General features: G+C 36.9%; 4 protein-coding genes and 2 long non-coding RNA genes across 12 annotated transcripts; 2 read left to right on the top strand and 4 right to left on the bottom strand.

Annotated features, from left to right (window-relative positions):
• Positions 1 to 2212: 2212 nt before the first annotated feature.
• On the bottom strand, positions 2213 to 116540 carry LOC145220277 (large ribosomal subunit protein uL14-like). Of its 7 annotated transcripts, XR_013858064.1 has the most exons (8): positions 116322 to 116533; positions 115618 to 115712; positions 114970 to 115068; positions 113553 to 113679; positions 59156 to 59258; positions 58728 to 58775; positions 57830 to 57958; positions 3198 to 3261 (listed from the first exon to the last, which is right to left on the bottom strand). XR_013858064.1 is itself a non-coding variant. In XM_080087535.1 (7 exons), the coding sequence occupies exons 2-7, from the start codon at positions 115670 to 115672 to the stop codon at positions 111027 to 111029; spliced, it is 483 nt and encodes a 160-aa protein (XP_079943661.1). In that variant the 5' UTR covers positions 115673 to 115712; positions 116322 to 116539; the 3' UTR covers positions 110955 to 111026. The 7 variants fall into 7 exon arrangements, 4 of the variants coding, with proteins under 4 accessions (XP_079943664.1, XP_079943662.1, XP_079943661.1 ...); XR_013858065.1 differs by lacking the exon at positions 58728 to 58775 and having other exon boundaries at positions 116322 to 116536; XR_013858066.1 differs by lacking the exons at positions 3198 to 3261; positions 57830 to 57958; positions 58728 to 58775; positions 59156 to 59258 and adding exons at positions 110401 to 110463; positions 110949 to 111077; positions 111915 to 111962 and having other exon boundaries at positions 116322 to 116540.
• On the top strand, positions 26366 to 28139 carry LOC145217992 (uncharacterized). The gene is made up of 4 exons (XR_013857533.1): positions 26366 to 26400; positions 26549 to 26663; positions 27101 to 27130; positions 28031 to 28139. It is a non-coding gene; the product is annotated as an uncharacterized LOC145217992 (long non-coding RNA).
• Positions 32195 to 36803, top strand: LOC145220007 (cobalamin trafficking protein CblD-like). The gene is made up of 6 exons (XM_080087294.1): positions 32195 to 32253; positions 33269 to 33399; positions 33889 to 33975; positions 34282 to 34367; positions 34847 to 34933; positions 36637 to 36803. Exons 2-6 carry the CDS (start codon positions 33280 to 33282, stop codon positions 36731 to 36733), a joined length of 477 nt encoding a protein of 158 aa, XP_079943420.1. The 5' UTR covers positions 32195 to 32253; positions 33269 to 33279; the 3' UTR covers positions 36734 to 36803.
• Positions 39356 to 43163, bottom strand: LOC145220191 (uncharacterized). The gene has a single exon (XM_080087471.1). It carries the CDS (start codon positions 43119 to 43121, stop codon positions 39522 to 39524), a length of 3600 nt encoding a protein of 1199 aa, XP_079943597.1. The 5' UTR covers positions 43122 to 43163; the 3' UTR covers positions 39356 to 39521.
• LOC145220284 (uncharacterized) lies at positions 60227 to 69888 on the bottom strand. Its single transcript, XR_013858075.1, has 2 exons — positions 65528 to 69888; positions 60227 to 60291 (listed from the first exon to the last, which is right to left on the bottom strand). It is a non-coding gene; the product is annotated as an uncharacterized LOC145220284 (long non-coding RNA).
• On the bottom strand, positions 77973 to 79383 carry LOC145218628 (G-protein coupled receptor GRL101-like). Its single transcript, XM_080086034.1, has one exon. It carries the CDS (start codon positions 79171 to 79173, stop codon positions 78004 to 78006), a length of 1170 nt encoding a protein of 389 aa, XP_079942160.1. The 5' UTR covers positions 79174 to 79383; the 3' UTR covers positions 77973 to 78003.
• Positions 116541 to 120128: the final 3588 nt, after the last annotated feature.

The following is a 120128-nucleotide window of genomic DNA, read 5'->3' as shown; positions in this document are numbered from 1 at the left end:
GAAAAAATTCAAAACCCAGTGTATAAACCCTAGGCCAAACAGAATGAACCATTGTACATAATAGTTTCACGGAATATATATTTCACCAAAAAATTTCTTCAGTTCTGCAAGCGAATACAATATAGTTATAAAAGCATAATAAAACAGTAAAAACAAAAAAAAATACTAAAACAAGCTGCCACTATTACATACAACTTGTAAAACATACCGGAAAACTGCTACTGTAGGTGGATTTCAGTTCAAACCAGACGTTGTTTTTCAATATGAAACAATGTACATCAACACAATCAAACCATTTGATTGAAACTTACTTTGTGTTCCATTATGACCATTACAATACGAAACAAATCCTTTATTACATCACTATATAGAAGATAATTCAATGCAAGTGTCACAGCAACGCATGGGCAAACGAACGTGAAAACAGTTTTAGTACCGTATTTGCTCGATTGTAAGTCGCGGCTTATATTGTTTTTTAGCTGCCGTTTGTGCAGCTTATAATCGAGGGCGGCTTACAATCGAGGGGGGCTTATATTTTAATTTTATACCGAAATCATTTCTGCACTACAACATTTTAAATTATTTTGGGTTCAAAACATGTATGCGTGTACAGATTATACGTCGATATACGTTCTGTCGGGTACAGTTATCAACGTAACTCACAGATATGGGCAAATAGTCATACCATATAACTACAGAAAGATGTATTAGGAAACAATCGTATCTAAAATTCCAGCGTGCGGCTTACAATCGAGGGCGGCTTACATTATTTTTTTAACACCTCAACATGCGGCTTACAATCGAGGGCGGCTTATAATCGAGGGCGGCTTACAATCGAGCAAATACGGTAGGTAAAGCTTGTCAGTGTGTCGTGACTAGATACTTTATGTATGAAAACTCTGAACGGATCAACTAGCTTAGACCCTTATCTTTGCCCAAAGTGAGAGTTTATTCTAGTAATTATTAAACATGGAAATTTATTAAAGGGGGTCGCAAGTTACATTTGGATGCCAAAATTGCTCCCGGAATGAAAAACCACTGAATTAAGGCCATGCGTTGGACGCGTTCTCAAACCAGCGCAGGTTTGTTTTTGTCTGTCTGGTTGCACGCTTTGCTGATGTAGAAATGAACGAGCGATCGCCTACCGAGCGTTTTAAGTAGCTTAAATCTGCGCAAAACAGTTTGTGTTATCGCTGTGTACGGGTTTCTAAACAGTTAACATTTCCTAATCGTAGTTTTTCCAAAACACAAGCCACGTTGTCTGCAAAATTATCTGCATTTTTTGAGTGTCTCTACCGCCCCCCGCCGGTTGTATTAATTCCTTCGCGACTTATAATCAGTGTTGCCAGGTAGCGCTATTGTCGCCGAATTGGGCTACTTTTGACATCAAGTTGCGGGTTGCGCCTTTTTGGGCGGTTTTGTAAATGACATTTTCTACCGTATGGTTAGTAATGATCGCATTGTTATTGTGAAGTGAGTTCAATTTTGACAAAAGGACTGACGTAACTGCACAGAGCGTCAGAGATTTAACATCCAGCTGAGCAAAAGAATGCTTTCAGTCCACGCAATGCAGTGTTCATTTTACAAACAAAGAAATTTAATAACGCCTTCGTTGTTACCTCGTAATAAGAATTGTCTCTTGGCAAAAATCATTGTTTAAAAGGTCATCTTGCTTTGTTATTAAAACCGAAACATTTTTGTTGGTAATTAAAAAACAGCCTGAAAAGTGGGCAAACAAAGCGCATGCGTTGAATAGGTGTTACTGGAAACAGCTCAAATTCTATTTTAAAATGCACAAAAATTAAATCTGAAACGGAGAAATTTGAATAATTGTCACCCTAACAGGTGAAAGTAGTGAAAATCATTTGTATTTCAGGTATTTGTAAATTGGGCTCTTTTTGACGGGTAAAGTTGCGCTTTTCCGCAATTTGACCTGACAACACTGCTTTGTATACTCAACATAGGTTTTCTAAACCCCACTTTGTGCAGTCAACCATAGCGCTTTTTCCAGTATTACACCAATTTAGGTTACCCTACGCAATTCAAAGGATTGTTGCACAAAATAACTGCATGAAAGCTGGTAGATTTGCTGCAAACCCCTCACAACCACGTTTAGCAACTAAACAAACTTAAATCGGCCAGTGTGGGATTCGAACCGACAACTTTGCGAACATTTCAAAGCACTTAGAGACAGTTGAAAGCACAACAAATATTTTGCAGGATTTTTTCTCATGTTTTACGCAATCGAACTGGCATTTGAGGCGATCCTCGGCCAACAGTCGGCACATTCTTTTGCCACAGGACCAGTGATAGCAGAACCTGAGGATGCAAAAGTATGTTTTTAATATCAAGTGACAAGAGTCAAGTCAAATTTATTTGCATTGTCACTTTATCACACTGTCATTGTTACACATTTAAAAAAAACATAAAAAAACTAGTTTATTTAACAAAGTTACAACAAGGAGCCCTGCTCTGAAGGTATTGAGTTTATTTCTTTTGCTAATGAGAGCAAATAAAACCACAATCACCAAAGTAATGGGTCTTGTAAATTGAAAACACAACAAACTTATCATTGTAGCAACTATTGTGTCAAACAAATTTGTGTCGCATAACCATATCTACCATGTGTGAAATTGAAAACAATGGATTTTATGACAAAGTGCACAAACATATGAAAGGAATACAGCATGCTTTGGATAGTTAGGTTCTGCTCAGATTCAAGTCTTGGCATCAGGGTATTCAGTCCCAAAAGATGGTAAAATGAATCATCATGGCTAGAACACTTTTGTTTGTGGCAAATTTGTTTACTTTAACATATGGCACCAAAATTTGCTCAAGCCCCTAAAGTTGCTATTATAATACTGTGTAACATAATTCTTTACACTACTATCTAGCTGCATAATGAACCCCAAAAGCATGTTGTCAAATGCAATAGATTTTAGATGTAACTTTACAGTTGGCAACCTGCATTTTTAAAGAATGTGTGCATGAAAATAACCATCGCAAAATATTAGTGGTTTTGGGTAAGTTTAAGATTTTAATTCAGTAAAACCTAGTGAATTAAAATCAGTACATTTCATTTAAGCAGGTTTTACTGGGTTACACATGATGTGTTAAACTTACTAAAATACAAATTTAAGACTTTACCTTTCATTTCGCCCTTGGCATTAACTATAACCCCGGCATTGTCCTTGAAATATACAAACTGCCCATTTTTCCAATGTATCGGCTTCGATTGTCGTATGATAACTGCAGGGTGAACTGTTAAACAAAAAAGTAGTTTTATTAAAACCTGGATATCCTAAAACATTTGTGCATCTGCAACTTACTTTCAGTCACTCCAATAAACTTTCAACCTTATCCCGAAATTATTTTGACTTAAATATAAGAATTCATGGTATATTGAAAATGTGAAACAATAAAAACAGTATGAAACTAATATCAACTTTTAATATCATAATCTGTTTTAGAAAAGATAAATTTAAGTGAATAAATTGATCCAAACTATAGACTGCAATGATTACTTGCAATTCGTCAAAAAAGTACATTTGATTATCGTTTAGGTATGCACTGCACATGCACATTTGAATACAATACATACAGGGCGATAATGCCATGTTGGAAATTATATTGAATACCAAACAATATAATGTGACGCATATATGTAATTGTAGCATTAACATGAAATACTTAAAAAACTAGTGACCTATCGCTGTAACTTTGCAGGCAAAAGCACTTTTAGTTTGGGTGGGTTTAATACTTTGACATAAAATGCTCATGAAATTTGACATGAATGGGTATACAGCAAAGATTTAAACAACTGGCCTTAGAAACATTTCTATGTGTTCAGACTTGAGCTCATTCCTAAAAAAATCTGAGGGGTTATATTATATTATACTGACCATGAAGCAATATTTTGAACTGGACATACATTTTCATACCAAATTGACTGAACCAAAAACACAGTAAATTATCAAACCTTGGTGTAGAGAGAATTTTTTCTTTATTATAAGTGGGGTAATAAAATTAATTTTCTTCCATTGTCTTGTTTGTTTTATCCGACAAAGTATCATTATTGTTGCCTTTGTTCTCAATTCTTAAATGTTTGTTATCTTCAAATGCTGTTTTGTCCAAACCTTCTCTAATACGAAGTTTTAATTCTTCAGTCCCAGTACCTTCTTGCGCAGATATTGGAATGATGTGTTTAAATTCGGGTTTATCTTCTGGAAAAAGAGCTTTTGGAATAGCGTCAAGATGTGCTGAAAATTAAATATTTACATAATCTTTAAGCTATTGCTGTCAGGCATGATATCAAGTTTATAGAGCTCTTCTGGCAAATGTAATTTTATTTTTGACCTGTACGCCCTATACAGGTCGCCTTCATCAGGGTAAATAACACTTAATGTGACTAGTACAGTGCACGATAAACTAAGAAAAAGAATGGAAGGCAAGTACTTTGCCAGAAGAGCTCTACAAACTTGATATCATGTGCAGAGGGATTTGCCAGAGTAATAAATTAAACAAGTATAAATAAAAGCATCAATTTGAGACTAAAACCTAGAGATGAAAATGATTTAAATCAGGGGTGTCAAACTCAAACAACTTTGAGAGCTAAAAACAAACTTTTAAGTAAGTCGCGGGCCACACAACAGTGGATGATAAAAATATACATGATTAAAAAGTGAAATGTTAATACTATTGCCATTAACTACATGCAAAACTAATTTTGTAATAAATAATAAACAGATATACAGTGTAGCAGTGTGAAAGAACCAACTGTGCTTTGTTGTTTTGTGTGCAAACAATGGCATACTTCTAAAAGTTACTTTGCTTGCCGCACAAAAACTCTTGGAGAGCCGCACGTTTGACATCCCTGATTTAAATAACTTGGTCGGCATTAACAAGCTGGTGACAAGAAACAGGCCTTTATCAAGTTAACTAGAAAAAGTTTGTTTAACCTTACATTCATAGTTGTTGAGTTGATTCATGAGTATTTCAAAATTATCGCTTGAATTTTTACAGTCCATTTTTTTAATGGCAAAAATTTTGTCTTTCTTCAAAAGTGATTTGTCAAACAGCTCCAATTCCTAAACAAAAAACACCAAATGGCAACTATATGAATGACTCTGCAAGCTTAAAGTGGGTTTCCTAACGACCTTGGTGCAGTCAACCATAGCGCTTGTTACATGCACAACTTTGCAACCTTAAAGCGGGTTTCCTAACAAGTTTCGTACAGTCAACCATAGCGCTTATTTCATGCACGACTTTGCAAGCTTAAAGCGGGTTTCCTAACGAGCTTCGTGCAGTCAACCACAGCGCTTGTTACATGCACAACTTTGCAACCTTAAAGCGGGTTTCCTAACGAGCTTCGTGCAGTCAACCATAGCGCTTGTTACATGCATGACTTTGCAAGCTTAAAACGTGTTTCCTAACGAGCTTCGTGCAGTCAACCATAGCGCTTGTAACATGCTCGACTTTGCAAGCTTAAAGCGGGTTTCCTAACAAGTTTCGTACAGTCAACCATAGCGCTTGTAACATGCTCGACTTTGCAAGCTTAAAGCGGGTTTCCTAACAAGTTTCGTGCAGTCAACCATAGCGCTTGTTACATGCACGACTTTGCAAGCTTAAAGCAGGTTTCCTAACGAGCTTCGTGCAGTCAACCATAGCGCTTGCTACAAGCAAGATTGTGCAATGATCCAAAAACCTTTGGGAGATGTAGAATCGTTTCGATTCATTTCTGAAATCATCTCTAGGCGAAAGTTGAAATCCATTCACATCCACAACATAAAAATTGACGTCCGTTCATTCAACGTGTTTCAAGAAAGAATGACCATGTCCCTATAAATAAATGGACTAATTTGTTCACAAAGTTGTCAGCTTTGCAATCGTAAGGTTGGTGGTTCTAATCCCAGCTCGCCCTCTAAGATAACCCAGTGGTTAGTGCAACTGCCTTGCAATCGTAAGGTTAGTGGTTCAATCCCAGCTCGGCCTCTAAGATGACCTAGAGGTTATTGCAACTGCCCCGCAAATCATAAGGTTGGAGGCTCCCAGTATAAGAGTGGTTCTCAAACTGTGGTACGCTTAACTTTTCAGGTGGTACGCGAGTAGCGTTCTGTGATTCCTAATTGAAGGAAATTCTTTTAAAATTGCTGAATATACTAGTCAGGGTGAGAAAATAGGCCTATTTTTTAGTCATTCTATTCAAACAGGTTTAGGATAGGTGGTACGAAGCAATAGAAATAGCCGTCAGGTGGTACGCAGTCAGTATAAGGTTGAGAAACACTGCAGTATAACATACCTTGTGCATGAATGCTCCTTCGATAAGTCCTGGCAAATCAGCAAGTTTTATCGATCGGAAATCATCGTAACTTATCACTCCAATCTCTGGTTTCATTGTGGTAACTAGAAAAAAAGTTAAAACAATTTTTGCAATTAAGTTAAATAATTCAGTAGCACTGATGCCAGTAATTATTGATATTGAAAACTGTTATTGATTAAAACGAATAAATATTTTGAAATGCTCTAGTTACACACATAATCAGTGTGACATCAAACAATAGAGAAAATTTACATTATCAATTTACAATGCATTTGTATTCGATTGTCTGTAATGTATTTTTCCATTTTTCTACAATTGTGCCCCTTACTAAAAATCGACACTTTGATGGGTTATTGTAATTGTATCTATCGCCAATACAATGGACAAAAATCTATCAATGTTTGCAGTTTACAAGTTTCAACTAAATGACCCCACTATGTTTTCGGTGTATAAGCAAAATACTTATCATGATATTTTTACACAAAATTTGTATTTCAACAAAACCGGCTACTTAAAAGCCTAATTTACTACTTTAGGTGTAGCGTTGGACAAGGCACTCATCAACGTTGATTTTCCGGCATTCGGAAATCTTTAAAGAAACAAGAATTGTGTGACATTAACATGAAATAAAAAATCACATATTTGGTGAAAAATTATAACCTTGCAATTTCATGAGTGGTTCTCAAAATTTTTTGACATTTTTTTGTGTAAAAACCCTACATATTTCTTTAAAACCAGTTTTGTTTTAGGCATAAATTCATAACTGGCAACAGTCCTGAAGCGTCAATGCAGACCAGCGATCACGGCACACTCATATATAAATACATTACTTGGATATGAATAAAGTTATTTTAGCAACATATATTTTCTCACTATTATTTGCATTCGCATTAATTTTGCCCAGTATGTGCTTGCGTAAAACAGCTAAAAAGATACTTTTGCCCACATATTAAAATAAGACTCGATGTAATATAGATGTGGGATTGGGACTTTTATTTGTACAAACCAGTAATGACAAGTAAACCAATCAACACCTCCAGCATTTAATTCCTCACAATACAGTGGCCTGTTTTGTTTTTCATTTTATTTAACTTCCCACGATGCTGGGTAGTTTTTTAGGGTGGTCATTGTTTACCTACCTTCATTTTTCAACCGGTTTGAATCCACCCATGTTGTCACACCTGAGTTGTAAACGGGCCTGAAATTGGAGCCCGAACCCGATTCGTTTTGAGAACCCGGTTAGGCCCGAAAGTTTGATTGACATGCCTATATATTAAAGCCATAGGAAAGACATAAACAACAAACACAATAGACAATTGGTCTCGAACAAAGCTTTTTAGAACGGGCCGCAGGTTGCCCACCCCCTGGTTTAAAGAATGGATTGATACGTTGTACCTGATTTTTATGTCTAAGAATTTCTCAGTGCTTTTATTAGTTGTTTATGGAACCTCATGTTACACGCTTTATTGCACAATTCACAACAAGCGTTTGATTGTTGCGTCACTCTTGCGCATGCGCAAACTGTAGCGTGGTTGAGATTGAGATAATTTTCGAGTTTGTGTGCTGGGCAGGGCTGCCACTCCTTGGGATTTTTCCCTAGATCTTGGGATTTTAGTCGTGAGTTAAAGATCTTGAGCAAACATTTGAAACTTGGGGATTTTTACGTTGAATAAGTCGTAATTTCACTTATTCCTATTGCTTCCAAAAAATCATCTTCAGCTGTTGATTAGATCTTTTCAGATGACGGTTTGCTTAAAATAACACCATTAATTTAGTGTTTGAGGCTTTGTCAGGTCCGTCTTAGGTAGTAAACCGAGCCTGTGCTGGGCTATTGTTAGTGTCATTGCTGTTGTAACAATGCCCTTATCTCTACCTTGCACGTGACAAGAAATATAGTGGCCCATGACAAGAAATACAGTGGTCCTGCTTTGCAGTGGCCAAGGGACGGTTTCCAAGCTACGCTCAACATCGTAGTGTGGTATGAGGTGGCCCATGAACACTATTGAATATATATATATTGCCAGCACCTTTAGATTTAAATCGAATTATGATTTATTGTAATTACAAACATCCTGTACGCACAAAGGTAATGTGTCTAGAAATAAAAGTATGTGTATTTAACTCGCTTTTATTATCTTAGTATTTTTGTTTAAATCTTGGGATTTTTCGTAAGTAAACCTGATGAACAGATCCGTATATAGTGTTCTAAACCTAGGAATTTCCTAAAATTCTCAGTGGCAGCCCTGGTGCCAGGGTGTGTCTGTTGCTGCCCGCAACGACTGGTTGGCGTTTGGGATTTATGTGAATGCTGTCATGGATGTGTAAGCCAACCTAGTCTGTATACTACTGCAGCTGTAAAATATAGTGGCAAACTGTAAAGTTTCTTATCTAATGAGTACAAATTTAATCTAACTTTGAATGTAAATAATGTAGTTGTGGTAAATATTAAAAACCGATTAAATGTTATTACTGCCAAAATACACTTCAGAAAAAGAACGATCTCTAATTCTTCTTTGAAAAACGCAAAAAATTGACACTTGAACGCCTCGCTAAAAAGGAATTTCACAACATGCTGCAACTGGGAATTATTGGACGTTCCTTTCTAACGCATTTTTAGCTTTTATGTTAAAACGGGAAAAACGAACGCCGATTTTGTTATTCTGCAGAGCGTGCCGTTTCGAAACAGCCCAAAATCGTTATTCTGCTTGTGGGGGAGCTGCTTCGAATATTCACTTCAAATTCAAAACTCTCGCATTTTGCCGCGTCGCAGCTTGCCAGCAAACAATGATGCCCGACCGCCTGAAAGGGCTTTCTTTCGAGGCAAATATCTCGCTAACCCAACAAGATTGATCAGATAAATTTGCACACAACATTTTTTGAAGCATTAACAAACAACCGATGGCATCCGTTTGAAAAATGATTGAAACCACAAATATGAATACCATTATGAATATGACAGCTCAATGCACTTTACCACAGGGTGTCAAACTCGTGGCCACATTGCAGTTTGGAAATTATGCTGAGAGCCGCATGTGATTAATAATCTAGTTGTATACACTTAAACAACCATTTCGTTATGACGGCCGCACTGCAGATCCTTATTTCACCAACAGTCGCCAATTATCTGCTGGTTTTTGTTTCAAAAGTACAGAAATAGGTTTATATCATATACTATTGACATCCCAAAAGCAAGATTAATTTCCAACTTGATGCACAGATTGCGCTGCACAGTGTGAAGATCCGTTTTAACTGTTTATTGCGTCATAATCTATATTGTGACGCTTTTGGTACCTATTTTTTCGCATTGTTTGCACACGATAGGCGCACAAAAAGTCTGACGCATATGGCTGCAAGTACTCATTTTAGTAACCTAAAATCTGTTTAGAGCAGTTTGAAAATCAAAATTGATGGCAAAGGAGTTTTACATTACAACTGTCAGTACAATATTTTAATGAACTTGTTCACAGCCACACAAATTCGTCTCTGCGGCCGCAGGTTGTACACCTTTGACTGAAACTTAACGCTTTGTGGAACGGTATAATTACTATCGTTTCTATTCATAACGTATGAACTTTTATTTGTAAATTAAATTTAGATAATATTGACAAAATACTACAATTGTTGTTGAGTGTTCGTGTGCCGCATTGGGGGGCTTCGTGGGCCGAATGGGCCGCGAGTTTGACACCCCTGCTTTACCACGCTTCGCGGCATAAAAGCCACTGCCATATTCTTTTTCTGCAGAGCATGCTGTTTCCAAAGCCCAAATTCGTTATCGTTAAGCCATGTTCTATGCCTTTAAATGAATGTAATCATCGCTTTTTTCAGATTTTAAACTTTTGCTTTATCCCTGAAATACCTTTCGTTCTTTGCATTTACCTTTCCTTTACAGCATAACACTTAGTTTAAACCTTCCCATTTATAATTGTTAGAAATCATACCTTACTCAAAATTTTCAACAGTAATAGATATACACACAAGCATATGACATGATGAAAATCAGATCAAATACAACATGATTTTACACTTAGAAAACTTCAACTTCAAAAACCAACGATTATTTGTGGGATATTTACTATTGTTTTAGATTGTTTTAGTTTTGTTGTTTTCATTTAATGGTCTCGATCACTCTGTCGCCATCTTCATCTGCACGAGCATTGTATCTCACAGCTAAATCTGAAGAGTGAATGGTAGATGTTGGTAAAGAGGACAATTTCTCCACCAGCGATTTCTTTGCCCTGACAAGTTGATCTTCTATTGCTTTAGAGTAAAGCAAGGGATTAAGAGCGCTGTTGATAGGAAGCAACAGACAAGCGCTGAACACATAAGCATCTGGTGGCATCTTGATTCCTCCAATACTCAAATATCCCATGATACAAATTGGAATCCAGCAACAGAAGTCGGTCAAAATCAACCTTGAGATTCTCTTTTGCATCTTGGAGCTGACATCATTGCTTCTAGACCCTTTCATGCGGTTGCTCTGTTTGTAGATGAGAACATATGCAACCACCATGTAGATGAACATAAGGAAGTTGATTGTGATGAGGAAAGTTGAATATTCCCAAGCAAATTCACTGGTTGTGGCAAACAAACGTGGCATACAGACACTTGTTTCTCCATAATATCCAAACTCTCCTTTGATTGGGTTGCGAGGAAATGTTTGCTTGATAGTTTTTTTCACACCAATCCAACTTTCGGGTTCTACACCGGTAATTCTTTCAGCAAGAAGTGACATGTTTTCCCTGGAAACAAAATCATTTCCAAAAATGTTGTTTGGAAACCAAACATCAGTTGTATAATATTCCGAAGTGACTTTCAGCAAAGGAACAGTTGCCAAAACAACAGCTGAAATCCAGCAAAACAATTCAGCAAGTAAAATTCTAAAAACACCTACACTTTGAATTGTAAATGGTTTAAAGGTTGATACAAGGCGAAAAGTGGTCATTGCTGTCATGGTCATGGCTGATGCCTCAGAGGAAACCACAGCAAGTGCTCCAAGTCCTGAACACAAACTACTTGATCTCCACTCCTTATCAAATAAACAATACGAGCCAGAAAATTGTGTAGCTTGCACTATAACTGCCAGCAGATAAATCCCCATGAGAAAATCTGAGCAACAGAGGTTTAGAAGAAAAATACTTGTGTTAATAAAAATATTTTTCTTTCTGTCTACATTCCATAAGCTGCGAGCAGTTGCAATATACACAAACAAATTTCCTCCCAAAGCTAACAGTGATGTTATCCAGAAAATTGCTCGGTATATTGAATTGGCAATCATTTCGTTGACATCTGCAAACGCGTCACCAACCAAGTTTACACATTCATCACTTCCGTCCAAACAATCGCGAATTCCATTCTGTACCAGTTTCTTTTCAATCGACAAGGGTTGTTTATTTGTGCAATAAAATCGTTTCTTTTTGCAATGGCATTTGCTTTCATCAGATTCATTGTCGCAATCGATAGTTCCGTCACAAACAGTTTTTCTGTCAATGGAAACTCTATGTTTGCTTTTGCAATAAAACTCGGTTTTGTTGCAAAGTTCAGGAAATTCATCTGAGCTGTCATCACAATCGACAATTCCGTCACATACCTGAATGTTTTTTATGTTAATCTCTCCTTTTGAGTGACAGTAAAACATATTTGGACAATTCGATTCTCCATGTAGCCTCAGGTTGTCCTCAACTTTTCCATCACATATTGAGTTTAACAAAACTCTGACTTCAACTCCTTTGCTTAGCCAAAACGGAAACACACTCCTTAACCATTGATTGTCATTTCTCGCACACTTAAATAATTCGTCAAGTGCAAGGCCCTTGAAGTCTGCTTGCAAACAATGAGTTTGTTCCGAATTATTTGCAGATGAACAGTATTTTGTGTTTATTTCATCAACACATTGCACGCTTGAGTTGCACAACTTTCCACTTTGAACTGAACAGACAGATTTATTTTGGCAATGCATTTGATTTGACGGACAATCACCCCTTATATCATCGCACAAACTTTGATTAAAACACAAACATTCATCTGACATATCAAAGCAATCCACTATACCGTCACAAACTTGCTTGGGTGATATGACCAACTTTTTATCCAAGCACTGAAAACATTTAAACTGTCCGTTGACAAAACAAAGATCAGATTTATCAGAACATTGAGCCACTGTATCGTAAACATTGGTTTGTGGCAAAACACAAATACCTTGTCTCGATGATCCAGAGCATTTAAAGCCAAATCCTGACTTAATTTCATCACTATTGTCACTACAACTACTAACTCCGTCACAAAAATCACTTCCAGCTATGAATTTTTGGTTTTCACAAATGAAATAATTCTGACAAAATTTTTCTATTCTATTGCAGTTTGAAGAGACACAAATCACATTCTTGCTTTCACAACTGTTGATGTCATCAGCACATGATGGTTGGATTACTGTGTTGCACTCTGCTGGAACTGTGGAATAAACAAGATACCTGGCATGTTGTTCACTCTTACAAGTTGTGGCAAACATTGTGCAAGATTGACATGTGAAGTTGGAAACTGAACAAAGTTCGTCACTTCCATCAGAGCAATCCTTATATCCATCACCAATCCAATCAAAAGGTATGCATCTGCCATTAGATGGGCAATGTTTGTTACCAGGATCACACGGACATTTGGAATACACTCCAAAGCAGTAACAACGTATCTCATCACTACCATCAAAACAGTCATGATTTCCATCACATAATAAAGATCGGTCAATGCAACTTCCCTCCATACCTGTGCATTGTTTTGTGTCAACACAAGCACATTGAAACTTATGAGCTGGACAAGTGCAGTTAACTTCATCACTCAAATCTCCACAGTCGTTATTTCCATTACATTGCTTGTCTTTGTCGATGCAACCATATAAAGTTGTACAGTTCCTTGTTTTGTAACAAGGGCATTCAAACTCTCTATTAGCTGGACAAGTGGTGCAATTAACTTCATCACTCCAATCTCCACAGTCATTATATCCATCACATTGATTGTATTTGCCGGTGCAACCATTGCCAGTTATGCAGTTCTTTGTTTTGTGACAATCACATTCAAGCTCTGGACAAGTGCAATTAACTTCATCACTGCCATCTAAACAATCTATCCTTCCATTACATCGCAACCACTCCAACACACACCCAACACTACCTTTGCAAGTTGTGTTGAAGCAGTCACACTGAAACTTGCCTTCACGACAAACCTCACCAAACTCGTCGCTCCTATCACCACAGTCGTTCCACCCTAACCAGTCATTTACCCTCGACATCTCAATACATCCTGGTTTGTCCCCACACCGACCAAACTTGTGACAAGCACATTCGAACATTGAAGAAGGGCAGGTGCAGTTGGGACCGCGGTATGGTTTCTCGCACAACGAGAGATTTTCAGGTTCTGTGAAAAAAAGCAAAAATAAGTTTTAGCGAAAAGTAAACATAAGCGGAAATTGGGAAAGTTGAATTTGCCACAACGATTTGCTGTTAACTAATTGTGTAAGCTTACTTGTATAAGGTCTAGGAGCGAGACTGAAATCCTCGCCTGAACATTCACCTTCCGCGCATCCGACGAAAAACAATAGAAACAATAACCACAGCATGTTTATGATTTCTATGTAGCAACTGTCACAAGAGTCTACTTTGTTTCTGTAAAACAACCTCCTACCTATGTAATGTTAGTTAAGTGTTGTTACTTGTATTTGTGTACAGAAAAATTTTTGTGCAACACCTATTAAACTTAACCGGATCCGCAAACTTAAAATCATTTCTACATTACATCTAACTGATTAATTAATTTACAACTCCTAGAAAAAAAACCCGGTTCTTTTATATTTTGTTTCGTGCTTTCATGTTTGTGGGAGGGAAGGCTTGGGTGGTTCATTTTTATTTCAAATTAATGAACAAACTGTAAATGGAGCTAAAATTAGCGTCCAAATCAAAGATTTAAAGATTGCAAAAACAAACAAAAATCAGATAAATCCTTTTTAACACGAAACGAATTAAACAGGAAACCACCAGCATTTGATATCCCAAAATGAATAATAAAATTGAATCAAACCAGGATAAAATTATTCATCATTTCTAGAAAAGTATTTGACAAACACAAAATAATATGAACAAATCCGGAAGTTTCCAAATAGAAACCTACACGACTTAATTAATAGTTGCACCTTTTACCCCAGAAGGAATAGAAATATCTAAAAGACTAATGAATAAAAACGTTTCGCTGGCGATAACAGACTTACAGTAGAATTTAGTAATTATTTTTTGGCCCCTTCTTTAAGAAAGTTTTATAGAACTTGTATATAAGATATATTTAACAAAAGAACTCCCCATTGCCCTCAAAACGCGCAAGTCAAGCTAATACCCAAAAAAGTGGCACCCGATTTACCTTCTAAACGCAGACTAAAAAATTGTCAGTTAATCCGTCTCAGTGCGACTACAAAAAGAATTTATTGAAAAATTTCTATTCGGCAAAAATGCGTTCTGATTAATAGATACATACAACATATCCATTACAACCTGCAAATTGCATTGGAATATAAGCACAACAATAAAACACCTCTCGCATTTTATGATGATAGATATTGAGAAAGCATTTGATGCTGTAGATCATAAATTCGTTCACCAAATTGTAAAAACCCTAAACATAAATGGATGTACAAAACAGGGGTAAAATAAGCCATGAACAATAAAATCAACGTAAATGATACAACAACTGAACAAAAAAAATTAAAAGAGGAGTGGCCGTGTGCCAAGCCCTAGTTAATGTGGTAAATAAAAATAAGAATTCAAATTGATTTAAAATCGGAAAAATTGAAACCAAAATCCACAATACGCCGACGATTCAACGTTTTTAATTTCAAACAAACAGTCAATGGAAATCTTTAAAGTAATAAACTTGTCAGGCAGGTGGACCGCAAATACAGGGCCTATCTTTGAAGCCTCAGAAAAGACCAAGACAACAAACACATTGGACAGTAATAGACAATTGGTCTTGAACAAGGCGTTTTAGATGCTTGAAATCTTTAAACTAATGAATTTGTATTGTCAGGTATGGGGGCTGGAAATAAATCAGAACAAAGCCGAAATATTTCCCATTTCCACCGTTGCACGACGAACTGTGCAACTCAAAATCCTTCGATACATGGAAACTGGTTTCCATTTGCAAGACATGCAAAACACATTACCATACCTTCGCTCTTAGAAAACTCCCATTTATCGATAACATTCCAATTATCAATACCTATATTTTTAAGATTTTGATTATGTATCGCTAAAATAGTAAAACCGACTCCCACGCACATTAAATAAATAAATTATACCATTTTCCAGTTCTTTTGGCACCCCAAAAGAATTGTAACGTAATAAATAAATTTCTTTGAAGAAATGGCGGATAGCAACTTTTCGATTTAGAAACCAAAATAAAGACCTTACCTTGAAAAACTACAAATCTTAAATCTCGCAGAAACACGTACAATCTCAGCACTAAATCAAAATTCCTTTCAACCTATTCTAAACCCAATGCATGGAAATCCAACGGAAACTGACTCTAAATTTATAATTTAATTAAAATTAACAACTATTTTATTTTGGCAAAAAAATTAAGATATTTTGAACTTATTAAAAGGAAGTTGATTGTTCACCAACGACGCTCACTGACTTTGGTTGGAAGACTTTATTCTTTCAAAGTGGAATACGACCCTTTTTTCAACAATATAGAACAGATAATCACGTATTAAACAATTCAGAAAGCTTTCAAATCAAAGCCAATTTAGAAATGGGGTGCTTACAAACAACTGATGCAATTTTGTAAAGTAAAAAAACAAAACAATATTAATCACCTTATCTTAAACCAGGGGTGCACAACTTGCGGCCAAACAGCCACATGCGGCCACAGAGACGAGTTTGTGCGGCCGTGAATATGTGTATTACAATGTATGTAATGCGGCGGCCGTGACGTAATTAATAAAACTGTTTTGCCAATTTTTTTTAAAATTTGGTACTGCTCGAAACAGAGTTGTGGTACTAATACCAAAGAGCGTTACCAGCTTAGTAGCCATATACATCAGGCTTTTTGTATTCATATCGTGTGCATACAATGCGAAAAAGCAGGTACCATAATTGTCACAATGCAGATTGCGACTTCATAAACGGTTAAGACTGATCTTTACACTTTGTAGCTCAACCTGTGCATCAAGTTAGGGGCGGCTCCGTTGCCAACCAAATTCTCCACCATTTAGACCAGTGTTTCTCAACTTTTTTTCTCGTGCCGCCCCTTTTACGTGTTCGCAATTTATAAACGCCCCCCACAAAACTGATGGAAACAAATACGATTTTATTTCACAAACAATATCAATGTGATAATTACGAGCCGAATGTTTAACAAGCTGTGTTTTAGCACTTAATCATAAATATTTTAATGGTTAATTCAACATGATACCACTAACTACAGACAGTGCTCATTGCTTTTAGCTTGGTACACATGACGGCCAAAACTGCAATTGTTTTGTTTGGTCGAGCACCGAGCATCTCACGTTAACGCTGGGTGTATTGTGACGTCAGAAACGTTTCCAATTCCATGCTTTTACTTTTTTAAGGCCCCCTTTTTATCCCCCATGGCCTTATTTAAGATGTATAGGCCCTTTCTGCATAACACGTAACGAAAGCCAACGCCAAGTAAAACACCAACGTTTTTTATGTAACAAACGGCAATTGAGTGTGTTAACACTATTTGATGTTTTTGAAAACAGTCACTTATTGTGTATTAAGCAAGTAACCAATTCGTAGTTTGGTTTGCAGTGATTGTCTAACGCAGGGGTTACCAAACCTTTTTCACTGCGGGCCGGATAACATTAAAAATATCTTGCGAGGGCCACATAGGTTACAAGCCCTAACGCGCGTCTTTCCGAGACCAACAACTGCAATCTTTGCTAGAGTCAGATCGTGCTACTGTCATATAGTAAAATTGTGTTGAAAATTATAGAATCTCTTCTACAGGCAAAACTCATTTATTCTTTCACAATTAACAATAGAAAGCCGTTTGTTCGCGCACAACAATGACGACATAGATAGTTTTTCTTTGGTTCGTGATAAAACAAACAAATCATTTTGTGCGTTCTGCAGAACTAGGTGAACTTAGTCCTACATGTTGTTGCAGAAATACTTTTCCAGTAATTAACATTTAACTCCAGCTTTCATTTTGCAAGATATATATTAGGACCAACCAATCTCGCAGGCCGGATGAAATGACGTCGTAGTTTGCCGTATAGTTTTGATACACCTGGTCTAACGGCTCAGTTCATGCGGCCGATCGCCGAGCATCAAAAATTGCGATGTGCGATGCTCGGTACCAAGTACTCGGGTTCCAGTTCCGTTCGGCTAAGGTAAGCACAAAGCAATTGCTACCTGCAAATTTTGCTATCAAAGCGCAGACAAGCCCCGACAAATGATACATTGTGATTTGTATAAAATGCACTGTAACATCACTATCAAAAACACGCAGCAAACTAAGTACACAATACAGTGAATATTTTGTCAAATCTACTTTTACTGGTCGCAGATGGAAGAGACAAAAATGACTTTGACGTTTTGTTTCGTTTTATCTGCTTTTTCTTTTCCCAGCGCCCCCCAATCGCCCAATTATTCTCCAGCGCCCCCTTAGTGAGAGCAAACTCCCCCAGGGGGGCGCCCCCGTTGAGAACTACTGATTTAGACCAACTTCTTGCAAAATGTTTAATACCAATCTTATTGCAATCTAAACATAAATACTGCGACAAAAAATTTCGTCGATAACAATGCTGAAAATAAATTTGGCATTAATACAAATCTAATAACAATTAACACAGCCACGTACAGCAAACCAGTACATTTAAAACTTTGTACCATTATGTTTCAAGTGCTTTATTGTTGCGTTGCCTTTGTACGGCCCAGAAGCGCAAAACACCAAACTCGTGGCACGCAAAACTTGCTACACCCAAAGTCAGAACACGAAAACTGTGCATTGCACGCCAAATTTAGAACTCAAAAAGCATGGCATTACAGAATATTCTTATTCTTCTAAATGCCAGTAGTAACTACTTAACACAGGGGTCGGCAACCTTTTAGGCGACGCGTGCCAATTTACTGGTTATTTCCATGTGTCAATGACCTCGAGTGCCAACGTTTTTCTAAATAATGGTGGTTCGTGCCAGCAGATATCAATAATAAAGAGAAAGCAGAGTGTTTTGTTTATGTAAGGCTGAATTTTAAGACAATGGCATGATAAAAACAATAAACAAGCAATGTAACAGGTTAAATTATTACTTCAATATAAACACGCAAATCGGTTGGCGTGCCATCAAAAACAACCTCCCGTGCCAACCTTGGCACGCGTGCCAGGGGTTGCCGACCCCTGACTTAACATATACATTGCAATGGTATTTACAACAACAAAATTAATACAGCAGAATTACATTCAAGTTATTGTTAGTTTGGTCTAGAGTTGTAAACCTGAAATTGGAGCCGAACCCGGCCCGAAAGAACGAGCCTGAAACCAAATCGTTTTTGAGAAGCCCGTTTAGACCCGAAAGTTTGATTGACAGGCCTATACATTGAAGCCTCAGGAAAGACCAACACAACACAATAGACAGTAAAAAACAATTGGTCGTGAACAATGCGTTTCAGGGCTGTTTGACATTGGGTCATGTTCAGCAACTGGCTACTTAGCTAGTTAAATTTATTCCAAAAATACTGACACAAAGTGTAAAGTCAGAACTGAATCAGACCCGTTTTTTTTTGCAAATCAACTAAGCCCCAACCCGTTTTCTTATGTGGTCTCTTACAAAAATTAATTGCCCACTCCTGGACTAAAACGTCTGATTATGGCTGATTTTATCCACACAAAACGAAATCTGATATAAATAAACCTAGACACAATTCTGTTAGACCAAAAATCTCCCGAGCTACTTTACACTGCGAACTTAACTACATCCACTTGCAATCTGAATAAACCGCAATTTCGCAGAGCATTTATAGGGACTAAAACGGAAACGACAAGTTATACGTAGCACTGCCTTCTATCTTGCGATCTTACACACCGGTGTCATCCAGCTTGTTTTCTGAAATCGAATGACGAACGCCAATTTGCGTCCCAAACTGTACGCATGTTTTAATTGCAAAACAATTAAATGGTTCTTAACACTAACAAGTATATTGTAAGTTTAGGATATAAACAGCTTGCGTATTAAACTAACGTTGAGCTCGCAAAGTCGTGCATGTAACAATCGCTGTTGTTAACTGCACGAATCTCATTAAAAATCAGCTTTAAGCTTGCAAAGTCGTGCATGTAACAAGCACTGTTGTTAATTGCACGAATCTTGTTAGAAAACCTACTTTAAACCGGCAAAGTCGTGCATGTAACAAGCGCTGTTCTAATTGCACGAATATTGTTAGCAAATCTGCTTCAAGCTTGCAAAGTCGTGCATGCAGAAACAGAGTTTCAAACGGGCCTGAAATTTAAGCCCAAAACCCGTCCCGTTTGATTGCACAATGATGCCTAAGGATAGACAAAGTGAGCAAACATGTTAGACAACAATAGACTAGAAAAATGCCGAAAGAACCCGCCAGGTAACTTTTTGTTAAAGACGATGATTGCAAAATGTCTAGGCATTAAATCACCGGTCTTATGCAAGCATGGAAAATACACTCATAACTATGTCGAAATTAAATTTGGCATTAATACAAATCTTATAATTAACACAGCCACGTAGCGCAAACCAGTACATTTAAAACGTTGTACCATTACGTTTCAAGTGATTTTGTGTTTCGTTGCCTTTGTACGGTGGCACAGAAGAGCAAAAAACTCGTGACACACCCAAGTCAGAACACGAAAACCGTGGCATTACAGAATTACAGAATATTCTTATTCTTCTAAAAACCAGTAGTCACTAATTAAAATATATATTTCATTGTTATATGTATAATAATAAAAATTAATACTGAGCAGAATTAGGTTCAAATTATTGTTGGTTCGGCCAAAAGTTGTAAACGAACCTGAAATTGGAGCCGAAGCCGGCCCGAAAGGACAAGGCCGAACCCAAATCGTTTTTGGAAAGCCCGTTTAGGCCTATACATTCCTCAGGAAAGACCAACACAAAAAACACATTAGACAATTGGTCTTGAACAAGGCGATTTAGAGATTTTTGACATTAGGTCATGTTCAGCAACTGGCTACTTAGCTAGTTAAATTTATTAAAAAAAAAAATTTTGACACAAAGCTTAAAAAACGAAGCCCAACCCGTTTTCTTATGTGGTTTCTTACTAAAATAATTTGCTCACTCCTGGACTAAAACGATTATGCCTGATTTTATCCAATTGATCTTGCAATAAATTAAATATAAAAAGCAAAACATCACAAAATGAAATATATTTTAAAATCTGATATAAACAAACTTGTCACAATTCTGTTAGACCAAAAATCTTCCGAGCTACTTTACACTGCGAACTTAACTAAACCCACTTGCAATCTGAATAAACCGCCATTTGACAGAATATTTATAGTCGGAAACGACAGGTCATACATAGCACTGCCTTCTATCTTTGGATTTTTCACACCGGTGTCATTCGGCTTGATTTCTAAAATCAAATGACGAACGCCAGTTTTCGCCACAAACTGTACGCATGTTTTAATTGCAAAACAACTAAATCTTTCTTTACACCAGTGGTTATCAAACTTTTTCATATTTTTTTCAAAACGGTCCCTTTGCCATTATTTCGAGGGCTCGCAGTCTTTAAGCCTCAATGTGCATTTCATAAAAACGAAAGTTGATTGCAGGATTTTAGCCAGTTATGCAAAATTGCGCATAACAATCATCCAAAGACATCACAAACAGGACCAAAAACATTACGATTGTGCGCGAACAATTGCATTTTTGATAGTTGTCATTCAATAAAGGCCATTGTTTAGCAATGGAGACAGTCGATTCTCAATTCTACTTTGATTTAATCTTATTTAGTGGCACAAACTGACGCCAAATAAGATTATAGAATTACTTCAACCTTTTGAACTTATAACAAATTTGCCTCACGGACCCCTAAAGGACGGCGGACCCCAGTTTGGGAACCGCTGCTTTACACTAACAAGTATAGTGTAAGTTTCGGATATAAACAGCTTGCGTATTAAACTAACGTTGAGCTCGCAAAGTCGTGCATGTAACAATCGCTGTGATTAACTGCACGAAGCTCATTAAAAATCCGCTTTAAGCTTGCAAAGTCGTGCATGTAACAAGCACTGTTGTTAATTGCATGAATCTTGTTAGAAAACCCGTTTTAAACCGGAAAAGTCGTGAATGTAACAAGCGCTGTTGTTAATTGCACGAATATTATTAGGAAACCTGCTTTAAGCTTGTAAAGTCGTGCATGCATAGACATAGTTTTAAACGGGCCTGAAATTTAAGCCAAAACCCGAACCGAACCCGAATCGTTTTTGGGAAGCCCGTTTAGGCCCGAACGTTTGATTGACAGGCCTATAGATTGAAGCCTTAGGAAAAATAGCGATAACAAACACATTAGACAATAGTAGATAATTGGTCTGCAACAAGCCGTTTTGGGGCCGTTTAACAGTTGGTCAAGTCTAGCAACTGGCTACTTAGATACTTTTTAATCGAAAAAATACTGACACAGAGTGTAAAGTCAGGCCCGAATCAAGCCCGTTTTTTGAAGAAACTTAAGCCCGAACCCGTTTTTTGAGGACCGTTTTCATTTAAGTTTGGAAAAATGCCAAGGTAACTTTTTGTTAAAGACGATGATTGCAAAATGGCCAGACATTAGAACACCGGTCTTACGTAAGCATGGAAAATACACAGCATACCACTCTCTGGGAAATTTTGTAAAAACACAAAGTTCGTCCTTTCGCAGGCATTAGAAAAACTTTTTTAGATAAGCATGGGAAAATATACGAGAAGCCAGCTGGGTAATTTATTATAAGCGCAGGGCCTTTATTAAAGCATCATCCTTCCGCAGACATAATTTTTTAGAACACCTATATACAAGGATTAAAAAATACAATTTGTCATGAGCGCGAGGCATTCTTCCGCTGGTCTTGCAGTTTACACAACAAGCACGCAGGCATGCGGTACATCATATGCCGAAAAGCTAATGGAAACAGCAACTAGAATCAATCACTTGCAATTACAACGGTGCACTGCACAAAATATAAATGTTGTCGTTTACTTCAATCGCATCACACATCAAAACACAATCACGTTTTGAAAAGCGATATTTTTCCTGAAATTTTGAGTCCTGAGATCTTAGTGGTAAATTCCTACGATGCATGCAATTGCATCTGTAGAGCTACTAACACCATAACATGACAACCAAAAGTCGATTGTTTATTTCTCCAAAAATACTCACGGTTAGGGCTACTAGGGTCGGGGTTAGGTACTAGCATTTAAAATTTAATAAAACTAACCCAAAGAATTAGTTACTAATGTAAAAAATGTAAAAACTTACATCCCAACCCAACCCATTTATAGACGCTAAATAAAAAAATCCGCTCTTCACGCCCCGTTTATTAATGCGAATCTTCCGAGGTTGTCATTTGAGTTACTGTGTTAGTAGCTCTATCAATTGCATCTCACAGACTAAACAAATTTATCAACTGGAATTTGATTGTACATTGTAATTCACGTGATCAAACACGACAACCTGATTGGCTAAGCTGAGGTACATAACAATAGCTAGGTACAAAAATTATTAATGGCAGATCCACGTCAACAGGCATTGTGACGTCACGCTCGTTTATAGCAACGCGTCACTATATTCCATCATGCGTGACAAGGCTTCCCATATGAGCTGAATGACGGGTTATTTCCTGCGCTTGCACAACGACACCGCAAAAAAGGCAAAACTGCCACCCTAAGAATTACGGCGCTCAAGGGCATTTACTGTGCTCAGGCCACGAAAACATTGCAAGCTGAACATTTTATGAAACTTCACTATTTATATTCAGTCATACGTTGGTCGTTTGTCGAATAACGTCACATGATCAAATGTGACGATCTGATTGGTCGAGCTGTGGTATGTAACAAGCGTTTTTTGCACAGTCCACTGAGCATTGAAACCTAGTGTTGTACCAAAGTTGTGATATTTCCGGTCGAAAATGCCGTTTTGGAGATGTTTCGGTTTCGGCCAGACCCCTTTTAAATTCAAAATCAAACTCGTTAAATAAATGAAATCAGTTTCACAACCGACCAAATTAATTTATCAAAACATCATAAATTAACCAATCTTGTCTCTATAAAACAGTCACGTTGAATGCACTGTATTTTACGTTATGATAAACAGTGCTCTGAAAAGATGATTAAGACAGTTAAAGACCCATGGTTTATCCGCATTAGTGATAAATTGCCCATATAAGGGCGGATTACATCATGATAAACGAATTACGGCGGAAAACTGAATTTATAAAAAAATTACGAAACAAAGTTGGCCGAGTATGAAGTCAAGCCCGAATCAAGTCTGTTTCATTCTAACTTGAGCATGAAAAGCAAGTTGACAGCTTTGCAAGACTTGGAACTCGCTGGGTGAATTACAAGGGTATGGAGGCTTATTTTTACATTGGCAACCATAAACAACAAATACCATGCGTAGTTTGTAACTTCGAGTAAAATTTTATGAGTTTTGTTTGGGATATTATACGATGTTGTGTTATTTTAGCTGAGTGGTGGCATTTTGGTCAGTATACTTACGATTATTCGTCAACCTAACGTTTCCAAATCTTTTAGGCGGTACAGGAAAAACCAACATCGTATTGCAGTGTCTTTATCGCCCCCTGCTGGTCTTAATAACGTTTCTCAACCACTTAGTGCAGTCAATCACAGCGCAAATCCGCCTTTATAGTTAAGTTGAGTTTATTTTGCACGGTGAAATAAATTGTAGCAACATAATTGCGCTAAAATATTCACCGAGTCAGATATAGTAACACTTTCTTCTAAATTAAACAAACTCATTATAACTAAGCGCTGGTAACATTATGTTCATTTGGTTGTAAACTTCTCGTGGATTTATGGCTTGTTGGTGTATAGTCTGATCACTGTGTGCGGGATTCTGAATAGAAAAAGTTGGTTTGTTTGCCAAAAATATATAATCGTACGCTATTTGCCTCAAATTTGATCATTTTTTTCGCATTGGTATGATTGCATGTCGTGGTTTTGTGTTTAAATTTTGTATGTGTATTAAAAATGTATTTTTTACCCAACACAGGGGACTACAGGCTACAAAAACATAAAAGTAAGATAAACATGCCACGAATCTATCCAACAACATTCTAAACTATCTTGTATGATTTCTAAAATGCAAAATGAAGTTGAGTAATAAAATATCATTTAATTTAAATTTATTCAAATATTTTTCCAATCAAAAATAGGTAACAATACATTTATGGTTATCCACAGTTGCTGAGAGCTAACAATGACTTCTTAAAAACTTGAAAAACAACAACTTAAAAAAAAACTGAAAAACTGAAAAAAAAACGTTTTAAAGTATCATGTATTAACGTCATGAATAAAAAACGAGTGACTTTTAGTTCATCACGTGATTGTATAGACGTTTTTTGTCACAATGTCAGTCTTCGACCTAATTTGTGACTGTACAACACCTCGTACTTTCTACTCATTGCACGGTTAAGTCATTATCACCTTGCTCACTTTATATTCACATGAGTTGTAACAACACGTTACATAAATTTCATCTAACTTAACCAACCGTCTACCCATAGGGTCAGTACAAATGAAAATGACCATCGCAAATACTAATGGTTTTGGGCGGTTTAAGGTTTCAACTCAGTAAAACACAGTAGATTAAAATCACTACATTTAATTCCAGTAGGTTTTACTGGGTTACACAGTCAAACTAACTCTAATTGAAGTTAACTTATTTAAGACTTTACCTTTCATTTCGCCCGTGACATTAACTATCACCCCGGCATTTTCCTCGAAATATACAAACTGCCCATTTTTCCGATATATTGGCTTTGATTGTCGTATGATAACTGCAGAGTGAACTGTTAGACAAGAAGTAGTTGTATTAAAACCTGGATATCCCAAAGCCATTGCATTACTCAATCACTGAACCGTGAAGATTATTTTGATAATTTGACGCAGTGTATCAAATATTTTGCAAAAAGCGGCGACAGAAAGTTCTTTGCAGTAAAACAGCCCCACTCTGGAAGTTTTATAAGTTAGTCAATTAGAATGTAGTTGAACATAAGTGGTGTTTTTGTTTGAATTCCACATGGAAATGTGATCAATGGTAATATATGTTTGGATTTATTGTTGATTATAAAGTTGTAACTGTTCATAATTAACAAAAGATAAACGTGGCTGATCAGTTTGTGTTTAGAAAACCACTTTGTTGGTATATTTGTGATATATTAGGCAACAGATCAATGCTTTGTATCCAATTAAACGGAATGCGTGGCAGACCTGACTGTTTTAAGTATAGAAACATTTAACTAGAAAGGTGCAAATGTTCAGTTTATTGTTATTTTCTTACATGAGTTTGTATTGTGGTTCAGGACTGATATTTTGTGGTTGTTTGTGGGATTTATAAGCATCAATTGGTAAGAAGAGGATCAGAAATGTGATAATATGCAGAGTTTGACCATAAACTATATGGGAACTGCAAGAAATGACTAATGCTATGTGTTTGTGTATAAATTGTGTCTTTAATTTGCTCGTTTTTCAATAACATGCAAAAATTACATAGCTGGGATAGTAAAAACTTTTTTGCCCAAGAATTATAAACTGGAATTATTAAACATAAAATTCCATGTGTACAAGTTTAGTGACTTTATTGCTTCACTGTTTGATCTTGCTATATTTAACTATGCTAAAGAGAATACTCATAAAAGCAGTGCATGCAATTTGAAACAGTTTCTCAGGTTGTAAATGTCATATTTGCATTATTTTAGAAACTTTGAAATAACCAATGTTTTGTTTATCAGAAATAAATTCCAATCACTCTGTTTCCCTCCTCTGGAAAACCATTGAAACCCACTAGGATGATAATTTCACCACCAACTATTTCTTTGCTCTGGTAAGTTGACCTTCTAATGCTCAAGAAATCAATAGATATGTTAATTAAAATCATTAAAAAAGCTGTGAACACAAAATCATTTGATCTACAATTTTTAGCAAAAATACTAGGCAGAAAATTTCTTTCCATTCTAACTCCTGGTGGAAAGTTGCCATAAACACAAAAGTATTTTCTTTCAAAGTCAACACAGCTGTTTCAAAGCAGCCATTCAATGGAACTTAAACTCACAATCTTTAAGACCCCCCAGAAAAAGTCACAAAAACGTAAGTTTGGCGCTTTATTGGGTTTAATTGGAAAATCGTTCTGTACCTTTGTTTGACTGTAACATCGGGTGGAATATTAACAGCATGCAGACACAGGGTCGTATAACAATACGCGATGTGTGCGAGGAAATCGTTGCACGCTCGGCAGTAATTAGATGCCAGTCACCGAGCTTGCAGCTTGCCCTTGTATTACCCAACCCTTTCGTTCTGTGTTTCCAGCTGTTGCGAAATAATATTTATAGTTAAGTGCTATCGACTAATCATGTAAGAATTGAAACATTTCATATGAAACCTTTGTTCTGCCTTTACAAACACTTTTATAGTTTTATGCAAGTTTACATAGGAACTTGTAATCCAATTGAAACAACAATTTAGATTAGTTAAACGGCGTAAACAGTCTTTGAAGCGCTTATACTCACATCTTGGACTTTCTACAGGTTGATCTGGGATTTGAACCAGTGATGCACGTAAGTTGCGGTTGACCGAAATGTATCAGCCGAATACACTGTTTTAATGTTGTTTTCGGTTTCTATATTAATGTTTGGCCTCCGATTATTATTCAGTATGCAATTAAGTGCGATTGACAAACCCAATCCCAATCAACCAGATTAATTTATTTTCCATTTTAAAGATGTGTAAAAAAATTTGTCTTATATAAGTTTGTATTATAGATCAGGTCTGATATTCTGTGCTTTACTGAGGGCGTAGAAACACTTAAAACAATAAATTTTCTGATTTGTGGATATATGTTGTGCAGAGTATGACACGAAAACCATTTAACAAAAGTGCAAGATGGCAAGAATTGCAAGAAATGACCAATGTCAGGTAACTGCTTGTTAAATTGCGTGAAATCATTGCTTATATTTACATGTCAATCAATAGAGGTGCACTGTCAGACGTCGGCGACAATCAAATGTTCCTGTTTTTCCATACACTTGATGATGTCCAGCGTCGATCTATCCGTGACACGTGACAGCCATCCAAGATAAGTCAAACGCTGCCGACCACGACCTCTTCACCCTTCCACCTTTTCAGTAAGCACCGCATGTTCCATTTGCTTTTTACGAAGCACATGGCCGAGAAATCGAACCTGTCTTGTGGCCATGGTCTGCATCAATTGCCTTGCTTACATGTGACAAATTGAATAATGGTGTCAGTTTTCTGTGTTCTGCATAGTTTGTTCTAATGTGCAAATGATGAATGTTTTGGAGTAAATTGCATTGTCATGAACTAAGACACCTGACAAATGATGTTTGTTATTGTGATATAGAACTATTGAAAAAGGAAAACCCATAACAACAGTTCATGTTACATAAAACAAAGAGTTTTTCAGTTTGCAAATGTAATCATGGGTGTGTTTTTTTCAGAATGAAATAAACAATCGCTGCATCAGCTTTTGAACCCACTACTAAATCCGATGAGCGATTGTTAATACCCATAAGGATGATAATTTCTCTAACAGTCCTTTGTTTACTCTGGTAAGTTGATCTTCTAATTCTATTGCATCAAAAATTAATAGAGCTGTCGACTAAAATCAACATACCAGCCCTGAACTGAAAAACCATTAGGTTTACATTTTTAGCAAAATACTAGCCAAAAAAAAAAAGAATCCTTTGCATTATGACTCCCAGCAAATAAATTGCCATGAATAAATCAGTTATAAGCAAATGATGATAGAAATGAAAACAATGGTGCAGATTACATGGTTTTTGCTCCTGTTTACTTTCTATCAGGTTTGGACAGTTGCAATTAACACAAACGTACTTTTATTCCAAGCTAGCACTGCTGTTCACAAATCAGCTATTGATTGGGATTCGAACTACAATCTTTAAGATGTCCGTATGAAGTCACAAAACATGTTAGTTTGGCGATTTTGGGTGTTTAAATGGAAAATCATTCAGTGCCCTTACGTGATGCATATTATAATGCATCCTGTAGAATATTAACAGCATGCAGCTACTAACACTGGGTCGTATAACAGCACGCGATGTGTGCGAGGAAACCGTTGCGTGCTCGGCAGCAATCAGATGCCAGTCACCCGAGCTTGCAGCTTGTCGGTGTATTAAGCAACCGTTACATTCTGTGTTAATTGCTAATGCGAAATAATATCTATAGTTAGGTCCTATCGACCTATTATGCTGTAATGTCGATATTCCCAAACAAACCTTTATTTTGCACTGCAAAGTGAATATAGAGACTTTCGTACTTGCAATGTGCATGGAATATAAATTTAACTTTAATTAAATAGCTATAAGCTGTAAAATGTTCTTCAAACGTTTCTGCCTCGTTCTGTTTCTTCCAGGTTGAGCTGCAACAACGATAAGATAGGCGCAAACCTAGTAATAATTTTACCTGGTCTTACAGGATTACAGCGGATGAGTATGATCCAAAAGCGGTTTGTTGCGTCACAGACAAGAAGCAAAATATAACAACTGTGTGCGAACAATTGCCTTCTTTAATGACTTGTGGAATATTAGTTGGTAGATGAGACACTTAGCATTCTTTAACATTTTACAAATTTAACAGGGGTAAGACAAAACCACTTAGCCGTTCCGTCAAAACTGCCTCGCGAGTTCTTGTTTTATAAAGTCTGTGTCACGACTTGTAAGCCATGCGGCCCTCGAGCTTGATTAAAAAAATTACCCGGTGCGCTGTAAAAAAAAGTTCAGTGACACCTGGTCTAACCCATCAGAATCTGTGTGGGTGTGCATTTGTACTAAGAGGGACCACATCATGCTAAAATGGCCCGGAACTGGTAACACGTACCTTTTCTTTCAAGTGTTATTGTCGTAAAGGTGTTAATAACCACGAGTGCACACTTGTGAGGTTACATTGGTGCAGCTGGCGACAAGACATTTTTACGTGGTTCGAATATCTTGTCACCAACTGCGCCGGTAAAACCTGATTTAGAACACTGCCCACAGCTGACTGATCGTTCCAATGGCCCCATGTTTTTATGCTGATAGTGCACTAATTTGACACCACTTTGGTTTCCGAGCAGTTGCTTAGCCGTATGCAGTTTTCCTGAAGTTTTTGCACAGCTTGTGGCATTGAACAAACTCTAAGACACGGCCTTTCAGCCTTGTACTACTGTAACGGTTATGATATTATAGTGCTCAATGTTTATGTTTAACGGTAGCATGGTGTTTGCAATAGTGTTTCACACCACGAAAGGGAAATGTTAACCCTGTATTTGTATTCAATGCTGTTTTGTGTTTTTTTACAGTATTGTGATGGCAGTTGTAGGCCAGGGTAGAAAAGCTGCTGTTCGTTTACTGTCCTACGATCTAAGTTTGCGAAATATACAATCCAGCGTTCTCCAACTAAGAAACTACTCTGAATTTGAAAACAGCGAAAAAACTGAATCTTTTTTTAAACAAGAAGGTAACTTTGTATTTCTACAGTGTCTACACAATCTAAATTCGCCATAGGTCTTGTTGTACTAAAATAATGCTTGCAGAGCAATATGGGTAAAATGCTTGCAGAGCAATATAGCTAATAAGCAGTTGTTTGTAAGTGTAAGGGTACAAATATAAGACTCTTATATTAACCACTGGGTCATCTTAGAGCAGCGGTTCTTAACCTTTTTTGTCCACGCCCCCCTTAAGGTGTTTGTCGGGCACTTCACGCCCCCCTAAAACAGGCAAAAATTGACAGGTTTTTCGAACACATGCAGCAATGAAACTACCAGAAGTTTCCGTTGCCTTTGTTGCAAACTATCACCTAATTACGGATCCGGGGCGTTAGCAATTGTGTAAACAGTCATATATTACATTTTAGTAATAATTTTACCTCGTCTAACAGGAACAATTTGCGAACAATTGCTTTTTTAGTTCCTTGTGGTAGAATAAACGTGCATTATGTGGTATGTGACAATTACATAATTTTCACAATTTTACAACTAAACAGCGGCACAATCTGAATACAAATAAGATCGTGGGAAGACATGAACCCTTCGCGGTTTTGTCAAAATCGCCTCGCGTGTGCCAGTTTGGGAAAGGCTGCGTCAGGGCTTGTAACCCATTCGGCTTTCGCGCGTGATTAATAAAATGATCCGGCCCGCAAAAAATTGGTCACCCCTGTTCTAAACTGACAAACTAAAAACTTTGCCACTTATGTCATTATTCATAATTTGTGTTACGCCGTAAGGTATTGTATCATAATATTCGTTTCTTTTTGAACGCGTTTGTGCTCGCAAACAATGCACTACACTTGCGAAATTAATTTTAGGGGGAGGTGAGTCCAAAGATAAATAAATTTGTTTAAAAACTAACAACGCAATTTTACGGACACAGCAACATTATGGCCTGATGAATTGATGGGCCCACTAAGTCCGCCTGACAAACGATCGCCTCTCCGTGGCAACGTTGAATTCGGTCCATTAAAAACAGCACATACGTCCAGGTGACGTCTGCTTGAAACGATCTGCAATTCTTTGGTTTTTGCAAGCGTTTAAGATATTCTGCACATGACACTAAAATTTGCCCGATGTTTATGGTTTTAAACAATCCTGTATGTTTTGTGTAAGCTGCAGACAGTGTACACTGTTTAGACCTATAAGCAGGGTTGTCATCGACATGGACCCGAAATTAAGGACAAGCCAAAAATTTAAGATTTATTCTAAACGAACAAAATGTTTTTAAACGAATTTTGCATTTATACGAGGCATGACATATCACATGTCATAACTTTTGGCAGAAAAAATCTTATCCGGCAACTCCTTGAAAATACTTTGTGGATTTAACCACAGCTCAGGTATTAGTTTGCTTTCACTTTTAGCAGGGATTTGACTTGTAATTGTTAAAAAGACGATAAAACAAGTGAAAAACAAGGACAATACTTAAAAGTAAAGACAATAAGTTTTTCTAAAACATTGCCCTTCAAAATAAGGACAAATCTTAGAAATAAGGACGGTAAGGCAACCCTAAGGTCTTATTCGTGCAGCTGGTGACAAGAGTTTGGCCAGAAAAGCCACCTTATGACAAGCCAGTTTGCTGGAAGCAACAGACTAAAAATCAATCATGTATTGCAGAGGTGTGAAACCAGCGGCCCGCGGGCCAAATGCGGACCTTCATTAAAGGTTGTGCGGTCCACAGAGACGTTTGGATTTCAAATGTACTGGAAAACGAGTCCAACTATTATATATTTTTGAGCAGGTTAATGCGCCCGATGCTATTTTTCTGCGACATGGCAATATGTGGTTAGAATCAAATGCGAATTTAATGTGTAGTTAAACATTTTTGGTAAGCAACAAAGTAAAATCACCTTGTGTTATACACAGGAGCGGCCTGCGATCTAATTTTGGCAATCGTATTTGGCCCCAAAGTAACAAAGGTTGCCCATCCCTGATGTGTTGGCTTAATCCTTTATGAATGACAGTAACAGTATCACCTTTTTCTATTCAACGTGTCTTGTAATTGTAAATACAAGAGTTATTTTAAGTAAAGATATAAGTAAATACGTATTTTTATGTACAGTTTTATATCTGAGTTTTGATTTTAGAGTGATGGAATCTGAAGAGGTTCTTGAAGGAACAAACCGCTGCGATCGCCAACTTGCCGTTGTATCTCTACTAATATCGGAATCAGATGTATGAAAGTTTTTTTTATATATTGTGTTAAAATTAACTATTGATGTAAGTTTTTACTGTCGCAGTTTACCCGCTGTAAAGTAATATTCAGCTCCTGTATTTTAAAGGGTGCCTTCGAATACTACAGGTGCGCTAGGTGCGCTTGGTACCTCGCTTGGTAACCTTTTTCGTGCAACGCAACTTAAAAATAGTGCAGGTAACTCTCTTTGGTGCGATTAAACTCAGAATTAATCGCACCAAAATCGCACCGACGTAACTCGAAAATACTGCAGCTGTGCTGTTTTTATGCGACAAACCATAAATACGGCAGTTAACGTTAAAACACGCAAATACTGCTGGAAAAGTGTTACGATAGTCCCAACACACAACCAAAACCCTAAACCCTAAACCCTAAACCCTAAACCCTAAACCTTAAACCCTAAACCCTAAACCCTAAACCCTAAACCCTAAACCCTAAACCCTAACCCTAACCCTAACCCTAACCCTAACCCTAACCCTAACCCTAAACCCTACCCTAACCCAAACTCAACCTTAAAAACAGTACATACAGCAATATTACGTTACGTCGCAGTAACTACGAGTTTTAGTTAGTGGTCTATTTAAGACATGTATTAAATTAGCCGGTCACCAAGCATTTCTGCAATCTAGCCTGCTGTGGGATTCGAACCCACTACAAGAGTCTTTATAAACCTTATATGCCAACTGAGCTACACAGTCTCAGTAGTGAACCCGTCGAAAGTTAAATCACAAGCAGCATTGCCTGCCTAGTACGCTGCACATGTCAGCTTCATAGTAGGGGATCGCCAGGTCTGCCAGCCAAATTTTTGAAAAGCTTTCCCAGTTTAACACACAAATATACAACCAAAATAGCAATATATATATAATGCATATCTTTGGGTTGCAATAAACGCACAAAAAAATTGTGGCTGCATCAAAAGACAATTTAGGAACAATTGGGTTAAGGAAACTACTCATGTAGTTTTTGTTTTCAAAACTTATGGTTTTTCTTTTGCAGATATTACTTCTATGTTTATGAATATGCCCAAAAAGAAGATCACTGTAATCACCATTACACAGAAAACACAGAATGACATGTCAGCGTGGAATCAACATGTTGAAGAAGAAAGAGACAAATTACTGCAAAATGTAAGAATACTTATTTGTGTTGACAGCTGATTGGTACCAGTGGTGGGATTTAAATTTTTTGTCAGCCGGTTCTCTCACAAAAGTCATATTTTTCAGCCGGTTCTGTTACAAAAAGTCCATTGTCAGTAACCAGTAATGCTAACCGGTTCGCTAATCTCATAAAATTTTGTAAGACGATTCTATGGAACCGGTGCGAACCAGCTGATTTTTTTTGTTTGAAATAAACATAAAACAACCATTGTATCTGTTTTAACATAAAAAATCAATTGTTTGTTTTGTGAAAAAAATGTCCATACAAGACCGATTTAATTGATCATGACACATGGTAGTGAGAAGTAATTGGTAGTCTTGCTGCTATAAGCTACCTCATTTCAAAATAATTGTACACCATAACACCCAAATTGTCCTTTATTTTATGCCCTGCCTTCAAAATCAACCTTTTCAGTTACAATTTTGGTAGTTGTTCAAACATTTTTTACAAATTTCCAGTTTATTACGACTGCTACAGAGATCTGTCATCTTCTCCGAGCAAACAGTATCTGGTGTGATTTTATTGACCCTTCATCTGGACAGCCGGTAAAAAAAATCAAAACAACCTTCAAAAATTGACTTTTTCTGTTTTTGTTTTAACTGTTTTCTGTGTAAATAACTGACATTCTAATTTTGGTTAAAAATGCACTTTTTGTTTCGTTGAATATTGTGGCATATTTTTGGGGGTTTGCTATTTATTTATTTGTTACTCGCTGTTTTAAATCAATGTCATTTCGGCCCTAAAGTTGTATTTTTGTGATTTTGTTTTTTGGGTGTTAACACTTAGTGATCAAACAAAAAACTTTGAATCAAGGCATATATTTCACTAAAAAAGGGTCTTTCTTTTTTCAGTTTTTCAGTCAATATACAAATCACAGAATGACATGTCAGCGTGGAATCAACATGTTGAAGAAGAAAGAGACAAATTACTGCAAAATGTAAGAATACTTATTTGTGTTGACAGCTGATTGGTACCAGTGGTGGGATTTAAATTTTTTGTCAGCCGGTTCTCTTACAAAAGTCATATTTTTCAGCCGGTTCTGTTACAAAAAGTTCATTGACAGTAACCAGTAATGCTAACCGGTTCGCTAATCTCATAAAATTTTGTGAGGCGGTTCTATGGAACTGGTGCGAACCAGCTGATTTTTTTTTTTTTGAAATAAACATAAACAACCATTGTATCTGTTATAACATAAAAAATTATTTGTTTGTTTTGTGAAAAAAATGTCCATACAAGACCGGTTTAATTGATCATGACTCATGTTAGTGAGAAGTAATTGGTAGTCTTGCTGCTATAAGCCACCTCTACCTTTTTCAACCTTTTCAGTTTGTCCTTTATTTTATGCCCTGCCTTCAAAATCAACCTTTTCAGTTGCATTTTTTGGTAGTTGTTCAAACATTTTTTACAAATTTCCAGTTTATTACGACTGCTACAGAGATCTGTCATCTTCTCCGAGCAAACAGTATCTGGTGTGATTTTATTGACCCTTCATCTGGACAGCCGGTAAAAAAAAACCAAATCAACCTTCAAAAATTGACTTTTTCAATGTCATTAACTGTGTTCTGTGTAAATAACTGACAAACTAATTTTGGCCCAAAAATGCACTTCTTGTTTTGTTGAATATTCTGGCATATTTTGGGGGGTTTGCTGTTCATTTATTTGTTACTCACTGTTTTAAATCTAAGTGACTGATAATGTTATTTGAACCCTAAACTTTGGGGATTCCAACCCACGGCAGGAGTCTTCCTGGGACTCGCTCTTTACCAACTGAGCTACACAGGCTCAGTGGTGAAACCGCTGAAAGTTTAATCACAGGCACCGTTGCCTGCCTTGTATGCTGCACATGTCAGCTTCATAGCAGGGGATTGCCAGTTCGACCATATCAGTAATTATGGGTCCCCTTCCCTGAAGGCATATTACTCAAATTGTTATTGTTTTTTTTTCTTCTTTTTTTCTTCTTTTTTTTTCTCCCCAAAGTTTGTCCAACTGGTTTTGCCATCAAATGTTTAATGAATTTAGATGAAACTTACACAGATGGTAGGTATAGTTATGTAGATGTGCATCCCACTTTGTTTGTGTTGATAACCCCACTATTTACCCCGCTAGCCCCCTAAATGGGTTTTTTCACCCAAAGTTTGTCCGATTCGTTTTTCCATCAAATGTTTAATGGATTTGGGTGAAATTTGCACAGATGGTAGATGTAGTTATGAAGATGTGCATCCCACTTTGTTTTTGTTGATAACCCCAGTATTTATCCCGCTAGTCCTCTAAAATGTTTTTTTTTTCACCCATAGTTTATCCGACTCGTTTTGCCATCAAATGTGTGATGGATTTGGGTGAAATTTGCACAGATGGTAGATATAGTTATGTAGATGTGCATCCCACTTTGTTTGTGTTGATAACACCAGTATTTACCCTGTAACCCCTAAAATGGGTGAGGTTTTAAACAGTGTCAGAATGGTCTGAAATTTAGATGGCTTGAAGAAGAGGCCATTTATAGGTGTTGATTGTTGTGTTCAACCCTGTAGCCCGAACATTCACCCCACTAGCCCCCAAAGTGTAAAACGTATTTGTATGTTATTGGGCACCACAAACGAAAGATTTCTGTGGCCCAATAGTGTTACAAGGGCAACCAGTTGTGTGTTACTTGTGTTTGTGGGTTGCTTGTTGGACGTTTTTGTGGCATGGCAGTTAGGGGGTTGTTAACAGCCCTGTGTAGTCAGAAGCATTAATGGTTGTTGCTCAAAACACCTCTAGTGGTCAAACCTTTAAACATTGGCGGATTGGGCTCAAATTTTGTAGTACTATTGATTGAATTATTGTGGTTTCATAGCATTATTATTTAAGCCCAGTGCTGATCACTGTGTTTTACCTTACAACACCCGACTTTCTCATGATTATCTCTTGAAATGCACTATTTTTAACTTTGCATGTGTGGGGACCCATGAGTTTCTGCCTGCAGAAACAACTAAGGTTATAAAAGACGCTGGATAATGTGGGACCCAATATAAAATAAGCAGAAGAAATATATGAATGTTTTAAAATAGGTTATAGTGTATAGGCAATGCCAAAATGTGGTAAGCCACCCTACTAGTTTCTATATGAGTGTGCCGTGATCGCTGGTCTGCATAGACGCTTCAGGGCTGATCCCAGTTATGAATTTATGTTCATCTTAACTTCACTAAAACAGGTCTTTCTTTTTTTAGTTTTTCAGTCAATATACAAATCACACTCTTTTCGAAACCGACGACCGCTACAACCATCTTGGATTTCATATCGAAGACTTGGGATGCTGCAAAGTAATAACTCACAAAAAATGGGGATCACACATTTTTGTCGGAAGTATTTTTACCGATGTCAACAAACAACACCCAGTTTTGAAAAAATTATTACTAAATTCAAAAGTTTAGTCATTTTTGTGCTCTATGCAAAACGTGAATTCTTTTTTTTGTCGACTTTAAAAAGTAAACTCTGATTTGTGACTTTGTTTTACTTTTATTGTGCTTCTAAATGAGCTTAGTTAAAGCCAATGATAAACTTTAAATTTAAGCATTGCGTATTGCCACTATTTTCTAGTTTACTTTAGAAAGCCTATTTGAAAACTTTTGAAACAAATCTGTTGGTTTCATGTGTTGCAACTGTGTTGATTTGTTCACAAAGTGGGTGTCAATTAAACAGGAGTTTTTTGTTGTTTTTGTGGATAATCTTTTTAACTGACTATCTCTCTGCCTGGAAATAAAATTTACAGTGTGGTGGTGTGTTTATGTTTTGTGCAATCAATTACAACAAAATTTGGCTGCTGTAAGATAAGATATACCACTAAACTTAACATGTATATGTGTAATCAATGTGAGCTAGTTTGGCTGCTTGTAACCACAAATCTGCTTTTATCATCCACCGATGAGTAAAATGTTGGACCAATTTGTGGCTAAATTTGCCAAACCAGTGGTTCTCAACTGGTGGTCAATGGACAACTTATAGTGTAAGACAGGGGTGGGCAACCTGCAGCCCGCGGGCCAAATGTGGCCCTTGGTTAAAAGTTGTGCGGCCCAAGAGACGCTTGGATTTCAAATGTACTGGCAAACGAGTCCAACTATAATATATATTTTTGATAAGATTGATGTGCCTGATGCTATTTTTCTGAGACCAGGCAATATTTGTATTTAAGCATATTTGGTAAGCAACAAAGTAAAATCACCTTGTGTTATATAAAGGTGCGGCCCGCGATATAATCATGGTAATTAAGTTTTGCCCCCACAGTAACAAAGGTTGCAAACCCCTGGAACCCCTGGACGTTTTTGGTGGTCCCCTATAATCATTAATAAACTGGAGCTTCATGCTTCATATTGAAAGATGTTCGAAATGTTAGCTGCCAATAAATTATGTTACTTCTTAAAAGCATCATGATTTTTGCCTTTGTTCTCTATTCTTAAATGCTTGTTGTCTTCAAACGCTGTTTTGTCGAAAACTTCTCTAATACGAAGTTTTAATTCCTCAGCCCCAGTACCTTCTTGTGCAGATATTCGAATGATGTGTTTTAGTTCGGGCTTTTCTTCTGGTAAAAGAGCTTTTAGAATAGTGTCAAGATGTGCTGTAAAATTAAATATTTACATAATTTATAAGCTATTGCTGTCAAGTTTATAGAGCTTGTAAGAATTTCTCTGCGCTCTTGTAAGTTGTTTATTGAACCTCATGATACACGCTTCATTGCGCCTTGCACAACAAGCGTTTGATTGTTGCGTCACTCCTGCGCATGCGCGAACTGTAGCGTGGTCGATATCATTTCCAAGTTTGTGTGTCAGAGTTTGGCTGTTTCTGCCCCTGTCTACTGGTTAGCGATTGGGATTTATGTGTAATGCTGCCGTAGTTGTGTAAGCTAACCTAGTATATATTATATTGCAGCTGTGAAATATAGTAAATATAGTGGCAAACTGTAAAGTAATATTGGATTGTGTTTAGCTAAAATTTGTTTGGCGGTCGTGTGATTTGGTGCATTGCTGTCGTGGTAAGCATTCTTTCATATGTTTTTATCTAATTGGTACGAATTTAATTTAAGTTTAAATGTAAATATTACAGTTGTGACATCCGATCGCCTGTAAATTGCACAGTCGTGTTGACTGCAAGTACATGTTGCTGGTGAGTGAATCGTATGTGCTGTGACGCCATAATGCTTATTGACGTGTGATGTGTTATTGCAGTTAAAATTACGTTATCCTGGCCAACAGCAGAAATAAGGCTCCATCAAACACACAAAACATTGCATATTTTTGTTCTACAACGGGTAGAAAGGTAAAATTTCACACGTGTACTAAGTCAAGCATGCGGAATTCAAATTGTTTTTAAAAATAAGTTCGGCAAAAACCTGAAAATCGTATCTGAATTTTGGGTCGAAGTATCCCAATTTTGTAAATTCAAAATGAAACGGGAAAAATAAAATGTTGCTAATTTTTTGCTGAAGTGGTTTGCGCTAAATATTGGGGCTGCTTGTCTAAAAATTACAATGTTTGCAACGTAAAAACGTCGCAGTTACGTTTAACGCTCATTTTTGGGGTCAAATCCCGGTGGATTTTAATAAAACTTGCAGTACATGACAATGAGGGTCAACACTGATCAGATAAATTTCCATACAACATTTTTTTAAAGCATTAACAAACGACCGATGGCAACCGTTTGAAACCACAAATATCAATACCATTATGAATATGACTGCTCAATGCACTTTACCACGTTCGCGGCATTAAATACACTGCCATAAGTCCAAAATCGTTATCGTTAAATAATTTTCTATGCCATTTTAAATGCAATCATCGCTCTTTTCAAATTTTGAACTTTTGCTTTGTCCCTGAAATACCTTTCAATCTATGCATTCACCTTTCCTTTACAACATAACACTTAGCTTAAACCTTCCCATTTATAATTGTTAAAAATCATACCTTACTCAAAAGTTTCAACAGTAATAGATATTCACACAAGCATATGTACAACATGATGAAAATCAGAACAAATACAACACGATTTTAGACTTTAAAATCAACGATTATTTGTGGGATATTTACTATTGTACATTAGTTTATTTTAGTTTTTGTTGTTTTCATTTAATGGTCTCAATCACTCTGTTGCCATCTTCATCTGCACGAGCACTGTATCTCACAGCTAAATCTGATGAGTGAATTGTAGATGTTGGTAAAGAGGATAATTTCTCCACCAGTGATTTCTTTGCCCTGACAAGTTGATCTTCTATTGCTTTGGAGTAAAGCAAGGGATTAAGAGCACTGTTGATTGGAAGCAACAGACAAGCACTTAACACATAAGCGTCTGGTGGCATCTTGATTCCTCCAATACTCAAATATGCCATGACACAAATTGGAATCCAGCAACAGAAGTCGGTCAAAATCAACCTCGAGATTCTCTTCTGCATCTTAGAGCTCATATCGTTATTTCTGGACCCTTTCATGCGGTTGCTCTGTTTGTAGATGAGAACATATGCAACCACCATGTAGATGAACATAAGGAAGTTGATTGTGATGAGGAAAGTTGAATATTCCCAAGCAAATTCACTGGATTGGGCAAACAAACGTGGCATACAAACACTTGTTTCTCCATAATATCCAAACTCCCCTTTGATTGGGTTGAGAGGAAATGTTTGCTTGATAGTTTTTTTCACATCGTTCCAACTTTCGGGTTCTACGCCAGTAATTCTTTGTGCAAGAAGTGACATGTTTTCCCTGGAAACAAAATCACTTCCAAAAATGTTGTTTGGAAACCAAACATCAGTTGTATAATATTCCGAAGTGACTTTCAGCAAAGGAATAGTTGCCAAAACAACAGCTGAAATCCAGCAAAACAGTTCAGCAAGTAAAATTCTAAAAATACCTACACTTTGAATTGTGAATGGTCTAAAGGCTGATATAAGGCGAAAAGTAGTCATGGCTGTCATAGTCATGGCCGATGCTTCAGAAGAAACCACAGCAAGTGCTCCAAGTCCCGCACACAAACTACTTGATCTCCACTCCTTATCGAACAAACAATACGAGCCAGAAAATTGTGTGGCTTGCACTATAACTACAAGCAGATAAATTCCCATGAGAAAATCTGAGCAACAGAGGTTTAGAAGAAAAATACTTGTGTTGATGAAAACATTTCGACTCTTGTCTACCTTCGATAAGCTGTGAGCAGTTGCAATAAACACAAACAAATTTCCTCCCAAAGCTAACACAGCTGTTATCCAGAAAATTGCTCGGTATATTGGATTGGCAATCATTTCATTGACATCTGCAAATGCATCCCCAGCCAAGTTCACACATTCATCACTTCCATCCGAACAATCGTGAATTCCATTCTGTACTAGTTTCCATTCAACCGACAACGGCTGTTTATTTGTGCAATAAAACCTTATTTTTTCACAATGACATTTACTTTCATCAGATTCATTGACACAATCGATAATTCCATCACAAACAGATTTTCTTTCAATGGAAACCTTTTTCTTGATTTTGCAATAAAACTGGGTTTTGTTGCAAAGTTCAGGAAATTCATCTGAGCCGTCATCACAATCGACATTACCGTCACACACTCGAGTGTTTTCTATGTTGATCTTTCCTTTTGAGAAACAATAAAACAAATTTGGACAATTCACTTCACCATTTAACCCCAAGTCGTCCTCAACTTTTCCATCACATATTGAGTTCAACAAAATTCTTGCTTCAATTCCCTTACCTAGCTGATACTGAAATTTACTCCTCAACAGTTTGTTATCAGTTTTCGAACACTTAAATATTTCGTCAAGTCCGAGGTCTGCAACATTTTCTGGTAAACACTGAGTTTGTTCCAAAATATTTGCAGATGAACAGTATTTTGTATTTATTTGATCAACACATTGCATGCTCCAGTTGCACAACTTTCCACTTTGAACTGAACATACTGATTTATTTTGGCAATGCATCTGATTTGAAGGACAAGTACCCCTTATATCGTTACACAAACTTTGATTCAAACACAAACACTCATCTGACATATCAAAGCAGTCCACTATGCCATCACAAACTTGCGTGGGTGATATGATTAACTTTTTATCCAAACACTGAAAACATTTAAACTGTCTGTTGACAAAACAAAGATCAGATTTATCAGAACATTGAGCCACTGAATCGTACACATTAGTTTGAGGTAAAACACAAACACCCTGTCTGGATGATCCAGAGCATTTAAATCCAAATCCTGCCTTAATTTCATCACTATTGTCACTACAACTACTAACTAAGTCACAAAAATCACTTCCAGCTATGATTTTTTTGTTTTCACAAATGAAATAATTCTGACAAAATTGTTCTGTTTTTTTGCAGTTTGAAGAGACACAAATTATATTCTTGCTTTCACAACTGTTGATGTCATCAGCACACGATGGTTGGATTACTGTATTGCACTCTGCTGGAACTGTGGAATGTACAAGATACCTGGCAAGTTGTTCACTTTGACAAGTTGTGGCAAACATTGTGCAAGATTGACATGTGAAGTTGGAAACTGAACAAAGTTCGTCACTTCCATTATAGCAATCCCTAATTCCATCACCAATCCAGTCAAAAGGTATGCATCTGCCAGTAGATAGACAGTGTTTGTTACCAGGATCACACGGACATCTTGTGTAAACTCCAGAGCAGTTACATGTGTAATGTGTCTCATCACTATTATCAAAACAGTCATGATTTCCATCACATAATAATAATCGGTTAATACAACTTCCACCTAAAGTAATATCGCATTGTTTTGTGCCAACACATGCACATTGAAACTTGTTAGCTGGACAAGTGCAATTAACTTCATCACTCCAATCTCCACAGTTATTATATCCATTGCATTGCGTGCGTTTGTGAATGCAACCATAGTCAGTTGTGCAGTTCCTTGTTTTGTAACAAGGGCATTCAAACTTATTAGCTGGACAAGGGCAATCAACTTCATCACTCCAATCTCCACAGCTATTAATTCCATCACATTGTCTGTATTTTTCGATGCAACCCCATCCAGTTGTGCAGTTCTTTGTTTTGTAGCAATCACATTCAAACTTATTAGCTGGACAAGTGCAATTAACTTCATCACTCCAATCTCCACAGTGAGCATATCCATCACATTGCTGGTATTTGTTGATGCAACCCCGTCCAGTTGTGCAGTTTATTGTTTTGTAACAATCACATTCAAACTTATGAGCTGGACAAGTAGTGCAATTAACTTCATCACTCCAATCTCCACAGTCATTGTTTCCATTACATTGCCAGTATTTGTTGATGCAACCATATGCAGTGCAGTTTATTGTTTTGTAACAAGGACATTCAAACTTATGAGCTGGACAAGTGCAATTAGCTTCATCACTGCCATCTAAACAATGTATCTTTCCATCACATCGCAACCCCTCCCACAAACACCCAACACCACCTTTACAAGTTGTGTTGAAGCAGGCACACTTAAAGTAGCCTTCAGGACAAATCTCACTAAACTCGTCGCTCCAATCACCACAGTCGTTATCGTTGAACAGGTCATTTACCCTCCACATCCCAATACATCCTGGTTTGTCCCCACACCGACCAAACTTGTGACAAGCACATTCGAACATTGACGTAGGGCAGCTGCAGTTTGGACCGCGGTACGGTTCCTCGCACACCGAGAGATTGTCAGGTTCTGTGAAGAAAATTGCAAACATAAGTTTTACAGAAAAGTCAAATTATGCATAAGTTGAAAAGAAACACATAAGTTTAATTTGCTACAAAACATGTGCTAAGTTTAATGAACTTTTGGATTGATTTTGATCGAGGTAAGCTTACTTGCATAAGGTCGAGGAGCGAGACTGAAATCCTCACCCGGACATTCACCTTCCGCGCATCCGACGAAAAACAATAGAAATAATAACCACAGCATGTCTATGATTTCTATGTAGCCACTGTTAATATAACAGTTTAGTTTGTTTGTGTAAAATATCCTACTATCTATGGAATGTTTTATTCTTTTCTACCAAGTTGTTACTTGTTGTGGTGTTCAGAATATTTTCTATATTGTGAAACACTTTTTAAACTAAACCGGATCCCTCCAACCGCAAACTTAAAACCCCTTCACATGTAACTGAATAATTAATTTACATCACCCAGAAAAATACCCGGTTCAAGTTAACGAAAAAACTCTAAATGGAGCTAAAATCAGAACCCAGAAAGATATTTGCGAAAACGAAACAGCAGATAAATCCTTTTTTAACGCGGAACGAATTAAATAGGAAACTACCAGCATTTGATCTCCCAAAATGGATGATGAAACTAAATCAAACCAGGATAAAGTTTTTCAGCATTTTGATCAAAACATTTGGCAAAAACAAAATAGTATGAACAAATCCGGAAGTTTCCAAACAGAAATCTACACGACTGTAACGTTTCTGGCTCGTCTTTTTAGTCTAATAAGCTATCATGGAACGCCACTTAATTTAGAGTGTAATCTTTCGTTAATATAGATTATTTCTCAAGCTTATGCTTATTATTGCGTGAGTTCACTATAGTTCGCTTATGGCTTTTGTGTAAGAATTATGTATTTAAGATTAAATTATGCTATGAAGAGAAAATCTGTCTATAAACAAAACCTAGTTCCACTCCACCACGTGATTTTCATATAAGTAACACCCAAACAATTATAATACAATAGACGTAATACTAAAACATTAAACTGCCAAAATAGCAATAATCTGGCACTGCGCTAAAAACAACTGCATTCAACAAGCGGACTTTACCACTGCCCGTAAACAACACTGTCCAACATAACGTAAAACAAGACATATATACAATACGATGGTCGTATAAAATGCAAAAAGTTGGCGTGTTTTTAGGACGATACAATGGGCGAATATTTGCGATTAGATAATTACATGAAATTGGTAAGCTGCTTGCTTGAAATTTCTAGCTGAATTTGGGAAAGTACGGTCACAGAAAGAGATTTCTCCTCCACGCTCAGCATGGTCGTTATCTGACCTGATGGCCTGAGGGCCAATTACATAACGTCGTAGTACAGACCGGTAGGATACCGATGAATGATTGTTGTAAACAACCATGTTGGTTTGACGCAATAGTCGTGCATGCAACAAGCGCTGTTAACTGCACGAATCTTATTAGGAAATCTGCTTTAAGTTTGCAAAGTCGTGCATGTAACAAGCGCTGTTGTTAATTGCATGAATCTTATTAGGAAATCTGCTTTAAGCTTGCAAAGTCGTGCATATAACAAGCGCTGTTGTTAATCGCACGAATATTATTACGAAATCTGCTTTAAGCTTGCAAAGTCGTGCATGTAGAAACAGAGTTTTAAACGGGCCTGAAATTTAAGCCCAAAACCCGACCCGAACCCGAATCGTTTTTGAAAACCCAGTTTAGGCCCGAAAGTTTGATTGACAGGCCTACACATTGATTCCTTAGGAAAGACATAGACAACAAACACATTAGACAATAATAGACAAGTTGTCTTGAACAAAGCGTTTTAGGGCTGTTTGACATTATAAGGTCGAGTATAGCAACTGGCTACTAAGCTATACTTAAATTTAATCGAAAAAATACTGACACAGAGTGTAAAAAACTCAGCCCGAACCCGTTTTCTTATGTGGTCTCTTACTAAAATTAATTACCCAACGCTGGACTAAAACGTTTGATTATGACTGATTTTATCCAATTGATGTTGCAATGAATAAAATATATGAAGCAAAACATCACAAAACGAAATGTGATATAAATAAACCTAGACACAATTCTGTTAGACCAAAAATCTCCCGAGCTATTTACACTGCGAACTTAACTAAACCCACTTGAAATCTGAATAAACCGCAATTTCGCAGAATATTTATAGGAACTGAAATGGAAACGATAGGTGATATGTACCACAGCCTTCTATCTTTCGATCTTACACACCGGTGTCATCCGGCTTGTTTTCTGAAATCAAATGATGAACGCCAGTTTTCGCCACAAACTGTACGTATGTTTTAATTGCAAAACAGCAAAATGCTTCTTTACACTAGCAAGTATATTGTAGGTTTCGGATACAAACAGCTTGTGTATAAACTTACGTTGAGTTCGCAAAGTCGTGCATGTAACAATCGCTGTGATTAACTGCACGAAGCTCGTTAAAAATCCGCTTTAAGCTTGCAAAGTCGTGCATGTAACAAGTGCTGTTGTTAATTGCATGAATCTTGTTAGGAAACCCGCTTCAAACCGGCAAAGTCGTGCATGTAACAAGCGCTGTTCTTAATTGCACGAATATTATTAGCAAATCTGCTTCAAGCTTGCAAAGTCGTGCATGCAGAAACAGAGTTTTAAACGGGCCTGAAATTTAAGCCCAAAACCCGTCCCGTTTGATTACACATTGATTCCTAAGGATAGACAAAGTGAGCAAACATGTTAGACAATAATAGACTTGAAAAATGCCGAAAGAACCCGCCAGGTAACTTTTTGTTAAAGACGATGATTGCAAAATGGCCAAGCATTTAAACACCGGTCTTACGTAGGCATGAAAAATACACTCATAACTATGTCGAAATTAAATTTGGCATTAATACAAATCTTATAATTAACACAGCCACGTAGCGCAAACCAGTACATTTAAAACGTTGTACCATTACGTTTCAAGTGATTTTGTGTTTCGTTGCCTTTGTACGGTGGCACAGAGAGCAAAAAACACGTGACACACCAAAGTCAGAACACGAAAACCGTGGCACGCACCCTAAATATAGAACACAAAAACCATGGCATTACAGAATATTCTTATTCTTCTGAAAAGCTGCAGACTACATGTAGTCACTAATTAAAATATATAATCCAATGGTATTTACAATACAAAAAAATTAATACTGAGCAGAATTAGGTTCAAATTATTGTTGGTTCGACCAAAAGTTGTAAACAAACCTGAAATTGGAGCCAAACCCGACCCGAAAGAACAAGCCCGAACCCAAATCGTTTTTGAGAAGCCCGTTTAGGCCTATACATTGAAGCCTCAGGAAAGACCAACACAACAAACACAATAGACAATTGGTATTGAACAAGACGTTTTAGAGATTTTTCCCATTAGGTCATGTTCAGCAACTAGCTACTTAGCTAGTTAAATTTATTTAAAAAACTACTGACACAAAGCGTAAAAAACTAAGCCCGTACCCGTTTTCTTATGTGGTGTCTTACTAAAATTAATTGCCTAACGCTGGACTAAAACGATTACGCCTGATTTTATACACTTGATGTTGCAATAAATTAAATATAAAAAGCGAAACATCACAAAATGAAATATATTTTAAAATCTGGTATAAACAAACTTGTCACAATTCTGTTAGACCAAAAATCTCCCGAGATACTTTACACTGCGAACTTAACCAAACACGTCCGCAATCTGAATAAACCGACATTTGGCAGAATATTTATGGTCGGAAACGACAGGTTAGACCTAGCACTGCCTTCTATCTTGCGATCTTACACACCGGTGTCATCCGGCTTGTTTTCTGAATTCAACGCCAGTTTTCGCCACAAACTGTACGCATGTTTTAATTGCAAAACAACTAAATGTTTCTTTACACCAGTGGTTGCCAAACTTTTTCATATTTTTTTCAAAACGGTCCCTTTGCCATAATTTCGAGGGCTCGCAGTCCTTAAGCCTCAATGTGTATTTCATAAAAACGAAAGTTGATTGCAGGATTTTAGCCAGTTATGCAAAATTGCGCATAACAATCATCCAAAGACATCACAAACAGGACAAAAAACATTACGACTGTGCGCGAACAATTGCATTTTTGATAGTTGTCATTCAATAAAGGCCATTGTTTAGCAATGGAGACAGTCGATTCTCAATTCTACTTTGATTTAATCTTATTTAGTGGCACAAACTGACGCCAAATAAGATTATAGAATTACTTCAACTTTTTGAACTTCAACAAATTTGCCTCACGGACCCCTAAAGCAGTGCTCTTCAACCTTTTTTCCCGTTGTATACCTTTTACAACTTCCAAGCAAATTTGTATACCCTACACCAGGGGTGCCCAACCCGTCGATCGCGATCGACTGGTCGATCTCGGACTGATTTTAAGTCGATCGCGAGGGTTGCAGAAACTTATGTTTAAAACTTATTTTGCAGTAGTAAATGTTGCTTTGTTCTGGTACTCGCCATGTCTTTGCTAATTTGTATTGGAATAGTAGATCTCGAGAGTTGAACTACCTCAAAAGTCGATCTCGAGAGTTAAAATACCTCAAAAGTCGATCTCGAGTCAAAAAAGGTTGGGCACCCCTGCCCTACACATTTTTAATTGTGCGCAGGAAGTAAAACAGTCAACTAATAGTGACTTGCCTGGTCACGTGAAGAAGTATTGTTATACTAGGCCAGGGGAAGACAGCCTGTGGCTGTGAACATGTGAACTTGCATAAACTGGCGGCCGTTGCGTAAATAAAACTTTTTTTGCTATATATTTGGATTGCAAAACTAGTTTGAGGGTCTGGAAAAAATATTAACACCCCAGAAGCTGCATGCTTGAGACTTTTTGTTAGCCTAGTATCGAAAAATTAAATTAAAAAGATCGAAAAATTCTTTTTCGTTTCCGCAATCCTTTACTCCAGGAATATTGAACCTAAAATCTCACTAAACCTAAAAAGTAAATTGTACAACTTAACAGTTACTATGTGCTTATTGCTTCATAATTCACATTATTGACACAACAATCCCAAATTGACCCAATAATATTCACAACAAGCAGGTCAGTCTCACATAGATCACATGTTATGCCTTTGTGCATTTAGTAAAAACACAATAGTGACCTTTAATAACACTGACCTAAGCTGTATTCCCTTCGTATACCTTTCTTCAGTCGTATACCCTAGTTTTGACGTGGTATACACTTGGGTATACAGTATACCCGGTTGAAGAGCACTGCCCTAAAAGACGGCGGACCCCAGTTTGGGAACCGCTGCTTTACACTAACAAGTATAGTGTAAGTTTCGGATATAAACAGCTTGTGTATTAAACTAACGTTGAGCTCGCATAGTCGTGCATGTAACAATCGCTGTGATTAACTGCACGAAGCTCATTAAAAATCCGCTTTAAGCTTGCAAAGTCGTGCATGTAACAAGCACTGTTGTTAATTGCATGAATCTTGTTAGGACACCCGTTTTAAACCGGAAAAGTCGTGAATGTAACAAGCGCTGTTGTTAATCACACGAATATTATTAGGAAATCTGCTTTAAGCTTGCAAAGTCGTGCATGTATAAACATAGTTTTCAACGGGCCTGAAATTTAAGCCCAAAACCCGAACCGAACCCGAATCGTTTTTGAAAAGCCCGTTTAGGCCCGAAAGTTTGATTGTCAGGCCTATACATTGAAGCCTTAGGAAAAATAGCGATAACAAACACATTAGACAATAATAGATAATTGGTCTGCAACAAGCCGTTTTGGGGCCGTTTAACAGTTGGTCAAGTCTAGCAACTGGCTACTTAGATACTTTTTAATCGAAAAAATACTGACACAGAGTGTAAAGTCAGGCCCGAATCATGCCCGTTTTTTGAAGAAACTTAAGCCCGAACCCGTTTTTTGAGGACCGTTTTCATTTAAGTTTGGAAAAATGCCAAGGTAACTTTTTGTTGAAGACGATGATTGCAAAATGGCCAAGCAATTGAACACCGCTTTTACGTAAGCATGGAAAATACACTGCATACCACTCTCTGGGAAATTTTGTAAAAACACAAAGTTCGTCCGTTCGCAGGCATTAGAAAAACTTTTTTTGCTATATATTTGGATTGCAAAACTAGTTTGAGGGTCTGGAAAAAATATTAACACCCCAGAAGCTGCATGCTTGAGACTTTTTGTTAGCCTAGTATCGAAAAATTAAATTAAAAAGATCGAAAAATTCTTTTTCGTTTCCGCAATCCTTTACTCCAGGAATATTGAACCTAAAATCTCACTAAACCTAAAAAGTAAATTGTACAACTTAACAGTTACTATGTGCTTATTGCTTCATAATTCACATTATTGACACAACAATCCCAAATTGACCCAATAATATTCACAACAAGCAGGTCAGTCTCACATAGATCACATGTTATGCCTTTGTGCATTTAGTAAAAACACAATAGTGACCTTTAATAACACTGACCTAAGCTGTATTCCCTTCGTATACCTTTCTTCAGTCGTATACCCTAGTTTTGACGTGGTATACACTTGGGTATACAGTATACCCGGTTGAAGAGCACTGCCCTAAAGGACGGCGGACCCCAGTTTGGGAACCGCTGCTTTACACTAACAAGTATAGTGTAAGTTTCGGATATAAACAGCTTGTGTATTAAACTAACGTTGAGCTCGCATAGTCGTGCATGTAACAATCGCTGTGATTAACTGCACGAAGCTTATTAAAAATCCGCTTTAAGCTTGCAAAGTCGTGCATGTAACAAGCACTGTTGTAAATTGCATGAATCTTGTTAGGACACCCGTTTTAAACCGGAAAAGTCGTGAATGTAACAAGCGCTGTTGTTAATCACACGAATATTATTAGGAAATCTGCTTTAAGCTTGCAAAGTCGTGCATGTATAAACATAGTTTTCAACGGGCCTGAAATTTAAGCCCAAAACCAGAACCGAACCCGAATCGTTTTTGAAAAGCCCGTTTAGGCCCGAAAGTTTGATTGACATGCCTATACATTGAAGCCTTAGGAAAAATAGCGATAACAAACACATTAGACAATAATAGATAATTGGTCTGCAACAAGCCTTTTGGGGCCGTTTAACAGTTGGTCAAGTCTAGCAACTGGCTACTTAGATACTTTTTAATCGAAAAAAATACTGACACAGAGTGTAAAGTCAGGCCCGAATCAAGCCCGTTTTTTTAAGAAACTTAAGCCCGAACCCGTTTTTTGAGGACCGTTTTCATTTAAGTTTGGAAAAATGCCAAGGTAACTTTTTGTTGAAGACGATGATTGCAAAATGGCCAAGCAATTGAACACCGCTTTTACGTAAGCATGAAAAATACACAGCATACCACTCTCTGGGAAATTTTGTAAAAACACAAAGTTCGTCCGTTCGCAGGCATTAGAAAAACTTTTTTAGGTAAGCATGGGAAAATATACGAGAATCCAGCTGGGTGATTTATTATAAGCGCAGGGCCTTTATTAAAGCATCATCCTTCCGCAGACATAATTTTTTAAAACACCTATATACAAGGATTAAAAAATACAACTTGTCATGAGCGCGAGGCATTCTTCCGCTGGTCTTGCAGTTTACACAACAAGCACGCAGGCATGCGGTACATCATATGCCGAAAAGCTAATGGAAACAGCAACTAGAATAAATCACTTGCAATTACAACGGCGCACTGCACAAAATATAATGTTGTCGTTTACTTGAATCGCATCACACATCAAAACACAATCAAGTTTTGAAAAGCGATATTTTTCCTGAAATTTTTTCCTGAAAAGAGTCCTGAGATCTTAGTGGTAAATTCCTACGATGCATGCAATTGCATCTGTAGAGCTACTAACACCATAACTCAAATGACAACCAAAAGTCGATTGTTTATATCTCCAAAAGACTCACGGTTAGGGCTACTAGGGTCGGGGTAAGGTACTAGCATTTAAAATTTAATAAAACTAACCCAAACAATTAGTTACTAATGTAAAAAAATGTAAAAACTTACTTCCCAACCCAACCCATTTATAGACGCTAAATAAAAAAATCCCCTCTCCACGCCCCGTTATTAATGCGAATCTCCCGAGGTTGTCATTTGAGTTACTGTGTTAGTAGCTCTATCAATTGCATCTCACAGACTAAACAAATTTATCAACTGGAATTTGATTGTACATTGTAAGTCACGTGATCAAACACGACAACCTGATTGGCTAAGCTGAGGTACATAACAATAGCTAGGTGCAAAAATTATTAATGGCAGATCCATGTCAACAGGCATTGTGACGTCACGCTCGTTTATAGCAACGCGTCACTATATTCCATCATGCGTGACAAGGCTTCCCATATGAGCTGAATATAAATTTCCTGCGCTTGCAAAACGACACCGCAAAAAAGCAAAACTGCCACCCTAAGAATTACGGCGCTCAAGGGCATTAACTGTGCTCAGGCCACGAAAACATTGCAAGCTGAACATTTTATGAAACTTCACATTTCATATTCAGTCATACGTTGGTCGTTTGTCGAATAACGTCACATGATCAAATGTGGCGATCTGATTGGTCGAGCTGTGGTATGTAACAAGCGTTTTTTGCACAGTCCACTGAGCATTGAAACCTAGTGTTGTACCAAAGTTGTGATATTTCCGGTCGAAAATGCCGTTTTGGAGATGTTTCGGTTTCGGCCAGACCCCTTTTAAATTCAAAATCAAACTCGTTAAATAAATGAAATTAGTTTTACAACCGACCAAATTAATTTATCAAAACATCATAAATTAACCAATCTTGTCTCTATAAAACAGTCACGTTGAATGCACTGTATTTTACGTTATGATAAACAGTGCTCTGAAAACATGATCCAGACAGTTAAAGACCAAATGGTTTAACCGCATTAGTGATGAATTGCCCATATAAGGGCGGATTACATCATAATAAATGAAGTAGGGCGGAAAATTGTATTTATGGTGAAATTACGAAACAAAGTTGGCCGAGTATGAAGTCAAGCCCGAATCAAGTCTGTTTCATTCCAACTTGAGCATGAAAAGCAAGTTGACAACTTTGCAGGACTTGGAACTCGCTGGGTGAATTACAAGGGTATGGAGGCTTATTTTTACATTGGCAACCATAAACAACAAATACCATGCGTAGTTTGTAGCTTCGAGTTATAATTTCATGAGTACATTTTGCAGGTACAAGTTTAGATTTCTCCTCCACGCTCAGCATGGTGAGTTAACTGACCTGATGGCCTGAGGGCGAATTACATAACGTTGAAGTACAGACCGGTAGGATACCGATGAATGATTGTTGTAAACAACCATGTTGGTTTGACGCAACAGTCATGCATGCAACAAGCGCTGTTAACTGCACGAATCTTATTAGGAAATCTGCTTTAAGCTTGCAAAGTCGTGCATGCAGAAACATAGTTTTAAACGGGCCTGAAATTTAAGCCCAAAACCCGTCCCGTTTGATTACACATTGATTCCTAAGGATAGACATAGTGAGCAAACATGTTAGACAATAATAGACTTGAAAAATGCCGAAAGAACCCGCCAGGTAACTTTTTGTTAAAGACGATGATTGCAAAATGGCTAGGCATTAAATCACCGGTCTTATGTAAGCATGGAAAATACACTCATAACTATGTCGAAATTAAATTTGTCATTAATACAAATCTAATAATTAACACAGCCACGTGCAGCAAACCAGTACGTGTAATACTCTGTACCATTATGTGTCAATTGATTTATTATTGCATTGTCTTTGTACGGTGGCCCAGAAGTGCAAAACATAAAACTCGTGACACCCCTAAGTTAGAACACAAAAACAGTGACACGCATCGGAAATTTAGAACACGAAAACCATGGCATACCAGAAACCATGGTATTACAGAATATTCTTATTCTGAAAAGCAGTGGTCACTAATTAACGTGTACAACTCAATGGTATTTACAATCCGAAAAGTTAATACTGAGTTTGATTGGCAGGCCTATACTTGAAGCCTCAGAAAAGACCAAGACAATAGACACAATAGACAATTGGTCTTGAACAAGGCGTTTTAGGGCTGTTTGACATTAGGTCCGGTCCAACAACTAACTACTTAGCTAGTTAAATTTATTTAAAAAATACTGACACAAAGCGTAAAAAACTAAGCCCGAACCCGTTTTCTTATGTGGTCTCTTACTAAAATTAATTGCCCAACGCTGGACTAAAACGTTTGATTATGACTAATTTTATCCAATTGATGTTGCAATGAATTAAATATATGAAGCAAAACATCACAAAACGAAACCTGATATAAATAAACCTAGACACAATTCTGTTAGACTAAAAATCTCCCGAGCTACTTTACACTGCGAACTTAACTAAACCCACTTGCAATCTGAATAAACCGCAATTTCGCAGAATATTTACAGGCACTGAAACGGAAACGACAGGTTAAACGTAGCCCTGCCTTCTATCTTTCGATCTTACACACCGGTGTCATCCGGCTTGTTTTCTGAAATCAAATGACGAACGCCAGTTTTCGCCATAAACTGTACGTATGTTTTAATTGCAAAACAACTAATTGGTTCGTTACACTAACAAGTATATTGTATGTTTCGGATACAAACAGCTTGCGTATAAACTTACGTTGAGCTCGCAAAGTCGTGCATGTAACAAGCGCTGTGATTAAATACACGAAGCTCATTAAAAAATCCGCTTTAAGCTTGCAAAGTCGTGCATGTTACAATCGCTGTTGTTAATTGCATGTATCTTGTTAGGAAACCCGCTTCAAACCGGCAAAGTCGTGCATGTAACAAGCGCTGTTGTTAATCGCACGAATATTATTAGGAAATCTGCTTTAAGCTTGCAAAGTCGTGCAAGTAGAAAGAGAGTTTTAAACGGGCCTGAAATTTGAAGCCAAAACCCGAGCCGAACCCGAACCTTTTTTGAAAAGCCCGTTTAGGCCCGAACGTTTGATTGACATGCCTATACATTGGAGCCATAGGAAAGACATAAACAACAAACACATTAGACAATTGTCTGCAACAAGGCGTTTTAAGGCCTTTTAACAGTAGGTCAGGTCTAGCAACTGGTTCCTTGAGGCACTTTTTATTCGAAAAAATACTGACAGAGTGTAAGTTCCGGCCCGAATCAGCCCGATACCTAAGCCAGAACCCGGGCCGACTTACAACTCAGTGTAGAGAGCGCTGTGGTTGACTAAACTATTCTCGTCAGAAAACCCGCTTTATCTGTGCAAAGTGCAAGTACAACACACTATGACTTGAAACAAAAAGCATTCGTACGTTTAGATGATTTTTTGGAACCGTTTTCGGTTAAGTTTCAAAAAATACCTGTTTGTTAAAGACGATGATTGCAAAATGGCCAAGCAATTGAACACCGGTCTTACGTAAGCATGGAAAATACACAGCATACCACTCTCTGGGTAATTTGCTACACGCGCAAGGCTTGTCCTTCCGCAGGCATTAAACAGCTTTTTAAGCATTGGAAAATACGCAAGCGATCAACTGGATATTTTGTAATGAGCGCGCAATCTTTATTTAAGCATCATTTTTCCGCAGGCAAAATAACACTTTTAAGCAAGCATTGGAAAATACCATTTGTCATGAGCGCAAAGCACCGGTACGTCATACGCCGAAAAACTTATAATATTCCATCATGCGTGACAAGGCTTACCATATGAGCTGAATGACGTGTTATTTCCTGCGCTTGTAAAACGACACCAGTAACACATTAGATGCAAGCCAGGAAAAACTGACACCCTAAGAATTACAGCGCTCAATCTATACCATAGATTCTATGGTACACAGGCCACAAAAACATTACAAGCTGAACATTTAATGAAACTTCACGTTTCATATTCAGTCATACACTGTGCCGGATTAACCATTAGGCAAAGTAGGCACGTGTCTACAGGCCAGTTAAAAATCCAGGCCACTTTAAAATCTGTAGAAATTTAGTTATGTTTTCACAATAATTACTTTCTAAACTAATAAGTATTTACTATAATAGGTTTTTCCAGATGAATTAAACCTTGCAAAAATCGTTAAAAAAATACGAATTGAAACATGTTGCCACCCGTTTGATGCAACGAAACAAACGTGGCGTTGTTAACGTTGAATCAATCTAAACATGGATGATTTTGTTAGCTGGGTATGACTTAGAGCAGGGGCGGGCAACATACGGCCCGCAGACAGTTTCAGGTCTTATATGATAATGTGGCCCGCGGCCACAGTCTGCCGCAATCCCCCACTACTTGCTTACTGCGTCAAAGCAAAAACTTTTCCCGCCGTTGTTGCCATTGCACCATACGTCCATTGTTACGAAATAACTGCCAACCATGTATGGCCTGCTTTCACGGTTTCCTTTGATTCCACACGTGTAGTCTAGTTAGTGTTTCAGCAGTATTTAAGTCTGTGGCGTATGCATTAAATTTGCTGTGGTGAATAATTTTATGTTATATCAGTCCAATTTTTTAGTTGGCAACCCTGATTTTCGGGCCACTTACAAAATGTGCCTACAGGCCAGCAGACCCCTAATCCGGCACTGGTCATACATTGTGCGTTTTTCGAAAATACCGTTTTGGCGAAGTTTCAGTTGCGGCCCGAACCTTTATAAAATGCGAAACCAAACTCGTTAAATAAATGAAATCAGGTACACAACCGAGCAATTAAATTGATCAAAACATCTAAAATTAACCAATCTTGTCTCTATACAACAGTAGCCACGATTAGGTAATGTAAGCTGTTTAGAAACTTGTACACAGCGATCACACAACTGTTTTTGCGCAGGTTTGAGCTGCTTGATATTTAGAAAAAACGATCGGTAGGCGATCGATAGTTGTGAAAAGAGAACAGTTGGTTAAGTTAGGTAGAACTAATAAAGTGATTTGCATTTTTTTGAGTGTCTCTACCGCCCACCGCCGGTTGTATTAATACTTTCACGACTTTGTATACTCAACATACGTTTTCACAAACCCACTTTGTGCAGTCAACCATAGCGCTTTTTCCGGTATTACACCAATTTAGGTTACCCTACGCAATTCAAAAGGATTGTTGCACAAAGTAACTGCATGAAAGCTGGTAGATTTGCTGCAAACCCCTCACAACCACGTTTAGCAATTAACAAACTTAAATCGGCCAGTGTGGGATTCGAACCGACAACTTTGAGAACATTTCAAAGCACTTAGAGACAGTTGAAAGCACAATAAATATTTTGCAGGATTTTTTTCATGTTTTACGCAATCGAACTGGCATTTGAGGCGATCCTCGGCCAACAGTCGGCACATTCTTTTGCCACAGGACCAGTGATAGCTGAACCTGAGGATGCAAAAGTATGTTTTTAATATCAAGTGGCAAGAGTCAAGTCAAACTTATTTGCATTGTCACTTCATCGCATTGTCATTGTTACACATTTAAAAAAAAAACAGAAAAAAAAACTGGTTTATTTAACAAAGTTACAACAAGAAGCCCTGCTCTGAAGGTATTTTTATTCCTTTTGCTAATGAGAGCAAATAAAACCACAATCACCAAAGTCATGAGTCTTGTAAATTGCAAACACAATAAACTTATCACTGTAGCAACTATGGTGTCAAACAAATTGATGTCACATAACCATATCTACCATGTGTGAAATTTGAATTAAATGGATTTTATGCCAAAGTTTACAAACATATGATAGGAATACAGCATGCTTTGGACAGTTAGGTTCTGCTCAGATTCAAGTCTTGGCATCAGGGTATTCAGTCCCGAAATATGGTAAAATGAATCATCATAGCTAAAACACTTTTGTTTGTGGCAAACTTGTTTACTTTAACATATGGCACCAAAATTTTGCTCAAGCCCCAAAATGTTGCTGTTGTATTACTGTGCAACATAATTCTTTACAGTACTATCTAACTGCACAATGAAGCCCCCAAAAAACATGTTGTCAAATGCTGTAGAATTTAGATGTAACTTTACAGTTGGCAACCTGGATTTTTAAAGAATGTATGCATGAAAATAACCATCACAAAATATTAATGGTGTTGGGTAAGTTTAAGATTTCAATTCAGTAAAACCTAGTGAATTAAAATCAGTACAGTTTATTCCAGCAGGTTTTACTGGGTTGCACATGATGCCTTAAACTTACTAAAATACATATGGAAGAAATTACCTTTCATTTCGCCCTTGACATTAACTATCACCCCTGCATTATCCTCGAAATATACATGCTGCCCATTTTTCCGGTGTATCGGCTTCGATTGTCGTATGAGAACTGCAGGGTGAACTGTTAGACAAAAAGTAGTTTTATTAAAACCTGGATATCCTAAAGCCATTGTGTATTTGCAACTTACTTTCAGCGACACCAATAAATTTTCAACCTTATCCAGAAAATTATTTTGACTAAAGTATTACAATTCATGGTATATATAGTAAGACTAACAAGTTTATGGAGCTCTTCTGGCAAATGTATTTTTATTCCAACGTTTCGACGTCCTATGAAGGTCGTCTTCATCAGGGTGAATAACTAGTCGCATTCAGTGCTTACCCTGATGAAGACTACCTGTATAGGACGTCCAAACGTCGGAATAAAAATACATTTGCCAGAAAAGCTCTATAAACTTGATACTGTGCCTGGCAGCAATAGCTTATTTGTAGTAAGACAATGTAGGCGTGAACTTATGAAAAAAAAATACAGACTCATTTGAACCAACAGTTTTTGTTTAAACCCAAGTTACAAGAAAACAGAATAGTTAAACTTGCTTTTACCTTTTTTCCTTAGTTCCGGTTTACCCTTTTTCACAGTTGCAAGTACGACATCACCAACGCAGGCAGCCGGTAGACGATTTAAACGACCACGAATGCCATTGACAGCAATAATGTACAGATATTTTGCACCTGAAACAAGCACACTTTTACAAAACCTACTGTAACTCTATTCATACATTTGTAGCTGGGTCATAAGTCAGCTAGTTTACAAAATGTTCACAAATGTTGACATGACAAAGTTTGAGACAGAAAAATTCTAAAATCTCCAAATGCTTCTACTGGGTTAGTGCGTCTTTAATCTGCCTTCCTATAAAGTTTAATTTTCATAGTGGACGGTAAATGCATATTTTACTAAAAGTTTTGCACTACAATGGATCTACCATCTGTTCCCTATGCTTAAGTCTCATAAACTGATATTTTTGCATAATTTGCATGTTTTTAATAACAAGTTCTTTTTGGATATAATCCCTTAACAGATACAGCTGCTAAATTGTAATTTTTAAACTCATTTAAGGATAACAGTATGCAGAATAAGTATTTTTCCCATAACTCAATAATAATAATGTCTGTTTAAGGTTTTTCAGGATGGAAAAGGTTTACCTAAAATCTTAGTTATTGTTTAACCTTATTTTTTATTTTTTTATTACTTGCTGCTTGTTTATGATGTCACAATTAGGAGACAATGCTGGGCTGATTAAACAGCAAAATTTTTCTACACACTTTGAGCTAAATATCGAACTTTTACAAAAAAAATTATTGTTAACTAAAAATGTAAATACTTTACATACTTTTGTCAATACTTTAAATGTGTCAATACTGTCAATACTAAAAAACCCAACATTTCATGATAAATTTATGCATGTATACATCACACTTTTTAATAGCTTTTTATTTTTACCTGTTTCGTTCCATTTCTTTGCATTTTGCAAGACAATGTTCGTTCATTCTGTTGGCAAAAGATTAAAGTTATTAAATGAGAAATGCCTAGATCATGTTGTTTACATACACGCAAATATTTTTTTTAAATTTGAATTTATTTCTTTTAGTAAAAGGGGGGGAAATGAACCCAGTTTTCTTTAGCAAACAGGTTTATATTTAGTGGTGGGATTCAGCCGGTTAGCACCGGTTCTATAGAACCGTCTCACGAAATTTTATAAGATCAGCGAACCAGTTAGCATTACTGGTTACTGTTATTGGATTTATTGTAACAGAACCGGCTGAAAAATATGACTTTTGTGATAGAACTGATTGACAAATAATTTAGCTGGAACAAAACAGGTTTGAAAAGCACTGCACTGCACAAACAGTCTGTATTTGTGTGTTTACCTTTCGTTTTGAATAACTTTGGTGTGACGAAGCGGCAATCGAGAGCGGTGATGAAGGTTGAGGTGCAGATGATGCAAGATCAGAATGAGAACCAAATAATTTTCTACAAAATAAAACATTTTGTTGCCGCAAGTGACATTGGTTGGCTATTTTGCTGCCATGATAATATTAAGTTAATAAAGCTCTTCTGGCAAATGTATTTTTATTCTGACATTTCAACTTCCTATACAGGTCGCTTTGATTAGGGTAAATAACACTAAATGCGACTAGTACAGTGCACGATAAACAAAGAAGAGAAGAACCAAACGCAAGCATTTCACAACATGAAATCGTCAGAATAAAAATACATTTGCCGGAAAAGCTCCATAAACTCTGTGATTTATGTTATGTTTGGTAATTTCAAATAGACAACAAAGGCCAAACAACATTTGCAAAGGCAATTTTTTTTTTACTTTATCTCAAAGCTTTTGCGTGCTCCATTAATTGACTGTTCAATCTGCTGTTAGGTTTGTAATTGAGAATTTTTAATTCAGTTTTTGGTAACTCTTTACAACTGAGCGTTTGTTAAAAGAGAATTTGTTAAAGACTCAATTTACTTGCCCATTTTTTGTACATCTAAGTTTATTTATAACATGCTCAAGAAATTGAAGTTTAACATATTTTTGGTACCTCTTTACAACAGACCATTTATGTTCGTAAAACAAAAAACTCAAATTTATTTATTTCCAAAGACAATAAATATATATATATCGTTTAATACTATTTGTAATGTTTTGGTTATATACTATTGTTGATTTTTTAAAGATTTTTGCTATTTTAAAGTCTTTTTTGAAGGTTTTTTTTTTTAAATGTTTTGCTATTTACATGTCACATGCATCATATATAGACCAAATTCTCCACTTGTATATATTCATATAGTTATATAATTGAGCTTTTCAGCTGACATAACAACATAAAATGGCAGTGAAAAGTGACAACAGACACAGGGAAGTATACATACCAAACTGACAAGTGACAAAGACCAGACATTCACTCCTCAGACCAAACAATGTGAACAGATAAACTCCCATCGCTCCACGTGTGGGATTCTTCTTCGCTAGCTATTGATTCATTGCTGGCGTGCAGGACATGAGTATCTAAAAACACAAACTTGCGGTAAAATAACACCAGCATAACTGTAACTTTGGATCAGCCCTGAAGTATTCTATGCAGAACCAAATAAATCCAAATAAACACAATTTACTTTTAACTGTAACTTTACAGAAAATAAAAAATAATTGGTTGAAAAAAAAACACTAATGGTTAGAAATAAAAAAATATGGACAATTTTGCCACAACTTTGCAACTTTTTTATTCATAACTGGTATCAGCCCTGAAGCATTCATAGCAGATACAAATTAATCCAGATAAAACACAATTTACTTTTTCAAGCAATCTACATATTCATAAACATAAAATAAAATAAAAAATGTTACAACAGGCGCAATATCAAATGTTACTAGTTGGCTGTAGGACAGTGGTTCTTAACTCGTTACAGGCCACGGACCATCGGCCCAGTAAAAATAATATTGTGGACCATTCCATTTTTGAGCAAGTTTGAAGTACGCATACAGGCTTGAAACATAATTGTTTGAAACTAATTTTTAAGAAGTGAAATACAATTATTAACAGCAAACATTTTAATATTCTTTTAATATGTAACATGCAATCATCTCTAGTTCATCACTTAAATTTAGTGTACGTCCTGTGGACCACCCAATAAGTTATCATGGACCACTAGTTGAGAACCACTGCTGTAGAGCATTAATCCTCACATATTTTTAGCTACCAAGCTATTTTCAACAGGCCTAAACACAAAGTTCATAATTATGACAAAATCAACAGGACAGAACTTAAAAATTTGCAAGCAAACATAAATAAATCAGGTTTTAAACATAATTTGTAAAACTTTTTCATGCAAACCAGAAACTCAAAGTTATTTATTCTAGACAAAAATATAAACGCAAAAACAAATGTTTTCCAGTGATTCTACTGTTTGGCTTGTCACAAACAAGTCAAAGTAAATATTGTGTTGCTTGGGAGAAAGGCTTTTACGCAGTATTAAGTACATTGTTAAGTACATATAAGTAACAACATGCTTTGCATAATATTGCTCTGTTAATAGCCTTCACATTGGTGGGTGAAACCTTAGAAAAAATACAAGTTCTTACATTATAAGAATAATTGAAATAATATTACAACAGTTAGGTGGGAATATGCAACCCGGTGGATAAAATGTTTGTTTGTTGCTCACAAGCCTTTCTGTCAGTTTAGACCACGGCTTCTCAACCTGGGGTCACCAAGCACTATAATAACAGTTTGTGCAACAGCATTTGCAGTTGCAGACTTCTACGATTGTGGTTTTTGGCTTTCGTACATAAAAAAGCACAAAATATTGAAAGGTCTTTGGTGACATGAGCCATAACCACAATTTTAAGAGTTTTCTGTACAGCACAAAGCTGAACTGTTATAGACACATTTGATAGAAAATGTTTGGTGCACTTATATGTGTTTGCAAATGCATTGTATGAAAACTCCAAAGGCAGTCACAAAGTAAAAAAGGGCAAGAACCACTGGTTTATACCGAGCTACTTTTTAAGTCAGTTTTCTTTGAAGCATTGGTTTAGGGCCACACTAAATAGCTTGGCAGGTCAGATTGTGGCCTACAGGACGTTGAACACTGCAGGTTTGTATTGAGCTACTTTTTAATCCAGTTTTCTTTGCAACCTTGTAACCAACCAAAGGTTAAGAACCACAGGTTTATACTGAGCTACTTTTTAATTCAGTTTTTTTTGAAGCAGTGGTTTATGAAGCATTGTAGCAAACCTCCCCCTCCCGATGAGCTGCTCATGTCCGTCGTTGATGACTCGTCATTTCCGCAGTCGATTTGCTGCATCAGCGTTTCCAGGTCAACATCATCATCAGCTAAACAAGAAAGGATTGTTGTCAATTTATTGGCTCAAACAGTATACCTCCATTTTAAACAAAAAAGTTGTCCGCAGAGCCAAAGTTGGTGTCATTGACCTATTTATTTACATAGAATCTCTGTCAATAATAACATTTTGCAATATTGTACTGGTTTGAACAACTGTTTTTCGAATTAAATGGCTAAAACTTAAAATAGTATAGTATGGAGTACTTGTGTAAAACTGATATAGCTCTCTGCCACCCCTTAAGTTTGTTACACGACCCCCAGTTTGGGAAGCCCTGGTTTAAACAATATACTTTCATTGCAAACAAAAAAACAACAGAAAAACTAGAAGAGTGGCTTTCTGATATACTTCCATTTTATATATTCTATACGATATTTATCAATTTACTATACACATCATTTGATCTACACATATGATTGTCTCAGGGTGCACACGCCAAACGACTGTTTGACCTGTTGACACCGTTTTCAATAGCACTGTTCAACAACACCGTTTAACCTAATTTATACATGCCTTGAGCATTGATTTAGAAATTTGTTGCAAAAAACGCTACGTCATGACGAAAGAAAGTTCGTGTTAGTAATACCTACTAGTTGACCTTAAATAACCCGTGGTCATGCCGCGGCCGACCTGACAACGAACATTTAAAAAAACATTTATCACGAAAAATTCGTAACGGTGTTGTAATGCCTACTAGTTGACCTTTAGTGACCCATGGTTATGAGATAGCAAAGCTGACAACGAGAATTTAATGATCATTTATTGCGGCGTTCGAAAAAGTTTATTAAATTTCATATTTATGTTGATCAATGATGTTTTGCATGACATAAACGAAACTGAAGTACGTTTATCGAGTTCGAATTGCGTCTTAGGTGTAAAACCTGCGCCAAAACTGAAAATGCGCGTGATAACTTAATAAAACGACACAGCATTGCTGTACACAAAAGAAAACTGATTACTAATCACCGAAACGACTGTCTCGTAAAACGTCTGTCCAGACGTCAAGCTGATCACTCCCACTCTGCCGCCTTAATCGTAAACCAGTGAATTCCTCCCTTGGGACTTATATCTGACTGATAGCGTACACATATTATGGATTGTAAAGGTAACTGGCAAAATTTTAAATACTAAACGAATATCCTGCTTAAACAATTGTTAACTTTTTCAAATATTTCTGCACCATAGGGCATGTATTTCTGCCTTAAAACTAAAACCGTTTATTTCAGGGTTTAAAGGGTAAAAAATGGGTGAATCCGAAAAAAGATAAAAATTTTTTTTAAAAACTTTACATTGCACCAAACAACAAAGCATGAAACTCCTAGATTCTGTACTTAAGTCAGTACAGGCGTTTCAAAAAATTTACGTTTTGAGGGCCTGTGGGTGAACTGCTGGGTCAATCGGGGTCAAAATTCAGGAGGATCAAATTTGGATTATTAACTACCATCTCTGTAAATTTAAATAAATTTGGAGCACTCTTTCTTGACCAAACGCGTCTCACAAGCCAGCGTTAGACAGAAAAAAGAAAAAAAAAAAAAAGAAAAAAAGAAAAAAGAAAAAAAAATACGGACAAAAACAATATGTGTCCCCTTCAGGGAAGGGGACCCATAAATAACTAGAAAGGTATCTTTCCAAAATATTTTTCATTTGATATATTCTATACCATATTTACCAATTTATTATACACTTCATTTAATCTACACATATGATTGTTTTTTTATGATTGTTGTTAAGCAAAATCGAATAGATTCCCACATGAAACTTGTTAGGGTTCAAAGAAGTTGCGATGATTTTAATATTCTTGAGGACAAATTAGTACAAAGCATCAACCCAAACTTAAAAAGGTTTTTAGTAAGCACAGCAATTTTTAATTTTTATGTTTGGGAACCTGTGGGTAAACTCCATTTAAGGTCAAACTTTGGGAAGATCAAATTTGGAAAACTAACTAACATGTGTGCAAATTTTCACTCTGGTTGTACCAAACACATGTTTTTGACTTTAGGGACAGGGGCCCATAATAAGCTAAGATGATGGCAAAATCAAAACTGGACCAGCTATGTAGTGTTCATGAGACCAGCAATCATGGCACACTCCTATATGTGCCATACTGTATCAAGCCGGGCTCCCAAGCATTTCCACATATGGTAAGGTATAGGCTAATAAATATGGTTTTCCCAGACCCTAAAACTCAACTAAATGCGGTTCTGTAGTTATTATTTATTCCATAATTAAGCTGAAAAGGCGGTTTTTCATTTTTTATGTAACCACTAGAAATTGTTACAGTCAGGTTATTGTTTATACAGACCTATTGTTTTGACGGCTAAAAAGTGCACTCTACCGTTTACAACCATAAACCACTTCATTTCAAATCACAACCGCTGGAGTGACAATGAATAGCAACAGGGCTGAACAGTAGTGAGAATAACACTGTATTGTTTACCATACAACTTGGGTCATTGACAGAAGTGTTTTGACACGGAGAGATTTACGTCATTACCCACTTACCTTTCACTCCTAAAGTATTGATATCTTCTTTACGAACAACCAAACAAGGCTCCATTTTACCACAACAATGTCACCCTGCTTCGTTTACACTTAACCTGTTAAGTAAAAACTCAAAGTTTTTTTATTGCAAGATACAGTTTGGGCATGGGTTTGCAACGATTAAGTTATTTATTGGGTCACAGTTAACTTATTATTATAAAACTGGTCAAGAAAACCAAAAAGAGCCCTCATTTTTATCAAATACACAGATCAAAAATGCTGTAAAGTATCGTGTATTGACGTCACAAATAAATAACGAGTGACATTTAGTTGGTCACGTGATTGTATGGATGTTTTATTTCGTCACAATATCAGTTTTCGACCTAATTTGTCGCTGTATAACACATCGTACTTTCTACTCATTGCACGGTTAAGTCATTATCACCTTGCTCACTTTATATTCACACGAGTTGTAACAACATATTACATTAACTTCACCTAACTTAACAAAAATTTGCAAAGTTACAGTATATAATATGGGCAACAACTTTTTGTGTCATAAGTTTGACCATCACTGATATACGGGCAACTGTAAATTAATTGAGACTTTAATCTTTATGTTTAATGCAACTAAAAGTTTTTTTTTTTGCTCAAAACCTTTAAATTAAATGGACATTTTTGCATAATCTCCCATTATGCATATATCTGAACCTGAATGTAAGAGGCTAATATAAATATACAAAAAACATAAACATCAGTTCTAACTTTGGCATAAATTGACGCTGGTTAAATTTTACCTTTTCTACATAAATATTATTTAACACAAAATTACAGCAATATTTTAACGACCTGCTATAGTACAAAGCATAAGAGGTAATTTTTGTGACATAATAATCAGGTTTTGTTAATCGCTACTCACCGTGTATAGTGCGGCGTAGTGTCGTCGCTGTTTAAGCACTTTGATGAACGATAAACAGCCCACACAATAGTGAAGACCAACAATTAAATCCTTAAAAGAAAGGCCTTAGGCGAAGGAAGTCATTGGTGAAATACTGGACAAAAATTCAAGCAATGAAGTTTCAGATTTTTTAACAAAAACTTTTATCAATTGATTTCACAATATTCTGCAAAAAAATCATTTTTAAATCTAATTGTTAAAACAACTAATTTTAACATAACATTGAAATAACAATATTCTGTCAGTATTCTGCAAAAACTAATAATAGCATTCATATAAATATATAACTGTTTCAGTACAAAATATTCCTGAATAATTTCAAATGTAAGGGTATAAAAGTTAGATAAAAACATACTTCTAAACAATCATTCGTTATCACACAAGCTCTATAAAATTGATGTTATGTCTGGCAGCAACAGCTTATTCATGTATATATACAGCATTTACTCGATTGTAAGCTGGCAAAATTAGTGTAAGCCACTGGACTCCAAGCCACATTTTGCGAAGTCAGATACTATTGTTTAATAACACTTCTTCATGCTGCTACATAGAACAACTAATTGTCAGCAACTATCAGTTACACAAATAATTCTATTCAGCAAGAACAAGTGACATGTAAAGTGAACATAAAATAATTGAACACAAACATAGAATTATACATTTAAGTTGGACAAATTTTCTACGTTTTAGATGTTTATCACAATACAGGGTTGGTATACTTGATTATAATCCTAAATTCCATCCAACAAACTTGGCAATAACACCTTCCGTTGAAGTCAAATCGAACAAATTACACGATTTCGTAATTATATCTACCAGCTGTTAAAGTTTCATTGACATCCATCAAACATTTAACGTTGTTTACTAGCTTTCGAACAAATGGGAAAATACAAAGATTATAAAACATACAATTTTTCGGGGACCAGTGGGGCTATTGAGTGGCACAAAACAAATGGCACATCTACATTACTATATCTACCATCTGTGAAAGCTTTATCCAAATCAACCGAAGATTTCATGTCGAAAGTGCATGGACAAACTTTCCAGGAGAAAAAACATACAAGACCCTTTAGAAAAGAGAAGTTGACCAAAAAATTCTAGTTGTCATTATAGTTTTTAAATGCACCAGAAGCAGATTTACAACATAACAATGTTTTATGCACTGTAGTACTAATCTAACCAATCTAAGTATGCCAGGCCTTTTAAAGGCGTTCTACTGAATTCCCATGTATAGCAAGGCACAGGCAAAAAACTCTAGCCTGCAGTAAGACTCGAACCCACGACAGGAGTTTTTCCGGGACTAGCGCTCTACCAACTGAGCTACACAGGTTCAATGGAGAATCCGCCGAAAGTCTAATCACTAGCACCGTTGCCTGGCTCGTATGCTGCACATGTCAGCTTCGTAGTAGGGGATCGCCAGTTTGACCATATCAGCTATGATGAATATATGCAATAATCATTATGCATTATTGCATAATGCATTAAAACTTTAGGGCTTATCCCAGAGTGAGTATATTCATCTTAGCTAAAACAGATTTCAAGCATAACAAATTTGTAGTTAAGAGCCTTGCTACGTTCATTTAAATGCTACCAGCTATCCTTGTGCTGAATATTTAGGGCAAAGTTCAAATGCTATTTTAGTATTTGTTTGCCAAACTGTTAATGCCACAATACCCCACAAGTAAACAATGGTTTTGAAAGCTTGTTCTTCAACTGTAAAACTTAATGGTCGCCTCATAATTGTAAAACAAAATCTTAATATATTATAATTTTTTATGTCATATATAAATATTTTACTACACATTTCCTTGCATAAATTCCAAGTTATATGATACATAAACAACCACTAAAACCTGCCAAAAATACATTAAAATGTATACACTAAAAATAGATTTTAACTTATATGATGGAGGAAAAAATTAGCTCACAACTATGAAATAACTTTAGTTGCTCACAGCAGGAGAAATCCTAAATGCAAAGTCGTACATAGGACACCTATATCAAAATGTTACTTCAACTCTAAAAATATCCTGTACTTCAGGTGTTCAGTGGCAAATATTAACTAATCAGTGGGTCCCGCGATAAAACACAAGAGATCATTGTGTGGTATTGGCACTGCACACAAAACTTGTCGGTTAGCAAACAGTGTCTGTTACGCAAGTACGAACAGCGTGTGTACCCAGACCCACAGCCCGCTTCTCATTATTAAGCAGAATTGCTGCAAAATTCTGCACGAATGACTGCGAGGAAAGCAAAAAATTACAATATTACTACTTTATGCAATTCAGACAAAAATACATCTAGTTTAACAACAGAAAATTGTCTTTGCAAAATCTTAACTTTTTTGCTTAACTTCCAAATTTGTATTTAGTATATATTTCGAAGTCTTTTTCCATTCATACACTTCTAATACTGGTAGTGACTCTTTCTGTTAATTTACAAACAAAATGCCTACAATAAGCGACTTAAGGTAAAATGAATGTTCTTAATTACAACATGAAAATGATATCGATAAATGCGATGCCAAACTATCTCAATTAAGCCATTTTCTAATTTACCGATTTGCAATTAACTGATATGTGTTACTGACATCAAACTTAAACACACTACAGTTTTTAATTTACACAAAATTGCTCCAATTGGTCTAGCTTAAAACAAAATTTGGTGATGCTCAGATGTTGTCATTAATAAATTGTGCAGACCGCCAGGAAATGTTGTAAGTTCTTTTAAAAAGTTTAAAGACAACAAACTTTTTACAATGCAGCGTTCCCTCAAACTAAATAATTGTTTGCAGAGCATTGTAAGAAGTAACTAGAAGGGTGGCTTAGCACATATTGCCCTTGCATATACACTATAACACATATTTTCTACACTAATTTTATATTAGGTCCCATATCATCCATTGTCTTTTATAACCTTGGCTGTTTCTGCAAGCAAAAACTCATGGGTCCCCCACACATGCAAAGTTGTAAATAATACATTTCAAGAGATAACCATGAGAAAGTCGGGTGTTGTAAGGTAAAACACAGTGATCGGTACTGTGCCTGAATAAATATGCTATATGGAGAACAAACTATTCAAATTCAGTCCATTTATACATTTTTGAAGGTTTTTCTATTTTATGGTCTATCTGAGAAAAAAAGTGTTAAACAGTGAGAAAATAGGCTAAAACACAACAATCAGCTCCTATAACACAAATCAGCGCGAATTGCACGTGACTGTTGGGGGCTAGTGGAGTAAATGATAGAGCTACAGGGTTGAACCCAACAATTAACACCTATAAATATTGCACTGTACAAGCTCTCCAAATTTCATTTAATTCAGACATAGTTTGAAAAATTGACCCATTTTGGGGGGCTAGTGGGGTAAATGCTGGGGCAACAGGGTAAAACACAACATTATACACCTATAAATGCACACTCTACAAGCTGTCCAAATTTCATTTAATTCTGACATTGTTAAAAAATTGACCCATTTTGGGGGGCTAGTGGGGTAAATGTTGGGGCGACAAAGTTGAACATAACAAACAACAACTATAAGTAGCACACTCTATAAGCTGTCCAAATTTCATCCAATTCGGACAATGTTTAACAAATTCACCCTTTTAGGGGGCTAGAGGGGTAAATATTGGGGCTACAGGGTTAAACACAACAATTGAAACCTAAAAATGACAAATTATACAAGCTGTCAAAATTTCATCTAATTCCGACAGCGTTTAAAACACTCACCCATTTTAGGGGTTAGTGGGGTAACTGATGGGGTTTAAAACCCAAAAGTATAAAATATGAAACCACAATGACCCAATCAACAGTCATGTAAAATTTTATCCAATTCTGACAATGTTTAACATTTTGACCACTAGAGGTGTTATTAGCAACATTCGTCAATGCTTCTGACGTCATAAGACTGTTAAGTGTCAACTGCAAAACATCCTCGAACAAACCCACAAACACTGGTAACAAATGTCTGGTTGCCTTTATAACACCTCAGAAAACTAACATTTGTGGTGCGCACCAACAACATTTTACAGTTTGATGGGTAGCAGAAAACTAACGTTTGTGGTGCGCACCAACAACATTTTACATTTTGGGGGCTAGCGGGGTAAATACTGGGGTTGTCATGACAAACGAAGCAGATGGCACATCTGCACAACCATATCTACCATCTGTGAAAGTTTCATCTAAATTCACCAAAGATTTCATGGCAAAATGGGGTGGACAAACTTCAGGGAAGAAAAAAAAAAAAAAGAAAAAAAAAGAAAAAAAAAAAAAAGAAATCGAGTAAAATCAAAATGTGTCCCCTTCAGGGAAGGGGACCCATAAAAAACACAAGGTATAAGAATTCTAAGAAATCAATTATTAATTTTATAATATGGTTTAAAACTATTTTGGGAAACCATAAGAATAAAAATTGTATATTTAGCACTGTCACACTTCATACACACTCGTACTTATTATTAAACAACAAACTTTAGCAACACATTCAAGTCTCAAAGTTAAAACACAAAGGATAAAACACTTTATAAACTTTTGGGCACTGATTGTCAAGAAATAAGACCTCTAGCAAGCGTAACAACTCATGCAAAATTGAAACTTCTCACAAAATAAACTTTCTGGAAAAAATTTCAGCCTTTAAACTGTTGATTTGAGGTTTTTTAGGCATTCTCTGAGTAAACGATATACTAAATTACTGGTGCTAAAAAATATATAACCTAACAATAAAAATCAAATCAAAAAACATGAAAATACATCAAATACTTAGTTTCTAATTTGCAATCAGCGTTTAAATGCAAAAAAACGTGTTTTAAAATTACAAAACTTTTAGTGATTCTAACTTACAAAGTTTGTCAAAATACCTTGCTAGCACAAAAAAATTAAAAACAAAAAACTCCTTGAAAACGGAAAAGTTTTACGGAAAACCAGCTTGGAATAAACTACTTGCCCAATTAATCACTACTAGCTCGTTAAAAAACCGCAGAAAAATAATAATGTAATCATTACATCATCAGCTGGTTGAGGGCACAGTTTAATCCGGACCAGTACGGTAAATCACAGAAATCGTAAATTACATCGTAATGTCTTGGTGTGTGGTCTGCCCTTGACCTTATGACACATTTTAATGCAATAGCTTCCAAACTGCGCGTACTACTTGTAAAACATGGTGTCTGTCTTTTGCTTGTTATCTATTTTTTTTCCTCTGGCCGTTTTTATACACTATTTACACTGACAACTTCTTTAAAGATTTGCTTTCTCAAACGAGTTGGTACTTATACTACAAATCCACTGAACGCTTAACTGCCAGTATCAAGTTTAGGAATAAATTATAAACATGTAATAGCGACAAAGAGTGCGTGAGCAATTAATAATAATCATTAAGGAACACATAGTGTCCATGCAAGTTTCTAAGTAAATGAACGGCACTTTACTGAAAGTTTAATTTTTAGTTTATTTTAACATTGTTAAGCCTACGTAGCAACAATTTCTACACTGGAAAATCTAATTACTGCGGAGATTTATCAAATATGTCGTTCAACTAGTGTGATGCTAAACAAAACACTAGTTGTTGTTTCAAAAACTTGTATTTGTGCTGATGTTTCGCCCACCAGAACGGAATTGCGAACACAAGCGTTCTTGAAAATCAAGTACTATTTTGTTTAGCACCACACAAGTTAAATGACAAATTTGTTAAATATGCAACCTGGTGGGCGAAACGGTTGTTCCGTATTTTTACTGCTGAAATATTTAACCATAAATCTGTAGCAAAATGTGCTGCTGTACCAAAGCAGTTTAAATCAAATGTCAAACGCCTGTCTGCAAAAAAAACCATTTGTAACGAAGTTAAAATAGAAACGCACCTGTTCCTACAATCAAAAGAATAATAAAACAGTAGAGAGACGATTAAACAACGCGCTCTTTCCATTGTGATGATAGTTCTAGAGTGGCGTATCAATTACCTTTCACTTCAAAGAACCTTTGACTTCAAAAACCGCGCAAATCGGTTTGAAACAAAGTTTTTGACACATAGTCGAAAAAAGCTTTGTGATTTTTTGTTTCAAAGCGAAATCAACTTCATACCCAACTAAAAACGGCATTGCGTTGTGACGTGCTTGCGTTTTATTCTTTTTTCCTCTGTTTATCGTGCACTGTACTGCGCGCATTCAGTGTTATTTACCCTGATGAAGGCGACCTGTATAGGACGCCGAAACGTCGAAAAAATACATTTGCCAGAAGAGCTCTACAAACTTGATATTATGCCAGGCAGCAATAGCTTAAATAAAAACGGCATTATTACCAATGTGGCATTTATTGTTAGTCAAGTATTTGTCGGTTAACCCCAATACATTATCGATAGTTAAAGAAAATGACTCGATTTTTAATAAAGTCTAAATTAACAACAAAGCAATAGTCTAAAGCAGTGGTTCTCGGTAGAACGACTAACACAATAACTCACGGCACAGGCCTGCTAATTTCCGGTAAGTGGCGCAACGGAGCATAAGCGTTTGCAATGGCAATAATTGCCAAGTCGTTAATTTGCTGAGTCAGCAATTATTGCTATTGCAAACGCCTATGCTCCGTTGCGCCACTTACCGGAAATTAGCAGGCCTGTGCCGTGAGTTATTGTGTTAGTAGCTCTACCGTGGTTCTCAACCTTTTATTGATGGTAGAGCTACTAACACCATAACGAGAATCACACACCCAAATGTGGTTGGTTATATCTCCAAAAATGCTCACGGTTAGGGCTATTAGGCTTGGGGTAAGGTATTAGCACTTAAAATTCAATAAAACTAACCCAAAAAATTAGTTAATAATGCAAAAATTTTATGTAATTATTTCCCAACCCAACCCATTAATAGCGGCTAAATACAAATTCAGCTCTTTACACCCCCTTGTGAAAGCGAAGTTCGGATTCTCGTTATGGTGTTAGTAGCTCTACCTTTATTGATCGCGTACCACCTAACGATTTTTTCTTTCGCTGCGTGTCACTTAAACCCTGTTTACATAGGTGGACTAAGAAATAAACCTGTTTTCCTGGACTATCTATAGCATATTTCTGAAACCAACAAGGTTAACAGTTCCAAAGAATGTCCAACAAAATAGTTTCGCCCGGAACCAGGGCTGAAAATTGGAAGTTGCATTTCATGATCCGACTTTAATTAAGTATCTCTGCTTTTTTAACAGCTATGCGAAGTGGAAATAATATGAAAGAAAACAACTCGCTTACCACCTGAAAAGCACAGGCGTACCACAAGTTTTAAAAAAGATTTTGACACATTGGAAAAATGATTTGTAATTTCTTGTTTAACAGTCAAAATATTTTTATAGCCTCGCTCATTTCTGCGAGACATAAGCGCCGGATATCAGTCAACATACGCATAAAGAAAGTGGCCTTGATATTGAGAATTAGCTGAGAAGAAGAGATTCAACGCCACTACTACATATTTTCTACATGAGCACTCGCATCTATTTCTATACACTGTTCCGTGTCTCTGGTCTGAAGAAGATATGCTGCACTGCTTGTGCGAGATATTTCCTTCTAGCACTTTTCGAACATTAGTCACATATAGATGGGCTCCATTTATTTGCCATTCGTAATTGCCTATTTCAATTTTGAAGTTTTAGCCTATATTAATAAACCCCATCAGACTCTTATGCAGCGGTTCTCAAACTGGGGTCCGCGGTCCTTCGGGGTCCTTGAGGCAATTTTGGGGGACCGTGAAAAGGTTGAAGTAATTCTATAATTATTTGGCGTCAGTTTGTGCCACTGAATCAGTTTAAATCAAATTAGAATTGAGAGTCGACTGTCTCCATTGCTAAACAATAGCCCTTATTACATGACAACTAAAAAAACGCAATTGTTTGTGCACAATCGTAATGTTTATTTTTTCTGAAATACATATTCAAGCTAAATGACCGCGAGCCCTCGAAATCATGGCAAATGGGCCGTTTTGAAAAAATAATGAAAAAGTTTGAGAACCACTGCTCGGATGGGACATAGTGCGTTAGATTTGAACCACCAACCTCCACCGTTCAGTCGGTACATGTGTCTGATGGCCCGGATTTTATTTTAATGACAGCTTTCATGCAGAGGTATTCGTAAAGAACTTGCCAAGCAGTTTGACCACTTACATCGTTTGTTTGTTCGTGCTTGTAAGGTCGACAGCGCGAAATTCAAATCGTAAAAACAGTAATTTAAGTAAAATTTAGCAAGTCCGGTATAAACTCGTCAAACGATGAACTGTTTTCCCCCCCAAGCTTCGTTAAAAATGTCGTTAACTGGTCGTTGTTACCTGGTTATAACACCCAATAGGTTACTAAAGGTCAACGTTGAACTTACATATTTCGAAACACAGTTAATGTTTTACGGCTTTATCACAACTAATTTCTCAGCTTTTGTGATATTTGGAGGTTATCAGGCTGAATTGCTATGACATCAATTTTGAGCATTAATATCATACCTTATTTTGGTTATAGCAAGACTATTTTTGAAAGTAAATTAACTTAGCTATAACCTCCAATTGGTAACAAAACTTAGATGTAAATGTAGTAAAATAATCGTTTTCATGTCCACTTACAACTCACATTTTTGTGTGAACAATGTTTATTTTACTGGAACTAAGGGAAATCTGCTTTGCACACAAGATTTGATTTATACAAGAATTTATGAAAGTGAAGAAAATGTTTAAGGAAAACGAATGACATTGCAGAATTATGGGTTTATGCCGATAGTAGTGAATGGTTGAATATATTAAACTTAGCTTAACTTGGGTGGTGTGTATTCCTAAAACTGAACATTTTATTAAGTTCAATCTAAACTCTTGTAATTATCTAAACTGGTCTAAATATTTCAATTTATTTTGTTTTCTTCCTGCAGCTTGTTCATTTTTATCATAAACTGTTGATGGATTTGGATAAAAACTTCCATAATCAGTAGATGATTTTCACACAAGGTTTGTTTATTACATACTTTATTTCATCCATATTTATTATGTGTTGGTATGTCACTGGTTTATAGTGTAGCGGTTGTCATGCGAAAGCATTGCATTTAAACACATAAACTTCTAAAATTACCCAAGTCATTTAAACATATAGCGTATTTTTATATGTCCTAAATTTCGTGTTTGTGCGTTGGGGATTAGACCGTTGCAATTTCCCTTTGTTACGGAGTCAGGAAGCTTGTGTTTCCAGCCGTGCGCCTGCAAATGTGATTTAGTGTTCCCTGCTGAATTTCGTACCACGTGTTTTGCGCTATATAAGGTTTTGCGTTTCGTTCAATAAAACACTCTAAACTCCGGAGTCTTAATACTCTGCACACTCTACGCTCTGGAGTCAGAACTGGGAACACACTAGAGTGGAAACACACTGGCCACAGTCCACCACAGACGCAACGGGCCACACATGCTTCAACAACTAACGGCCGATCCCCACAATTGGTGACGAACGACGTGAAAAACATTCTCCTTCTGACGACAACTTTCAAGTCTACGATGGCAGTCAGAGGGCAATTTGTGGTCAACAGAACCAGTTCGACGATGAAAAGAGAGAGCAAAACATCGTTTGCAATACTCTTTTCAGATTTTGCAAGTTAAGTTTATGTTCTCTTGTGGGTGTTTACTAAGCAACGCCTAACTTTACGTTATGTCATCTTACTTGTTACATATCAGCTATTATAGGGAGCTACGTATGCTGTGAACACCTAAATAATTCGAATTTTTTAAAATTCCCTAGACCTAACTTTTTATCTATCGCATTTTGCTGGTCTCTATAACCATTTCGCTTCGTGGTCACTCGGGCTAGTAGTGGAGACACTTAATTCTCCAGGTATACCACAAGGTAAAGTTAGCTGGGTTTAGCAACTGAAATCAACCTATTGTGGCCCGGAGAAATACGTTAGCGATTGCGCGTACCAGCCCGGTAGGTTTTGTTTGTTTGTTTGTTTTGTTTTTTGTTTTTATATTTCTTTCTTTCTAGGTCGCGACTGCCTATGTCAAAGCCATGATATGTTGTTTGCTGAAGCATTAACGTGCATAACTTGACCACGTTCGGTAAAAGCGATATTGAATAAGTGACGTTTAGCGAATTAATTTGTAAGTAAATCCAAATTTAGTTCCAGCACAAAGCAAACTATTACAAGGCTCGGTGTTTTTCTTTCTTCTTTTTAAGTTTAACGCCTGCTTAGCGCATGTAACCATTTTGTGTTCTGTGTTAACGTTACAACCAATCGTAATTGCTTATGTAAATCGATACACGACATTGGTACTTTTGTTCAGTTCTTGTTTCAGAGTTATCTCTTGCGAAAGCATTGACACCCTGCAACGGCCACCCAACAAGGACTCTGCGCTAAACATTCTGATATGGTTTCATCAAACAAACGAAAGATGTCAACCAACCGAAACGACATCAGAAACAATGAACAATTAATTAAGAATTCGCCTACAACAACAAGTCGAAAAGAAACCAATCAAGAAAGGAAAAACAATGCAAGATATGGAAGCAAACAATGCGTGCAGATGTCGATAAGAAAACATTTTTCGTTGGTGTGAGCCTATTTGTAGCGGTTGTCATGCGAAAGCATTACATTTAAAATCATAAACTTCTAAAATTACCCAAGTCATTTAAACGTATAGCGTATTTTCGTGTGTCCTAAATTTCATGTTTGCATGTTGGGGATTAGGCCGTCGCAATTTCCCTTTGTTACGGAGTCAGGAAGCTTGTGTTTCCAGTCGTGCGCCTGCAAATGTGATTTAGTGTTTCCTGCTGAATTTCGTACCACGTGTTTTGTGCTATATAAGGTTTTGCGTTTCGTTCAATAAAACACTCTAAACTCCGGAGTCTTAATACTCTGCACACTCTACGCTCTGGAGTCAGAACTGGGAACACACTAGAGTGGAAACACACTGGCCACAGTCCACCACAGACGCAACGGCTACACATGTGTGCAACTAATTAACGGCCGACCCCCACAATAATTTAGCCCTTAGATCCCTCCTCAAGATTTACCCTGTTAGTCCTGCACAAAAAATGTTTTAATGCATATGGTAAATGACCAGTTAGCTGTGAAATATACACAGGTAGAAGACTGACTGTCTCTCTACATCAAAAAGCACAACATCACCACAATCAGGTGAGTTTAAAATCTACAAACAGTGGCCACTGTCGAAAAGTCTACTGCTCATATGTTGATTTGCAATGAACAGAAATTTAATCTGTTTAATTGTCATTAGACCTGGATGTGTTGTGTATGACTAGTTAGTCATTCAGCCTCAGTGCTGTTTTGTTGCCACTTATTTATTCTGTGTCTAAGTTTCGCTGGTTAGAAGCAATAGCTGAAGTTTTTTGGACCAAAAACATAGGCTATATATTGCGGTTAAAACCATTGTTGTCCTTGCTTATATAAGGTTGTTCATTAATACTGCAGCAAAGTTTGCTGAGCTAAAAAGTAGCATGCATTTTTTGTCAGCCTTAAACAAAATGATGTTCGAATTGTTATTTGTAGCAAAACATAGAATAACCACAGACAAAATATTGATATGGATAAATTATTCACACAAACTTTGCATACTGACAAATCTAATAAAAGTCCTTTGGTTCAAACTAATTTCTATTTGATTGTGTATTTAATAAAATGGATATTTTGGTGTGTTTTACCATAGAGGTTTTACGTTTGTTATGACAAAAGTAATAATAGAAAATACTGAACAAGCGTTTCGTCCACCAGTTTGCATATTTAACAAAGTAAACAAAATACTAAGTTAGTTGTTTGATCAAAAACGACAAATTTGTTAAAAAAGCAATAATTATGAATATTTTTCTTTTAACTTCAACTAGCACTGTTACATTTCATCCATGCAAGATATTTATTACACTGCAGTCCCCTAAATTGTAAATTGTTTGGATTTCTCAAAACATCTGTTGGTTTTGAAATGAAAAAAATCAACCAAGTTTTATTTTCGCAAACATTTAAGCTGAATCCAACTGTTTAACCGTTTTGTTTTACCATTATATGCATGTTTGAAATTTTGCGATGTTTTTTTTCTTGCTGTTTGTTACACATAAATCAATAACTAATCTGCTTTGTAGAAATCAGCATTGGAAAGTGGTCAAATGTCACAACATAACAATTAACAGAACCGGAAAATTTTATTACAACAAACAGAAGGATCACATGGTGGAAATATCTACAGCGCTTTGTCCGAATTAAACACAAGTGCATTTATAATTTAAACCATTTATGTGTTGTTGAATTTTATTTTCCAACAGTAAAATAACAAAAGTATTACAACAGGAGCTTTTACTCTATATTACTTTCACACAAGTCCTGTTAACCATTGAATGTTTTTTTTTACATTGGTAATTCTCTCTTCAGATATGAGTGAGTCAAATCAAAAAAAAAAATATATATTTGTGGGATATTTACTATTGTTTAAGTTTATGGTTGTTTCATTCTCTAAACTCAATCACTCTGTCGCCTTCTTCATCTGCACGAGCATTGTATCCAACAGCCAAATCAGTTGAGCGATTTTTAGATGCACGTAAAATGGACAATTTCTCCATCAGCCATTTCTTTGCCCTGACAAGTTGATCTTCTATTGCTTTAGAGTAAAGCAAGGGATTAAGAGCACTGTTGATTGGCAGCAACAGACAAGCACTCAACACATAAGCATCTGGTGGCATCTTGATTCCTCCAACACTCAAATATCCCATAACACAAATTGGAATCCAGCAACAGAAGTCGGTCAAAATTAATCTCGAGATTCTCTTCTGCATCTTGGAGCTAATATCGTTGCTTCTAGATCCTTTCATGCGGTTACTCTGTTTGTAGATGAGAACATATGCAACCACCATGTAGATGAACATAAGGAAGTTGATTGTGATGAGGAAAGTTGAATATTCCCAAGCAAATTCACTGGTTGTGGCAAACAAACGTGGCACACAGACGCTTGTTTCTCCGTAATATCCAAACTCTCCTTTGATTGGGTTGCGAGGAAATGTTTCCTTGATGGTTTGTTTCACATCAGTCCAACTTTCTGGTTCCATACCAGTAATTCTTTGTGCAAGAAGTGACATGTTTTTCCTGGAAACAAAATCATTTCCGAAAATGTTGTTTGGAAACCAAACATCAGTTGTAAAATATTCCGAAGTGACTTTTAGTAATGGAACAGTCGCCAAAACTACAGCAAAAATCCAGCAAAACAATTCAGCAAGTAAAACTCTAAGAACACCTACACTTCGAATTGTAAATGGTTTAAAGGCTGATACAAGGCGATAAGTGGTCATTGCTGTCATAGTCATGGCCGATGCTTCAGAAGAAACCACAGCAAGTGCCCCGAGTCCCGAACACAAACTACTTGATCTCCATTCCTTATCAAACGAACAATACAAGCCAGAAAATTGTGTGGCTTGCACTATAACAACAACCAGATATATTCCCATGAGGTAATCTGAGCAACAGAGGTTTAGAAGAAAAATACTTGTGTTAATTAAAACATTTTTGTTTCTGTCTACATTCCATAAGCTGCGAGCAGTTGCAATAAACACAAATGAATTTCCTCCCAAGGCTAACACAGCTGTTATCCAGAAAATTGCTCGGTATATTGGATTGGCTATCATTTCATTGACATCTGCAAACGCGTCCCCAGCCAAGTTCACACATTCATCACTTCCATCCGAACAATCGCGAATTCCATTCTGCACCAGTTTCCATTCAACTGACAAAGGTTGTTTGTTTGTGCAATAAAATCGTTCCTTTTCGCAACGGCATCTGCTTTCATCAGATTCATTATCGCAATCGATAATTCCGTCACAAACAGTTTTTCTGTCAATAGAAATCAAATCTTTGCCTTTACAATATAACTGGGTTTTGTTGCAAAGTTCAGGAAATTCATCTGAGCCGTCATCACAATCGACATTTCCGTCGCACACTTGTGTGTTTTTTATGTTAAACTTTCCGTTTGAAAAACAAGAAAACATATTTGGACAATTCACTTCACCATGTAAGTTCAGCATGTCCCCAACTATTCCATCACATATTGAGTCCAACAAAACTCTGGTTTCAATTCCCTGACCAAGCCAATACTGAAATTTACTCCTCAACCAATGGTTGTCATTTCTCGCACACTTAAATATTTCGTCAATTTCGAGGCCTTTAAAGTTTTCTGGTAAACAATGAGTTTGTTCCAAATTATTTGCAGATGAACAGTATTTTGTGTTTATTTGATCAACACATTGCACGCTTGAGTTGCACAACTTTCCACTTTGAACTGAACAGACAGATTTATTTTGGCAATGCATCTGATTTGATGGACAATCACCCCTTATATCATTACACAAACTTTGATTAAAACACAAACACTCATCTGACATATCAAAGCAATCCACTATACCATCACAAACTTGCTTGGATGATATAATCAACTTTTTATCCAAGCACTGAAAACATTTGAACTCTCTGTTGACAAAACAAAGATCAGATTTATCAGAACATTGAGCCACTGAATCGTAAACATTGGTTTGTGGCAAAACACAAACACCTTGTCGCGATGATCCAGAGCATTTAAACCCAAAACCAGATTTTATTTCATCACTGTTGTCATTGCAACTACTAATTCCATCACAAAATTCACTTCCAGCTATGAATTTTTTATTATTACAAAAGGCATAATTATGACAAATTTTTTCAGTTTTTTTGCAGATAGAGGAGACGCAAATCACATTCTTGCTTTCACAACTGTTGATGTCATCAGCACAAGATGGTTGGATTACTGTGTTGCACTCTGCTGGAACTGGGGAATGTACAAGATACCTGGCAAGTTGTTCACTCTTACAAGTTGTGGCAAACATTGTGCAAGATTGACATGTAAAGTTGGAAACTGAACAAAGTTCGTCACTTCCATCATAGCAATCCTTAAATGTGTCACCAATCCAGTCAAAAGGTATACACCTGCCATTAGATGGGCAATGTTTGTTACCAGGTTCACACGAACATCTGGCATAAACTCCAGAGCAGTTACATGTGTAATGTGTCTCATCACTACCATCAAAACAGTCCCGATTTCCATCACATAATAAAGATCGCTCAATACAACTTCCCCCTATACTGATATCGCATTGTTTCATGCCAACACATGCACATTGAAACTTATGAGTTGGACAAGTGCAATTAACTTCATCACTCCAATCTCCACAGCTATTATATCCATTACATTGCCAGTATTTGTCAATGCAACCCCATCCAGTTGTGCAGTTCTTTGTTTTGTAACAATCACATTCAAACTTATGAGCTGGACAAGTGCAATTAACTTCATCACTCCAATCTCCACAGGTATTACCTCCATTACATTGCCAGTATTTGTCAATGCAACCCCATCTAGATGTGCAGTTATATCTTTTGTAACAATCACATTCAAACGTATCGGCAGGACAAGTGCAATTAACTTCATCACTCCAATCTCCACAGTTATTATATCCATCACATTGCCCGTTTTTGTTGATGCAACCATATCCAGTTGTGCAGTTATATGTTTTGTAACAATCACATTCAAACTTATGAGCTGGACAAGTGCAATTAACTTCATCACTCCAATCTCCACAGTCATTTTTTCCATCACATTGCCTGTATTTGTTGATGCAACCAGATCCAGTTGTGCAGTTCTTTGTTTTGTAACATGGGCATTCAAACTTATGAGCTGGACACATGCAATTAACCTCATCACTGCCATCTATGCAATCTATCCTTCCATCACATCGCCACTCCTCCCCCACACACCCAACAACACCTTTACAAGTTATGTTGAAGCAGTCACACTGAAACCAGCCTTCAGGACAAACCTCACTAAACTCGTCGCTATAATCACCACAGTTGTTGAAAAAGTCATTCACCCACCACATCCAAATACATCCTCTTCTCCCACACCGACCGAACTTTTGACAGGCACATTCGAACATCCAAGAAGGGCAGGTGCAGTTGGGACCGGGATACAGGACCTCGCACACCGAGAGATTTTCAGGTTCTGTGAAAAAGTTGCAAAATTAAGTTTTACAGAAAAATAAAATTTAGCGAAAGTTGAAGAAAAGATTAATTTGATACAACGATGTACCGGTTATTATAATAATTATTAAATAAATTTATAATCGGGTAAGCTTACTTATATAAGGTCGAGGAGCGAGACTGAAATCCTCACCCGGACATTCACCTTCCGCGCATCCGACGAAAAAAAATAGAAATAATAACCACAGCATGTTTATGATTTCTAGAGAACAACTGTTAATATAAGAGTTTAGTTTGTTTCTGTACAAAGAAAACTCGTACTCATGTAATAGTTGATTCTTTTGTACCAAGTTAAGTGTTGTTACTTGTAGTTGTGTGAAAACAAACAGAACACTTTTCAAACTAAATCCGATCCCTGTTACCGTGAACTTAAAACCACTTCAACACTACATCTAACCGATGAATTAATTTACAACTCCCATAAAAAATACCCGGTTCTGCTTTATTTTGTTTTGCGCTTTAATCTTGGTAGGGGAAAAGCATGAGCTAAAATCAGAGTTAGAATCAAAAGATTTTTGCGAAATCGAAGAAGCAGATAAATCCTTTTATGTCGGAACAAATTAAACAGGAAACCACCTGCATTAGATCTCCCAAAATAAATGATAAAATCGAATTATGCCGCACAAAATTAGACCAGGGTTACACAACTTGCGCCTGCAAAGACGAATTTGTGCGGCCGTGAACATGTGTATTAAAATATATTCACTGGCGGTCGTGACGTAAATAAAACTGATTTGCCAAATATTTTGATTATCAAACTGCTCTAAACACATTCCGTGTAACTGAAAAGAGTTTTACCAGCTTAGTAGCCATATACATCAGACTTATTGTGTGCAAACAAAGCGAAAAAACAGGTACCACAACGTCACAAAATAGATTATGACGTCATAAACAGTAAAGACTGATCTTCACACTGTGCAGTAGTGATGTCGTGGACAGAAATTTTGGGAATTTTGTTCGCTCTGCAAAATTTCAAGCTGTTTGCAAACTGCACCAAAACTGAAAATTTTGAAGAATAAAATGGTTGACACTGCACTGCACCACATATAATATTGTACCATAAACCCCTACATCAGTTCGTAAATCTGCAAAGCAAACATTTAACATTAAACACATTTGAATGTTTACCTTGAAAAGCTACAAGTTTGCATGAAATAGTCAAACAGCAACAGTTTTACAAAATCATCAATTTTAAGCAAACTCGAACAATACAACACAAACCAACAACAAAATACAACACTCACTCTTTTAAAAACTAACAATAATTGAATTTTAGATTCTGGACATAACTGATCGTGTCTTCTATGACAGAAAACGTAACAAATTTGTGTACGTATTGTCGACGTTTTTTCAAAGCAAAAGTTATCAAATAAGTTGCGCGGTGTGCGGCATCGACGCAGCATAAAAAGTTTTTAGACCCGCTGCAGTACGTTCAAAATTACTCCAAACATTTACGCGGCCGCCGCCTTAGCGGCGCAGTTGACACCACTACTGTGCAGCTCCAACTCTGCATCAAGTTAGGGCATTTTGGACGCCATTAGATCAGTGGTCTTCAACCTGTGGGTCGCGACCCCAAGTAGGGTCGCCTAAACTTTTTCTGGGGTCGCTATAAATTCCATTTATTGGCGTTTGAATTTATTACCTAAAAATGATACGTTTTTGTTCTAGTTCGCAACCTTTGCTCATGTTTTGCAATACAGCTTTGTACCTCTCGTGTCACAATGAAATCATTGTGATGCAATAATCACAAACCGATAGGTTGCGACCCAAATCTATATCAAACACAAGTCGCCCAACCCATTGTTACGCGATAGAGCCCCATGAATGACATATTGTGGCCAAAATAATAGATCGGGTACAGGTAAAAATACATAAATTTACTGACGTCTGCAAACTGGTGAGTTTTAACGCGAATTAGATTGGCCAAATTAAATAAAACTATTGGGTTCTAATGTAAATGCTGATTTCATTTTCTCTTGAATTGGGGTCGCTTTTAAAAAAGGTTGAAGACCACTGCATTAGATGACATATATATATAAACTATTTTTTAATAAATCAGTGATGTTGAAACAAAAACAAAAAGGTAATTTGCGGCCGTAGGTGAAATATCTGCGATGTGGCCGTCGTAGCGAAAAGGTTGTGCAACCCTGTCTCAGACTGTTCTATTTCTAACCAAATTCCCCACCATTTAGACCAACTCATTGCAAACAAATTTAATTCTAGTCTCGAAACTAACCCTAACCTAAAATCCTTAAATCACTTCATCTTTGAAACTCAATTATTGCAAGGTAAAGCTCACACAATCTGGCGCAACAAAATTAAAAACAGAAATTGAACTTCTCGAATAAATTCGTCCACAATCAAACATTTCTTGCAAAGTGTATTCCGCGAAAATATTTGTTTTAAATCTAGACATACATACTGCAATAAAAAATTCGGCGACATCTGTGTCAAAAAATCTAATAATTAACACAGACACGTAGAGCAAACCAGTACATGTAATACTCTGTACCATTATGTTTCAATTGATTTAGTATTGCGTTGCCTTCGTACGGTGGCCCAGAAATGCAAAACACAAAACTCGTGACACACGCAAAACTTACCAAAGTTAGAACACGAAAATCGTGGCATAACCCTAAGTCAGAAAACAAAACCATGACGTACCCCAAAGTCAGAACACATTACCCATGACACGCACCGAAGTAAGAACTCAAAAAACCCCGGCACGCACCCCAAAGTCAAAACATGTTACCCATGCCACGCACCCCAAAGTCAAAACACAAAAACAGTGGCACGCACCCCAAAGTCAAAACACATAACCAGTGGCACGCATCAAAGTCAGGACATGAAAACCGTGGCATAACCCTAAGTCAGAAAACATTACCCATGACACGCACCGAAGTAAGAACTCAAAAAACCCTGGCACGCACCCCAAATTTAGAACACAAAAACCATGGCATACCAGAAACCATGGCATTACAGAATATTCTTATTCTTCTGAAAAGCTGTAGTCACTAATTAAAATATATAATCCAATGGTATTTACAATACAAAAAAATCAATACTGAGCAGAATTAAATTCAAGTTATTATTGGTTCGGTCCAGAGTTGTAAACGGGCCTGAAATTAAAGTCCGAAGCCGGCCCGAAAGTACAAGCCCGAAACCCGGCACGAACCCGAATCGTTTTTGAGAAGCCCGTTTAGGCCAGAAAGTTTGATTGGCAGGCCAATATTTGAAGCCTCAGGAAAGACCAAGACAACAAACACAATATACAATAGGTCCCGAACAAGGCGTTTTAGGGCTTTTTGACATTAGGTCAGATCCAGCACCTGGTTACTTAGCTAGTTAAATTTATTTGAAAAAAAATACTGACACAAAGTGTAAAGTCAGGCCTGAATAACGCCAGATTTTTTGGAAAAAACCTAAGCCCGAAACCGGTCCGACTTACAACTCTGTTGTAAGCAGCGACATACAAAGTTTTTTTCCCCTACCGTTGGTTTTTCCCTACTGGTTCGGCCATCCAACACAAGTCTGTTTTCTTATCTGTCCCCTTACTGAAATTAATTGCCCACTGAAAAATTACTGAAAAATGGACTGAAACGTCTGATTATGGCTGATTTTGTCCACTTAATGTTGCGATGAATTAAATATATCAAGCGAAAAAACACAAGACGAAACCTGTTTAAAAATCTGATATAAATAAATCTAGACGCAATTCTGTGAGACTAAAAATCTCCCGAGCTACTTTGCACTGCGAACTTAACTCAACCCACTTGCAATCTGAATAAACCGCAATTTCGCAGAATATTTATAGGCACTGAAACGGAAACGACAGGTTATATGTACCACAGCCTTCTATCTTTCGATCTTACACACCGGTGTCATCCGGCTTGTTTTCTGAAATCAGATGACGAACGCCAATTTGCGTATACACTGTACGTATATACTAACTGCAAAACAACAAAATGTTTCTTTATGTTTTGTAAATTAGCGCTTTGAATTTAAACTAGCATGTAGTATTGTAAGTTTCGGAGATATAAAAAGCTTGTGCATAAACTTCCAACTTGCAAAGTCGTGCATGTAACAATCGCTGTGATTAACTGCACGAAATCCGCTTTAAGCTTCCAATGTCGTGCATGTAACAAGCGCTATGGTTGACTGCACGAAACTCGTTAGGAAATCCGCTTTAAGCTTGCAAAGTCGTGCATATAACAAACGCTATAGTTGATTGTACGAAGCTCGTTAGGAAACCCGCTTTGAGCTTGCACAGTCGTGTAGAAACAAAGTTTTAAACGGGCCTGAAATTGATGCCAGAAACGCGGCCCGAACCCAAATGTTTTTTTGAAAGCCCGTTTAGGCCAGAAAGTTTGATTGACATGACTATACATTGAAGCCTTAGGAAAGACATAGACAACAAACACATTAGACAAATAGTCTGAAACATGGCGTTTTAGGGCTATTTGACATTAGGTCAGGTCCAGCAACTGGCTACTTAGATTTATTCGAAAAAATACTGACACAGAGTGTAAAGTCCGGCCCGAATCAAGCCCGTTTTTTTAAGAAACCTAAGCCCGAGCTCGGCCCACACCCGAACCCGGCCCGCACTTTTTTATGTAGAAAGCGCTATGGTTGACTTAACGATGCTCGTCAGAAAACCCGCTTTATCTGTGCAAAGTCGTGCACATAACAAGCGCTATGGCTTGTTTAGATCAAACAAAAAGCATACGTTTAGATGTTTTCAGGCACCGTTTTTATTTAAGTTAGGAGGAAATACCAAAGCAACCCGTCGGTTAATTTGTTGTCAAAGACGATGATTGCAAAATGGCCAAGCGTTAGAACACTGGTCTTACGTAAGCATGAAAAATACACAGTATACCACTCTCTGGGTAATTTGCTACAAGCGTAAGGCTCGTCCTTTCGCACTCATTAGAAAAAATACACAAGCGACCAAATAGGTATTTTGTTATGATCACATGACCTTTATAAGCATCATCCTTTCGCGGGCATCAGAACACCTTTAAGCAAGCATTGGAAAATGCGGCATGAAGAGCCATTCAGTGGTTGCTCCAAATTATCAATGCATTGTGCGTGGTGCGTTATTACCAAAGACATAATTTCATCAGAAATGTGTAAATGTGAATGCAGAATACAACTACCTGACTGAATGGAAACAAATTCAAAACGCAAACATTATAGATAGCAGATCTGCGTCGACAGGCATTGTGACATCACCATCGTTCATAGCAACTCTTCACTATATTCTATCATGCGTGACAAGGCTTCCCATATGAGCTCAATGACGGGTTATTTCCTGCGCTTGCAAAACGACACCAGTAACACATTAGATGCAAGCAAGGCAAAAACAGCCACATTATAGGAATTGCCGCGCATAAGTCATTTATTGCAGACACGCCACAAAAGCATTGTAAGCTGAACATTTAATAAAACTTCACATTTTGTCCTAAATCATAGGCTACATAGCGCGTTTGGTAAAGAATGTCACGTGATCAAACGTGACGATCTGATTGGTCGAGGTGTGATATACATTAATCGCCTGTCGCGGCTAAAACTAAAAAGTTCATCTTTAAACACTTCAGCGTGAATGTGAATAGGACTTTTTGATTCCATTAAAATAAAGGCGTTGCAGATTCTATATATAACTACTGTACAATCGTGTAAATTGGAATTTTAATGTACATATTTTCTGAACCAAACTCTAGCAATGAGATACAGCGAGTGTGTTAACCAAGTCACGTGATCAAATACGACAACCTGATTGGCTGAGCTGAGGTGTATGAAAGTCGTTTGGCGCCGCTTAAAGAAAGGTTAAATGCCAAACCACAACTTGATTTAACGAATCCCTGGGAAGTCGGAGATTGGTTGTTACTAAATGTAGTGCTGTGTTATCGATGGATGTTACAAAAATTGCGTGTTGAGCGCAAAACATTGTAACGACAAAAATGACACACGGTTGGCTGAATGGAATCAGAAATCACTCTCACTTTTTCCGCCTCAGTCTAAATGCGTCAACACATTAATTTTTCCAACAAAGAAACGGTCGTAATACATCTTAACCCTGTATTGAACCGAGGATGTTTTTCGTAAATGTGGCAATCAAAGTAGTGGAACATCATACAAAATGTTAAAAGATACAGACACGACTAAGTATTAACATGGCAGATCTTCGTTAACAAGCATTGTGACATCACTATCGTTAATAGCAACGCGTCACTATATTCTATCATGCGTGATAAGGCTTCCCATATGAGCTTAATGATGGGTTATTTCCTGCGTTTGCAAAACGACACTAGTAACACATTGAATGCAAGCAAGACAAAACTGCCACCCTAGGAATTACGCCGCTCAAAATCATCTATGGTACACAGGCCACAAAAGCATTGCAAGCTGAACAATTAATGAAACTTCACATTTCATATTCAGTCATACACTGTACGTTTGTCATATAATGTCACGTGATCGAACGTGGCGATCTAATTGGTCGAGCTGTGGAAAGTAACAAATCGCCCACTCGGCGCGCCCGCAAAATTGTTATGACTTTATCAAGGCGCGTTTGGTTTTTCGCACAGACCACTTAGTTAATACAGCATTGTAAATTAGTAATGTACGCAAATTGTGAAATTTCGGTCGAATTTGCCGTTTTGACGAAGTTTCGGCTTCGGCCCGAACCTTTTTAAATGCGAAACCAAACTCGCTAAATAAATGAAGTTAGCTTTACAACCGACCAATTAAACATCAAAACATCGAAAACGAACCAATCTTGTCTCAATAAAACAATAGCCACGTTAAATGCAAAATGTTCTACATTTGACCAGCTTATATCATAAATATTTCTTTAAAAACAGGATCAGGACAGTTAAAGACCCAATGGTTTAAATGGTTTAGCGTTAGTGATAAATTGCCCATATAGGGGGAAATACGTCCAGTGGTGGGATTCAAATTTTTTGTCAACACAAAAGTCATATTTTTCAGCCGGTTCTGTTACAAAAGTCATATTTGTCAGCCGGTTCTGTTACAAAAGTCATATTTTTCAGCCGGTTCCGTTACAAAAAGTCAATTGACAGTAAACAGTAATGCTAACCGGTTCGCTGATCTCATAAAATTTAGTGAGACGGTTCTATAGAACCGGTTCGAACCGGCTGAATCCCACCACTGAATACTTCATGATAAACGAATTAGGACTGAAAGTTAGATTTATGGTGAAATTACGAAACAAAGTTGGCCGAGTATGAAGTCAAGCCCGAATCCAGTCTGTTTCATTCAAACTTGAGCATGAAAAGCAAGTTGACAGCTTTGCAGGACTTGGAACTCGCTGGGTGAATTACAAGGGTATGGAGGCATATTTTTACATTGGCAACCATAAACAACAAATACCATGCGTAGTTTGTAGCTTCGAGTTATAATTTCATGAGTACATTTTGCAGGTACAAGTTTAATTGTGTTTGGGATATTAAACGATGTTGTGTTATTCTAGCTGAGTGGTCGCATTTTATCAGTATACTTACGATTATTCGTCAACCTAACATTTTTAAATCTATAAGGCGCTACAGAAAAAAACATCGTATTGCCGTGTCTCTACTGCCTTCCGCTGGTCGTCTCAATTCACCACTAAGTATGTATAAAAAACGTTTTTCAATCACTTTGACCAGTCAATCATAGCGCAATTCAGCTTTATCGTTTGAGTTGAGTTTATATTGCACGGTGTTTGTATGCCTATTGTGTGCAAATAATGCGAAAACACAGTTACCACAAGCGTATAGAATAGATTATGACGTCATAAACAGTTAAGAACTGATCTTCACACTGTGCAGCTCAAACTCTGCATTCAAGTTAGGGGCATTTTGGGCGCCATTAGATGGTATATTATCTTTTGCATCAGTGATTTTGAAACAAAAACAAGCAGGTAATTGGTTGCCGTTGGTTAAATAAGAATCTGCGATGTGGCCGTCGTAGCGAACAGGTTGTGCAACCCCGTCTTAAACTGTTCAATTTCCAACCAAGTTCTCTGCCATTTAGACCAACTCATTGCAAACAAATTTAATTCTAGTCTCGAAACTAACCCTAACCTAAAATCCTTAAATCACTTCATCTTTGAAACTCGATTATTGCAAGTTAAAGCTTACACAATCTCGCACCAAAATTATTGAAATAGAAATTGGACTTCTTAAATAAATACGTCCACAATCAAACATCTCTTGCAAAGTGTATTCCTCGAAAATATTTGTTTTAAATCTAGACATCCATACTACGATAAAAATTTTGTCGATAACTATGTCGAAATTAAATTTGTCATTAATACAAATCTAATAATTAGCACAGCCACTTAGCGTAAACCAGTACATGTAATACCATTAACCAGTACATGTAATACTCTATACCATTATGTGTCAATTGATTTTGTGTTTCGTTGCCTTTGTACGGCAGCCCAGAAGTACAAAGCACTAAACTCGTGACACCCCTAAGTCAGAACACAAAAGCCATCGCACGCACCCCAAAGTCAGAACACGAAAGCCATGGCACGCACCGAAGTCAGAACACAAAAACGTGTTGAGCGTAAAACATTGTAACGACGAAAATGCCACACGGTTGGCTGAATAGAATCAGAAACTACTCTCACTTTTTCGGGTTTTCACTCCGCCTCAGTCTAAAGGCGTCAACACATTAATGTTTCCAACAAACAAACGGTCGTAACACATCTTAACCCTGTATTGAACATCTACGTCAACAGGTATTGTGACATTACTATCGTTCATAGTCACGCGTCACTGTTTTCCATCATGCGTGACAAGGCTTCCCATATGAGCTCAATGACGTGTTATTTCCCGCGCTTGCAAAACGACACCAGTAACTCATTGGATGCAAGCAAGACAAAACTGCCACCCTAAGAATTACGGCACTCAAAGATGTACACAGGCCACAAACACATTGCAAGCTGAACATTTAATAAAACTTCACATTTTGTCTTCAATCATACATAGCGCGTTTGTCAAATGAATTCACGTGATCAAACGTGGCGATCTTGTTGGTCGAGGTGTGCTATGCATTAATCGCCTGGCGCGGCTAAAACAAAATTTCATCTTTAAACATTTCAGAGTGAATCAGAATTGGACTTTTAAATCCCATTGAAATTTAGGTTTGGCTGATTCTGAATATAACTATTGTACAATCGTGTAAATTGGAATTTTAACGCATATATTTTATAAACTTTAGCAACGGGATAAAGCGAGTGTGTTAACCACGTCACGTGATCAAACATAGCAACCTGATTGGTCGAGCTGTGTCACCTGACACGGTTTGTAGATTGGTTACAACTTATTAAACCACCATGACGCTTATTTGATGAGAGGCATGGGGTTGTTTTATTGCAACGAGACGCTCCGGCCTAGCGAGAAAGTTAGTAACACTTTTATTTTACTTTGCATCTCCACTTTGTCCAATTTATAGGCTTCAACATATAAAAGGTTTCAAGTTTCATTACGTTCCCTTCCGTAGGTGTGAAAACTCCGCGGTTAGGTAAGGATCAGTTAATACACAACAAGCAACATGTTTAGTTTGTTTCTGTACAAAAAAAACTCGTACTCATGTAATAGTTGATTCTTTTGTACCAAGTTAAGTGTTGTTACTTGTAGTTGTGTGAAAACAAACAGAACACTTTTCAAACTAAACCCGATCCCTGTTACCGTGAACTTAAAACCACTTCAACACTACATCTAACCGATGAACTAATTTACAACTCCCAGAAAAAATACCCGGTTCGTCTCTATTTTGTTTTGCGCTTTAATCTTGGTGGGGGAAAAGCATGAGCTAAAATCAGATTAAACAGGAAACCACCTGCATTAGATCTCCGAAATTAAATGATAAAATTGAATTATGCCGGACAAAATTAGACCAGGGGTACACAACTTGCACCTGCAGAGACGAATTTGTGCGGCCGTGAACATGTGTATTAAAATATATTCACTGGCGGTCGTGACGTAAATAAAACTGATTTGTCAAATATTTTGATTATCAAACTGCTCTAAACACATTCCGTGTAACTGAAAAGAGTATTACCAGCTTAGTAGCCATATACATCAGACTTTTTGTATGTCTATTGTGTGCAAACAATGCGAAAAAACAGGTACCACAAGCGTCACAAAATAGATTATGACGTCATAAACAGTAAAGACTGATCTTCACACTGTGCTGTAGTGATGTCGCGGACAGAAATTTTGGGAATTTTGTTCGCTCTGCAAAATTTCAAGCTGTTTGCAAACTCTACCAAAACTGCAAGGTTTGAAGAATAAAATGGTTGACACTGCACTGCACCGCATATAATATTGTACCATAAACCCCTACATCAGTTCGTAAATCTGCAAAGCAAACATTTAACATTAAACACATTTTAATGTTTACCTTGAAAAGCTACAAGTTTGCATGAAATAGTCAAACAGCAACAGTTTTACAAACTCATAAATTTCAAGCAAACTCGAACAATACAACACAAACCAACAACAAAATACAACACTCACTCTTCTAAAAACTAACAATAATTGAATTTTAGATTCTGGACATAACTGATCGTGTCTTTTATGACAGAAAACGTAACATATTTGTGTACGTATTGTCGATGTTTTTTCAAAGCAAAACTTATCAAATAAGTTGCGCGGTGTGCGGCATCGACGCGGCATCAAAAGTTTTTGGACCCGCTGCAGTACGTTCAAAATTACTCCAAACATTTACGCGGCCGCCGCCTTAGCGGCGCAGTTGACACCACTACTGTGCAGCTCCAACTCTGCATCAAGTTAGGGCATTTTGGACGCCATTAGATCAGTGGTCTTCAACCTGTGGGTCGCGACCCCAAGTAGGGTCGCCTAAACTTTTTCTGGGGTCGCTATAAATTCCATTTATTGGCGTTTGAATTTATTACCTAAAAATGATACGTTTTTGTTCTAGTTCGCAACCTTTGCTCATGTTTTGCTATACAACTTGGTACCTCTCGTGTCACAATGAAATCATTGTGATGCAATAATCACAAACCGATAGGTTGCGACCCAAATCTATATCAAACACAAGTCCCCCAACCCATTGTTACGCGATAGAGCCCCATGAATGACATATTGTGGCCAAAATAATAGATCGGGTACAGGTAAAAATACATAAATTTACTGACGTCTGCAAACTGGTGAGTTTTAACGCGAATTAGATTGGCCAAATTAAATAAAACTATTGGGTTCTAATGTAAATGCTGATTTCATTTTCTCTTGAATTGGGGTCGCTTTTAAAAAAGGTTGAAGACCACTGCATTAGATGACATATATATATAAACTATTTTTTAATAAATCAGTGATGTTGAAACAAAAACAAGAAGGTAATTTGCGGTCGTAGGTGAAATATCTGCGATGTGGCCGTCGTAGCGAACAGGTTGTGCAACCCTGTCTCAGACTGTTCTATTTCCAACCAAATTCCCCACCATTTAGACAATCACCTTGCAAACAAATTTAATTCTAATCTCGAAACTAACCCTAACCTAAAATCCTTAAATCACTTCATCTTTGAAACTCAATTATTGCAAGTTAAAGCTCACACAATCTGGCGCAACAAAATTAAAAACAGAAATTGGAGTTCTCGAATAAATTCGTCCACAATCAAACATTTCTTGCAAAGTGTATTCCGCGAAAATAATTGTTTTAAATCTAGACATCCATACTGCAATAAAAAATTCGGCGACATCTGTGTCAAAAAATCTAGTAATTAACACAGCCACGTAGAGCAAACCAGTACATGTAATACTCTGTACCATTATATTTCAATTGATTTAGTATTGCGTGGCCTTCGTACGGTGGCCTAGAAATGCAAAACACAAAACTCGTGACACACGCAAAACTTACCAAAGTTAGAACACGAAAATCGTGGCATAACCCTAAGTCAGAAAACATTACCCATGACACGCACCGAAGTAAGAACTCAAAAAACCCTGGCACGCAACCCAAAGTCAAAACATGTTACCCATGGCACGCACCCCAAAGTCAAAACACATAACCAGTGGCACGCATCAAAGTCAGGACATGAAAACCGTGGCATAACCCTAAGTCAGAAAACATTACCCATGACACGCACCGAAGTAAGAACTCAAAAAACCCTGGCACGCACCCAAAATTTTGAACACAAAAACAATGGCATACCAGAAACCATGGCATTACAGAATATTCTTATTCTTCTGAAAAGCTGTAGTCACTAATTAAAATATATAATCCAATGGTATTTACAATACAAAAAAATCAATACTGAGCAGAATTAAATTCAAGTTATTATTGGTTCGGTCCAGAGTTGTAAATAGGCCTGAAATTAAAGTCCGAAGCCGGCCCGAAAGTACAAGCCCGAAACCCGGCACGAACCCGAATCGTTTTTGAGAAGCCCGTTTTGGCCCGAAAGTTTGATTGGCAGGCCAATATTTGAAGCCTCAGGAAAGACCAAGACAACAAACACAATAGACAATAGGTCCCGAACAAGGCGTTTTAGGGCTGTTTGACATTAGGTCAGGTCCTGCAACTGGCTGCTTAGCTAGTTGGATTTGTTTTTAAAAAATACTGACAAAGTGTAAAGTCAGGCCTGAATAACGCCCGTTTTTTTAGAAAAAAATTAAGCCCGAAACCGGTCCGACTTACCACTCTGTTGTACGCAGCGACATACAAAGTTTTTTCCCCTACCGTTGGTTTTTCCCTACTGGTTCGGCCATCCAACACAAGTATGTTTTCTTATCTGTCCCCTTACTGAAATTAATTGCCCACCCCTGGACTGAAACGTCTGATTATGGCTGATTTTGTCCGCTTAATGTTGCGATGAATTAAATATATCAAGCGAAAAAACACAAGACGAAACCTGTTTAAAAATCTGATATAAATAAATCTAGACGCAATTCTGTTAGACTAGAAATCTCCCGAGCTACTTTACACTGCGAACTTAACTAAACCCACTTGCAATCTGAATAAACCGCAATTTCGCAGAATATTTATAGGCACTGAAACGGAAACGACAGGTGATATGTACCACAGCCTTCTATCTTTCGATCTTACACACCGGTGTCATCCGGCTTGTTTTCTGAAATCAGATGACGAACGCCAATTTGCGTATACACTGTACGTATATACTAACTGCAAAACAACAAAATGGTTCTTTATGTTTTGTAAATTAGCGCTTTGAATTTAAACTAGCATGTAGTATTGTAAGTTTCGGAGATACAAAAAGCCTGTGTATAAACTTACTAACTTGCAAAGTCGTGCATGTAACAATCGCTGTGATTAACTGCACGAAACCCGCTTTAAGCTTGCAAAGTCGTGTATTTAACAAGCGCTATGGTTGACTGCACGAAACTCGTTAGGAAATCCGCTTTAAGCTTGCAAAGTCGTGCATATAACAAACGCTACAGTTGGTTGTACGAAGCTCGTTAGGAAACCCGCTTTGAGCTTGCACAGTCGTGTAGAAACAGAGTTTTAAACGGGCCTGAAATTGATGCCAGAAACGCGGCCCCAACCCAAATGTTTTTTTGAAAGCCCGTTTAGGCCAGAAAGTTTGATTGACATGACTATACATTAGGAAAGCCTTAGGAAAGACATAGACAACAAACACATTAGACAAATAGTATGAAACAAGGCGTTTTAGGGCTATTTGACATTAGGTCAGGTTCAGCAACTGGCTACTTAAATTTATTCGAAAAAATACTGACACAGAGTGTAAAGTCCGGCCCGAATCAAGCCCGTTTTTTTTTAAGAAACCTAAGCCCGAGCTCGGCCCACACCCGAACCCGGCCCGCACTTTATGTAGAAAGCGCTATGGTTGACTTAACGATGCTCGTCAGAAAACCCGCTTAAAGTTTGCAAAGCTGTGCATGTAACGAGCGCTATGGTTGACTTAACGATGCTCGTCAGAAAACCCGTTTTATCTGTGCAAAGTCGTGCACGTAACAAGCGCTATGGCTTGTTTAGATCAAACAAAAAGCATACGTTTAGATGTTTTCAGGCACCGTTTTTGTTTAAGTTAGGGGGAAATACCAAAGCAACCCGTCGGTTAATTTGTTGTCAAAGACGATGATTGCAAAATGGCCAAGCGTTAGAACACTGGTCTTACGTAAGCATGAAAAATACACAGTATACCACTCTCTGGGTAATTTGCTACAAGCGCAAGGCTTGTCCTTTCGCACTCATTAGAAAACTTTCTTAGGTAAGCATGGGAAAATACACAAGCGACCAAATGGGTATTTTGTTATGATCACATGACCTTTATAAGCATCATCCTTTCGCGGGCATAAGAGCACCTTTAAGCGAGCATTGGAAAATGCGGCATGAAGAGCCATTAAGTGGTTGCTCCAAATTATCAATGCATTGTGCGTGGTGCGTTATTACCAAAGACATAATTTCATCAGAAATGTGTAAATGTAAATGCAGAATACAACTACCTGACTGAATGGAAACAAATTCAAAACGCAAACATTATAGACAGCAGATCTGCGTCGACAGGCATTGTGACATCACCATCGTTCATAGCAACTCTTCACTATATTCTATCATGCGTGACAAGGCTTCCCATATGAGCTCAATGACGGGTTATTTCCTGCGTTTGCAAAACGACACCAGTAACACATTAGATGCAAGCAAGGCAAAAAACAGCCACGTTATAGGAATTGCCGCGCATAAGTCATTTATTGCAGACACGCCACAAAAGCATTGTAAGCTGAACATTTAATAAAACTTCACATTTTGTCCTAAATCATACGTAGCGCGTTTGTTAAATAATGTCACGTGATCGAATGTGGCGATCTGATTGGTCGAGGTGTGATATACATTAATCGCCTGTCGCGGCTAAAACTAAAAAGTTCATCTTTAAACATTTCAGCGTGAATGTGAATAGGACTTTTTGATTCCATTAAAATAAAGGCGTTGCAGATTCTGTATATAACTACTGTACAATCGTGTAAATTGGAATTTTAGAGTACATATTTTCTGAACCAAACTCTAGCAATGAGATACAGCGAATGTGTTAACCAAGTCACGTGATCAAATACGACAACCTGATTGGCTGAGCTGAGGTGTATGAAAGTCGTTTGGCGCAGATTAAAGAAAGGTTAAATGCCAAACCATAACTTGATTTAACGAATCCCTGGGAAGTCGGAGATTGGTTGTTACTAAATGTAGTGCTGTGTTATCGATGGATGTTACAAAAATTGCGAGTTGAGCGCAAAACATTGTAACGACAAAAATGACACACGGTTGGCTGAAAAGAATCAGAAACCACTCTCACTGTTTCGGGTTTTCACTCCGCCTCAGTCTAAAGGCGTCAACACATTAATGTTTCCAACAAAGAAACGGTCGTAATACATCTTAACCCTGTATTGAACCGAGGATGTTTCACGTAAATGTGACAATCAAAGTAGTGAAACATCATACAAAATGTTAAAAGATACAGACACGACTAAGTATTAACATGGCAGATCTTCGTTAACAGGCATTGTGACATCACTATCGTTAATAGCAACGCGTCACTATATTCTATTATGCGTGATAAGGCTTCCCATATGAGCTTAATGATGGGTTATTTCCTGCGTTTGCAAAACGACACTATAGTAACACTTTGAATGCAAACACTGCAAAACTGCCACCCTAGGAATTACGCCGCTCAAAATCATCTATGGTACACAGGCCACAAAAGCATTGCAAGCTGAACATTTAATGAAACTTCACATTTCATATTCAGTCATACACTGTACGTTTGTCATATAATGTCACGTGATCGAACGTGGCGATCTAATTGGTCGAGCTGTGGAAAGTAACAAATCGCCCACTCGGCGCACCCGCAAAATTGTTATGACTTTATCAAGGCGCGTTTGGTTTTTCGCACAGACCACTTAGTTAATACAGCATTGTAAATTAGTAATGTACGCAAGTTGTGAAATTTCGGTCGAATTTGCCGTTTTGACAAAGTTTCGGCTTCGGCCCGAACCTTTTTAAATGCGAAACCAAACTCGTTAAATAAATGAAGTTAGTTTTACAACCGACCAATTAAACATCAAAACATCGAAAACGAACCAATCTTGTCTCAATAAAACAATAGCCACGTTAAATGCAAAATGTTCTACATTTGACCAGCTTATATCATAAATATTTCTTTAAAAACAGGATCAGGACAGTTAAAGACCCAATGGTTTAAATGGTTTAGCGTTAGTGATAAATTGCCCATATAGGGGGAAATACGTCCAGTGGTGGGATTCAAATTTTTTGTCAACACAAAAGTCATATTTTTCAGCCGGTTCTGTTACAAAAGTCATATTTTTCAGCCGGTTCTGTTACAAAAGTCATATTTGTCAGCCGGTTCTGTTACAAAAGTCATATTTTTCAGCCGGTTCCGTTACAAAAAGTCAATTGACAGTAAACAGTAATGCTAACCGGTTCGCTGATCTCATAAAATTTAGTGAGACGGTTCTATAGAACCGGTTCGAACCGGCTGAATCCCACCACTGAATACTTCATGATAAACGAATTAGGACTGAAAGTTAGATTTATGGTGAAATTATGAAACAAAGTTGGCCGAGTATGAAGTCAAGCCCGAATCAAGTCTGTTTCATTCAAACTTGAGCATGAAAAGCAAGTTGACAGCTTTGCAGGACTTGGAACTCGCTGGGTGAATTACAAGGGTATGGAGGCTTATTTTTACATTGGCAACCATAAACAACAAATAGTATGCGTAGTTTGTAGCTTCTACGATGTTGTGTTATTCTAGCTGAGTGGTCGCATTTTATCAGTATACTTACGATTATTCGTCAACCTAACATTTTTAAATCTATAAGGCGCTACAGAAAAAAACATCGTATTGCCGTGTCTCTACTGCCTTCCGCTGGTCGTCTCAATTCACCACTAAGTATGTATAAAAAACGTTTTTCAATCACTTTGACCAGTCAATCATAGAGCAATTCAGCTTCATCGTTTGAGTTGAGTTTATATTGCAAGGTGTTTGTGCATTGTGTGCAAATAATGCGAAAAAACAGTTACCACAAGCGTATAGATTATGACGTCATAAACAGTTAAGAACTGATCTTCACACTGTGCAGCTCAAACTCTGCATTCAAGTTAGGGGCATTTTGGGCGCCATTATATAGTATATTATTTTTTGCATCAGTGATTTTGAAACAAAAACAAGCAGGTAATTGGTTGCCGTTGGTTAAATAAGAATCTGCGATGTGGCCGTCGTAGCGAACAGGTTGTGCACCCCCGTCTTAAACTGTTCAATTTCCAACCAAGTTCTCTGCCATTTAGACCAACTCATTGCAAACAAATTTAATTCTAATCTCGAAACTAACCCTAACCTAAAATCCTTAAATCACTTCATCTTTGAAACTCGATTATTGCAAGTTAAAGCTTACACAATCTCGCACCAAAATTATTGAAATAGAAATTGGACTTCTTAAATAAATACGTCCACAATCAAACATCTCTTGCAAAATGTATTCCTCGAAAATATTTGTTTTAAATCTAGACATCCATACTACGATAAAAATTTTGTCGATAACTATGTCGAAATTAAATTTGTCATTAATACAAATCTAATAATTAGCACAGCCACTTAGCGTAAACCAGTACATGTAATACCATTAACCAGTACATGTAATACTCTATACCATTATGTGTCAATTGATTTTGTGTTTCGTTGCCTTTGTACGGCAGCCCAGAAGTACAAAGCACTAAACTCGTAACACCCCTAAGTCAGAACACAAAAGCCATCGCACGCACCCCAAAGTCAGAACACGAAAGCCATGGCACGCACCGAAGTCAGAACACAAAAACGTGTTGAGCGTAAAACATTGTAACGACGAAAATGCCACACGGTTGGCTGAATAGAATCAGAAACTACTCTCACTTTTTCGGGTTTTCACTCCGCCTCAGTCTAAAGGCGTCAACACATTAATGTTTCCAACAAACAAACGGTCGTAACACATCTTAACCCTGTATTGAACATCTACGTCAACAGGTATTGTGACATTACTATCGTTCATAGTCACGCGTCACTGTTTTCCATCATGCGTGACAAGGCTTCCCATATGAGCTCAATGACGTGTTATTTCCCGCGCTTGCAAAACACACCAGTAACTCATTGGATGCAAGCAAGACAAAACTGCCACCCTAAGAATTACGGCACTCAAAGATGTACACAGGCCACAAACACATTGCAAGCTGAACATTTAATAAAACTTCACATTTTGTCTTCAATCATACATAGCGCGTTTGTCAAATGAATTCACGTGATCAAACATGGCGATCTTGTTGGTCGAGGTGTGATATACATTAATCGCCTGGCGCGGCTAAAACAAAATTTCATCTTTAAACATTTCAGAGTGAATCAGAATTGGACTTTTAAATCTCATTGAAATTTAGGTTTGGCTGATTCTGAATATAACTACTGTACAATCGTGTAAATTGGAATTTTAACGCATATATTTTATAAACTTTAGCAACGGGATAAAGCGAGTGTGTTAACCAAGTCACGTGATCAAACATAGCAACCTGATTGGTCGAGCTGTGTCACCTGACACGGTTTGTAGATTGGTTACAACTTATTAAACCACCATGACGCTTATTTGATGAGAGGCATGGGGTTGTTTTATCGCAACGAGACGCTCCGGCCCAGCGAGAAAGTTAGTAACACTTTTATTTTAATTTGCATCTCCACTTTGTCCAGTTTATAGGCTTCAACATATAAAAGGTTTCAAGTTTTATTACGTTACCTTCCGTAGGTGTGAAAACTCCGCGGTTAGGTAAGGATCAGTTAATACACAACAAGCAACATGTTTAGTTTGTTTCTGTACAAAAAAAACTCGTACTCATGTAATAGTTGATTCTTTTGTACCAAGTTAAGTGTTGTTACTTGTAGTTGTGTGAAAACAAACAGAACACTTTTCAAACTAAACCCGATCCCTGTTACCGTGAACTTAAAACCACTTCAACACTACATCTAACCGATGAACTAATTTACAACTCCCAGAAAAAATACCCGGTTCGTCTCTATTTTGTTTTGCGCTTTAATCTTGGTGGGGGAAAAGCATGAGCTAAAATCAGATTAAACAGGAAACCACCTGCATTAGATCTCCGAAATTAAATGATAAAATTGAATTATGCCGGACAAAATTAGACCAGGGGTACACAACTTGCACCTGCAGAGACGAATTTGTGCGGCCGTGAACATGTGTATTAAAATATATTCACTGGCGGTCGTGACGTAAATAAAACTGATTTGTCAAATATTTTGATTATCAAACTGCTCTAAACACATTCCGTGTAACTGAAAAGAGTATTACCAGCTTAGTAGCCATATACATCAGACTTTTTGTATGTCTATTGTGTGCAAACAATGCGAAAAAACAGGTACCACAAGCGTCACAAAATAGATTATGACGTCATAAACAGTAAAGACTGATCTTCACACTGTGCAGTAGTGATGTCGCGGACAGAAATTTTGGGAATTTTGTTCGCTCTGCAAAATTTCAAGCTGTTTGCAAACTGCACCAAAACTGCAAATTTTGAAGAATGGAATGGTTGACACTGCACTGCACCACATATAATATTGTACCATAAACCCCTACATCAGTTCGTAAATCTGCAAAGCAAACATTTAACATTAAACACATTTTAATGTTTACCTTGAAAAGCTACAAGTTTGCATGAAATAGTCAAACAGCAACAGTTTTACAAACTCATAAATTTCAAGCAAACTCGAACAATACAACACAAACCAACAACAAAATACAACACTCACTCTTCTAAAAACTAACAATAATTGAATTTTAGATTCTGGACATAACTGATCGTGTCTTTTTTGACAGAAAACGTAACATATTTGTGTACGTATTGTCGATGTTTTTTCAAAGCAAAACTTATCAAATAAGTTGCGCGGTGTGCGGCATCGACGCGGCATAAAAAGTTTTTGGACCCGCTGCAGTACGTTCAAAATTACTCCAAACATTTGCGCGGCCGCCTTAGCGGCGCAGTTGACACCACTACTGTGCAGCTCCAACTCTGCATCAAGTTAGGGCATTTTGGACGCCATTAGATCAGTGGTCTTCAACCTGTGGGTCGCGACCCCAAGTAGGGTCGGCTAAACTTTTTCTGGGGTCGCTATAAATTCCATTTATTGGCGTTTTAATTTATTACCTAAAAATGATACGTTTTTGTTCTAGTTCGCAACCTTTGCTCATGTTTTGCTATACAACTTGGTACCTCTCGTGTCACAATGAAATCATTGTGATGCAATAATCACAAACCGATAGGTTGCGACCCAAATCTATATCAAACACAAGTCCCCCAATCCATTGTTACGCGATAGAGCCGCATGAATGACATATTGTGGCCAAAATAATAGATCGGGTACAGGTAAAAATACATAAATTTACTGACGTCTGCAAACTGGTGAGTTTTAACGCGAATTAGATTGGCCAAATTAAATAAAACTATTGGGTTCTAATGTAAATGCTGATTTCATTTTCTCTTGAATTGGGGTCGCTTTTAAAAAAGGTTGAAGACCACTGCATTAGATGACATATATATACAAACTATTTTTTAATAAATCAGTGATGTTGAAACAAAAACAAAAAGGTAATTTGCGGCCGTAGGTGAAATATCTGCGATGTGGCCGTCGTAGCGAAAAGGTTGTGCAACCCTGTCTCAGACTGTTCTATTTCCAACCAAGTTCTCTGCCATTTAGACAATCTCCTTGCAAACAAATTTAATTCTAATCTCGAAACTAACCCTAACCTAAAATCCTTAAATCATTGTGTCTTTGAAACTCGATTATTGCAAGGTAAAGCTCACACAATCTGGTGCACCAAAATTATTGAAGAAAAACAGAAATTGGACTTCTCGAATAAATTCGTCCACAATCAAACATTTCTTGCAAAGTGTATTCCGCGAAAATATTTGTTTGAAATCTAGACATACATACTGCAATAAAAAATTCGGCGGCATCTGTGTCAAAAAATCTAATAATTAACACAGCCACGTAGAGCAAACCAGTATATGTAATACTCTGTACCATTATGTTTCAATTGATTTAGTATTGCGTGGCCTTCGTACGGTGGCCCAGAAATGCAAAACACAAAACTCGTGACACACGCAAAGCTCACCAAAGTTGGAACACGAAAATCGTGGCATAACCCTAAGTCAGAAAACATTACCCATGACACGCACCGAAGTAAGAACTCAAAAAACCCTGGCACGCACCCCAAAGTCAAAACATGTTACCCATGGCACGCACCCCAAAGTCAAAACACATAAACATTGGCACGCATCAAAGTCAGGCCATGAAAACCGTGGCATAACCCTCAGTCGAAACACGAAAACCGTGGCAGGCACCAAAGTCAGAACATGAAAGCCATGGCACGCACCGAAGTCAGAACACAAAAACGTGTTGAGCGTAAAACATTGTAATGACGAAAATGCCACACGGTTGGCTAAATAGAATCAGAAACTACTCTCACTTTTTCGGGTTTTCACTCCGCCTCAGTCTAAAGGCGTCAACACATTAATGTTTCCAACAAACAAACGGTCGTAACACATCTTAACCCTGTATTGAACATCTACGTCAACAGGTATTGTGACATTACTATCGTTCATAGTCACGCGTCACTGTTTTCCATCATGCGTGACAAGGCTTCCCATATGAGCTCAATGACGTGTTATTTCCCGCGCTTGCAAAACGACACCAGTAACTCATTGGATGCAAGCAAGACAAAACTGCCACCCTAAGAATTACGGCACTCAAAGATGTACACAGGCCACAAACACATTGCAAGCTGAACATTTAATAAAACTTCACATTTTGTCTTCAATCATACATAGCGCGTTTGTCAAATGAATTCACGTGATCAAACGTGGCGGTCTTGTTGGTCGAGGTGTGCTATGCATTAATCGCCTGGCGCGGCTAAAACAAAATTTCATCTTTAAACATTTCAGAGTGAATCAGAATTGGACTTTTAAATCCCATTGAAATTTAGGTTTGGCTGATTCTGAATATAACTACTGTACAATCGTGTAAATTGGAATTTTAACGCATATATTTTATAAACTTTAGCAACGGGATAAAGCGAGTGTGTTAACCACGTCACGTGATCAAACATAGCAACCTGATTGGTCGAGCTGTGTCACCTGACACGGTTTGTAGATTGGATACAACTTATTAAACCACCATGACGCTTATTTGATGAGAGGCATGGGGTTGTTTTGTCGCAACGAGACGCTCCGGCCCAGCGAGAAAGTTAGTAACACTTTTATTTTACTTTGCATCTCCACTTTGTCCAATTTATAGGCTTCAACATATAAAAGGTTTCAAGTTTCATTACGTTCCCTTCCGTAGGTGTGAAAACTCCGCGGTTAGGTAAGGATCAGTTAATACACAACAAGCAACATGTTTAGTTTGTTTCTGTACAAAAAAAACTCGTACTCATGTAATAGTTGATTCTTTTGTACCAAGTTAAGTGTTGTTACTTGTAGTTGTGTGAAAACAAACAGAACACTTTTCAAACTAAACCCGATCCCTGTTACCGTGAACTTAAAACCACTTCAACACTACATCTAACCAATGAACTAATTTACAACTCCCAGAAAAAATACCCGGTTCGTCTCTATTTTGCTTTGCGCTTTAATCTTGGTGGGGGAAAAGCATGAGCTAAAATCAGATTAAACAGGAAACCACCTGCATTAGATCTCCGAAATTAAATGATAAAATTGAATTATGCCGGACAAAATTAGACCAGGGGTACACAACTTGCCCCTGCAGAGACGAATTTGTGCGGCCGTGAACATGTGTATTAAAATATATTCACTGGCGGTCGTGACGTAAATAAAACTGATTTGTCAAATATTTTGATTATCAAACTGCTCTAAACACATTCCGTGTAACTGAAAAGAGTATTACCAGCTTAGTAGCCATATACATCAGACTTTTTGTATGTCTATTGTGTGCAAACAATGCGAAAAAACAGGTACCACAAGCGTCACAAAATAGATTATGACGTCATAAACAGTAAAGACTGATCTTCACACTGTGCTGTAGTGATGTCGCGGACAGAAATTTTGGGAATTTTGTTCGCTCTGCAAAATTTCAAGCTGTTTGCAAACTGCACCAAAACTGCAAATTTTGAAGAATAAAATGGTTGACACTGCACTGCACCACATATAATATTGTACCATAAACCCCTACATCAGTTCGTAAATCTGCAAAGCAAACATTTAACATTAAACACATTTTAATGTTTACCTTGAAAAGCTACAAGTTTGCATGAAATAGTCAAACAGCAACAGTTTTACAAACTCATAAATTTCAAGCAAACTCGAACAATACAACACAAACCAACAACAAAATACAACACTCACTCTTCTAAAAACTAACAATAATTGAATTTTAGATTCTGGACATAACTGATCGTGTCTTTTATGACAGAAAACGTAACATATTTGTGTACGTATTGTCGATGTTTTTTCAAAGCAAAACTTATCAAATAAGTTGCGCGGTGTGCGGCATCGACGCGGCATAAAAAGTTTTTGGACCCGCTGCAGTACGTTCAAAATTACTCCAAACATTTACGCGGCCGCCTTAGCGGCGCAGTTGACACCACTACTGTGCAGCTCCAACTCTTAAAATCAGTGATGTTGAAACAAAACAAGAAGGTAATTGGCGGCCGTAGGTGAAATATCTGCGATGTGGCCGACGTAGCGAAAAGGTTGTGCAACCCTGTCTTAGACTGTTCAATTTCCAACCAAATTCCCCACCATTTAGACAATCTCCTTGCAAACAAATTTAATTCTAATCTCGAAACTAACCCTAACCTAAAATCCTTAAATCACTTCATCTTTGAAACTCGATTATTGCAAGTTAAAGCTCACACAATCTGGCGCAACAAAATTAAAAACAGAAATTGAACTTCTCGAATAAATTCGTCCACAATCAAACATTTCTTGCAAAGTGTATTCCGCGAAAATATTTGTTTGAAATCTAGACATACATACTGCAATAAAAAATTCGGCGACATCTGTGTCGAAAAATCTAGTAATTAACACAGCCACGTAGAGCAAACCAGTACATGTAATACTCTGTACCATTATATTTCAATTGATTTAGTATTGCGTGGCCTTCGTACGGTGGCCTAGAAATGCAAAACTCGTGAAACACGCAAAACTTACCAAAGTTAGAACACGAAAATCGTGGCATAACCCTAAGTCAGAAAACATTACACATGACACGCACCGAAGTAAGAACTCAAAAAACCCTGGCACGCATCCCAAAGTCAAAACATGTTACCCATGGCACGCACCCCAAAGTCAAAACACAAAAACAGTGGCACGCATCAAAGTCAGGCCATGAAAACCGTGGCATAACCCTAAGTTAGAAAACATTACCCATGACACGCACCGAAGTAAGAACTCAAAAAACCCTGGCACGCACCCCAAATTTAGAACACAAAAACCATGGCATACCAGAAACCATGGCATTACAGACTATTCTTATTCTTCTGAAAAGCTGTAGTCACTAATTAAAATATATAATCCAATGGTATTTACAATACAAAAAAATCAATACTGAGCAGAATTAAATTCAAGTTATTATTGGTTCGGTCCAGAGTTGTAAACGGGCCTGAAATTAAAGCCCGAAGCCGGCCCGAAAGTACAAGCCCGAAACCCGGCACGAACCCGAATCGTTTTTGAGAAGCCCGTTTTGGCCCGAAAGTTTGATTGGCAGGCCAATACTTGAAGCCTTAGAAAAGACCAAGACAACAAACACAATATACAATAGGTCCCGAACAAGGCGTTTTAAAGCTTTTTGACATTAGGTCAGATCCAGCAACTGGTTATTTAGCTAGTTAAATTTATTTGAAAAAAAATACTGACACAAAGTGTAAAGTCAGGCCTGAATACCGCCGGATTTTTTGGAAAAAACCTAAGCCCGAAACCGGTCCGACTTACAACTCTGTTGTAAGCAGCGACATACAAATTTTTTTCCCCTACCGTTGGTTTTTCCCTACTGGTTCGGCCCTCCAACACAAGTATGTTTTCTTATCTGTCCCCTTACTGAAATTAATTGCCCACCCCTGGACTGAAACGTCTGATTATGGCTGATTTTGTCCACTTAATGTTGCGATGAATTAAATATATCAAGCGAAAAAACACAAGACGAAACCTGTTTAAAAATCTGATATAAATAAACCTAGACACAATTCTGTTAGACTAGAAATCTCCCGAGCTACTTTACACTGCGAACTTAACTAAACCCACTTGCAATGTGAATAAACCGCAATTTCGCAGAATAATTATAGGCACTGAAACGGAAACGACAGGTGATATGTACCACAGCCTTCTATCTTTCGATCTTACACACCGGTGTCATCCGGCTTGTTTTCTGAAATCAGATGACGAACGCCAATTTGCGTTATACACTGTACGTATATTTTAATTGCAAAACAACAAATTGGTTCTTTATATTTTGTAAATTAGCGCTTTGAATTTAAACTAGCATGTAGTATTGTAAGTTTCGGAGATATAAAAAGCTTGGGCATAAACTTACAACTTGCAAAGTCGTGCATGTAACAATCGCTGTGATTAACTGCACGAAATCCGCTTTAAGCTTGCAAAGTCGTGTATGTAACAAGCGCTATGGTTGACTGCGCGAAGCTCGTTAGGAAACCTGCTTTGAGCTTGCACAGTCGTGTAGAAACAGAGTTTTAAACGGGCCTGAAATTGATGCCAGAAACGCGGCCCGAACCCAAATCTTTTTTGAAAGCCCGTTTAGGCCAGAAAGTTTGATTGACATGACTATACATTGAAGCCTTAGGAAAGACATAGACAACAAACACATTAGACAAATAGTCTGAAACAAGGCGTTTTAGGGCTGTTTGACATTAGGTCAGGTCCAGCAACTGACTACTTAAATTTATTCAAAAAACTTCTGACACAGAGTGTAAAGTCACGCCCGAATCAAGCCCGTTTTTTTTGACGAAACCTAAGCCCGAACCCGGCCCGACTTAGAACTTTGTGTAGAAAGCTATGTGGTTTACTTAACGATGCTCGTCAGAAAACCCGATTTATCTGTGCAAAGTCGTGCACGTAACAAGCGCTATGGCTTGTTTAGATCAAACAAAAAGCATGCATACGTTCAGATGTTTTTATAGGCACCGTTTTTATTTAAGTTAGGGGCAAATACCAAAGCAACCCGCCGGTTAGTTTTTTGTTAAAGACGACGATTGCAAAAAGGCTTGACATTATAACACTGGTCTTACGTAAGCATGGAAAATACACAGTATACCACTCTCTGGGTAATTTGTTAAAAGCGCAAGGCTCGTCCTTTCGCACTCATTAGAAAACTTTCTTAGGTAAGCATGGAAAAATACGCAAGCGACCAATTAGGTATTTTGTTATGATCACGTGACCTTTATAAGCATCATCCTTTCGCGGGCATAAGAACACCTTTAAGCAAGCATTGGAAAATGCGGCATGAAGCGCGATTCAGTGGTTGCTCCAAATTATCAATGCATTGTGCGTGGTGCGTTATTACAAAAGATATAACTTAGTTTCATCAGAAATGTGTAAATTGGAACAACGAAATGCGGAATAAAACTACATGACTGAATGGAATCAAATTCAAAACGCAAACATTATAGATAGCAGATCTACGTCAACAGGCGTTGTGACATCACTATCATTTCTAGCAACGAGTCATTACATTCCATCATGCGTGACAAGGCTTCCCATATGAGCTGAATGACGGGTTATTTCCTGCGCTTGCAAAACGACACCAGTAACACGTTAGATGCAAGCAAAACAAAACTGCCACCCTAAGAATTACGGCGCTTAAATTCCTTTGAGAGCTGAACATTTATCTAAATGGTCGAGCTGTGGTATGTAACAAATCGCCCACTCGGCGCGCCCGCAAAATTGTGATGATTTTATCAAGGCGCGTTTGGTTTTACGCACAGTCCACTGAGTTAATACTGCATTGTAAATTAGCAATGCACGCAAGTTGTGAAATTTCCGGTAGAAAATGGAGTTTTGGCGAAGTTTTGGTTTTGGCCCGAACTTTTTTAAAATGCGAAACTTTAGAGAAATAAAATCGTTAAATAAATAAAATCGGTTTCACAACCAACCAAATTAATTTATCAAAACATCATAAATTAACCAATCTTGTCTCTATACAACAGTAGCCACGTTGTGAGTTCTTACTTTATTAGTTCTACCAAAAAAAAATACAAATTATTTTGCAGACAACGTGGCTTGTGTTTTGGAAAGACTACGATTAAGTAATGTAAAGTGTTTAGGAACCAGTACACAGCGATAACACTAACTGTTTTTTTTCACAGGTTTGAGCTGCTTGATACGCAGAAAAACGCTCGGTAGGCGATCGTCAGTTATGAAAAGAGAACAGTTGGTTAATTTCGGTAGAACTACTAAAGTGATTTCCTATTTTTGAGTGTCTCTATCGCCCCCCGCTGGTTGTATTAACTCCTTCACGACTTTGTATACTCAATATACGTTTTCCCAAACCCACTTTGTGTAGTCATAAATAGTGCTTTTTCCAGTATTACACCAATTTAGGTTACCCTACGTAATTCAAAAGGGTTGTTGCACAAAGTAACTGCATGAAAGCTGGTAGATTTGCTGCAAACCCCATACAACCACGTTTAGCAATTAACAAACTTAAATCGGCCAGTGTGGTTTTCGAACCGACAACTTTGCGAACATTTCAAAGCACTTAGAGACGGTTTAAAGCACAACAAATATTTTGCAGGATTTTTTCTCATGTTTTACGCAATCGAACTGGCATTTGAAGCGATCCTCGGCCAACAGTCGGCACATTCTTTTGCCACAGGACCAGTGATAGCAGAACCTGAGGATGCAAAAGTATGTTTTTATTATCAAGTGGCAAGAGTCAAGTCAAATGTATTTGCATTGTCACATCATCATATTGTCATTGTTGAACCTTTTTATAAAACAGAATGGACAAAAAAATGGTTTATTTAACAAAGTTGAACAAGGAGCCCTGCTCTGAAGGTATTAAGATTATTTCTTTTGCTAACAAGAGCAAATAAAACCACAATCACCATAGTCATGAGTCTTGTAAATTGCAAACACAATAAACTTATCATTGTAGCAACTATTGTGTCAAACAAATTGATGTCGCATAACCATATCTACCATGTGTGAAATTGAAATAAATGGCATTTATGCTAAAGTGCACAAACATATGATAGGAATACATGCCTGGATAGTTAGGTTCTGCTCAGATTCAAGTCTTGGCATCAGGGTATTCAGTCCCGAAAGATGGTAAAATGAATTATCATAGCTAGAACACTTTTGTTTGTGGCAAATTTGTTTACTTTAACATATGGCACCAAAATTTGCTCAAGCCCCAAAAGTTGCTGTTATATTACTCTGTAACATAATTCTTTACAATACTATCTAACTGTACAATGAACCCAAAAAAACATGTTGTCAAATGCTGTAGAATTTAGATGTAACTTAACAGTTGGCAACCTGGATTTTTAAAGAATGTATGCATGAAAATAACCATCGCAAAATATTAATGGTTTTGGGTAAGTTTAAGATTTCAATTCAGTAAAACCGAGTGAATTAAAATCAGTACATTTCATTCCAGCAGGTTTTACTGGGTTACACATGATGTGTTAAACTTACTAAAATACAAATTTAAGACTTTACCTTTCATTTCGCCCTTGACATTAACTATCACCCCGGCATTGTCCTCGAAATATACAAACTGACCATTTTTCCGATGTATCGGTTTCGATTGTCGTATGATAACTGCAGGGTGAACTGTTAAACAAAAAAAGTACTTTATTAAAACCAAGATATCCTAAAACATTTGTGTATCTGCAACTTACTTTCAGCCACACAAACAATTTTTTCAACCTTATCCAGAAATTATTTTGACCTAAGTATCAGAATTCATGGTATATATAGTAAGACAATCAAGTTTACAGAGCTCTTCTGGCAAATGCATTTTTATTCCAATGTTTCGAAGTCCTATACAGGTCGCCTTCATCAGGCTAAATAACTAGTCGCATCCAGTGCTTACCCTGATAAAAGCGACCTGTATAGGACGTCCAAACGTCGGAATAAAAATACATTTGCCAGAAAAGCTCTATAAACTTGATACTGTGCCTGGCAGCAATAGCTTATTTGTAGTAAGACAAGGTAGGCGTGAACTTATGAAAAAAAAATACAGACTCATTTGAACCAACAGTTTTTGTAATAAACCCAAGTTACAAGAAAACAGAATAGTTAAACTTGCTTTTTACCTGTTTTCCTTAGTTCCGGTTTACTCTTTTTCACAGTTGCAAGTACGATATCACCAACGCATGCAGCCGGTAGACGATTTAAACGACCACGAATGCCATTGACAGCAATAATGTACAGATATTTTGCACCTGAAACAAGCACACTTTTACAAAACCTACTTTAACTCTATTCATACATTTGTAGCTGGGTCATAAGTCAGCTAGTTTACAAAATGTTCACAGGTGTTGATATGACAAAGTTGAAAAAAAATGTCAAACAAGTGTCGTTATGACAAAGTTTGAGACAGAAAAATTCTAAAATCTCCAAATGCTTCGACTGGGTTAGTGCATCTTTAGTCTGCCTTCCTACAAATTTTTATTTCTATGGTGGACGGTAAATGCATATTTTACTACAAGTTTTGCACTACAATGGATCTACCATCTGTTCCCTATGCTTAAGTCTCATAAACTGATATTTTTGCATAATTTGCAAGTTTTTAATAACAAGTTCTTTATGGATATAATCCCTTAACAGATACAGCTGCTAAATTGTAATTTTTAAACTCATTTAAGGATAACAGTATGCAGATTAAGTATTTTTCCCACATCTAAATAATAATAATGTCACTGACTCTGTTTAAGGTTTTTCAGCATGGAAACGGTTTACCTAAAATTTTAGTCATTATTAAAATCCTAATTTTTTATCTATTTGTTACTTGCCACTTGTTTATGATGTCACAATTAGAAGACAATGCTGGGCTGATCAAAAAAATTTGTGAAACAATCTTTTTCTACAACATTTCGAGATAAATGTCCCATTTGTTAAAAAATCACATTTTATTTTTAACTAAAAATATCCATACTTTACATACTTTTGTCCATACTTAAAATGTACCATTTTCAAACCTCAAAACCAACATTTCATGATAAATTCATACATGAATATGTTGCACAATAGCTTTTCAAGTTAGTGTTTTGAATTTTTACCTGTTTCGTTCCATTTCTTTGCATTTTGCAAGACAATGTTCGTTCATTCTGTTGGCAAAAGATTAAAGTTATTAAATGAGAAATGCCTAAATCATGTTGTTTACATACAACGCAAATTTTTTTCTAAATTGCGTTGACATACAAGTCAACTTGTTTCAAAAGAAAATGCAGGAAAATGGAATTACAAAAATGTAATGTACTTCCCTCAGTAAAAGGCAAAAAACGTTGGACTTATTTTTCTTTGCCAAACAGGTTTATATTACACAGGAAAAAGAAAAAAGTAGCTGGCACAGAACAGGTTTGAAAAGCACTGCACTGCATAAAACAGTCTCTTTTTGTGTGTTTACCTTTCGTTTTGAATAGCTTTGGTGGGATGACGCGGCAATCGAGAGTGGTGATGATGGTTGAGGTGCAGATGATGCAAGGTCGGAATGGGAACCAAATAATTTTCTACAAAACAAAACATTTGGTTGTCGCAAGTGCCATTGGTAGGTCTGTCCAAGCTCTGTTATTTATACATAAGCTATTGCTGGCAGGCATAATATCAAGTTAATAGAGCTATTCTGGCATATGTAATTTTATTCCAACGTTTCGACGTCCTATACAGGTCGCCTTTATCAGGGTAAATAACACTAAATGCGACTAGTACAGTGCACGATAAACAAACAAAAAATATTTGAACGAATGCATGTCACAACAGGAAAACGTCGGAATAAAAATACATTTGCCAGAAGGGCTCTATAAACTCTGTCATGTATGTTATGTTTAATAATTTCACTCAAAACTTTACTTTTTGAATGCTCATAAATTGACTGTGCAATCTGCTGTTAGGTTTGTAAATGAGGATTTTTAATTTTTGGTAGCTCGTTACTAAGCATTTGTTAACACTTGTTGCAGTGTGGTTGACGTATATCTATGTCAACAGACGTTTTGCGTAGAGTGTGAACCAAACATCCATAATTGCGCGACCGGCATGTCTAGGGCAACGCATGGCAGGTATTAAACTTGATTATGTGATTAGAGTCTTGTTTGATAACAATGTAACAAAGCCGACTTTTCTAACGAATGCTTGAGGTAGTTATACTGAATAATTGCTGGCAAAAGTTGAAAGTATTTATTGTATAAGACTTTCATGTGCATAAGTTGTAACATTATTTCCATTGTAGTTTGTTATTGAAGCGCCTTGCAGCAGACAAGACAAGACAATTGGGCGTAATAATGCACACAATTAACAAAAGCCAGCACTGAACATATGTTTGGGTGCTGACCACACTGAAAGTATTAAATTGATACTCAATTTACTTGCAATTTTTTTGTACTTCATTTCAAAGTGTTACTTATTATATGCTTCATAAATTGGCCGTTTAACATACTTTTAGTCGTTTTTAAAATGTTTTGCTATTTAGGAGTCTTTTTGTAACGTTTTTTGCTACTTCAGAGTCACATGCATTATAGATTGACCAAATTCTCCACTTGTATCAATATAATTGAGCGTTTTAGCTGACATAACAACATTAAATGGCAGTGAAAAGTGACAACAGACACAGGGGAGTACACATACCAAACTGACAAGTGACATAGACCAGACATTCACTCCTCAGACCAAACAATGTGAATAGATAAACTTTCATCACTCACCGTTTACTTAAGATTGCTACAGGGAGGGATTTAAGAAAATGTTTTTCGAAAAAGTTCGTTTTGCTCGATGTGTGGGATTCTTCTTTGCTAGCTATTGATTCATTGCTGGCGTGCAGGACATGAGGATCTAAAAACACAAAATTGCGGTAAAATAAACAACAGCATAACCGTAACTTTGTAGAAAATAAAAAATAATTGGTTGAAATAGAAAAAAAACATGGACAATTTGGACGCAACTTTTTTAATTATAACTGGGAACAGCCCTGAAGCATTCTAAGTAGATACAAATAAATCCAAATAAAATACAATTTACTTTTTCAAGCAACCTACATATTCATAAACACAAAATAAAGTAAAAATTGTTACAACAGCCCCAATAACAAATGTTACTAGTTGGCTGTAAAGCATTAATACACACATATTTTTAGCTACCAAGCTATTTTCAACAGTGCTAGACACAAAGTTTATAATTATGATAAAATCATCACGGACAGAACCAAAAAAAAAATGCAAGCAGACATAAATAAATCAGGTTAAAACAGAACTTGTAAAACTTTCATATGCAATCTACCAGAGTATCAGAGTTTTTTTTTGCTTGAGATAAAATACAGATGCAAAAAAATGTTTTCCAGCCATTTTACTGTTGTGTTTGTGATAAACATGTCAAAGTAAATATTGTGTTGTTTAGGAGAAAGGCCTTTACGAGGTATTAAGTGATAAGTGCATTGTAAGTACACATAAGTCACAAAATGCTTTGCATAATATTGCACTAATAAAGGCCATCATATTGGTGGGTGAAACGTTAGCAATTGAAATAACTTTACAGCAGTAGCACGAAAATATGTAGTGGATAAAATGTTTGTTTATTGCTTACAATCCTTCTGTCAATTCAGACCAGGGCTTCTTAACCTGGGGGGGCACCAAGCATTATAATAACAGTTTGAGCAACAGCATTTGTGGTTGCAGACTTCTATCTTTGTGAATTTTGGCTTTCTTACATAAAAAAACACAAAATATTGAAAAGGTTTTGGGTGACATGAGCCATAACCACAATTTTAAGAGGTTTTTGTACAGCAAAAAGCCAAACTGTCACATTTGACATTATAATAAACACATTCTGGCAACATAACTTCTTAGACTAGAAAAGTAAAAAAGGGTAAGACCCACTGGTTTATACCGAGCTAGTTTTTAATTCAATTTCTTTGAAGCATCGGTTTAGGGCAACACTAAATAGCTTGGCAGGTCGGATTGTGGCCTACATGACGTTGAACACTGCAGGTTTGTATTGAGCTACTTTTTAATCCAGTTTTCTTTGCAACATTGTAACCAACCAAAGGTTAAGAACCACAGGTTTATACCGAGCTAGTTTTTAATTCAGTTTTTTTGAAGCACCGGTTTATGAAGCATTGTAACCAACCTCCCCCTCCCGACGAGCTGCTCATGTCCGTCGTTGATGACTCATCATTTCCGCAGTCGATTTGCTGCATCAACGTTTCAAGGTCAACATCATCATCAGCTGAAAGAGAAAGGATTGTTGTCAATTTATTGGTTCAAACAGTATACCTCCATTTTAAACAAAATTTAACATCCACACATACTGGGATTAGCCTTAAAGCATTCATGCAGACCAGCGATCACTGCACACTCATATAGAAATCATAGGACACCAGGCCAATGAAAGGCATCATACCGTATCAAGTCTGCCTCCCAAGCATTCCCAGATATGACAAGGCATAGGTTAATAAATATGTTTTTTTGTCCCTTAAAATAGTTATTATTTATTCCACAATTAACTGGAAAGATGCCTTTTAATTTTTTATGTAACCAATAGAAGTAGTTACACCCAGGTTATTGTTTATACAGACCTTTTGTTTTGTCGGCTAAAAAGTGCACTCTACTGTTTACAACTAAAAACCACTTCACTTCAAATCACAACCGCTGGAGTGACAATGAATAGCAACAGGAATGAACAGTAGTGAGAATAACACTGTATTGTTTACCATACAACTTGGGTCATTGACAGAAGTGTTTCGACAGGGAGAGATTTACGTCATTACCCACTCACCTTTCACTCCTAACGTATTGATGTCTTCTTTACGAACGACTAAACATGGTTCCATTTTTACCACCACAATGTCACTCTTCTTCCTTACACTTGACCTGTTAAGTATAAACTAAATGTTGGTATGTATTACGAGCTGCTGTTTGGCATAAGTTTGCAATGATGAAAGTGATTTATTGGGTGAACAACTTTTTGTGTTATAAGTTTGACCATCAGTGTGTTTCAAGAACTTCTATTGTCATCGTCAGGTGAAGTAAACCAACAGAAGAGATGGTGCCACACAACGATAAAAAGGAGGCGACGCAAAGTAAAGAAGCCAGAGTTTTGGCTTGTTCTTAAGTCAAGTAAATATTTACATCAAAAATGTACCTTTCCAAATCAATATAAGAAAAAAATAAATGACTTTAGCCTGGATCATCAATAAAAATAGTTTTTTTGCTCTAAACCCTTCAATTAAACAGACATTTGCTGAAAGTCTTCAATGAATTTTATCTGAACCTGAATGTAACAGGCTAATATAAATATGCAAAAAACATAAACAACAGTTCTAACTTTGGCATAAATTGATGCTGGTTAAATTTTACCTTTTCTACTTAATTATTATTTAACACAAAATTACAGCAATATTTTAACAATCTGCTATAGTACAAATGCCTAGGAGGTAATTTTCGTTACATAATAATCAGGATTTGTTAATCGCTACTCACCGTGTATAGTGCGGCGTAGTGTCGTCGCCGTTTAAGCACTTTGATGAACGATAAACAGCCCACACAATAGTGAAGACCAACAATTAAATCCTTAAAAGAAAGGCCTTAGGCGAAGAAAGTCATCGGTGAAATACTGGACAAAAATTCAGGCAATGAAAATTCAGGTTTTTGGACAAAAACTTTTATCAATTGATTTCACAATATTCTGCAAAAACAAAAAATACCCATTCATTTTTAAATCATCAATTGAAACAACTATTTTTTACATAACATTGAAATAACAATATTCTGTCAGTATTCTGCAAAAACTATTAATAGCATTCATATAAATATATAACTGTTTCAGTACAAAATATTCCTGAAGAATTTCAAATGTAAGGGTATAAAAGTTAGATAAAAACATACTTCTAAACAATCATTAGTTATCACACAAGCTCTATAAAATTGATGTTATAATATGTCTGGCAGCAACAGCTTATTCATGTATATATACAGCATTTACTCAATTGAAAGCTGGCAAAATTAGTGTAAGCCACTGGACTCCAAGCCACATTTTGCGAAGTCAGATACTATTGTTTAATAATACTTCTTTATGCTGCTACATAGAACAACTAATTGTCAACAATTATCAGTTACACAAATAATTCTATTCAGCAAGAACAAGTGACATGTACAGTGAACATGACTAGCGCTCTACCAACTGAGCTACACAGGTTCAATGGAGAATCCGCCGAAAGTCTAATCACTAGCACCGTTGCCTGGCTCGTATGCTACACATGTCAGCTTCGTAGTAGGGGATCGCCAGTTCGACCATATCAGCTATGATGAATATATGCAATAATCATTATGCATTATTGCATAATGCATTAAAACTTTAGGGCCCAGAGTGAGTATATTCATCTTAGCTAAAACAGATTTCAAGCATAACAAATTTGTAGTTAAGAGCCTTGCTACGTTCATTCAAATGCTACTAGCTATACTTGTGCTGAATATTTAGGGCAAAGTTCAAATGCTATTTTAGTATTTGTTTGCCAAACTGTTAATGCCACAATAACCCACAAGTAAACAATGGTTTTAAAAGTTTGTTATTCAACTGTAAAACTTGATGGTTGCTTCATAAATGTAAAACTAAATCTTACTATATTGTCATTTTTTATGTCATATATAAATATTTTTCTAGACATTTCCTTGCATAAATTGCAAGTTATATGATACATAAAAGAACCACTAAAACCTGCTGAAAATGCATTGAAATGTATACACTAAAAATATATTTTAACTTATATGATGGAGGAAAAAATTAGCTCACAACTATGAAATAACTTTAGTTGCTCACAGCAGGAGAAATCCTAAATGCAAAGTCGTACATAGGACACCTATATCAAAATGTTACTTCAACTCTAAAAATATCCTGTACTTCAGGTGTTCAGTGGCAAATATTAACTAATCAGTGGGTCCCGCGGTAAAACACAAGAGATCATTGTGCGGTATTGGCACTGCACACAAAACTTGTCGGTTAGCAAACAGTGTCTGTTACGCAAGTACGGACAGTGTGTGTACCCAGACCCACAGCCCGCTTCTCATTATTAAGCAGAATTGCTGCAAAATTCTGCACGAATGACTGCGAGGAAAGCAAAAAATTACAATATTACTACTTTATGCAATTCAGACAAAAATACATCTAGTTTAACAACAGAAAATTGTCTTTGCAAAATCTTAACTTTTTTGCTTAACTTCCAAATTTGTATTTAGTATATATTTCGAAGTCTTTTTCCATTCATACACTTCTAATACTGGTAGTGACTCTTTCTGTTAATTTACAAACAAAATGCCTACAATAAGCGACTTAAGGTAAAATGAATGTTCTTAATTACAACATGAAAATGATATCGATAAATGCGATGCCAAACTATCTCAATTAAGCCATTTTCTAATTTACCGATTTGCAATTAACTGATATGTGTTACTGACATCAAACTTAAACACACTACAGTTTTTAATTTACACAAAATTGCTCAAATTGATCTAGCTTAAAACAAAATTTGGTGATGCTCAGATGTTGTCATTAATAAATTGTCCAGACCGCCAGGAAATGTTGTAAGTTCTTTTAAAAAGTTTAAAGACAACAAACTTTTTACAATGCAGCGTTCCCTCAAACTAAATAATTGTTTGCAGAGCATTGTAAGAACTAAAAAACACAAGGTATAAGAATTCTAAGAAATCAATTATTAATTTTATAATATGGTTTAAAACTATTTTGGGAAACCATAACAATAAAAATTGTATATTTAGCACTGTCACACTTCATACACACTCGTACTTATTATTAAACAACAAACTTTAGCAACACTTTCAAGTCTTAAAGTTAAAACACAAGGGATAAAACACTTTATAAACTTTTGGGCACTGATTGTCAAGAAATTACACCTCTAGCAAGCGTAACAACTCATGAAAAATTAAAACTTCTCACAAAATAAACTTTCTGGTAAAAAAATTCAGCCTTTAAACTGTTGATTTGAGTTTTTGAGGCATTTTCTGTGTAAAGTGTAAAGGATATACTGAATTACAGATGCTAAAAAATATATAACTTAACAATAAAAATCAAATCAAAAAACATAAAAATACATCAAACACTTAGTTTTTCATTTCATTAAAATTACAAAACTTTTAGTGATTCTAACTTCCAAGTTTGTCGGAATAAAATGCAAAATACCTTCAACAAATTTTAGCAAAAAAAATAATACAGCGTTGCCAAAATACTTTTAGAATACGGAGAAGCTTCACAGAAAACCAGTTTGCAATAAACTACTTGCCCAATAAATCATTACTAGCTCGTTAAAAAACCGCAGAAAAATAATAATGTAATCATTACATCATCAGCTGGTTGAGGGCACAGTTTAATCCGGACCAGTACGGTAAATCACAGAAATCGTAATTACATCGTAATGTCTTGGTGTGTGGTCTGCCCTTGACCTTATAACACACTTTAATGCAATAGCTTCCAAACTGCGCGTACTACTTGTAAAACATGGTGTCTGTCTTTTGCTTGTTATCTATTTTTTTTCATCTGGCCGTCTTTATACACTATTTACACTCACAACTTCTTTAAAGATTTGCTTTCTCAAACGAGTTGGTACTTATACTACAAATCCACTGAACGCTTAACTGCCAGTATCAAGTTTAGAAATAAATTATAAACATGTAATAGCGACAAGGAGCGCGTGAGCAATTAATAATAATCATTAAGGAACACATAGTGTCCATGCAAGTTTCTAAGTAAAATGAACGGCACTTTACTGAAAGTTTAATTTTTAGTTTATTTTAACATTGTTAAGCCTACGTAGCAACAATTTCTACACTGGAAAATCTAATTACTGCTGAGATTTATCGAATATGTCGTTCAACTAGTGTGATGCTAAACAAAACACTAGTTGTTGTTTCAAAAACTTGTATTTGTGCTGATGTTTCGCCCACCAGAACGGAATTGCGAACACAAGCGTTCTTGAAAATCAAATAGTATTTTGTTTAGCACCACACAAGTTAAATGACAAATTTGTTAAATATGCAACCAGGTGGGCGAAACGCTTGTTCCGTATTTTTACTGCTGAAATATTTAACCATAAATCTGTAGCAAAATGTGGTGCTGTACCAAAGCAGTTTAAATCAAATGTCAAACGCCTGTCTGCAAAAAAACATCTGTAGCGAATCTAAAATAGAAGCGCACCTGTTCCTACAATCAAAAGAATAATAAAACAATTGAGAGACAATTTAACAAAGCGGACTCCATTGTGACGATAGTTCTAGAGT

The sequence above is a fragment of the Phallusia mammillata genome, chromosome 3 (genome assembly GCF_965637545.1).
Source record: "Phallusia mammillata chromosome 3, kaPhaMamm4.hap1.1, whole genome shotgun sequence".
NCBI lineage: Eukaryota > Metazoa > Chordata > Ascidiacea > Phlebobranchia > Ascidiidae > Phallusia > Phallusia mammillata.
Note: the sequence above shows the minus strand (reverse complement) of the source record. Positions and strands in the feature narration are given on the sequence as shown.

What these genes read in the sequence shown, in the direction of transcription:
- LOC145218628 (XM_080086034.1), bottom strand. Translation starts at nt 79,173, where the DNA reads ATGATAGCCAATCCAATATACCGAGCAATTTTCTGGATAACAGCTGTG.
- LOC145220277 (XM_080087535.1), bottom strand. Translation starts at nt 115,672, where the DNA reads ATGGAACCATGTTTAGTCGTTCGTAAAGAAGACATCAATACGTTAGGA. An exon ending in CAGCTCGTCGGGAGGGGGAG is followed by an intron (nt 113,680 to 114,969) that starts GTTGGTTACAAT and finishes TTGTGTTTTTAG; the next exon opens with ATCCTCATGTCCTGCACGCC. An exon ending in AAAGCTATTCAAAACGAAAG is followed by an intron (nt 111,963 to 112,261) that starts GTAAACACACAA and finishes TTTTGCCAACAG; the next exon opens with AATGAACGAACATTGTCTTG.
- LOC145220191 (XM_080087471.1), bottom strand. Translation starts at nt 43,121, where the DNA reads ATGTTTGCAATTTTCTTCACAGAACCTGACAATCTCTCGGTGTGCGAG.
- LOC145220007 (XM_080087294.1), top strand. Translation starts at nt 33,280, where the DNA reads ATGTTTATGAATATGCCCAAAAAGAAGATCACTGTAATCACCATTACA. An exon ending in ACCCTTCATCTGGACAGCCG is followed by an intron (nt 33,976 to 34,281) that starts GTAAAAAAAATC and finishes TTCTTTTTTCAG; the next exon opens with TTTTTCAGTCAATATACAAA. An exon ending in ACCCTTCATCTGGACAGCCG is followed by an intron (nt 34,934 to 36,636) that starts GTAAAAAAAAAC and finishes TTCTTTTTTTAG; the next exon opens with TTTTTCAGTCAATATACAAA.